The 115305-nt window shown below is 44.6% G+C and overlaps 1 protein-coding gene across 3 annotated transcripts; it reads left to right on the top strand.

The window, feature by feature from the left end:
* Positions 1–3236: 3236 nt before the first annotated feature.
* Positions 3237–63165, top strand: LOC143176946 (protein groucho). 3 transcript variants are annotated; one of them, XM_076374623.1, is made up of 12 exons: positions 3237–3713; positions 32144–32241; positions 34328–34391; positions 39474–39518; positions 41642–41779; positions 47915–48191; positions 50093–50118; positions 55085–55228; positions 56170–56717; positions 59099–59374; positions 61876–62479; positions 63013–63165. In XM_076374623.1, the coding sequence occupies exons 1-12, from the start codon at positions 3648–3650 to the stop codon at positions 63118–63120; spliced, it is 2394 nt and encodes a 797-aa protein (XP_076230738.1). In that variant the 5' UTR covers positions 3237–3647; the 3' UTR covers positions 63121–63165. The 3 variants fall into 3 exon arrangements, with proteins under 3 accessions (XP_076230738.1, XP_076230737.1, XP_076230739.1); XM_076374622.1 differs by having other exon boundaries at positions 47915–48194; XM_076374624.1 differs by lacking the exons at positions 3237–3713; positions 32144–32241; positions 34328–34391 and adding an exon at positions 39257–39353 and having other exon boundaries at positions 47915–48194.
* The last annotated feature ends 52140 nt before the right edge of the window (positions 63166–115305 follow it).

The raw sequence follows: 115305 nt of genomic DNA, 5'->3' as shown, positions 1-115305 counted from the left end.
CAAAACAATAGGAATTGCGTCGCTGTGACAAATCTCTCCAAAATAATGTCAGATCCACCAGGAAAACCCATTAAAGTTAACAAACACTGGAATTCCTTCCACAACCGGTCCACTTGGACGATCATGGATCCGGGAACCACTGAATCACTGTACGCAGTGGAAGAGAAAAAATCTGAGGAATTAGTCGCTAAAACGTTCGGCAAATACGGTGAGGGAGAAAATGTTTGAGAAACCGTCAGCTGTTCGTCAAAGACGAGGCTGTAAAACGTGATGTTAACTGTTCGGTTGGTTTACCAGGCGGCTGCAACCGGTTCTCGCGCAATTTGAAGCTCGCGTTGCGTCTGAACGAGACGAAAAAAGATTTATCTGCTGCTTAATGCGACGCCTTCGCGTATTACTGGCCTAATCGTCCTATTTTTGCGCGAGGTTTATCCGGTTAAACGCGTCGCCGATACGTCAGGAGATAACGACGGTAAGGAATCCCGTATCGAGCGTTCCAGTTCAATGACAGGCGATGACGTGTCCATTTTCGGAGGGAAATTATGCGACACGGATTTCTGTATCTTATAGCGCGGCCAGCGGTCTCTTGTTTTGCATATTTCCAGCAAACCGTGTCTACCGACGGTAAATATTGACAGGAAATCGGTGATTAATCCTGTGTTGGTAATGAATTACATATTTGCGTCTGAGTGGACGTAGCTCTTCTTTTAGGAAGCTCGAGTGACTAAGGAAAAGAGTACTTATGTACCGCAAAATTGAAAGAGATATTATTCTAATTCTTGTTCTGTTATTCACTCATTTGTAAGTGTACACTGGGCGGATAATCTTCCTTTTCTTTAGGAAGAAAATTCTGTACCGTTTCTTCTTCATTAAATACGAATTTTCAGAGATTTCCTAAGGGTACATTAAGTTGTGGAACATTGACATTTCTCGAACGTCAGAAAAATACATAGATATAAAATTGAAATTAAGTAGAATTGTGTACGTGGACTTTGTGACAGCATGCTACATTTTATACAGAGAACTTACCAAATAAGTCTCACAAATATTGTTCAGTTTTAACTTATAGTCAAGAGCAATAAGAACACAATCAAAGAACACTTCCTCTCAAAAAACGATTCCCACAAGCCTATCCCAGGATTATCCCAAAAATCCAAATCACCAAATCTCGTAGCTGACAATGAGCCACGAGTGTCGTTAACGAGCCTCGTCTAAGTTTTTCTTCCATTTGCTGGGAGTCGCGAAATTTCGTGACAAACGCGGCTCGCGTGTCACCGCTCGTTAAGACCAGCTTCGCCCGTCGCTCTCCTCCCGATCTCTCCTATCCCAGAAATTCACTACTCCTCTACCCCTCGCCTCCCTTCACCCTCGTCTTCCTTCTCGCTAAATAACGCCAAGATTAAGTGTCACCGGACGGAGTGCAGGAAGGGTAAAGTGATAATAATTGTTTGCAGGGAGTTGAGGTGGAAAGGTCGTCGACGCTTGCCACCCCGTCCAAAGGGGTTGTACACGCCTGTAACCGGTGTGTATACGTGTGTATACCGTCGGCTATAGAGACACGCTCGAGACAGAGTCGCAGGGAACGAAAAGAGGCTGCAGGGGCGGGAGAGCGAAGGGAGGTGGAAGGACATCCAACGTGTTGTCGAGGGGCGTGAAAGGGGATGGGGAAGGTACACTGCAACTACGAGGTCGAGGATGAAACGGACGGTCGGTCGAGATAGCGGCAACGAAAACGAGAGAAACTAAACGAGCGTGACAAGGATGACAGATGACCTGGGGAGCGAGTGAACTCCAATCCGAAAGATTCGTGGCTGCGAACGGGGCGAATGTAAACCGACCAAAAGGAAAAAAAAAGGAAGAGGAGCAGGAAAAAAGAAATAAGGAGGGCGAGAGTCTGGAAGAAGACTTCTGGGATTGTGGCGGAAGGGGCCGTGAATGACACGCGGTTTGGGAATTAGAGGAAGGGGAACAGCGGGCTGTAAGTAAAATTGAATTTAATGAATTGGATAATTATTTAGAAATGTTTACTAACGCTTGACTGCCGCATTACCCGCAAGTAATGAATTACATTCTTGGTTAAAAGTTGGAATCACATTGCGGGTGGAGGATAATGAGTGCTATATAGTTAATGAAACGAATTTAAATAACTGTACATAAACGATCACATTAATTATCTCAATTGTGAGTCACAGAACCGCACAACTTTGTCGTACATCCACGATTTCACTAATAACCAGCTAGTAATACCAAACTTCTCATTTTATCACCAAAAAATTGGTAGGAAATATTTTAAAATTCGAATTTCCACGCACCATTTCTCCCATTTCCGTCGTGAGTTAACTTTCGTTCAGTATGTTCGACCCTCTCCCTACCATTTATTTATTTCCACAAAATTGCCTAATACCAGTCCGGCGCTGAACGGCGGAAACTTCATTGCGTAACATTTCGCCAGATCAAAAACGAATTTACCCAGGTCCGTGTTTACGCGCGATTCGCTGTTCAACGTTCCTTCGCTGCAACGATTTCGCCACGTCCCCGAACGATATCCGAATCCGAGCTCGAAACGAGAGGGTATAATTATTTCAGTATCGCGTCCCTACGCCCCTCCTCGCCGCGGTTTAACTCGATAAAAGCCACGAAGAAATCGCGGACGCGATTCGTTATGAAGCGATCAAATTCGCGCGTAATAAAGAGGAAGTTTAACACGGGTTTTCCGACCGCGCTTGTTCACCGATGTTCACCCCTGTCCCGTAGCCAGCGATAATTTAATACGCGGCGGCTGGTAATACGCAGGCTACAAACTCGCCCGCAAGATCTACCGCCGCGAATCTCGTTTTTGCCCGTGAGTAAAAATGCAAAGCGGATCGCGACGAGAACGGATTCTCCCCGTCCCTGCCGCTGAAACACACGTACACCGCGAGGATCGCCGAGGGACGAGGGGTCCAGGACGACGGGAAAGAGAGACGAACGAGCTAAGAGGCCCGATTGTCGAGGCGCGCGCGTTTCCACTTCGAGGGGAAAGAGCGAGCGAGAGCGAGCGAGAGCCAGAACGCAGGAGCGAGACGGGGGGAGGGAAGGTACGTGCGCGCGACGCAGACGGAGCGACGTGGCTGGAGTAGGGAGACCACGTGGTGCCGCGGCGAGCAGTGGGGGGCGTGGCGGGCGACGCGGAGAGGGAAGCGATTCCCCTCGGCTGCGCGGTTGATTAGTTGATACCCGTCCGTCGTCGAGGGTGGATCGTGCGAAGGTTCGTTCCGTTCTCATGTGTCGTGCGCTTGCATCGGGCAACTGAGCGTGACTCGAACGACGCTGCGCAAAACTGTGCTCCCCGTGAACGGTGCTCTTCCTCGCGGTGTCTTTTTGTGGCTCGAGGACCGTTCGAAGAAAGTGAGCAGTGGCTAAGTGTGTGGTGCGCGCGCGGCCGCCTCGACAGTTGCGTGCCGTCGCTTCGTGTCGTACCGTGAATGTTGTTCCTCTCGTTCGTTCTTTTCTCTGACCGGGGCCAGTGAACAGTGCGTACAGGCTATGACCTGGGATACCGTTGGATTTACCCGAGGATAACGGAGACAGGTCCATTGCTCTGGTGACAGGAGTCGGTCGCGACGGGAGGGAGCAACATAACCTCTTCGAGAGCCGCCGACGATAAGATGTACCCCAGTGCCGGCATAAACGCGGCGGCAGCTGTGGCCGTGGCAGCTGCGGCACGGCACCCGGTAAGTGCTTTTTTCCTCTCTCCTTTCTAGCCTCGTTCGACTTTTTCTCCGTCGCTATGCGCCGCCACTACGCGCGCCCGCCTCGCTGGGAACCACGCTCTTCGCCATGTCTTGCATATGTATATGCGATCAAAATAAGGCCTGCTTAGGACAGAGTCTGGCGCATTCAGACATCTCGGCCGAGAGGTTCGTTTAGCTGCGGACACTGTTTCGATAGTTTCTTAAACCATAAGCCTCTTACGTGTTTCGGGAGGGGAGCTAGTAGTTCGAGTATGGTTTCAATATGAATTTAAGAAGAATTTAATGATTAGCCAGAGGGGTATTAAGGTTTATTTATACGGTATCTGGATGATGGAGAGCGGTAGTTTGGACAGCTGTAATTTGTTTAGCTACTAATAATGATTAATAACCGCTTCAGGTTGTAGTTATTTACATTCATTATCATTCATTATTATCGTAGGGCTGGTTTGCTCAGCTTTCGACGCCTGGAGAGTTAAAATATAATATTTCATACTGGGAGAAATACTTGGAATAACGTTTCTTCGGGTCGAAGATTCTAGTATGTGCAATTGCAATATTTAGTGCTAAATATTTTCTGAGACGTCTAACTTTTAATCTTTATTGAATATATAAAAATACATGTTACGCTATTTTCTCTGATACAAAGCAATCGAATTGAAGAGCAAAGAGTAAAGTAGCAAATAATCAATCACAGTCATTCACACTTTCCATGAGTTTGACTTACAATTAAGGTTCTACAACGCTTGAAATTTATAACTCTGAAAGTTAGAAAAATCCAGCACAGTAACGATTCTGCTGCACTATAAATTTTTGCCATCAAATAGTGTGTTAGGTTTTACTGAAACTGTCGATTACAGAGTACTTCATCCTATTTGCACGCGATAGTTATCCAAATAGCACAGGAAGGTTAATCGTAGTTTAAATAGCGTCTCGCGCATCACGATCAAGTGACGGTTTTTAGTTTCCCATTTAATCGCACCGAGCCGTGTAATTCGGTTCGCCACGGGGCAACCAACGTTCGTTTAGCATCGCGAAGCTGTGCCCCTAGATTCGTGCCTAAACAAATTCGAACGATTGCTCGAGCGAGCTGAACCTGTGCTTCGATCGTTGTATGTACTTCGAAGGAGTGTTGCAATGTTTGTCTCGCTGTGCTTCGCCATGGAAGATTATTTTCTCGCGAGTAGCAAACAAAATTCTGTTTCCCTTTGGACAAGGAAAAGGCTTATCGACGCCTAGCTTCTGCTTATCGAGGAAATTATACACGGTCCAGACAGAGCGGGTGTAACGTGCGAGCGCTCGATGACCTCGCTTCGTCTTGCTGTCAATAGCCGACGATTACACGGTAGAAAGCAACCGTGAAAATATTCAGATCGCTGGCGAGATACAATCAATCTCTCTGCGGGTACATGATGATGTTGGGCATCGACATTACGGTTTTTGTCGGGCCATGATTAATGCTGTACTCTACGATTAGTTCTAGCCGTGTTTAATCATGTATGGGATTAGGATAGCTTCGATAATAGGGGAAAAGTGAAAATAAAATGACTTGTGATAGAAGTTATGGTATTATGGAAGTACTTTTTGTTACAAGTTCTAAAGAAGTCAAGCTGAGTTTGTTCGGTTAATTTATGATTCAAATATTTAAATTGTGAATCATTCATTAGTGGAATATTTTAGTTGCTAAAATGTCTGAATATTTGAGTACCTACATGTAGAGAAAAATTGGAATAGCGGTTCCAAAAGTAACGAGTTCGATAGCACTCGATAGAGGAAGTTAATGAAGAATAAGAGTGATATTTCAAATTCCAACGTTCGCTGACTCACCTCGCGTACATATATCTGATTTATTTGCATCGTTAAATTTATTAACGCGTTTATAGTCCGCGTCTGTCTAATCGTGGTTTCAGTTGTACGTCGAAGAAGGCGATAAGCCTGTGGCGGTGTGCTGTCTCCTTTTTAAGTGGCGTGCATTGTATGGCATTATGGAGAGCGTTATGTTAATGGGATTCATTATATATTATCAAATGTAATGGTGTGTATACAGTTTAAGCGTATGTAGGTAGTCATTTATCAAACTATCGAAGATACCGACAAGTTGTTATGGAAATGTGGCTCGGTTTCGAGTGGGATGTGTAATATGGAAGGTGAATATTTTGTGAAATTGTTGTTTGAATTTTAATGCTGGCTTCGCTTTATTGCGACGGAAACCTGTCGGTATTGTTCAAAATATATTATGCACGTTATGCAATAGTAATTTCGCAAAATATTCAGTTACACTCGTCCTTTCGTATTCAGTGCTTCTATATCTTCGGTAGTTTGAGAAGCAATCGATTGTGTATACTTCTCGAGCGTGGTGTGTAACAATAAGTAGAATGATTGCGCTACCAGTGTCCAATATTTTGATGACGAAAAAGATTGAAGCAATCGGTTTACACAAAATATAGCATTCTATACTCTTTTTTTGTTTCGTATTAAATGATGAGATAAGGTCTGTGATATTTAGAGTGTCAGTATTTAATGGCAAAAGGTGAAGGGCAGCTTAGGTGTGTTATACTACGTATATGTTTACTGGGAAGCATACCTGTTGATTTATCTTGTCCCCGCTGTTAGTCTAAAATACTAATTAAATCTTCCATTCTTATCTCCTTCAACTCTGAGCACTTTTGCGTTCTCTTCATTAGCATAAGGCATAAAAAAATTATATCTATCTAATTAAAGAACACGAAAACTAAATCGCAATTTAAATATCGTAAAAACTTCCCAAGCTTTACTTAAGTAATCGTATTCCTCTCGTAAAAGAATATTCAATTTCTTCTTTCGTTTCTTTTACTACATCATAAAAAAGATACATTGGGCTCTAACGACACAAACACTCCATAATAAATTCCACGCCCCCTATCCTCATATGCATCGAATGAACTTGTCAAACTTCCCTGTCGTCAAGCTATCAATTCAACTTGATCGCCAGTAAAAAAAATAACCATGCACTATTGCACCTGCTGCCCATTATTTCTCGATTTTATTTCCCTGCACTCCGCTGCAGTTCACAGTCTCATTTCGCGTCGAATATCGAATATGAATCGGCATACCCGATACTGCTTGAAAATCCTTTGAACCGCGAGCGCGCTTTCGATAAGTATCGTTCGTTGGCGGAGCCGGAGGAGCTTCTAGCCTCACGGTATGTAATTCGATTCGCCGATATATCGACCTGCAGTGCTTGGCTGCAGACTAAGGTTAGATCTATTTCTCAAGTTTTCCTGTATTTGACCAGCTGAATGAGGCAGTGATTTCAATTTTTGTTGAGTGTTATTTGAATAGTAGATAGTCAACTACTCCAAAATTTAGATATTATGTATTTAAGTTCTGAAGTAGGTATTTGAATATTTTAGAGAAGGGTGCAGGAAAGTGTTACTATATTTTGTTTTATTGAAATTTTTGCAGAAGTACTACTTTTGGAAAATATATAGCAAGTGGGATGAGATTCGATACGTAAGGCTTGAAAATTATTTTATATTTTTCTTTGGTCTCTAATGTCCAAAAAAGACTAAAATAATTTTCAGTCGCTAATAACCAAGGAATTGACCTGACATCAATTTTTCTTTTACATAGTGGAGTCAAATCAGAGTAGATATATTGCACATTGAATTGAAAGAATCATTTTCTTCTAGACAAGATTAAGTGCGATAAAGTCCAAGTCCACAGTCCAGAAATGAGATTGAAACCTTTGAACACCAATAACTAGAAAACAGAAATATATATCTATGCATGTATAACCTACATCGTTTTGCTTTACAAAATCAAACACAGACGTTTCCAACTATCGTTATCAAACATTCGAATATTATTTCATTTAAATAATCTGAAAGCTTTCACAGACAACTCCATCCCGATAGACCCGTTATCCACGACTGTTTTTCCCCTGGCTCGAGCGCGGAACAGAAAGAGGCGGCAGGGCCTGAAAAGTACTGTCAGGCTTTTTTGCCGCGTACTCAGCTGCCAGCCTCGAACGAACGGACACTCTTTCAGATCGTTAGTCGAACGAATCCCGCCTGGTCCCGTATTTATTTTCTCCCGATAGTTTACCCACGTTCCGCGCGGGATCACCCTCCTCTCTCCTCTCGCAGGTCCGCCCTTCCATATTGCGAGTACACACTCGGGCAGAAACTCCGTCTCGAGCTCGTCAGAGTTTGCACACGCGTGCTCCGCGCTAAATACCCGCGCGCTCGTTCTCCCGCGTATAAATACGCGTCGGAATGAAATTGACGCGAGCCTAATTTTTTTGCTCGTTGCCTCTGCGCGCGCTCGTTTCCCGTGTTTGCGATCCACGAGCGCGCGGACGCGACGAATGGACGATGGGACAGGAATTGACTATTTTATGAGGACCAGAGGGTGGGAACGGCGGTGAAGGGGTGGTTTGGAAGGAGAGGGTGGTTATAGTCGTTGCACACTTTGAAGAAAAATTCTGTCTCATTTTTGGTATCGTATGGGATCGTAATTTTAATGTGGGGACTCGTACAGGAGTCGAAATTACAGGTATGATTTGTTTTTTAAGGATTTTGATTTTATATTGGAGTGGTTTGATATGGCATTGGAGAAGAGTGGAAATGAATATTGTCTGTTTTGGAAAAGCTGATAGGTTGATTGTTTGGTAGAATTTATTCAGTATTTTTTCTGCTATAAAAGGGGTAACAATTTGTTGTTTGAAATGTCCGACAAAAAGGTTTTGCAGCATAGTTCTACTATTTAAAATCCACTTTTGTAAAAACTGCCCAGTTATAACTAGCTTTTTCTGTCACTGAATAAACGGTCATATTGTGAGAAAAAACATCGAGAAAAAAATTCCATTATAAAAGAATTTATCTCCGAATACCTAAACTTTCAATCCGCAAAAAGACCACTTGCAGTGCATAATATTTATCTCTATAGCAGACCCCTTTAATAGTATGAATTTTTCAGTGCCTATTCTCAACACTTAACGAACTTTCTACCATTTCTAGATAAAACAGTCTCGTTATACGTATACATTATTTTTGTATAATGAAGAACGAAAGGAGATAGTCAAGATGGACAAGACTCATCAAGGAAACATTTGGCTAACGAGCAAATTTTCACTAGGCCTTAAACAGGCCGCGGACGTTAACGCGGAAAAGCTCGGCGGAACTACTAAAATAAATCCCCTATTCGTGGGCAGCGTGCGCCAGCATGGTCCAATATCCACGATTACATTATGTCCGTACGTGCCACCGCATATGGGCGACTCACAGCGACGATTACCAGCCGGTAAATAAATGAAAAAGAGAAAAGGGGAGGAGGTGGTAAATCCCTGGATAAGAAGGGAAGGGACGCTTCTGTCGCTGGGAATTATCTGGAACACTTCCAATACCGTATCGAAACTGGAACAGACTTCCTTGCGTTAAACCCCCTACTGGCTTATCCGTTTTTATTCGATATACCGTTACCCTCGATTCTTCTCTAGTTTAATCTCGTTTTCTCACACGTTTTTGAGGATAATTGTGTCCTTAGGCGGGGTTTCTTTGTACAATATTTTTTATTATAGATAGGTATTTTTATGCAACTTTCGGTGGAGTCAAAAAAGACCCTAAAGACAATATTTTTATTATTGGACGTTCCTAGGTAATATATTTTCAATGCTAAAATTGAAAAGATCGAAGCAATGACATTTTTTTATTATCTCTACTTAAGTGAAAATAAAATTCAAGAAAATTTGGCCATATTTAGGATACACCTAGGGTTAGAGACTTCTAAGAACGGTGCAACGACAGACCACTTCTAAGATGAATTTCTTCAAACACCAAACCTCGGTTCTCGCTTTCAACTTTTGACCCACTTCTGACCTCGGTATTAATTCTTCCATAACACTCAATAGAAAAGCCTACTAAATAGTGTTCGAAGTTGTCTGCTCGCTCGTGCCTCTATTATCCTATCGTAAACGGGGGAATCTTCGTTTAAACCCTATACGATTCGGTGAGTCGATAGAAGTTACCGCTTTCCACTTTATCTCGCGGTAATGCCGCCCGTCGTTCGAAAGGCTTCCGTAATCGATAGGATTGATATAAAAATTTCGCTCTGGGGTACTAGCTCGAAACGAGAGCGGGGGCGAGGGAACAGGGTCGGCGATGGGCCAGCGGGGCTCTGCCGATCCCATTGCGAGGCTTGTCCCTTTTGTCCGTTTACTCGGGCCCGACCGTATCTTAACTTTCCACGGTTTAATCCGGTAATCCTATTAACGTCGCAGCGTCGTAAAATTCGTCCTACGCTGGCTGCAGGTGAGGTTACAATTTACAGAGGGGGCGAAGCGGGGTCCACGGCTGATTGTTGACAAGTGCCTGCAGTGTAAACACAGGTGTATGGGGTCTTGAAAAGAGAGAGCGAGGAAATAATGTTACCTGAGTCGCGATCAGCCTTCGACATCGGTCATGTTTACCCGCCATTGTCGTTCTCGATTGTTTGTCCGGCTCGTTACGAGAGTCCCTCGTACCCCTTATCGATCGTTCGCAGTTTCGAATAATATTTTTCGAGGGAAACGCGATTCGTTCTGGCGCCGATGTAGGTAGTCGAACAGTGGGTAGTTAAGGAGAATTGTTGTTCCAGGCACGAAGTGACTAACAATGAGTTATAAAGTAGCGATATTCGGTGGCGTGGCGAGTGTGAGCGAATGATTTTTCGAGAGGTGTTGAATTTTTTTTTTTTTTTTATTTTTTATTTTGAATGTGGGGATTTTAGTCGTAGGTATGAGTATTGTTCGCGCTAGTTTAAATAAATGCTGGTCCGGATCGGAGCTTTTGGTAACATGTGTTTCCATGTCGTGATGAAATTTCGAATTTTGTATGGGATTCCGAAAATTGTTTGACAGGTTACAAAATATGAAATTTCTACTTGTAGGTAATAAATGTTATCGTTGTGAACCACTGAGCATAGAATTATTTATTAATAAAATAATAAAATTTGTATTAGGATTAGGTATCTGGGATTTGTTGAAAGCCCTACTAATTCCATTTTCTTTGTATATCTTCGTTAAAAAAAAAGAAAGAAAAATGTACCATAAAAGAGGTCGAATCCTCTTTATATTATCCAGTTGTAAATGGGATTTCTATTAATCTTGATCGATGGAGGAATTTAGTAAAATTGAAAGTTGCATCAAATTGCTCAAAGAAAAAAACAAGATCACTTTTGTTCTCTACAATTACAGGTACGTCCTCTAAAAAACACGAAACACCAAAGTTACACAGATTATCGTGTCCATCGTATCTTATCACTGACACATTAAAAATAATGAATAATCCCGCAGCTACTCGAACTAACAATCAGCAATCTCGATTACTTACAAAAATATCTCCAAAACCATTCAACTGTATCTCCAACACTGATAACAATTTTATTTAACAAACAACAGTGCAAATCAATCTTCCCCCCTCGTTCAATAACACGTATCTAAAAATCGAAGTACATACAACTGCCTACAGATAACAATCCATTTCAATTGAAGCTGAACGATAATCGAAACTCTCCCCGATTTCATCCCTAATTACCAGAATCGCGATACTACACACGGGGAGGGAAAAAAAAGCGAGAACGATCGTCGATTGTGTAATCGTCGTCTGGCGTGGATTCGAAGAAAAGGTGGAACAAGGGGGATAAAAGAGGAACGAATAAAGAGAGCGTAGGAAGGGAGGGGCTGGAGGCGGTGGAATATATTCAGCAGGATCAGGGCGAAATTGAAATCGAGACGAGCCAGAAGCAGAGGGGAGGACACGCTGTCAGGGGTGTGGGGGCGAATGAAGGGGCTTCGAAGTACGATTGCACGAAATTCGCGGTCCGTACCGTTGCAAGCTTCCGCAGAGACCGCAATATGCATTGGTAATTACGCGGGATGAATTACACCGCGGAATGAGCGAAGCGTGTTACGTGTAATTGACGCGCATTATAAATCTTGCGACGTGCAAATAGCTTTTCCACCTCCACCCCTCCCTCGTCGTTCCTCGCAACCCTGCGAATCCGCGGATCGCCGCGACCGATGTCCAAACGGTGGCCATTCTTTCCCGACGGCTGTCGCGTCGCACCCCCTTTTTGTTTTCGTTCTATCGAAAATCGTTTCGCGGTAATTTATCGTTGCCTCGGGAAAGGGAGACGCGAACACGGGGCGGCCAGTTTTAATCTGCAAATGGAATCTGGAGGACCAGTGACGTCGGATCGGAAAAGAATTGAAAGTCATCGGGGCAAGGGGTTTCGAGGGGTTATTGGAGCTTTGTGGACAGAAATTGGCAGGCGATGTCGAGGTTTACGTTTGTTATAAATTATTTTCTATAGGGGGTGGAATCTAAAAAAGAAAGGAAAAATTTCAGAGGAATTTTTTGCATTTTTTTCGGGTTGTGGAATTGAGGAAAAATTTTTTATACGACATAGAATTTTGCGTTTTGAAAGTGGAAATCAAATATAATTTAAAAGCTCATAATAAACAAAATTGTAGTCTAATAAGAAGTTTGGATTAGAAGTTGGAGTGTTTCTGCGCCGTCCTGGAAAAATACGGGGATTCTATTTGTTATGAGTGCTGCCATTCTGACCTCAAATGTTCTAAAATAAGGCCTACCTAGGTACCCAATTTGATGATATCTTGCACATATTTCAACGATCTTAAACTGCCCTCGACACTATCAAAATCCTTGTCTCCCTGTAAACACGCTCCAAGACTCACATTCTTCTTTTCACCTAATCACTTAATCAATATCAATCGAAGATACATGTCATTCAAAAAAAACTCCATCAGCCTTGACTAATCCCATTTAGATAATGAATTCTACCTATGTCTCATAATCTATAATCAGAACATTCCTGATATCTACATCTCTATACTTGAAACTTCTTACAGACCCCTTGTTCGCATCCCTGAAACCAACCTTTTTGCTTTGTACTATTAAAAGACATTCAGAAATCGATTTCCTAGAGAGGGAACGACCCTCGCGGAATTTCGCGTCGTCAGTCAGTGGTTCGTAGGTTTTATCGGCGTCGTGAAAGCGGAGAGGAGTCCTCTGCCGCGCCGTGGCCTGACTCACTTCAAATCCGACGAAGAGTTACACCTTTCTTCCCAGTCGCGTCGTCGTGACTCATTTAAGCGGTTCGGTGCTTGACCGAGTTGACACAGGCGGTGTTATTGGCACTCTGGAGGGCCGCCAGGGTTGTTTACGTACAAGCTGTACAAATATTATTTCCGGGCAAACTGGCTCGCCGATCATTACGAAACTCCAGCCGGAAAGTTTTAACAGGGACCAGCCCTCCCCGTACGCCCCCTCCTTCCGGTTCACTCCTCCAGACGATACTTTAAACTCGCAGACGAACCGATTGTTGTACGAGGATCGACTACTTCACCGCGGCTAGGGGATTTCGAATCGACGGAGCGAACGCGAGCGTTCGGATAACCGACCTAGGCAAACTTTTCTCGGACTTCTCGAAATTTAAATAATCGCTCGAGCCCCGTTTGTAAGAAGCTTTTGGAGCGCGTGGAGTATCGGTGCTAAATGGGGCGGAACTCTGGTAATCAGTGAGAAGTGTTGTGGTATGCTTGGGATACTTTGGGGTTTATTGTAGTAGGTATTACTGTTTTCCAGCGCGTATTCCATTTAGGCGGATTAGTTCGGGATTTTGTTATTTTTTGTATTTGATTTTGAGTCTGTTGGTGATTTGAGTTGATAAAGTTGGAGAATTTCTAGGAATTTGATTTAGTTTGTACATTGCTGAATGAAATGAAAAATGTGGTTCGGAGTACAAGGTACAGATCCTTTTTCTCTGATAAAGTTTGTATTTTGTATTGATTAAAGAGAACAAGAAAGGATTAAGAGGAATCTGATCGAAAACATATTTAGATAAACGAAGATAAATGAAATTCGATACTTGTGTAAATACAAATTTTTTAGCTTCTGTCTAATCGATAAGGTGTTCTCTGCATCACTACAAAAAGTAGTCGAATTATTTTGTAGAAAATTTGAAAATTTGAAAATTTGAATATTTGAATATTTGAATATTTGAAAATTTGAATATTTGAAAATTTGAATATTTGAATATTTGAATATTTGAAAATTTGAATATTTGAAAATTTGAATATTTGAATATTTGAATATTTAAAAATGTTTAAATTTGAAATTGATTGCGTTTCCTATCTTTGAATCTCTTGACCACTAAAAAATTAGGTTGTCTTAATTAAAATTACATAATCTATTGACAGTACATTGCTTACTTCACGCTTTAAATTTTTTTTTTAGCATACTGCGAACTATATCTAGGAACATGATCATGTACACATTAAACGAAGTTGACATCGACGATGACAAATATTAAAACAATCTTTGACGTTTCGCTGATACTGCTCCAATTGAGTCACGAGATTTGTAGACTTACGCTGACGTCTTTCATATCGCTAACACAAAACTGTACGTGCTCTCCCACGGTTTTTTTTATCTGAAACCTTCGAAATTAATGACGCAGATTTACCGCCGAATTCGGTAACGGAAATATTCTGGCGTGTCGAAGGTGCATTTCGTCCAAATACCAGACTGCTGAAATGTCAAACAGCGACATTGAGCGCTCGACGATAAGTCGTCCAAGCAATTGCACGGTTATCGTGCGATATCTCGACGCGGATTCGTTGCTCTTATAAATAACACATGTGCCCGCGTGTACGTGCGTATTCGCCGCTGACACATCGACGAATATCTAAAGTGGCTCCTTTCGTAACTCGTCTTGAAATTGGTTCGCGACCGACGAACGAAATCGAGTGTTACACTGAAATTATCTTGCCACTCGGCAGATAAGGGGTTTTTTTCTGCAATCTTTACTTCGCGTTCTGTAAATAGAATCTTCAAATTCGTCGCGACCCATCGTGTTCAGAGCAATCGAAGGTCGAGTGACAGCGCTGAATGGTGAAAGGTCATCGTCCAGAACAATCGCGACGATCAGTTTAATGGAAATTGTCATTATTGTGACACTTTTATTACGCAATATTTAGAAAGTGTTACAATGCAAGCCTTCCAAATATAGCGCACAAATTTTTGCGTAAACTCGAGGTGCAGATAAAGGCTGTTTTACTCGAGCAACTTTGGAGGTATAAGAACTTCCTTTCTTTTAAGTTTAATTAAACCTATTTTCACGTAACACAATACGTATATAAAGTGAATTTCTTGTATAGAAATGTGTTGTTAAGTGGTGGCTGTGGTTTACACCAAACTGGCCCACCGAGAAATCGATTCACGAGTCCCTGGGTTGCAATCGTTACAAAATGTTCGCGAGTCGTTTACCTCGTTTGATAAGCCACACTATAAACCGTTTCAAAGCTTATTAAAATCAGATCAGTAAGTTCTAAAATTATCCGTGTGGATGACACTACTTATATTTTTTTATCACGAATTCTCACGATAAAAAATTCAATTGAACTCAGTTTATAAAAAGTGAACATTTTTCAACCTTCTTATCATTTTTCGCTTCACTATGCGGCCAAATGATTGAATTAATCGCACAATTTATAATTTATCTATCCAAAGAGGGCAAGACACGATTCCATTACGTCAAGAGACGATTAAAATTGACCAAACAATCGATCGACACAATTTTAATATTCTCCTGGAGTTCGTAAGCAGAACAATTATCCGTTTTTTTTTTTTTTTTTATCATAATTAAGCGAATCGTGTGAACTCTTCCGACACGATCTGGCTTGGCAAATACGTCATGGGCGCATTGAAAAAGAACGCAGCCGAGAATCGAGGCGTATTACGCTGCTTTACGCAATCTGGGGTCGGTCATTAGTTTATTGTTGTACACGCTCGCTAAGGTTACCAGTAAAGACTCTGTATCGGCGCGATTAAGCCGCCGATTAAACCGATTCCCCTTTGACGACCCCTTGACCCGTGGTTCACCAAGGGAATCGCTCGAGCAAAGTTTTTACGAGCGTCGAGAAAATGACGCAACCCTCGAACGCGAGTCACCGTGGAATAATTTTAAAAAAACCGTCATTTCATATATTTTTCCATGGAAACTTTTCTATCTTTGCTCGTGTGCTTTCGATTCGATTATTCAATCGTTTCTATTAGAAGTGTCACTGACCTTACGCTTCAGTTGTGAATGTTGAATTTCGATTATTTATCGCGATCTTTGCCACGTGATTCTAATCGAAGCAATCAATGTAGAACTTGGAGTAAGAAAGAAGTGTGGATATTGTATGGCGGATTAATGGACAATATCCATGTGAAGCGCGACACAGCTGAGGGGTCAAGGATGCCATGAATAATTCTACATGTATGGCTACGTATCTATTCAATAGTGTATTCTGGAATTAACTCTGAAATGTGGAAATCTAATGGCAGGCACGCTGTAAGCTTAACACAGTGATTCGAGCTTTAAATTAAAAGCAGTTTCTATCCTAATTTTCAGTAAGCAACGACGATGTACTATAGTATTTCGTAAAAGAAATTGTTGATTTATTAGGTACTGCTTCTTTAAATGTTAGAAGAGGAATCAAAGAAGAACAAACTTTGATGTTACACAAATATTGAGACATTTTGCAAATTGAAGCCATTCAACTGAGATAACGATAGCTGCTTTTACTATGAACAACACTGTCGCTTTGGCTACCTATGTACTATCTTAGATACATCAATTTATTTTTGTTGCTCGTTGCACAAGTCATCTAAAGCACAGTTTAGAACTGAAAATTATGCAGGTGTCGGAGTATAAATGGGAGGCCCTGTAAGTGACCCATTTGAGGGTCAAAGTGCTTAACAATTCCCCGTCTCACCTGGACAAGGTCCCAGGTCGCGAGGTGTTTTGGCAATCTGGAACTCGCGTTCCCTGGGCAGAAAATAGAGGAGCAACCGCATTGTTGCGGCGATAATACGGTCTAATTTGTAAAGGGCGAGCAATGGAAATCAAGAACAGCCCATTGTCGCCCGAGTCCTTCGTGGAACGCGTCGAACAAAGGTTGGCCGACGAGTCCTTAAGTATCGCCTCATTGTTCGTAGACCGTTTGGCTCCTCTTCTCCATGGACCATAGAGCAGCCGTTTAGCTAGAAATTGCCGATATTATGCGCTCGACGATCCTTCGCCCCCAAAAGGGGAGCGGAAAAAACGTTGTATTGTTTGTAACCCACTTTGTCAATATTTGTCGACTCGTGCCTTGGGTCAGGGCAGTCAATGGGCTTAGTGAAAAATTGGTCGTCGTGTTAGCGTCGAGTGGCTAAGCTATAGTCGCCAGTTGGGCGTTGCTGATAATTCGGATTATCTTATCGCGATGCTCGAAACATTGATGTTATACGTGGCAGTGATCACTTCCTTTAAAGAATCCTGTATCTCTTGTGATATCGATTTTCGGTGTTGTTGCTCTTATGATTTGTATTTGGAGTTTATGATATGCTTTTCATCTTCAGGAATACGCGAGACTTTTTTCTAGATTAAAATAAGACGAGATAACGGTACTTTCATCTATGTAATTTGTGATATAACATTTTTTTAAGCTATTTTTGATAAACCGAGACCTAGGAAATTTTTGCTATAGTTAATTTTTGTAGGGAATTTGAGCCTTGGTAAATTGTTTTTGCTCTGCTAGAGAGAAATAATAGATTAATTCTAATAAATGATAAAAATAGAGACAAGTGTATAACGAAAAATTTCTGCAGCCAAATTATAGGGCAGTTTCTAGTTTCTGTAGAACATGTTCCTATACCTCTAAGTGCAATAGAATACAGTATCTTTTAAACTGAAACAATTAAGTCACCTCTTAATGGTCTTCTCGTTAGTCTAATGAGACTAACTATCAAACTGAAGCTATTAGCCAAGTTAGTGTGCGATAAAGTCATTTCACTGCACGATCCTCCAGCATTCTGAGTAATGCATTTGCTTGAATCGTAAGATCGTAAAGTTTGAGAATTACAAGAACGCAATTCCCGTGTAATTCCCCTCATATTTTCCTCGTTTTATGTGGAATGGCATTAAATGCAACAAATTCGAGAAAACTGACGGTTATCTCCTCGTTGCATTGTTTCCACACATTTATTTATCAGCGGGCGTTAAATGATAAGCGTGAACCCTCTAATTGGTTCTCCAGGTTCAAAGGAAATGCCGCTAATCATGTTATACAATCCTGTAAAATGGAGAACACAAGGGCGGTAACATAATTTTCACGAAGCTTACTCGTGTTTCGTGTTTTCCATCTACCAACGTTCGATACTCAAAGGGCCGACTACAAGCATTCTGCTGTTTCGAAACCCACGTACATTGTCTTCACAATTCGTTGGATGTAATTGGCCGTGACTATACCTGACGCGCAATACAGGAAGCTTTTAAATTAATAAACTAATAGAATCGTGGATGTACATATGTATCTCCATCCTGTTTTAATTGGATGAGGAACATCGTAGAGTGTTCCAATACAGATGGGCATATTTTTCAGAATGAATTGCAGGCATAAGAGGTGAAAATGAAAATTCACTAAAAAATATTTGTACCATTAATTGTGAAAGTGGTCGAAGCCAAAAATCTAATGAACTTGAATTTATCACTTATTTTTTAATGTAAATTCTTTAGATTCTTTTACTTATCCCACTTTCATAATTATTGGCACACTTGTCTTCAGCCCTGTTTTGAACTTAGCTTTCACTGAACTGAAAACCACGTCTGCTAAAAAACCTAAAATAGGATCTAGGTTCCTAGAGGATTCCCCTTAACACTTAACATTGCAACTGCTAGCAGTTAACTCATAACCCATTTTCATTTCAACCTATGGGATCGATCGAAATCTGGTCAATGGAGCTGTAAATCACGTCTCTGGTTTAAAAACTGGAGCACGTTCAGCAGAGGGGAGTCCACTGAGAAACCGGCTGAGCAGCGGCTTTGCTGCTCTGTCGATGCTAGGCACGATTTTAATTTGTAATCAGGACCCGGCAGAGTATAAAATAAGCAATCGATTGGTGGCGACGAGGGGCCCGAGAGACAGTCGAGGCCTCTCACGAAATCGAGTCGGCTGCTTTCCAGGTCTGTAACGGGGAGCACGAGGCTCGTACGGAGGCATTTTAATGGTGACGAGGGTCCAAGTACCATTTCCCGAATTCGGTCATTAACGCGAAAATTGACGGCAGTTTTAGGGCGGTCCGTTCCAAATTGCCCGGAGCCCTTCAATTTCGTAGTCGATCCTGTCCCCTCGCAATAATCCACACCCGGGACGGTGTAGGAAATTCGGGCTGTGGGGAAGGGGAAGGGTGCTATTCAGAACGAGACCCCGTTGTTCTCACCTCCTCACCCTTATACCACCTTGCTCGAAACTTCCAGCTTTCTTCCCTAATTATACTACCGAGACGGAACCTTGGTCCCTATTGAGAGGCGTGAGACAGTCTTTTTATATTTATAGCAGGAAGTTTGTCTAAAACAGAGGAAATTTATTTCCATAATTTGGGAACGAGTACTTATAGTGGTGATGGTAAAAGAATTGCAGAGTATCTGTAATTTATGGGGTGACAAATCGTTTGTTATCGATAGCAGGTATGGGAAGTGAATTTGGACCTTCAGTTCTTTGCTAAAGATCAGTAAAGATTGATACTACATTTCGAGTCGTATTAACCAGGACACAGGATAAAAGTTGAAATCGCCCTTCGAGATCCAGCTCGGTTTTTACAAATAGTGCTTCGATAGCGTGAAAATCATCCCTTCTGTTATAAAAAAAATTTCAATTGCGTCTAGGTGCGTACACAGGATGTGCACGCCGACTGGGTACACGTGTAACGTTCACACGCGTGAATCGTAATCGGTGAGAGGGAGGTCTCTCGCGCGCTCGCGCTGAAACGCAGGCCCGCACGCACGCACGCGCTATACTCTGTGTACATTGTTCGCAATAATGAGGAGTTTGCACAGTCCGGGATCCCGACGTTCTTCAAACAAGGAGAGCAAGGACAAACAGGCCTATATGGACGGATGGACAAACCCACTCAGCCACGGATCACACACCGCGCACCACCACCCTCGCCCGCCTGCGTGCTTGCGTGCGTTCCGCGTGTCTGTGTAGAGGGATTCACACGTGTGCGTGCACACGAGGCTGAGCCTGTTCGTCGTACTCGTGCGTGCTCGCTCGCTCACGAACGAAGCCTCTTCACCACTCCCACCATCACGGCCAACTATCGACCATCACCCTCGCTCAACAAGCACCATAAGCGATATGGTGGCTAATATTTGCCGGGCTAAGCACACAAATACAATACAGTACTGTTTACCCACTGCCAGTGGCGCTCAGCCGTTTTGATCGACGCTGAGATACCGCCAAGCCCATTTGTAATTGCGTCCTCCCCTGGCTGCGTCGACGCTACCAACCGCGAGGGCAGGAAACGTGGGCTTTCGTTCTGTTTCGATTGGGCCCTTTGGGCGAACGACTAACCTCATTTCCTTGCGACCCTGGGTAATGGGATTCGCCTTTCTTGGGGCGAGGGGGCAGGGTTTGGGGAATTGCGGTCGATTCGGCTTTGGGGTTCTTTCTTTGAGGGGGAGTGGTGATTTTTGGGCGTGGAACTTGATGGGGTACAGCCCAATATAGCTTTAGTAGAGTTTTAACATTTTGTTCAAATCTTTTACTTGGTGCGTGAAATAATGTAGAAAATTGGTAGATTGGAATATTGTGTATTTTCTGAATGTTAAATTCGTTTTTATGATGGTACTTAAATAATATTAACACTTGGGTGATTGATATTTTATATGTAACACTGTAGGTATTTGTTGCAATCAAGTTCAATTTAATATCATGTATGTTATTTTATCGTGTATCGTCTCAAGTTGTCAGTGATTAATCTACTATCATATCTAAAAAAAATTAAGATTTTTTCTTATGAGCATTAATATAATTTGTACCGGACCTCTAACAATGATACCTAGAATAGTATCTAAGAGTTAGTAGCACCATTATATGGATTAGATTTTAAAACCGCCGAAAAACAGCCAATTTAGGACATCCATAATGTTCCTAACATAGAGTCGAAAATTGTGTTCCCCTTATCGACATGGCCATCGAAAGGACGTGCTCGAGATAAGCGATAGACGATCAAGATTGATTTCTAATATTTGCAGAGTAAGGCCTATCGTAGTATCAATAGCATGATAAAATGTTCTACGTTTATGATTTTTGTAACCAAGACATTATCGACGCGATATTGTCGATAACATGGTAAATTTAATACTTGCTGATGGTTGTTGATTATAGTGAATCGATGACGATAATTTTATACTTGGACCTAAGACAAATGACTTTTGATTTCTATTTTTAAAACTCATCGATTGTAGTCAATTAAAGCTTTGCTTTATATAGAACTGTCATATAAAATATTTCTTCACTTTTTTATACTTTGCTTTCCTTCTGTAAAAAGCAATGAAAAATTCCCTAGAACATTTGTAAGGCTTCTAATATTAAAGAAAAAAAAAGTGTCGATAGAAATTCCAATAAATAATAAGTACTAAGAAAAGTATTCCTGAATTGGAGTTTCATTAAGAAGAAATTTCCCAAAAGATACAACTACGTTTTCAAACCAACACAGATGCAATCTGAAAGCTACTTAAGACACCACTTCCGTCCAAGGTCTGTTAGCACTTCATCCCTAATTTGTGTCGTACAGACGACCAACTTGGAAATTCTGTTTTTCGTCGTTCATTAGAGCGTCGAGGGCTCAAGAGCAGTCCCAATTTATTGCACGATAACGTGCCTGGTCCCAAGAGTGCACGACGAAGTGCAGAATCCTCTCTAGGTTGTGCACTCTCGAGGACCTTCTGGATTTGAGCTCCAATTCATAAGCATCCGTGGACATCTGTAACATCCACTCAATTTAACCGTATTCTGTTCGCTTCGCTGTCCCCTGCAATAAATGTACAGATTTTCTACTTCAGTTTTTTGTCCTGATTTTTTTTTATATAGGCACCTCTTAGACTGTAGTTGAGTGTTCCATTTTTCCAATTGAAATTCAAGTCGAACATAAATTCAATAGCGTTTCACGCAATACACTCTGCATTCCTCTTCTTATCTTACTCGAAAGTCTAGTGTCCCTTAACATACTCAATTTCCTGTAAATCCAAATTCCAGGTACACCGAATATCGAAATAATAGCATATTAAGGGCAGACCATCTCCAGCTGTTCCCTCCGCTGAATCCGAAAAAAAAGCCGACCGCCAATTTCTCCCAGACGCTTCCAAACCTCGAGCAGCAACAAAGTCGACTTCCCCGAATCGCTCCGGCAGCGTTTTTTATCGATCCCTATAAACGCCGAGCGGAGCAACATTTCGGGGAAACATTTTCGCGAACGATCGTGCGATGCCGCGCGAGAAAGGGGCTTTTTGCCGCGACCGCAAGCACCGCCGCGTCGAAACGAGCTTCTCGCGTTCGCCGCTTCCTTTTCAACTGCGAAATTCTCCCCGTTCCCCCCTTACCCTTTGGCCCGAAGAGCAGCCGCGGCAGCAGGCAGCAGCATCCTGGCGTGACGGTTAGGTCAGCTGGTCGGTGGTTTGCGAACTATCTCAATTTGCCTAAGCCGCAACCGCGGCGACCACGGGAACCGCAACTTCCCTCGTCCGTGGCCACCTTTGCCTCTCTTTCTCTCCGCAATTTCGACCTCCCACCCCTCTCTCTCCCTCTCTCTCTCTCTCTCTTTCCGCCGTAGCAGCTGGTGGCCCCTCTTTCTCCCGTCGAGCTTTTGCCACCAGCTCGCGGCGAACATGACCCCCCTCGGCCGCGCACCATCTCGAGAATTTAGCAACTAGCAGTACTCCGCGTCGGCGTAACCTCTGACCGCAGACTCTCGCGCCGAGAGGACGACACCGCTGTGTACTTCATCCCTCTCCGGGAAAGGTCAAGCGATTTTAATGATACCACCGCCGAGGCTGGCGCACGGAATACCGATGGAAATTCCGCTAGGGATTATTCAGCGACCGCACGCTTTCGAGGCTCGAGACTGGTTTTTGTATCGGTGAACTATGGAATTGGATTCTTTCGTGATTGAGAGCGCGGCTGGTCTTGGGGAAAAAATGGGATATCGAGGGAGTCTGGGACGTTGGGGATTATGGAGAGTGGTTGAGTACGAGGGGAAGAATGTTTGAGGAGTGATTAGATAAGTATCAGAGAGATGGTAGTGGAGAATGATGAAGTTGCGATTGAGGCTTCGTTCGTTAACTGTTATTTGTATTTAGAAATTGGTGCATTTTGTCAGGAAAGCAGAATAATCGACTGTGAGTTTTGTTAGTGTGGAAGTTGAGATAGAGGTCAGGCAAGGGTCAGGCTATAGGATAGAAAATCGTTTCCATTGGCACATTCTGTTCAGCTGTACAATACATGTGGATAAAGTACTTATATCTATACATGACCTATTTGTTCAAATTAACTCGAAGAAAGAATTGTAAGGCAAGGGTGAATAAAATCTCAAAGCATTTCTCGGAACTGCGAGTGAGCGTTGTGTCGGCTACTCGCGTCTTTGCTGAGAAAAAACATGGGAACCAGCAAAAAAGGATTGGAAGTGTCTGTCTGACTTGCCTCCGGCCAGCTGAGTAAACAAACAATCCTTCGTGAGGTAAAAAAATGTGTTCCCAGTTTTTTGCGTTGGATGATCTTTCGCAAAGTAGAAAAAAGGGTTCTCACTTCTTTCTTATATAGCCATATTGTAGAGAGACCTAGAATATTCGGGAGCATAAGATAGAGAGAAATAGAATATGTAGTCATAGTCACCGTCTAGGTTGAGTGTTGTAGAATTTCAATTCGATTTTGCAGAAGCAAGTTCCAGACTCAACACTTTTAAATTTTGTATTAATAATTACGGGCCTTCTGGTTCTCCTTATTTTCATTTTTATACTTTTTACACTACATTTAGTCCTCAAACCACTTAAAAAATTGTAACCTAGAAACTAATGCTAAATTCATTCTCATTCTCATTGTTAGTAAAGTACCCTGTAGATGCGTTCCTCTTCAGCGTTCACCTATAAACCACTGGCATTTGAAAACACGTGCATGTTCGATCGTAACCAGCTGTTTCGAGCGAACTGTTTATTCAGCCTATTCATAGAGGTGAACAAGACCTTACTCTTGTGTACTTATCGTTTTTTTTTCTATGTAGTAACTATAATTACAGTGTAGCAAAGATATTACTGATGAAGATATTTAAGACGGCGGCACTAACAGTGTCTCAGGTCGAAGTGAAACTTATATGTAGATATAAATACGAGTGCAGACAACGTCGAAGTAGTAAAGAGCTCAGTAACGATAACCAAGCATTAGGTGAGCTTCGAAGCTTAACGTTGATTGCCCAAGTGTCCTTGTTTGCTTTGGAATTAAGATCGGTGGTAATAAAACTGGGCTGCAGGTTTCTTCCATGCATCTGTTCATCACTGATTTCAGCTAGTTCTTGCTTCGCTCTACTATTGCCGATGTCATTCCTTTTTATCTTGGGAATCGTTTAGATTTGCTCGAGGTGCTGAAGTTTCAGCATAAAATTAAACCAGAAGTTGTTTAATGCCACACATTACTGCTCCATATCTGTTGATTGTAGTATAACAAGTTTTTCTATTCTGTTTTGCTTCACTAGGAATTAGTTAAGTTTACTTAAGAAACTGATGCTAAAAGTTGAGACTAATATTAGAATATACATTCAATAACATAAGAATACAATTCGAGGTGGTCTGTTAGTAACCTAGTATTTCTAGAAAATGGAATTCTTCATTATTAATATCTATACATATATTGAAATTTCTATCGTAGAAAAAAAACATCTAATGAGAACTGAAAAATCTGCAGCAGCCAAAATTCGATGACCAAAATCTGTACACAGATTACAACCAACAATCCCAACGTCTTCGATAGCGCCAGGCATTTCGATACACGAGAAATCTCCGAAAATAAATATTCCGCGAGATTATTATTCGCGTATTTATCACGTTCCATCCAGCGCGATAAGTTTCGTCGTCGCGACAGGTTGAATGCACGTCGGAAAAATACGATTCCCCGTGCTTCTTGCCGAGCGTGAAATTTATTTCGTTCGACCGTGTACGTGGATGTGTATACGGCGTGAAAGTATCCTTAAATTTTCTGCGGCACGCTCTCTCGGAAGCTTTCGTCACCGAAAGGAGGGGAGACGGTTTTCCTCGGGGCCGCCTTTTCGCGCGAGGTGGCAGATGAAAGTCCGAGGACCGTAAATCAGATTTATGCCACTCTGCGGAACAGATAACCGACCGAGAATATTTTCTCGCGTCGATAAAGAGAGGAGCGGGAAACCGAGGCCGATCGTGTACCGGTTTTTAACAGGACAAGCTACTTTTCGCCCGAACTGCTTTCAAAAAATCGAATAAAAGTCGCAGGAGGTGTGTCGAGACGCCTGAAGATTGTGCTTGATAAAAAGTGTCGTCGATATCGGCGGACTGAATCTTGTCAGCCGCGAGGAAAAAAATACGAGAGACTTTTTAATTATTGCTAATGCATCGGAGAGACGAAAGATCGTTAACTGATTTTTCTTTTTAAGTATCGGTTTCAATCCTCAGGTGTGGAGGGTTTATCGGGGTATCTTCGCTGATCGAGGAGATAGGGCACTGATTCAATGAGCGTCGAATGCATTAAGGAACAGCTGAGCTTTGTGAACAGTGTTCGTTGACGTGACTGACAGAATCGGTTATTCGAGATCGTCGATACGTATGGTAATACTGTTGATTCTTTCTGCGAATGGAAATATCGCTGAGGTATCTGTCAGCGTCGAAGTATCTGTTCCTGGAACTGATTTAAACGAAAATCGACTGCTCGTCGAATGCACTTGTGCTGTTTTTGATCAGCATTTTAGTTATCTCAATGTAGATATGTTTTATCGTCAGCCAGTTAAAATAAACTGGCAAACATGTTTTAATTTTACAAAAGAAATGCACTTTAAGTTGAAAACTATGTAGAGATATATGCACGGTATAGTGTGTTCTGTTTTATTGAATGCAATGAATTGGCAATTGCATGCCGAGCTGACTTTACAGATTAGATAATGAAATATTTATTGACCTTAGAGATCACGCTGTATTCATTGAGCCTCCATTGCACTTTTCTGGACTATTGAAAACATTGATAATTCTCCTTCTAGGAGGTATTGCATACTCTCTACAATTCTTCAAAAATCATATAAGTATAACTGAGGGGCTTATACAAAAAACTACTCTTTACAAAACTACTCTATACAAAGCGCTACTCTTATCAATTTTTCTCCTTTTCCAGGGAACCAAAAAATACTTCAGCTACTATTTTTTACCACTAGCATAAAATATTTCCTAGCAAACTATTCACAGAACAGATGATACAGGTCCCTCTACTTGTAAATTACAACCCTCACTTCCGACCACTAGACTATCTTCTCATAAAAAACATAAGATACATAAGGTACATAAGATTCGACAGAGATTATTTTCGTTACAGGCCCCTGAGTTCACTCAGTTCTCGTCTGTTTAGTCAAGGCGACAGTATCGAACAGTTGGCAGACTTATTATACAATCTGATTGGCAACGACAATCTCGCGGGCGGGATTGCGCGAAAATCCTGGTGTGTCGGTAACTATACGTTATTTCCAGCGCGGCTGCCGCGAGGCGGAGTGAATGCACCGTGCACCGCGGCCGGTTTGCATTGCGGTGCACGGCGTAACGAAGTGCATTTTAGCGCATTAGCCGAAACGCTCTAACGGCCGCAAAGTGCCGCTCGCGTTACGCGGCCCGAGCACGCCCACTCTCGCCTCTCTTTGCGCAGATTTCGCCTTCGGTCTGCCGTCAGCGTTCCGCTCGTTTCGTTCAGCTGCCTCCCGGTCCCTTGAAAATTAGAAATTCCGCGATCGGTCGCCTGCCGTCACCCGCGAACCGCACCGACATCCCTCAGCACTGTAAATTAGACGGCGGAACGTGCTCGCGCGGATTGAATAAATTTAGTCGCCGCTGATTGTTACGCAAACCCGATTGTAGTATAATCTCTCGCCTGGCTCCGGTCGGATTCATTTCGAGGATTCGTGGGATCGATCAGGTTCCCCTGGTATTTCAGTGTTTTCGGGTCGGCCGATTTCAAGTTGGTTATTGTGCGATCGCGTGGAAGCCTTCGGGGGTTTTGGAAGCTGCTTCATCTACTACAATCTACTCTCCCATGCTTGAAATAGTTGAATATTTGAATACTGAAAGTTTTAGCTATTTGAAAATTCAAGCACTTGAATCTTTATCGTTTGAAAAACTTGACGGTTAAAAAATTTGAAAATTTGAAAATTTGAATAGTACAAGGTTTGAAAATTTGAAAATTTGAATGGTCAAAAATTTGAAAATTTGAATAGTCCAAGGTTTGAAAATTTAAAAATTTGAAAATTTGAAAATTTGAATAGTGGAAAATTTAAAAAATGAACATGCAAAGACGTACAAATTTAAAATCAAATTCAACTTCTACCAACCTATACAAATATGTGTGATCCAACCCAAGAAACCACAACTAAAAAAGCATTGAATCAGTTCGGTGAAAAGTACTTCAAATCACAGCGATATCCATAAAAAACAAGCCCCTCGACCCATCATACCTCCCAACCCAAAATCGACCCGAAAAAAGAATAATCTCCGAGCAGATCGCACGGATTGCGAATCCCTGGGTTATCGTCGTCGTACCAGACAGGGGCTTGATTTTGCACCCGGATTCGATGCTTTATTTGAACCAGACGATCACCAAGTCTCTTTCCCTGGGATAAAGGAGCAGACGGAAAAGCGTGGCAAGGAGGGTGAACCGCAAGAGGTCTTTTGCGCGAAGAAGGGACTCGAGGATGGATTCCGCGATCGATTTAGTTGGTCGACGACTGAACCAAAGCAGAAGAGTGGGGGGCAGGAACTGATCTCTCTCATTCTCCAGGTTCATTCGATTACAACGGCTCGATTGTGATCGAGGTCAGGAGGTACCCGATGCACTTCTAGCTTAACCCGAGATAACTCTCGGTTGCTAGCCTTCTTCCTTCTTGTTCCCCGACGATGCTCCTTATTTCTTCTCTCCCTCCTCTTCTCTCGTCCCCTCGACAACCAGGGATAGAAAAAGGAGGGAGAGGGGGAAAAAGAGGCAGTGGATACTTGGCTAGAAGAAGTTCTGGCGGCACCAAGATGCAGACGCTGATTAATCGGCAAACCTTTTTGTTTTCATTCCGTCGGCGAGGCAATCAACCGAGTTTCGCGAATTATCGAACCCGACGCGGCCGATCGGACCGATTCGGGCGAAGAGGCCGAGATTTATGGGCGGTTGTCGAGCCACGTGGAGTAATTGACGGCGATTAAAGCGCTGGCTTTTCTGCAGATGAAGAGTATCCGCCTCTAGTAATCTGATTTATGTTTCGTTGCGCATTGAGCGGGAAAATGACAGATTAAAGTACTTGGCAGATGTCAGCTGTTGGCAGCTGGGTCTGAAATACCTCCACCTTGTTACCCTCAGCTTGTCTACTTTTCGAAATCATTCGGCCGAGACTCTCTAATCTCGAATTGTTATTGTGTAGAAGAATTTTAAACGCCGCAGAATTAATGGATTTACTAAATCTATAGATGTAAAGGTATAATGTGCAAATATTTAAAATTCGTAATTATTTGAGAAAGGTATATGAATTAATTTGACGTTAAATGGTTCCATTTGCAGAAGGCTAATAATTTAAAGGTTTTAGAATACTTTAAAAATTGCTACCAGTATTTTTAAAAATTCAAATGCTTCGATAGTGATACTGCTATTAAATTATGGAATCGTTATAGATTTGCAAAGTGTTGGCTATGAGATTGCGCAACATTGTAAATATTACCTACGTCTCAGAGTGAATGTGAATAATAGACTATGAATTTCATACAGTGTGTTACTCTTACCGCAGAAATTACAAAGTAAAATCGTGGTCTTAAATAACAAGGCATGTCATAGATATAATAGTTGCTAAGACATAGTTCCAACATCGTATAACAACGCAGACTATATGAATCATAAAGCTTAGTCATTTGATAAGAGAGAACGTCTACTACCAGTCCATAGCTAGTGGTTGCAAGGTTGAAGTGCAATTGAGAATTCAGAAAGAGTGCACCCGGCAAGGATATGAGAATATGCAGCTGATATTAGAATTTTCTGTGTAGAGCACCGATTCTTATCCTTGTCTTATATTTAGCCACCAAAAAATTCACATGAATTGCAAAACACAAACTTGCAAATTCCATACATGAATCCTACTTTCTCTATATAAAACAGTATGAATATTTCACGAGTTGACTACTATAGAATTTTCCTATATCCCTCGTGCTTAAAATACTTTACCACTGCAAAGAAGAAAATTTCATCCTTCAACAACTGCATATAATCACATAAAGTAAGAGTGTCAATTACTTTATGTTAACCAATTACTGTACCCCTCAAAAGTAAAATATATTTTGAGTTAATAAAAGTACTTTTTCTTCAGTAGTCCTAAATCTTGTTACAAGTATGTGAAAATAAAAAAAGGGTACAATAATCGATCTGCACACAGTAATTGGCACTCTTACCCTAGGTGTTACATGTTACAGATATTATTTCTTCATAAAATGAATATTAGATACTTGAAAACACAGACGTACAAGTAGATATGCACAAACATACAAGTATGTATGTACCCATTTCAAAATAACCCAAGCGAAATTCAACAGATCCAAATCTGTGACGAGTTATCTTCCCTGGAACCGTAGTTTCAGGCTGGTCGACTCGTCTATCGATTTCCACGAGTCCAGCAGAGAGACACCAGCGACTCTGTTCGGTTAACGTGACTCTGGTTGTTGCAGTATCCGACACGATCTACAGGTCGGCCGAAGGACGAGGCTCGCGTAGGCAGGGCTGGGAACGTAGTTAACAGAGGGACCGCCGCCACCCTCTTTGACCATTCACACGCGTGCACGGCCGATGGGGCATCCACGTGCACTTGCTGGCGTTGCCACGCACGCACACGTGCATTGGCGCGCGTGTGGTCGCGGCACCGCACCTCTCTCTCGCAAGTTCATAGTTTCGGTTGTAGTGTGTAATCCTCGCGGACACCGCAAACATGTAATTAACACTTGCTCTCTCTCTGCGAGCCGTTGCAGTCAGTCGAGATATCGTGTTGACTATACACCCGGCTGGCCCCCGCTGGACTGTACGCCCCGTGTAATCGTGTGCGCACGCTGTGCGATGTAACGAACGAGAACACTATACTGGGTGTCCTGGCGGGGAATGCAAATGTTTCGACTGCGAATTCTGCGGCTGATTTCTGATGGGAATATACTCTGCCGATGCATTCCTCGGTCTTGCTTTGGGAACCATTTTTGGAGTAGGTTTGGTTGTTGGAATTCTTTTTGATAAAGTGAGGGATTTTTCGTTGAGGTGTATCTAACACTTGAGAAGTTACATGTGTTGCCCTTTTGGTGCTATAGGGATAGTTATAATTAAAAAAAAAATCAAAGATTTTTTGAAAATTTGAATATTTGAATATTTGAATTTTGAATATTTGAATATTTAAAAATTTGAAAATTCGAATACTTGAAATTTTGAATATTTAAATATTTGAAAATTTGAATATCTATATACATATCAAGAACCTGTCTTTTCTGTACTACTTAATAATTTGGACGCAGCAAAATTTAGAGTTGTCATTTTTGCAGCACATGAGCGATATCATCAGAAAGGAGACGATTCTAATTGTAAGTTAAATCGTTCGTATACACTTCATAATGATTGAAAGGTTATATAAGAAAATCATTCATAATAAAATTGTAGTAGAAATATGAGAGGAATATAATTGCCTTCCTTAATATGTCTTCCTGATGTGTAACCATCAAAGCATTGATATGAAAGAACATTTCGGTATCGATACACGTCAAAGAGTATTTCTTAACCCAGGCCTACAAGTTATGTAGTTATATCGAACATCGCACTGGAGAATCATTCATTATACATGTCGATCACTACACAAAACCTAACTCAATCAATCATTCAAAAGGTCGTCCTCGCTGCCTCACAATCTGTTTCGAATATCGACCAATTAAACCACTCCGTACGTATTCCTCCCATACATAATCGAAGCCTCTTTAAATATTCGCCTGAGTGCCCAATACATAATACCTGAAATTAAGTTCGTATCGATTGCAATATCTTTCGCTCCAAATCAGCTTAATACTCTACATTAATGGAAGCATATTCTCGTTAAGAGCCGATTATAAGGAATATTGAAAAAGAGAAAAGACAACTAATAGCAGTTCGAAATCGACTAAATATTCAACATAAAAAATTAATAGAAAATCGAATCGAATTTGTCACAGGATAAATTCAACTAATTCTATAACTATACATTCTCCAAATATTAATTCTCTAACTTCCTTAGATATACAGTTCCCGATTCACTGCTACTAATTCCCAGTCGAAGTTCACATCACTTCACAGTCCAACGCGTTCAGCGATTCCCCGTAGAACATCCCTTATACATCATGATCGCGAATCAGCGTACTTTCGAAAGAGTAGAATTTCCTCGAGCGAGTTGGATCGTTTGGAATCCGAGTCCCCAGAGGGAAGGGGAGGTTCACCTGCCAGCAGCAATCTTGTTATCGCGTTCTGTTACGTGCGTTACATCGCGAGCCCATCCACGCGTGCACGATTGCCGATGGCGTTTAGATGTCTTCCACTGTTTACCGTCTACTCGCCTCTCACCTCACGAACGCCTCTTCGCTACGCCTGTCTGTCTACCCCTTGCTTCCCCCCTCGCCCCGACAAGCCGCGAATCGGCAAACGCATTACTTCCTGCATCCATTCCTGCCCTCCTTCACGCTGGAACAGCTGGCTGAAATTAATTACGCCTCGGACGCAGTGACGCGTATTCGCCGAGCGCGTCTTCTTTTTATGGCTCAATCGGTTCAACACTTCTCGACGTTACGCCATCGACGGGGGAGTTGACGCGTCTGGGAGGGAAACTATTTAAAGATTTTGCGAGGAACAGTGGATGTGACAGTGTTTCCTTTGATAGATATGAGTTCTTCGTGTTCAGAGTATTGGTTGAAAGGTGGGAATGATTTTTTAAGTTTTGGAAAATACACATTATAGTATTTGCTCAGTATAGGGTCATTTGTCACTGGGGAATTTATAGCGTGGAATAAGTTTCTGGAGTCAATTCATGTTCATAGTATCTAACTCAGTTCGATTCTTATAAAAATAAAAGACATGTGAGAATCAGAGAATAAAAAGTAAGATTCTTGAGGAAATGAATAGAAAGGAAAATTCTTTTTCTCTGAATAATGGTAACCTGTTTAGAATCCTGTGATCCACCTATGCGTCAGGGATATTTAAGAATAATTGTTGATTATAAATATTTTTTGTTAATATTTTTCGCTAACATATGTTCCTACATTTGTTCCAGGGTCCACCACAACCCGGGCAGCAAATAAAATTCACAGTCGGAGAATCCTGCGACAGAATCAAGGAAGAATTCAACTTCCTTCAGAATCAGTGTCACGCGTAAGTAAAGCAAGCCTCTAATTTCAACATTCGTCGACTATTTACACCCTAAAAAGGACCACCAAACTAATCATCTACCTCTTCTTGTTTCCCAGTCCCCCCTAGTTCAAAATAACAGAGAATCTATAAAAAGTTCCACCGCAAATTTCAACCAAAATCGTTTCACCTTAGACACTCGGTATTCAAAGCATCTCATAAAAACACGCTCCCCCTGCGAAGCCTCCACATCCTTCATCCTCTTTTTCAAGTCCCTTTTTGAAGTCCCTTTTTCCGCAAGAAGCCATGGAATTAATATTAAAATAAGCCTCGGCAGCGGATCCGAGGAAGGTCTGCGTTCAGAATAAGTTTATTAAATCGGCCGTATAAGAAGCGCGGTGTCGTGAAGCGATTGGCCGCGGCACCTGCTCGCCGCCGCTTCTACCTTCGTTCTCCCCTTTTGTCCAGGAGAGGTTGTACGCGGCCGACAGGTACACGTCGCGCGCGAATCGAAAGAGCCTGGGAACTCGCGCAGCTGCTTCCCTCGGCTGCACGCGATCCGCGAAAGCCATAAGTGATTTACGACCAGCGTGGCTATTGGCAGACGCGTAATGACACCCGTGCAACTGTAGCCGTCGCGAATACGGAATTAAGGAAGCCTCGGCTTCGCTGCCGTCGCTGCATTTTTCAGCGCGCCTCGGGATCGAAACTTTCATTGTTCCTACGTGGAACTTCCCCTGCCGGAAGTTTCCAGCTATTTCCTTCGGCCTCTCTCGCCTCTCTCGCCTCTTTCTCTGTTTCTCTGCATGCACTTCTCTCCTTTTTCCCGTTAGCAGTCTTTGAAGTTCGCAGACGTAGACGGCACGGTTTCCCAGTCGATGACGTCGATGTGTCGCGGCTGAAAGGAACGTGGCGAGGTCGTAAAAAGCGACGGGGGGTGAAAATAGTGTGCTCGAGCCGCGGGAGACAAGAGTTTCACGGATGTATTTTGTATGGCACTTTCAGAACAGGTGTTTCGGTCGAGCCGTGGCTTTATACATCGAGTGCGCTTCGAGTACATACTTTGCTAGATTTTTTCCAGGCGTCTGGAGGTCTTTTAGATAGAGCGCGGAGATTAAAGGCAGAACGGGATTGTAGGGATGAGGGATTGACGTCAGAATCTGGGCTCAGCGAGTTTTATTTGATAGCGAGATAAGGGGCGACTTGGAGAGATGTTAGAGGCTTTTGTTTGTACTGGTTTTATCGGAAATTGGAAGCATCGATTCGTGAGAAATGACTGCGATGCGTTATCTGGGGAACCTGTTTATCGGGAGGCGATTACGCGCAGACGAGGAAGGATGTGAGTTTAATGTTAGTGTTTGGATTAGGTGAGGGTAATTTGGAGTTAGCGTTGCTGTGTAATTGAAATATTTGGATCGAGGTACATATTTATTATGCTAGATAATTGGAGATTTATTTTATTTGTTCGATAAATATTTGTTTCACTTCTTGGTGTTCAAAGGTATAAGATATCAATTTTTCAACTTTTAACATTATTTATAAATAGCACACGATAAATTTGTACCTCTATCTTACTATCGAATACTTGTTCCCTTCTTACCACAAGTTTCACCAGTAGCCTCGAGAACACATGTCCCTTTCTCACTAAAAACCTTGCTGGGTGACATTAAATAATTACCACCATGTAAATTAATGGTTCAGTTCCCGTTAACGATCCTATTGACTTCTTCTTCATTAAGCTCAACCACGCGGCAACACCTGCTCCAACACTTGGAGCATAATTCTTCTCTCGACCGCAACTCGTTACAAAGCAAGGCTCCAGGTTTAAGGACCAAATAAAGTGAAACACACACGCAAAGTGCCAATTGCGATCCATTACAAAAAACCGTGCCAGGCATAAATATCCCTCGATAATTAATATCATCGCGACGGTGATTCGTTAAACGCAAAGGTCGTCACGCGAGAATTTCTAGAGTCAAATACGGCTCTTACTGTATTCAGCTCGATAATGCAGCGCGCTCGGGGGGCAGGGAGCGAAAGGGGTGCGAGGAAAAGGAATATTACCAGCACCGTTTAATCCAAGCCATTTCTTTCTTCTCTCTGTTCGCAGGTTGAAACTCGAGTGCGAGAAACTGGCCACGGAGAAGATCGAGATTCAACGACATTACGTGATGGTAAGGAATCACCATTCCGTAACACTAATTCCGGTTAACTCCGTGTTCCCCATCTCTCTCCAACCACCCCAGTCTCTACTTCCTCTCTCACCCCCTTCCTCCCTTTTACTCCCAGTTTCCCTCGTTTTCCGTATCCAGGATAATCATGCTCGCTCGACCGCTAAACCACCTCGGCTTCTTAGCATTAATTGCATCCTCGCCGCACCGACTTTACATTGGCCTGTTACGCCGAGCGTGAGCGCGCGCGCGAGTGCAACCGCGCGAGCGCGTACACATTTACCCCCGCGACTGTGCCCGTAGCCGCAGGCCCGCGTGTGCACGTGTACCCGTATATTTATCTTGCGCACCTACTGTGCATAGCTAATGACTCTAAGAGGCCAGTGGTTCTCAATCGATACTGGCGTAGTTGGGAACAACGCCTAACGACGGTGCTCAGGGGCGTGGGAGTCAGGGTTGGATTAAGGTTTTGTGAGGCATGGGGTTGGGCTACGATTTATGACACTTTTGATATAAAAAAGGGAGGGATGGAGTTGATGCTATATTAGATAGTAGTTTTTAGAAGATTTTACAAAGGACTGTTTTAATTCTTTGGTCCAAAGTAAAGACAATTTTATTGAAAAACGTCATTTAACATCATACACTCGCTACACTATTTTGGAAAAAAAAGTTCTCAAAACATTGTAGAATCTACACGAGTAAAACGAAACAGTAACGAAGAAAATGTTAAGCTAATTCTTGGGATCCTCTTTTATAATAGTGAAATCATCAAGAGACAGAATTTAATAATGTAAATTCTATAACTAACCAATTGAAAGGTCCATAGCGTGATAAATCATGCAAGAAGGGAAATACAGATGAATAAAAATTAGAAACGGACTCACAGACATACTATAGTAGCTAAGGGTACAAGAGGCTCAGGCCCAGGACTATAGTCTCCCTCCCCAAACACCTCCTTTAATCTTGACCTGCTGAGGGAACCTGGAAGGGGACGAGTCATAGGCGGCGGAGCGTGAGCAACGTGGAAGGATAACGTTAGCAGTTGCCCCGATTGACTTGGACCCAAGTACTTTCCAGTACGATCGACCAGCGTAAACCAGTCTAATTATACCTGATCCCGCGTGTCCCGCGAGGAAATCCGAGCCGCGCGTTGCCACGCCGCATGCAAGACGGGATTTATCGGCGGGTGTTTTCATGGTAAATACCCAGCAGTTAACCCCCGCGGAATAGGGCCGCGTACGTGCCCCCGCGGCGCGCAAGTGAGCAAGGGTGGGGAAGGGTTATCGGGAACTCGGTGACATAATTAATCGACGCTGATATTGTGGCTATCGTTCACCAGGACCGTTGCGAAATGGCGGGCAAAAGGAATCGCCGATGCCTCGTTAATTATTGTTAACCCCTATCTTTCTCCCGCTCTGGTCTCTGTATCGATAGGTGGCTTTATCTGTGGTATAATGGCTTTTTTGTGATTTTTGAAGCTCGTGGAAATTTTCTGAACGAGATTTTGGGGCTTGATGTATTATTGAAATATGATGAAATGTATGTTCGCAATTTCTGTTTTTAATATTGTCGTCTATTTCATTCTATATTTCACAAATACGCATTTCTATACCTATCCATAAATATAGAGAGAACGATAATCTTGATATCTCCATATCACTGCAATCACACAAAAAAGTTAAATTAACTTCTCCGAAAGTACCTCGCCAATAATGTCAGAGGCGTTCACCCATCTCGATTAAAATGGAACGGACTGTACGAACGTGCCCAGTCGAGTCAGTGAATGCAGCGTCTTGTTCGAGGCGTGCATCGGTCCCGATACTAATTTATTGTTGTCCCCAGCGTGGCTGGCAGTGCTGTTGGCCGTTTCGCCTCTGGCGCACGGGGACGGTCCTGTTTTTCTGCGCGCTGGCTCGAGATACGAGCAGAGGGAGTGTCCCCTCGGTCCTTCTTGCTCTTCTTGCACCGGCGAACGTTGTACAGTCTTAATTGGCGCGGAGGCGACTAGTTTAAACACGATTAATCAAGCGAACGAGCCGACACGGCCGCCGCCACCGCCGAAGGAAGTCGCCACAAAAGGGGAGAGAGAGAGGAGCCTGAAGATTTATCGGCACGAACTGTGTACCGAGTACAGCAAGTCCCTAAGACACGTCCTGTCTCATAATTCGTGTCACCGCGGAATGTAGATTTCCTTGCCCCCGAGACATTATTATTGCGTGTACCGTGCGCTAAACGCATTGTTTCTCTCTAAACTATACTAAATTTCGCGGACGTTGTCGTGGATGCTATACTCGAACGCGGTGGAATTCTTGTTCGCCTGAAATTCCTTCTTTTACATTGAGATCAAATATAACAGGCTTTTGTGGACCTTCTAGAGTTGAGGTTATGAATTTTGGATGAAGAGGGTTGATTTATAAATACCTGCTGCGGTTCAGTGGCACTTGACTCGAAGTAGAATAACTCGGCAGCAAAAAGTTGCATATGAACTTTTATGTAAGTTTCTGTAATTCGAAGGTTTTAAATCTTTGAGTATATGGTGGAGGATTCAAAGATTTTCGAGTCTGTGTATAAAGTTTAGTCTCCACTAAATCAGTCACTATATTATCCATCAACTCCCTATCAATAATTAGAGGCGTAATACTATACGAAATCCACAGAAGCAATACTCTGTCCCCGATTTCGCAAAGCATTTCCCACTAGAAACTAGGAAGGAACTAGGTGGAGGACCATTGACCCCACCAATCCAAAACAACCCTCCGTCTTCTTTCCCCGTGGTTTCGCTTCTCACCTCTCATCAACGCATCGGCGCGTTCCTCCGCGAGAATCGTCTCGGTGGTAGGGCGGATCGATTTCCAGCGCGTTCGCTCGGGCGGTCAATAAAAATTTGTCAGAGCGGAATTACAGCTTCGCCACGCCTTGGCCCGATCGTTTATCCCTTCCTCTAACAAGATCTCTCTCGGGGAGCTGTTGGAGCAATAGTACCCGGGCGGCAGTAAAAAAGGCCAGGTCTCTAACAAAAGACCGCTTGTTAACTCGCTTAAACGACGTGTACAGAGTACAATCTCGGCGGGGTGTCGGAGCCAAGGCGGAGCGGCATGGGAGGGCGCGGGAGAGGGCAAGAGAGGGCAAGAGAGGGCAAGAGAGGGAGAATAAGGGGCAGGAGAGGGCGGTCGGTGGCGAATCGAGGGAGATCGCGTGCTTTTTCTCGTTCTCTTTGTCGAGTTCATTAACAAGCGCCACGTTAAGGACGGCCGTGCGCGCAGGGGTCGAGGCCCGCCACGTTAATTTGTTGTGCAAGCCATAATGAGTCGCGGAAGTTGGTCCAGAGTGCGCTACTGCTAAGGGCTGGCTGCCGGTGCCCGTCGGTGATCGTCGCTGCCGGTTCCTGCTGCAGTTGATCTTAACAACCTCTGCCTCCTGCCCTCTTCGCCTCTGTCGGCTCGCCCTCTTCCTCCGCTCCTCTTCCGTCCTTCCTTCCTCCCATCCGTCCTTTCCGTCGGTGGCTCGCTCCCACCCCGTCTCACCCCTTCTCCCTCGGGTGGAATAACTTACTTACGACGCAATTAATTCGCCCGTGTAATTACGGGGCTAATGGCCCGTAAAATTAAGAACCTGTACCTGGCTCTCGAGCGTGTTGCACGCGTTCTCTGCTACCCTTCACCTCCCTCTCCGCTCCATCTCTCTCTCTCTCTCTCTCTCTCTCTCTCTCTCTCTCCCCCCCCCGCTATGTGACCACCTCTCTCCGGCTCTTCCGTTCTCTGCTTCGCTCTCCAGAGTATTACCCGCAAACCCGCGTCCTCTTCCCGCCCTATCCTCGGTCCCTCGAGTATTCTCGGCTAGGTTCGATTAAGTTTATCGCGATTAACGATAATTAATAACGCGTTACCGCGGAAAGCCTGCATACCGTCGCGGGGATAGAAGCCCGAGGAAGCGAGGAGATACGGTTCCAGCCAGGTTTACCTCGTTCCCGAGATTAATGGTAGCCAGCATGTTAATGACGCGACGGAGAGAAGGCGAGCAGCCTGACAGCGGGATGAAAAAACGTCGAAATAACGAAGCAAGACACGGACAAATCTGGCAAATGATGTTAAATTGCCGACGGTGAAGAGACCGTCGCTCTCCGCGCGCTGCGCCGCGGATGCTAAATGACCACCGGCCGAGACGAGGCCAGAGTTGACTGTTAAGTAATGACGCTACAAAACGGTCGCTTCGGTAAAATGGTCGTTTACCGCAATTATGACTGCCTCTTCACGGTCTTGCTAACGACCGTCCCGTTGATAGCCGATGAAAGGCGCTTTGCATCGAGAACTCTGCCGGATTTCCCCGACCGTCGCGGTAACGAACCGAGTGGGGAAGGGGGGAGCTATTGCTTTGGCCCCGAAACCTTTCGGGCACCCCATTGTCTGTGTCATTGACGTAAGAACTCTGCCAAGTTTAGCGTTGCGATATTTTGGCTCTGCTAACGAGCGAGGTCTTTCTGACGTGTGGCTTGAGATTGGAATCGGTTTGATGAGGAAAGCGCCTTATGTCGAGTCCACACTTGTGTTGGCGAACAGCTCGCGAACTGTGTTCCTCAGTAACGTAGACATTTTTGCGAACACTGAACAGTAAAGACCGAGCTCCTCAGCGAACTGCGAGCACTGTTCGCTCGGGAAGCGGCACATCAAAGCGTTTACGACACTACAAGTGTTCGAAAGCAGTTCACGAGCTTCAATGTGGACACGCTGCTGTTTTCATTCGCAAACTGCTTGCGAGCTACTCGAAAAGTGTTCGCAAACAGTTCTTTGCACTGTGGACTCGACATTAAGTGTGCGTAATGAACAGGTTTTAATGAATCTTTGCCAGTATTCAATTTGAAAATATTGTATTTCTTGAATTCTTAGAAATATACAATAAATCGAAGAAGGTTTAGGTATCAACGCATTGCTTCCTCTTTTGGAGTACCTACATCTACGTCTGATATAGGTATACCTAAATTTCATTGCGGCTGACCAAGTGTTAAGCCCTGATAATTACCCTACAAAGTACCCTCATTATTTGCTGCTCAATTACCATCCTCACAGAATCAATCTTTCTCTGTTGCAGTATTACGAGATGTCGTACGGCCTGAACGTGGAGATGCACAAACAGGTAAGAGTTTCGCCCTGCTCGTAACCCCTGGTGACCCGAGAAGCCATCGCAGCCGTCTCTCCTCGCGCCAGCATCGCCCCCTAAGATCTCTCGTGCACCAATTTCCCGCTCGACGCGAGAACTGTCTTTCTCAACGCTCGTTTTTGTCGTCCCTCGGCGATTCGCTCGTTCGTGCCAGCGCGGGCCGCGCGTCGGTTAGCGTCGCGCGTGTTTGCCGAAGTCATTAAGCGCCAGGATAAGTTTGTCCCGTGTACACGGACGAATAAACATTTGCGACGATGACTCGACGACAAGGAACGAAGCTTCGAGGAGGATCGTGAGCGGGCGAGGAAGCGGCGCGGCCACTTTCGTCGCCGCGTTCCGAGAAGTCGTTTCGCTTGGTTCGATAAACCGGTAGCCAGTCGGAGTGTTTAAAGGAAATCGTTTCGCGCGGGGAATCCGCCGCCAGCTAGTAAACATTTTCGAGATTATTGCGCGTCCGTGCCGCGGCGAGCTGACTCGAAAATACTGCGCGTTTTCCCAGAGGGCCAGGGAGGGAGCCTTTCGAGATCGCCTCGTTAAAACCGGCGAAACGCAGCCGTGTTCCCGCAGCACAAGGCTTTTATCCTCTCTGTCTCGTTAATCATCCACCTTATGTCCGTCCGCGTCGCTTATTTCCGCGACCGGCTCTTCGGGATTCCCGAGAGGTGCGACAAAAATAGAGACTCGCCGCGAGAGATACGGCATGCTAGAGCACCGTTTGTTTGGCGGAGAGCTGTTGAGCGTTTAGTCTTCACTGTAGACATTATTTTAGCCTTCTGGTATTTGTCGGGAGACGGGGATTTGTGTTACCAAAGGGGAGATATGTTGCTCTATTCTTTGGACATGAAACTCATCGATTATACTCAACAGAAATATTTTCAATTGGGGATGGGTATAATTTAGTAGTGTTTTAGAAATAGTGATGCGTGCTCAGTTATTTGAATACTAATTTTGCCATTACTTTCAAATTAAAATAGTTTTGAAATTTGAATTTTACAATTTTTACAAATTTTCGAACATTTCAAATATAAGAATGTTCATATTTTTGAACTTTTGAAGTTCGTATTCTTGGTTCTTTAAATTTTTAAAGAGACGTATATTTAAATATTCAAATTTTAGCAAGTCTTCGAAGTTATTTTCATTGTTACTAGTTCTGCAACAAATCCATCAGTCGACACTTTGAATTACAGTTCGGTGTTGTAGATTTCATGCATCAGTGAAAACTTGGCACATAGCTAACAACAAGTAGAAGTAGTTTCTCCTCTCGCATCTGTGTGTATAGTTAAACCGGAAATGATACAGTAGACACGATAGAGTAAAGTATATACCATAACTGGTGACTGTAAGAAAATTAAATTTCAGATTCATTTTTCAAGTTGGCGAAGCCACTCGATTTCTAAAAGTGCCTCGAAATTTTACCCACTCAATCGATCGACGTGTAAGTAGGTTAGCATAAATGAAAAATAAGTTCGAAAACGATTTGACGACACAGAATCCTGTTTTTCGCGAGGCTAATTTTACCAAAGCCAGTCTCTCTCTTAAAAGTGTCCGTGCTTAAATATTTCGCTCACGGAAAGGGGCCGAAAATATTTTCGATCTCGGCCAGCTGGGAGGCATGTGTGCGTCACGAAAACGAAATAAAAGCCTGTTCCTTCTCTCTTTTATGCACTTTGTTACCGAAAGCGTTTTACTACGCAGCTCTCACGCGTCGAACGATCACCCACTGTGCTGCGAGCGAAACGAAACGGCTGCGATCGTTCTTTTGTTCCCAGCTGAGAATTTCTCGGCTGATACCAATCTATTAATCACCGTTATAATGGATGATACTAACATTTTATGCTTATGCTGGGTTGATGCATATGAAATTGTCATGTTTAATGATGAAGTTCTAAAAAGTCTGAATTGTGTAAAATTTCAATTTTATATTCTATCGTGAGAAATCTTAATTTTAGAAAAAATTAATAGTCTTCAGTAGTCATTAAGCCCCAGACGAAGCTTGCTATGTCGGTAAAAAAAGAAAACTGACAATTTCATAAGAACGAACCTCATAATTACTCCTACTGCACAGAGTCACTAATGACGATAATTGATGATCCTTTTAGGCTGAAATATCAAAGAGACTGAACGCCATCATCGGCCAAATCCTGCCATTTCTATCTCAGGAACATCAACAGCAGGTTGCCACAGCTGTCGACAGGGCGAAGCAGATCACGATGACGGAGCTGAACTCCATAATTGGGGTAAGCCATACACTTTGTCTGTAATTAAGCGGTTCTGGGACGAAGGAGGGGTGTGCGTCCAATTGTCTGTTTTATCAAGATATCTCGACGTCTGCATCATGACATTGCGTGTTCTTGCCGGGGAAAAGATTAGGCGTCACGTGACAGTTGCAAAACCCCGGAAATTCAGTAATTGGGGACTCGGAGCAGACCGTATCGCTTTATCGCTTTAAATATCGTCCTATTAGCTTTCCAAATCTTTCCCAAGGGCGCACGGAAATTCTAGCCAAAATTGCTTTCGTTATAAAGCAATTTTCATGAACTTAAATTTATCTAATTTTGACCTTTGACCATTGACATTTCAAATGATACGATTTTATAAGATACAGCTTTTGAAAATATTATTCATAAATATTTATCAAATACTAAATGTATGAAATTTTGCATATTAATAACATGTAGATAACTATGCAGATCTTTGCGACTATTTCTCGCTAAATTTTCCAACAATTCAGTTTTATTTGAAACCCTGGTAATTTCACGAGCCCTTATATTTTCGGAAACACGTATCAACCGCTTGGTTAAAAAATTCAAAGCCAACATTCACTCAGAACAGAGGTCGTAAAAAACGAATAGTATCTCGTGTCCTCTCGACAATGGTTGTACGACAGTCGTTTGGGCGATCCACTCCACTTTTTCCACGTCAATTTACGACTAATTTAACGTCGTCGAGTCAGGTGAATCACAACGTACACCCATTACCCGAGCCCAGGCCAATTGGACAAACACTTCGCAGCTTCCATTTAAAGAGCGTTTTTTATATGGCGGTTGGGATCGCGTCGGCTCACTCGTGAAACGACGGTTCGATTTGCATAAGAGACTTCGGAAACGGACGTCGACTGCAGACGCGCGCCGGCTGCGAGACGTCGACATGGACGCATCCTTTCTTTCGATCGGCTGTCCAGTATGACAGGACTTCCGGTGGAAAACGTTTTCCTCATACTCATAGGCATCACGCGACGAACGATGATAGCGTGGCCGAGGCGAAATTGACATTCGACCGCCGCCGCGCGTATAATTGAGTTCCGAGTTGGTTCTCGCGTGCACGACTTGAATAATTCCTCGGCTCGCCGATACACACCGTGTCACGCTAAACAAATGTGTGATCCTCTCGTCGCGCACCCCGCATGCTTGCTTGAATTATTCGCCTTGCGATGCTCGATGTAACGCGTGTTCCGAGTACACGGCGGAATCCTAATTTCTTTGAATTTTGCATGAATTTTGGTGGGTTGGTGATTCGAGGAATGTTGGGTGGAAAATCATTGTACAGAAATGGTTAGTTTGAGATTTTTTATAGAGGAAGAAGGACAGTAATGAGCTTTTAATTTTCAAATTATTTTTCAAGTTTTTGTATTTCAAATAGGTACATATTTGAATCCACTTTTCTTCTGCTCTTCTATTAGTTGCCTTTCGAGACGTTAAGGAAACGTAATGATAGTAACAGAACCATTAATTTGCAGGTTTTCTTTTTTACTATTTTTATGACTGAATGTAGCAATCTGTAACGCGTGAAGATTATACATATTGCATTTACAATTGCAATCGTGAAGCTGTTAATAACATCTTAATGTATGTTTTTGCTCCCGTTTTTATACAAGAAAGTAGTTTTAATAGCAGTGTAAATAAGGTTCGCAAAAACGATCAATTTGAGGCTGAATTGTAATTACAACGAAATCCAACACGTGTTCAATTAAATTCACTGTTTTTCTAATACGCATTCTCAGCTACTAATTCGAATGAAGTAGTTCAATTTAATTTGAGGCACCGTGTAATTTAGCCTCTTTCGTACTAAGTCATTTAGTTAACTTCACACCAAGTATTTCAAAATACAGTTGCAATATGTATTCAAACTTTCGAACCTTGCAATGTAATACGAGTATATATTAATGTATTTTTAGTGAATCACTTGTGAATTTCATAAGTATCACGTTCATATGATATATAATACATCATTTCATTAGTATATCATACTTAATTCTTGTAAGAATAAATGTAAGAAAATGCAGGTATATAGTAGAATCTTGATGAGCGTTAAAAAGGGGGTGAAAATATGCGCAACTATCAAGCAATATATAAATCAAATTTTATCAAACTGAAATCTACATTTCCCTCTGTTATTATTTTCCACTTTATCCATTATCATTTCTAACTAATCGCGGACTATTTCTGGAAGAAGCATAACAAACGCTAATCACATCCACTGACATATCAAGGTTACCAAAATTAATATTCTACCCTATTTTATATCTACATCGAACTTACTCTACGTTGCTTTCACGCGACAAACATTCAACCTCGCAAAAATGAATTTTCTCTACATTAGGTACATCTACAACACACCTACTCTATTCGTGTTCCATGAGAAGTCCCCGCCTTAGTAGCAATGTCTTCCAAAGGACACTCATAGGCTACTAGGCTCTACGTCACCCTCCAGAACCTTCTAAATAGTTACCCCTACAAAATCTCCATTTTACCAACCAAAATTGATAAACCCTCTCCCAATAATATGAAACAAAAACCCAGACTGAAAACTCCCACTTCTCAACCACTGAAAACCCATCTTAAAGATACGATCGCCAGCGAAGCCTACAGAGCATCGCGTCCTAGATAACGCGAGCGCGCACGCCCGCCACAAATCGTCCGGCCCGATCGAGGTCGTGACACGAACCGCAATCTGCAGTTGCGTAATACGCGTCATCGGCATGCGGGGACATAATCAGTGCGTGCAGTCCGCGGCGCGCGCGGACAGCGGGGCTGCAAGGTGAGGCCGGGAGTGTGACACGTGCACATGCACGGCGCGACTCCTCGTCGTCCGTGCCTGCACGCTGATGCGGAATGAGGGACGGATTCTCGCAGGGGTCGAAACGCTAAATAGAGTAAGACAGGGGGGGAAGAAGGGGAGCAAAGCCTCGGATCGGAGGGAGAGACGGGGAAAGGGGGCGAAGGAGAGGAAGACAGAGAGGAAGCGAATCAGGAGGGGCCAAAGGCTGAGGGGACGATGGAGGCAAATAGACATAAGCGCCAACCCCCATGAATATGTATTACTCGGTAAACAGGGGTTGAATCAATATTTCGTTTAATAACACTGTGGAACGGAACGCAACTCTCCCTACCGTATCCCTCTCGCTTGCTCCGTTACCCGTCTACGCTCCTATCTGATTGAACCTCTCCGTTTCCCCTCGATCTCCATCCCCCTCACCCCTGTCGCTTCCTGCACCGTCTCCTCTTCATCCTCCCTTGACGAGGGGTGCGTTTGTAGAGGCGCGCAGGGGTATTCCCTGACACGTATTCAAATGTACAGGTATGGGAGAGTCGCACCTCGAGCAACGCGATGCCGCTGGACTTCGACTGAACCCACCCCTCTCTCTTTCTCTCTCTCCTCTCGCTCGAGCCCCCACGGTTCCTCCCTCTGTCCGCCGCGTATTATTCACGGCGCGTTAAACCTCGTTTGGGACTATTACGTTTCGTTTGGCACTGCACGAATGACGTGGTCCGTCCCGCTCGTTGCTTCGAATACGAATTGAATACCGTAGGGGGAGCGTCCTCGGCTCCAGGCCCGACGATTTTCGCTGTGTATCTATTGTATTTATCGCTGCCTCCCGCCTGCCAGTATACTTGGCTAGCTTTTTTCCACGCTCGAAAAGGGCCGAGTAATTGTCCCGGCGAAACGCGATTTCCGAGCGAAAATAATCGTACCGTCGATGCATTTTCCGCTCGCGCTTGGGTCGCTATTGGTATGTTATACAATTATTGCTCGTTCGAACAGCGCGTCGTTGGCATTCTCCTCCTCCTCCCTGCCGCTTGGTTTGTGGAAAAAAAAAGAGAGAATGGTATTCACTGGCTCATGGGTTGTTTGTCGCACGCTGGCGGGGTGATCGTTGAATCGAGCGTCGAATTATAATCGGGAGCAGTCTTTTTTTCCGCAGGCGGAACGTGCAGAGCCGATACCGCGAGCAAACAATAACGTTGCGTGTTTAATGCTCGGAAACAAAAACGGGCGGTGGATCGCGTGAAAAATTTCGCAGGGAAAATTGCGTGGGTGCATCTCTCGGGAGCTCTGGCTAATAAAGCGTATTATTAACGTAACTGCCGCCCCGCGATATTTTCGATGAATTCGTGCGAACCGTATTTTGACGCAGTAACGCGCACTGAAAATATATGCTCGAATGAAACACGGTGCCGGGCTAAATTTAGATAAGCAAGCTGTTATTTCTGAGGATTGGGAGAGGTGTTCGGTGAATGTGGAATATAGCGAGCTTTTTTTAAAAATATTTTATCTTACTATTTTTTGTGTTTCTGGATTTTTGGGCAGCTTTAGGGAAATGCTTTGGTCTAGGAAGGTTTGCATGAAATGGGTTTTTATGATGTTTGATAAGCTGCAAAATATTAGGTCATACCATAAATAATTTTGTGACTCAAAAAAATTTATGCTTAGAGTTGTGTTTGATTAGTGATTTGCAGAAGAAAAAAATAATTTTGGAAATTTAATAACTATAATTTCCAAAAGACAGTACCAAGAACGTATTTCCAAATGAAATTCATTTTACTCAATTACATTATCTCGTTACTCCATATTTTATTTGTCTTACCGAAGCAACCATATTGTGAGTTCCCATCAATCCATAATCAACTAAATTAATATTATTCATAATTGCATAAACAAGCTAATTGCTCGTCCACGAGCGATGCAGCAGTGAAACTACATGTAAAGCAATAAAAATAATTCCACATGTTCAGGAGCGCTCTATCGACCCCTGCTCGTGCAGTAAAAAATCGATACGTCTCTAAAACGCGCGTGAACGACGTCGTCCAACTTTCCCCTCCGCTCGTCGAACGGGCCTCGACGTAGAAAAAATTGTAGCGCGTCAAAAGCCCCTCGGCGGAAGTCGAGTGGCCGCAAGGCAAATTGCGAGCTACATCCGTGGAGAGAGTGCGGTACACGTGCGTAGGGCGCCGCAAATACGTCCCCAGGGGGTAAACTGTGCTGCGGGAAGACCATACGAGCCGTATACATGCGGACCCCTCGTTTCCCCTTCGTTTCCCCCTCGTTCAACGACAGTCCAGGAAAATAACTATCGTACACAATCGGCGGCGGCGCGTAGCCCGAGAGGGGTTATTTCCCATAATCCACCCTCGGCGAGGCGACCACGACCCTCGTCTGCCGCAGCGGCGCGTTGCTTTCTGGCTCCTCCTCCCTCTCCTTCCTCTTGTCGTCAACCCTAAATACCTAAGTGAAATCCACGATAAGCATGATTCGCACACGTAACGAGTTTACCGGCCCCTGTTATCCCCTCTTGATCTTACGCTGCTTTTCTCCCCTACCCACTCGCCTGCTCAGCCTGTATCCGCTTTGGTCTGCTCTTCGTGGCTTCATCCGCCCCTATTACTCGTCCTTCCTTATGGTGAGTTACGTGGCTATCGCCAGTGGCGCGAGGGTCCTCGAACTTGAGCTCGTTTTCACCCTCGTTATGGTCGAACACTGGAGCGCTTCTTTGGGGATGATGTTTCATCTTAGCCCTGGTGATGACGTGGAAAACGTGGCTCTGATGAAAGATGATGTGCTGTTATTAATGTGAATCATCCTGTGTCTTAACACTGGATGGTACTTTTGTGTGTTCACAAATTTCGTTATTAGTGGAGAGTGGGGGATTGATTGTAATTGTAAGAAGGGCTCGGGGAGAAAGGAGGCAATCCTTGTTAGCGAGGTTGATGCACATTTGTAACTTTCCGAGTTAACAAGGTAATCGCGTAAACAGGATTGGTGGTTGATTGAAATCGCGAGATCGACTCGCCTAAGTGTAATTCGTTACAAATGGATATTTCCAATAAAATGGCGATTGCAGTGACAGTCAGCGCTGCACATATTGTTAACAAGAATTTCACGCATCGAGCGCCGGCAAATTATTAATAATCATTATTATCAAACATCGAAATATACAGCGATTTGCAGCATTTCGACAGTACAAATTTGGATTAATATCATACGGCAAACAGAGCCAGTAAATATCGGAGCTATGTGTTTCGATTCGCGAGCCCGCGTCACGCGTACCGTTACAGTCCCAACGACGCTGAAGACCCTCATCGTTTTGCTTCCAGCAACAGAGACCCGACATATCGAGGCTGCTACAGCAAATGCACGCCCAACAACTGCAGCCAGGGGCGGCGATAGGTGCTCATCCCGGTCTACCCGGACTTCCGGGACTAGGGCCAGCTCCAGGACTTCCGGTCCCGACTTCCGCCTCTGCAGCTCTTCTTGGACTTGGCCTGACGCCGGGAGCTGCCACGGCACCCGGCACCACAGCCGCCCATCCACTTTCGATGCTCGGCAAACCGGAACTGCATCGTGGCCAGCCTGACGATTTGAAGAGCAACGGTGGTAAGGGCGATTTACTTTAACTTCGTGTGTATTAGTCAGTCGACGAGCGTGGTCCCCTTTCGGTAACGTTTTTTAGAGAGGCATCTGTGCTTCGAAACGTTGTTCCATCTTTAACCCCTTAATGCATTGAGTGGGTGGATTATCTTGGAGGTTTAGGAATATGGAGAAATTTTTTATTTCTGTCTTAGGGACTCTTTAAAGAGTATGTTTGGCAATAATTTAGATTTTGTTTTTGTTCTTTATTCGATCTTTTGAAACCGACAAGGTAGTGTATGGCTTTTTTTTTTAATGAAGTTGGAGTAAGAAGTGTAGGAGTATGTAGAAAATTCTAGTATTGATGATTTATGTGAAAATGTTGGTTGTAGTAAAAAGGAATATTTTTTGGAGGGTTCTGATACGGTATAAGAATAGAGAGAGTTCAGAAATAAAAATTCAAGAAGGTATCTACTAAAATAGTACTTAATTTTGTTTAATAGAGTAGTGTAAAGTATTTAACAAAATAGTATTCACGTGAAGCTAGTGTTAAAGCTTCGAATTATATTTTTAAAGAATCAGCCAATTGCCAGACACCTTTGGCTTCAATCGATTCAACTAAGAACGTTTTAAAGACCCTGATCAAATAAAAATAAGTATCCTGAATCAGTAATTTCTTCAATTTCGCAATATACGTCAGACGAGCCACGTAGATTAAACGTTAAGGGGTTAATTACAGGGCGTCACGAACTCAGACACACCCCATTGCAGTAGTTCCACTTGTCCACTATTTATACGTCACCGTTTTAAAAAAATTGAATCTCTCGGCTCAATCGAGCCTCGGGGCTAAACCCGAAGTGGCGTTAATTTAAATTACCCCTCCGGTTAATTTCCGCGCTTCCTTTTACAACCCATATTACGTTCACCCCCGGCCATTCCAGAAACCACAAAAGCCTCCCGATGAAACTGGTAACCCTCTCCCCACCCGTCGACGATCGAATTCCTCCCCTGGTCGGTTCACGAGAATCGTAAAACCCCGGAATACTCGTTATACGCATACCTTTCGCCCTTTCACACGATTTTAATTGCCACCTCTGCGGGCAGCGCGGCGGGAAAAGAAATTAACGAAATTCCGGCCTTTGGTCACGTTCGAGCGCACGTCCCTCACCCTCCGCCGCCCTCCGCCGCCCTCCGCCGCCCTCCGCCACCCTCTCTCCAGCCGATATAACGAATCGCACCTGCGAGTACGTGCGCGCTAGCCCTCCAGTTCCATTCGGCTGGATTTCTCTCTTTTTGTCACCATCATCCGTTTGATCCCGCTTTCGCGATACCAGTCGCGCCCTCGCGGTGCAAAAAAGAGTCGACGCGAGTCGACCGCCAGGGGATGGTCGGTGTACACCGACGAATAGCGGCGGGAGGGGGTGGTGGACGAGGGGTGGGAAAAAAAATATGTAGCCGACGTGGCGTGAGCGTGCGGCTCGGCTCGCTCGACTGAAAATTTTCAAAGCGCTTTTCGGGTATCCGCTTTCGGCCGCGAGGGGGTGAGCGTGTTTGTGCGTCACCCTGTTAGCGGACACCGGCGGTTTTGAGCGAAAAGCGCGTAAATATGCATGAAGATCATTTATACGGGCGCCGCTCGCCCTTCCACCATCCACGTCACACCCTGGCCCACCCCGTGCTCGCCAACCCCCTTGTCCACACCCCATGCCTGTCCCCTTTTTATGGGCACGTTATTAACATTTTATCGACGGCGCGGTGGCTGGGATTTTCACAATTTTTCTCCCCCTGTCCCCCACTTCCTCTAGCGCCACGCCTCTCTCCTTTTCACTTCCACCCTCGGACGCACCCGAGACACCTCATGCATGAAAATCACGTTCCCGGGCACGGCTTTTGACTGACGATCGTTTGCGTTTGTCTGGTTGCAGGTCTCAGCTCGACCGAGGAGAGACACGTGAGTAGACATATTTCGTTTTTTATTTTATTTTTCTGCGCCTTTTTTGCTTGTGCGTGTATGGAGTGGTCCTGTTCAGAATTTATCATAAATATTTCAAGAATATATACTTCAGAATAGCCTATGCAGAATCACTTAAATTCGCATAGACACTACTAAGCCATTTGAAATCTTTCAAAGCATATCACCAATTTCTAGTCAATACCAAATTATAATGGACCACCCTATAACACGATTCGGGTTTATTTTTCGGATTCCGATGGGGTGAAAGAATTTGCACTCACCCTTCACTAGGAATTCTATCTTTATCACCGTTCACTTATTTTTCCATTTGTTCGACATCCTCTCTTTTGCTTTGCAATCGACGTTGTTAGACGAGCGTGACTCGCGAAATCGCTTTCGACGGCATTTCGAGTGAAATTATCAGTGTACGTTGGAGGAGCGTATCAGAATTTTCGAACGTCGGGGTCTGGCGAGAGGGTTGGTCGACACAAGGGGAGGGAGCGCGCTTTATTTTTCACGTGTCGTAATTAAGGTTTACTACGCAAATGAAATTATGTCAGCGGCGCTGTTTTATCACGGATGAAGCAATAATATTGCGCCGCGTCGGAGATTTATGGCCCCGTATTTTCGTTCCGGTAAATATTTCGCCGCTGAACGGCAGACAAATCATTTATCGGAATGTCCAGTTAACAATCGGATTATCCGTCGAACTTCTACGTACAATCTATCGCGCATAAATAAACAAATAAACGCGGATGGGCATTTTTTGCCGTTTATCCGCTTCGCAGCTGCCGCTGCCGTTGTTGCAGCCGCTGTTTCCGTCTGGAATTTTGAAGGATTTAATGACGTAGATAAATAAATCCAATTGAATCGAGTGGAACAGACGGACGAACGAACGGAGCAAAAATTATCACTGTATTCTCGCCGATTGAAATTATTTTAATTCCCGCGTCGATTTATGATGCCCCGCGTCGAAGGAAAAAGTTCCTTGTTAATCCACTGACTCTGTGTAAACACACTACTATTTCTACTTTGCAGTAGACAGTTTATAAATCTTCAGTAGTCTCAACCATTTATATTTTGCCATTCCATTTGAATGATTCAAAAATGGATTACTGGAAGATTATATTACTTAATTCTTGGCATTTCAAAACTTCAGATTAGCATGAGAATTCACTTTGATGACGTCATAGGAGTACATACGAAGGGTTAACGATGATAATTGATGATAAAATTATTCTAGTATTAGTCCCTTCAACGTGTGTCTTTTTATATTCTATATACCTTTCCAATAAAATGCAGGGTTGAGTATTTTTGATAGGCAAAATTTGGTTTTTATTTTGCTAAAGTTTGACGACCACTGATATAGATATTAGATTTTTATTCTCTTTGCAGTTTTATTATACTGCTCGTTAGCTTGAAAAAATATGATCTTCAATGATTAAGAAAATGAAAGAAGAAGTTCCCTTTGCCCATTCGCCGCGCAATTTTTTCTCCCTTCCCGCCACCGTGCATAAATTATATGCACTCTGTACGACCGTTCCTAATCTCCGGTTGCAAGCCGCGCAACGCTGCATACGCGACTTCACGTGCATAGGTACAACGTACTCGAGGCACGAGTACTCGCGACGTGACCCCCCGCCGTGTATTACAGCTACATTACACGCGTGTAACTTTCCGTGCGCGTGAAGGGTACAACGAGTGCTCCAGCGTACTTCGCTTGCGAGCACCTACTGTACGCGCAATTATGTTTTCGACGAACATAGGAGAGTTATAAAGTGGCGGAGAGAAAGAGGGTGGCTCGGAGGGAAAATTTTTAAGCGGACACGAGTGTGTGCTGGCTCCGCGTTTTCGACCCGCTTTTATTTCGCCCCGTGCCGTAATGCTACAGATCTCTCTGTCGGTTTAAAGCAAACATTAGCAGTCGCTGTGGATTTTGGCTGTGTCGTGTTCATCTTCAGCCATCGTTGCCACTCTGTAAATAATGAACGACAGGAGAGACTCTGTAGGATTTTGAGACTTTGTAAGATTTCGAAACTCTGTAGATCTCAAGCAGTGAGTCCAATTTAATATCTAGAAATTTTATTATTCCTAGGATTTAGTTTTAGAAATTGAGATATTAGTCTCGCGATCGCTTGATCAGAAACTCCTACCGTTTTGCAAATTTTTAATTGAGCGCAGTCCATAAAAAATATTCCACAAACTCGGACTTTTTGAAAACATGACTTACATAGGTACTGTGCTCTGCTGACAAGAAGTCCTCCAGGACCAATAGATCTGTATACCTGTCAAGGGACTTCTTCCCAACGGCGCACTGTAATTCAGCCTTACAACCACAGAAACACAACTAGAAACATCAATTTGCTTCAGAATAAACTAACGTCCACAAATATTCCACACGGAACGACCCAATATTTAACGGTGTAATCGCAAGGCAAACGAGCAGCCGTTAAATTGAAAGCAGCCTCGAAATTCCGCGGGGGATAGGAAGGAATAACCCCAGGCCGTCGTCCCAACCGGATAGCATTAAAGTTAAGAAAGTAATTACAGACGAATACTAGCCTCGATCATATCAGGCTCGGGGATACGGTGGTTGCGCCTGTCTGGGGTCCAACGATCCTCCAGTCCAGAAACTTTTCTTTTCGACTCGTAGCCGAAGGGGAGGCACGGCTCGCCCCGTAGAAAATGCAAGTAACGACCTTCTTGCGGGCGCGACCGCTCACGGGGTAGAGAAGAAACGGGCCGAAGCGCGAACACTGGCGCGAGGAGGGTGGACGAGGGGCAGGGGAAGAAAAAAATAATGGAAAGAGTCGGGGCAGCCATAAAGAAGGAGGGGAAACGGGGAGATAGCAGCGTGTATTATAGGTTTGCCGAGCCTGTAATCATCGCGGGACCGCGAAACGCCCATCGACGCCCTCTCATTCTGCCTCTCGCCATTCTGTTTTCCTCTCTCCTTATTCGACCCGTCCTCGGGCAGTTTCCTCTCGGGTTCTATCGTCCCTGTTCCCCCCTGCGTGTATGCGTGTCCCTACGTCCCCTCGTCTCTCTCCCGCGCCGACTCTATAATCATTATCAACCTCTTCCCAAAGCATCCTCCTTCCACTTCCCTCTTGCCCTTTTTTACCTACCTTCTCCTCGGTATCGCGCTTCCTTTAATTCTCCTGCTCTGCCCCGTGCGCGCCATTCGTAACCGCCCTCGGACGCCCCTGTGTTGCTTTTCTCGATTTCCTTGCGATTTTCGCGCCCACGCGACACCGATAGCTGATGCCCCTTTTGCGCGATGTTGGTGTTCACTCGTGGCGAGGGGGAACTCGACTTAGTAGTTTCTCGTGGGATAATTTATTAGTGGAATAGTTCTGTACCTGAGAGTCAGACTAATCCAAGTCCAATAAGAGTGAGTTTTATGTACCATCTACTACTTTAAGTAAATGGTAAGTAATTTATTACTTTAAGTAATAAATGAGTGATCATATTGTTTGTTTTTCTGCTACCCTGAAAAATGGCAAATGAGAACGTGTTACAGTTTGGGTCTCAGGTATAGAGTTGATGGAAAAAGAAGTACATAGTCCTTGAAGAGAAATATGTGGAAAGGGTGTTTTTTAAGATATAGATAGAGCAACCTTTATTTTTTGAGATGAATTATGTACTTTGGAAGCCTATTGGGTACAGAAATACAATACTTGTAATTACTGGACTGACCTGGCCGTTCAAGTCCATTTTTTAAAGTGGTCTCATCATAGATTTGAGATAAGTGCAGGGTGTTACTAATGGAGGGATCTCCTTGAGAGAGATTGCAGGGAAGGTTAAATGAAATAAAACATCCTATCAGTGTAGGTACCTCGAAAACACAAACTTAATGTTCAACTCCTCAAACATATATTTTCTAGAGTATATACTCTTCCTTTATCTTCAGAAGCATATTTTTTTTAAGTAGGTACAGTACTCGTTATGAACTCCTTACATTTGCTACATCTTGATATTAATTGTAGCAAACGATACAATACTGTACAATATCCAACCACCACCACTGTCCTCATTTTTTTAGTTTCTGTTCTAAAATTATTTTATAGTTTTCAAGGTACATCACACAATGTCATTTCCAGTGCCCTAACAAGAGAACTGTTTCCTTCGCCAGAATCAAAAATAGAAGCATTATCTACGTTATCAAATGTTGCATTAAAGCTGCAACGAAAATCGTTAAACCGCGTTTCGGAATTGTTTCCAGGTGCACTCGCGCCCGATCCCATTCAGGGCAGCGTAGAGAGATATATTATTGAAGAGTAGCAAAGCGGTGAAAATTACGTTTGGATGCCTTTTGAAGCGCGCGGGCACGGCCGCGGCGAAGTCGAAATCGATTATCGCGAAACGCGCTCGCGTGACAATTGATAATAACCGTCGACGCGGGTAATTACGGTTTTGTCACGTTGATCGGACCGCGGGAAACATGTGGGTAATCCGTCGCGTTTCAGCCTACGCCCGGTTGTCTGTTATTTAACCGGAGATTAACGGCTGTGTAAACGTATACTTCTGTTCAAACAGCGGCTGTCTTCGTTCGCGAGCTGCTGTGTTATCGTTCACGCGCCCGCGCGCTTCTTCGTCCGTTTAATCGTCCGTATAAATCAAAAACTCGTTTGAACGTCGCGTGAAACGAGCACGGACCGCATTTTTCCTGGCCACGGGCCGCGATACCATCGAGGAACGCTCGTCTATCTGACGATCTAGCATGCGCGCGTTCCAGCGTCGAATAAAGGCTGATCCCCATTGCTGCAAACAGCTGCTGCGCTCAGGCAACGATCGTTCTTGAAAAATCGAATTATGAAATTGTTTTATAGGCGAATGTTTGCACTCGAGGAGAGTCGAAACTGTATTTTATTGGGATTATGTTTCGAAGGAGCGTTGTTGTTTGAGTGTCGCGCTGTCTGAGCGGTTATGGGAACGGAGCTTAATCTTCGTCACGTTACAGAGGAGCTCGATATCGCCCGGTGATAAATACAGTCGACCAAGGACGCCGCAGGAGACGCATCATTCCCATCATTCTCAGAATCATCACGACCATCCCATGCACATTAAGAAGATGAAGAAGGAGCAGGACAAAGACATCGGCCACGTAAGTGCCTCTTGCTGATGACTGAGAAAAATTGTATGTTACTACCACTGATGTAGCGCTAATTTGACCAATTATGTGTAGTTAGAGCCGCATACGAATCGATCCTTTTGTAGTAGGTTTCGTCTGAGGACTTGTAAGACATTCTAAACGTAGAGTAGTGATGCAATTGTGATGGTAGCATCGGAGCCTCAAGCCAGTGATTGTAAGTGCGTTGCTGGTAAAACACGAAAGAAACATTGAACCGTTCTCGAGACTTCAAATAAGATAACGACGATTAGCCTTACTAATATGTAACTTAGATAATGTAAACTGGGTAAACTGTGTATTCGTTAAACACGCGATGATGGATTCGTTTCGTTAACTTTCCATTGAGCAACTGCAATCGTAGCTTGGAAACTCAGACGTTGAGAATTTCTGTGAATCTGAATTCCATTGTGCTTGACGAGATGGGTAGAATAGATTTCCCAGAATGGATATCTTTTTCTGAGGTCAGTCATATTTATTTATTACCCTAGAAGCAGGAAACCTACTTAGCACCTGAACCCTTCCAGCCATCTCAACTCAAAAGTCATCCTTAAAGCAGACTATTTATACTGCGACCCCAAAATATAGAGACTTCTAAAAACAGCAGGAATTTAAGTCCCTTCACTTCTCTGGGAACGAGCGTTTCGGTAGCAGGTCAAACATCTAAGAAAGGAATAATACTAGTTCGTTGAAACCCTTGAGCAGTACTATCCAAGCAAGGATTTGCAAGCCTTGTGGGAGCTATTATAAAAAACCAGATATGGCCGAATAAGATACAGTCCTGAACCAAGTATTACCTAGAGTGGGTCTTACCTAAGTCGCTAAATTTCGAGGAGGCGCTATACCTAAACCACCACTCTAATCGTTCCAACTCAATCTCACTCTCAATAACACCAAACTTTCTCCCAAAATAACAGAGTGACGGCGAGAAAAGCGACCAAGACCTAGTCGTCGACGACGCCAGCGAGGGCCCAACGAGTCCAGTGGTGAACGGCACAACGTCACCTCGAGAAAACGGCCTGGACAAGGTGGTGCCCTTGGGCGCAGGCGTGCAGACGAAGAAAGATGTGCCGCCACACTCGCCCAGAAGTGGAACCAGCAGCAACGCGAGTACACCGTCAGCCAAGAAGATGGAGGAACGAGAGAAGCCCACGACACCGATCTCGAAGCCCTTGACACCGACATCGGGGTCGGCGATCGGCGGAGGTGGCCTGAAGCCTTCGGGATCGGCGAAGCTACTTCAAGGACCACCGCCTCCTGGCGTACCGAGCGCCTATCCGCCTCACTATCCCCCTGGTCCCCCGCCTCACCATCTGGCACCAGCTGGGCAACATCCTCACGTCGACATGATGAGCTACAACGGCTACGTGGCGCCTAGAGCACCGCCGTCGCTTCAGCAACTGTACGATCCACACGTGGCGATGAGAACTTCGATGGGATCGGTTGGGGTGCCTGGAGGCAAACCGTGAGTACACTTACGAGTTCTATGATCAGAAATCGAGGCGGCATAAGTCACGTGTCTTTATGCTTGAGATATTGAGGGACGAAGTTTTGAATCTAGGTTCTGTATTGTGCACCTAGGTCTTTTTATATTTGTGGGTTTTCATTTGTGTATAGTATTGGGGTCTATTTGACTTGAAATTTAATTTGAATTACTTTCTTAAGGAGAATTTAATGTATGCGAAATTTTGTTGACTTTCAACAGTAGTGTTTAAGGTATAGGTATATTCTAACGTGGAAATGTTTTTGAAATTGTGAGTTATGTCGTGTCGCCATACAAACTTAATTTTCTATGAAGAAAGATCTTAGGGATTTACTCTACTGTTTTCCTGTTTTGAGTGAAGGTATATTTATGAAAGCAGATTGAGGAATGATTCAATTCAGCTTTTAAAATTCATTGAAAAAGTCTTCTTATTTTGATTGCCAAGGCCATTATAATTCAATATTTAAATTTGCTTCATTAACTTTAATTAATTTCCAATCTAGACATCATGCGTTTATCCTTTGGAAACATCTGAATAATTATTATATTAAGCTCGTACTAAATATCGATTACACTCTTTGATAAAAATACGGAGCATCTTTAGCTAGATAGCAGAGACTGTTACGTTGACGTTCGACGGTGACGATATCTTTTAAGTTTGGCAAGTGACGCGTTCCCAAGACCCGTATGTAACCAGTTCTCCAAACAAATCTAAATCGGACGAAGGCTGTGCAACCTGAGTCTATATTTGCTTTCGCATAGATCAGAAAACATGTCAGTTCCGTCTGTATTTTTTTATCCTCGCAAGTTCATCACACATCTGTTCAACATATAATGACGGATATTGCTGAAGAAACACATATTTAACAAATTCATTACTACCGACTGAAAATTCGACTCACGAATCGTTCAGAACTTTACATTTATTAACCCTCGGTCTGCAACCTGGGTCGTTTACGACTCAGATCATTTTCGTTTTTTAAATTTTCTCCAAAGTGAAAAAGGTGCAGAACCCAAGAACCATAGGTAACATATAGCAATAAAAGTTACTGGATAATATTCTAGAAGCTTGAAAGAGTACTCAAGAATTTTTTGGAGTTTTTAAAACATGAAAACACGAAAAAAAACTGTATGAACTTAATCGACCCAGTTCGCAGATGGTGGTATAAAACAGAAATATGGCTGCAGACGGAGGGTTAACATATGAAACTTCTGGATGGGGATTTCATGCATGATTAAAAAAGATTGGAGTCTTTTGCTCCGTAAAGGCACGCCCAGCGATACACGCTCAATATATCGTGAACACGAGAGATATAATGGTCCGCGATTTTAGCGAAAGATCGGTCGCCGATACGCAATGGTATATAACGCCGTTTTTGTTAACGTTGTTTGACGTTCGGTCTGCTTGCTTGCCAACCAGCCCTCGTTATCTACGATTCTGTTTGCTATGAAAATTCAGCGATCCCGTTGTTTATTGTAGCCGCAAACGGCTAAAATACGATGCGTTATCGAGATTTTTATTTCAACTGCGAACGTCTGTGCCGCGTGATTAACGTTCCTGATAAAGACTGATAGGCCGTGGAGCACGTCGTACATTGTAGCAACAAAGAGCGCTCTTTCCGGTATCCGCTAATGTTTATGAGCGATTATGATAAATGCATAGGTAGGGGAAGATAGCGTCGCGATTTTTCACAGCCATCCATCCTTTATTCATACGTTTGAACGTGCCTTTATTCCGAGATAGTTTATTTAAAAATCAAGGTGACCATGTTGCTCGTAAAATGCGAGCCGAGAGATTGTAAGAGATTGAGTTCACGGACAACACGTAATTGTAGTTGCACAGTGAATTTCTGTCGTCAAAGAATACCGTCGAGGGCAGTGAAATATTGCACATTGTTGACTGGTTGTTGCATCTCCCTCCACGTCACTGCCATTTCAAATACAAAGTGATCGGATCGCTTCGCGTAACTATAATTCAAACCCCTCTGGGAGACTATAGCCCACGAAAAAATAGTCGAATTTTTTGTTTCAGTTACAACCAGTTAACAATGCGTTAAGAAAAGGCTCCATGTCCATTCACGGGCTCACATACTACACGCTTCCTCCCAGTCAACTCTCTCAACACACTTTCCAGTCCTTTCGAACACTCCGTACATCAAACGACAGCAATAGGGATATAGAAACTCCGAAACGGAAGGGAAAATCTGAACACGCGATGCGCCCGAGTTGCATATTACGCACCAATCGATTGACTTATCTGGTTTTGTTGAACACGTGATGTCTGGACCGGAACAGTACCGCTATATAGGTGGTTATACACGCGAGTTTCACCGCACGAGTCGGGTTTTTTCTCGGTGTTGTAGCGCGTACAGCTTCCACGTGTCGAGCGAGGGCCAGATGCAGCCAGTGCCCTTCCCAGCGGATGCGCTGATCGGGCAAGGGATACCGCGTCATGCGCGGCAAATTAATACCCTGAGCCACGGGGAGGTCGTGTGCGCTGTCACGATCTCGAATCCGACCAAGTACGTGTACACGGGCGGCAAGGGGTGCGTCAAGGTCTGGGACATCGGGCAGGGCGGTACAGGAAGCACCAAGTCGGTGTCGCAGCTCGACTGCTTGCAGCCGGACAACTACATCAGGTCAGTGGTTCTCTAATCAATTACGAATTACGTAGGTACGTTGGAGATGGAGATGAAGAGACTGCGGATGCTTATGCAAACTTTCTATATTAATGAAAAATTTAAATAATGAAATGAAAATATTAGACTTGAAGAGACTCTACTTTGCGTCATTATGGTACCTATTTTATAAATTCTTTATAAAAAGGTAGATTATGGAATTCTGGATTTCTAGGTAAATTTGGATTCCCCTTAGATGCTTAAACATCCGCAGTCTAGATATATGTAAGCTTTTAATATCTTTTTAGTAGCTTAAGTCACAGCCTCACAGTTGTCGAAAATCAGCATTATAACTATTAATAGGATATTGTAATGCGAATATTGAATTGCAACCCTCAAGTTGGGAATCCTGGCTTTACATACTATTCTTCAGCCATGAGAATAATACCTTTGCATTAGGAATTATTCATAAAAAAAAATATCATCCCTCGAGGTTATTTTCTCTCGTTTCTAATTTTCAATCTAGAGATAACAAAATTGAGCCAGCTCAGAAACTGACGTTAAAATAGTGTACTCCACTCTTTCCAAGCTCCCTTCAATTCGCAAGTCACGAGTAAACATAGTATTTCACATAATTTCCCCTTTCGACTGCTCGAATTTCCCCCCACAGCACTGAACTTAAGGAAAATCACAAACCAAGGGGTTAAATCAGCCCGCAATCAGTAAGCGTTCCATCCCGCAATCGAGCAGTTGGCAAACACTGCGTTCCGTGCACGGAATGCAGAAAAATCGCATGTATGGATGTCGACGAATGCGACAAACGTTCAACCGGGACATTTTTACGACACATTTGCGCGCGTTGCACGTTTCGGCGGTTCGAAAGGCGGAATAATGTCACGCTCACACGACCGTTAATGTGCACGCGATACGAGCGGTAATTGAACCCCGCGGAGCGCGTTTTTTGAACGGTTCACCCTTTCCACCCCCGCCACGTCGGCAAATTTAATACATTTCCCCCCCAGTAATGCATGCCCCCCCCCCCCCTACATTAAAAGGTACTTTATGATCCATCGGTCACAGTCGCTAATCACGGGCGGCGGTGCGCGCGCGATCCGCCGATTTCGGCACGCTCGGACGCGCAAAAATGATTACCAATTTTAAACTGGCGTGAAACCGAGCGTGCCAGTAGAATTTCCGACGCGTCGTTCGCGATCGTTCGCTCAGACCATAAATCGTTTTATTCGGTGAACACGCGCGCTGCTTTATGTGTGGACGCTTTGCCGATAAACGAGATTGAAAGGAGAATTAACGAGGGCGGGGTACATCGCGTTAGGTTTGTGATTATCTTACCGGGTATTAGTTAATGTCTGATATCGCGTGGAGAGTATCGATAATCCTTCGATATCGTAATAATTCCTACGCAGTGGGTTGGTTAATCGGTGGTTCGCTGCTTATCTGGTAATGTGGTACTTTGGTCGATGGTCGAGTGATAGTCTTGAGTAATAGAAAGAAGATATATGGAGATGCATATCTAGAAATTGGGATGTGAATTGCGTTGGCTTTCTACGTTCGGTGATGTAACAACTTGCGCTGCGATAGTTCAGGTATCTACATCTAATTCGTGCCGGAAATGTGAAGGGGCAAAAGATTGAGGAAAGCAGAAGTATGGAACACACGAAGGTTTTACTTTATTTATTTTTTTAGTAAAAAAATTGATTCTTCAAGTGATCTCATTTTTATGTTCCTACCAAGGGTAATTCTAGACCCCTTCAAGTCGCTAGTTAACAAATTTGAAACAGATCCTACATATGTTGGTAGCAGGCGTAACTTCCACGAAACATGTGGTCGATGAAGCGTCAAGACGTGCCACCCTTGAAAGATAATCCTTTTAAGTGCTTATGTTCTTCATATGTGAGAACGTGACTTAAGAAGGTAACCGATAGCGTGCTGATGAAACCCTTTTCGACTAGAGGAAGGAAAAGGTTTTAATGCACAACATATCTATGACATAACTTGCGGTAAAATCATTACCACGTACAACAGGGGAGACAACTTAAGACACTCATACCTACTCTAGGCTTCTCTGAAAACAACTTTCAACGCGCTGATTTTTTAGTTCAGATCGTTTTGATTATTTTCTATAAAAAAAGTGCAGTGATGTAGTAGAAAAACTCATAACAAAGACAACCCTTATAACTTTCTATCTTTTTCTAGGAGAACAAAAAATACATACTGTAGCATCTTTCATTCTTCTTTAAGCAATGAATGTTCTTTTTAACAAGCTCCCATTTTTGGTGGAGTAAGTTTTATTGTCACATAAATCTCCTTTCTGACCACTAGAAGGAGCTTCTAACAAGGGCTGTTTTAGTCATGAGTTCCTTAATTCATTCGTGACTCACACAGCCCGAGTGAAGAGTCATATGAAACTGTCCTGTCGTTAAAGAACTCAACTTGTTAAGAAAAAAGCAAAAAGTTGAATATGCCACAGCAAACATTAACCAGTCCATTTCGAACATACCCAGATCAGTGAAGCTGCTACCGGACGGCAGGACACTGATAGTGGGTGGCGAGGCGAGCCGATTAAGCATCTGGGACCTGGCCAGCCCAACGCCCAGGATCAAGGCCGAATTAATCTCTTCCGCCCCCGCCTGCTACGCCCTAGCGATCTCGCCAGACTCGAAGGTCTGCTTCAGCTGCTGCAGCGACGGCAACATCGCCGTCTGGGATCTCCAGAATCAGTCGTTGGTCAGACAATTCCAAGGCCACACGGACGGCGCCTCCTGCATCGACATCTCTGCAGACGGGTCGAAACTGTGGACAGGAGGTCTAGACAACACCGTTCGTTCGTGGGACCTTCGAGAGGGCAGACAGCTCCAGCAACACGACTTCACCTCGCAGATATTCTCCCTGGGCTATTGTCCCACCGGGGAATGGCTGGCAGTGGGTATGGAGAACTCGAACGTGGAAGTATTGCACGCCACGAAGCCAGACAAATACCAGCTACATCTCCACGAGTCCTGCGTCCTGTCGCTGAGATTCGCGTCCTGCGGGAAGTGGTTTGTGTCCACTGGCAAGGACAATCTGCTGAACGCCTGGCGCACGCCTTATGGTGCCTCTATATTCCAGGTAAGAATCTCTTTTGTGTTTTATTGTTCAACTGGGGAGTTATGTATGGGTCCTCTATTAATCCTTGCGAATCTACTATTTGAGTAAATTTGACTGGATACTTAATCTTAATCTTCACTGCAGCTTTAAGTATTTTAAAGAATTTTATCAAGCTTATAATTTTGTTACTCTTAAAAAGTGATTTAAATAAGCGCGTTGAACCACGTGGATAATTACGGGTACCAACATCAAGGTTAATTCATTTTTTTATCGAAGCAAACCTTAAAACTGAACATTTCTCTCAATTTTTGTACCATATCTATTTCTTCTGACCAACTCCTCGAAATTTCGCAACACTCCAGCTTCTCTACTCTTCCGTCGTTTCCACCTCGAGATTCTTCCCCGTCCACGCCTCTAAGAGGAGAACTCAGGTCGTAGAATTTATGAGATCCTCCTATGTACCTCCTAGAACCTCGAACCCTTGAATTCCTTCAAAAATCGTAGTCGTCGGAGAATCTGTTTCACAGAGGGGACGCGTGTTCTGGTGTTTTCAGTCGAAGGAATCGTCGTCGGTGCTGAGCTGCGATATATCTGCGGACGACAGGTACATTGTCACAGGTTCCGGTGACAAGAAGGCGACCGTCTACGAGGTCATGTACTGAACGAAACCGCCGTGATGGGACGCCGAACTCGTTCCAAGGTGAACTCTCTTCTCCGCGTGGGTGTACATATATAAAGACTCTTATACGACATTATGAGAGACGTTTGTTGCCCGTTGTTCTTGTTATTGTTGTTGTTGTTGCTCTTGACGATGAAAGGACCCGTGCAAGAACGAGCTGAACGAACCGTAACGCCTGGGAGTCTTCGATGGAGGAAAAAATACGGTAACCCTCGTGTTTGCACTCTTTGACCCTTGACATTACGCGTCGTTGGTCGGCGTATATTCTTAAATAGAATCTTTTATTTAGCCTTAATATTTTACGGTGGAATATTCGATGCATGAAGTCGCGTTCATTTTCCGTGGAAACACCGATTATCGAGGAAAATAGTTCGGTGATTCGTTTTATAGTTTTATCGTTGCCAATACTATTTCGTCTTTGATAGCTTCGAGGAAACGAAGAAATTAGACGAACGTGAGGTATTCGTAGCAGCGCGGGGGTTATTAAACGTTGCATGAATCTATCAGTACCGATTCGGTGAGCAAGAAAATGATATCGGCGAGGAAGGAAATAATTGTTTCGTTCCTGCCCGATTCAGTCTATTATCAGGACCGATAGATCTCTTCTTGTTGTCGAATTTTCATTCGAAAGTCTTAAATTTAGTTCGTTCCGCTCGTGGTGTGTAATCGCCTTCGGCATCCGCGTGCACCAATTAGGATTAAAACGCTGGCATTCGTATCGCGTCCTCCCTGTACATTTTGTATATACGTATACATATTATACATATACAGGGTGTAACAAAAATGTCGCAGTTCCTTAAAAGGGGTGATTTAGGGGGTGATTTGAAACAACTTTTTCCTTAGCGAAAATGTAAGATGAGGCTTCGTTAACGAGTTATTAACGAAAAACACCGGCCAATGAGAGCGCGAGTTTGCCGCCCGAGCGACCGCGGTAGCGTTGGGTACGCGCGCTAGATGCTACAGTTGTACTCCGAACAAGAAAGTCGTCATACATCGAAGAAAATAGCATTAGTATGAAAACTGAAAGCGACATAATAAATAACACCGAGTCCTTTTTTTGTTTATCACTTGAAGTGAATAATTACTTAAAATCGAGGAAAACTACGTGCAACGTAAAAATACGAATATGTAAATCTCTTATTCGCATAACGTATAAACGAAAAAGCAATACAACGAAAAATAAAGGAAGAAGAGAACAAACTTCACCTGTAGTTTGTAAACCTGTGTCACTGGGTCACTGTACCGATCCTGGTCATCGACTGTCGAAATGGTTTATGCTAGGGCACGCGTTTAGGTAATTTATGGCTTTATTGCTTTGGTTTCGAAGGAGACATGATCTCGGAGTGTCCGAACAAAGAAGGTCTGAGGTGCTTAAACTACGTGGGGGGTACAAGGAGCTTCTTTGGAAAAATTCTACCCTGCCATAAACCATTCCAGAGGTCGATGACCAGTATCGGTACAGTGACCCAGTGACACAGATTTACAAACTACAGATGAATTGCATTTAATTCATTAATGATTATTATTTTTTAAATCTAACGCAGACTACTTTCAACGTTTCTATCTTCAACGTTAATTCTCCAATTCTCCGTTCATTTCTTTTGTTGCATTGCTTTTTCGTTTATACGTTATGCAAATATTTTCACACTAATGTTATTTCCTTCGACGCATGTCGACTTTCTTGTTCGGAGTACAACCGTAGCGCCCAGCGCGTACCCAACGCTACCGCAGTCGCTCGAACGGCAAACTCGCGCTCTCATTGGCCGGTGTTTTTCATTAATAACTCGTTAACGAAGCCTCATCTTACATTTTCGCTAAGGAAAAAGTTGTTGCAAATCACCCCCTGAATCACCCCTTTTAAGGAACTGCGACATTTTTGTTACACCCTGTATATATATATATATACATATATATATACACCAGTCTTTAAGTATATCGTCATATTTTTCTACGTCCCCTAAAAGTGAGACGGAATGCGAGAGTTATTAAAAAAAAATACAGAAATGTGTAAATATGTGGTCAGGCTTAGAGAATATAAGAATCGAGACGAGAGACGATTAAATAAAAGGTGATACTCGAGACTATAATTATGGTCGTCGATTTATTCTTCAATACTCACCCTAAATTATCTTCAGGAAGAAGAAAGCAACGATGTGGAAGAAAAATTAATTTGCTGCTGGACTGGCAGTGCAAACGGTATGTATGCAGATGAAATTTTATTCAAACTTTGCGGCACTCTGTTGTGATTACGTTTATCAAGTTCGCGCGCGGAATTTTGAGAGGCGATAGATAATCATATTTGAGGAATTTAAACGAATAGAAAAACCGACGAAATGAAAAATAAATTTGAAACTTTGAATATTTATAAAACGATGTTTCTAAATAGTTTTTCAAAATTTGAAAACTTCGACATTTCGAAATATGAATATTTGTTAGGGATTTGAATATTTAAAAATTCGAATATGTTCAAACTTAAAAATTCGAATGATATTTCAACGTTTGAAAATTTAAAACTCAAAGTCTGAGAACCTGAAAATCCGAAAATTCACACAGAATACATATCAGACCTCAAACCGCTGAAAAACCGAAAAGTAACTACAAAACATAAACGTTATCTTATAAATATACGCACGCAGTTTCCGCAGCTTTGATGCCCGCTATCGATCCCGCAAAACCGTTCCAGATTTTTTAACGCCCTGTAGAAAAACCGATGAATACTCGAGTTCCCGCTGCAACTGTTCGAAACTATAAAACGGGAGTGGTCAGCCGTCGGTCCGCTGTGTCCCATAAACGTGTCAACGAGCAGCGACCGAGTCAGGCCGACGTGGAGAGAAAAAGCGCGTGGCATCAACAATATTTAGTCACAACGCTGGCGGGATCGTGTCGCGAAAATCACGACACCATTTCGTCGATAAAAAAAGCCACCAGAGGTCTGTGTCGGTGGACGCGTCGCGGTGGCGCTCGTTTCGCGCCGATTTCCACCGGGAGACAAATTGCGGGCAACGCGCGATTCTCGTGTCGAGCAAACACTGTCGATGGCTGTGTGCAACGCAGAGAGCACCGATCACCGTCAGATCATCGAAGCTAAGCTGCGTTCGTCACGATCTGTTGCTTTGGACTGACTCTTTGACAAAGAGACACTGGCAAATGGCACATATCTTATTAGACAGATGGAATTTTTCTCTTCTGAAATATTTGCCTTTTTCTATTTTTGCTTTGCTTGAGTTTCGATTCTTTGGAGTTGGAGAGTCGATATGCGCGAATTTAATAATAGTAGTAAGAATAGCATTGTCTGTCTTGTGCAAGGAAATAATAGTTGGCAATTGAGTGAATCGATTCACAAGTCAAATAATTCTCAGAATGTAATTTTCTTCTTGATAGTAATGGGTAGGTATAGCAATAGTCATAACAATTCAATTTACACTATGGATAATAATACACTTGGAAATCATACTATATTTCTATAATTATGAAGTTCTATAACCGAGTTTTTCAACAGGGGCGACATCTCTCTCTAGGGGTCCTAGCACCGAATTTTCAGAGCTACGTGAACAAAAGAAAAATGAGGCCAAGGAAAAACAATGGGGGTAAGAAAAAAAGAAAAAAGGGGGAAAGGGGGCGATAGAGGTGGCAGATATTCAGAATAGAGCCACAAGCCAAAAAAGGGTGATAAACCCTGCTCCATAGTACCAGCACACAAGACTATCCCATTACTCTACCAAAATTCTATCGAACTGACAATCACCAATTCACCACCGTCTCCCAAGTGCATCCACGAATGGCTGACGGCTGCATCACTCACTAGTCCACCTAAAACTGGCAAAGTCCCTCCAGGTTCCAAAGCTCGTGTGAATCGCGCCACCCGGTACGTAATTAGCGATGCAGTCCACGCTCGCTGAGCGCATATTCAATGGAAGGTTCATCGGCGTAATGTTATTATAATAGTGGCGCGTTTTGCATATGTGACTGGGTAGCAGGCTCGAGGGGTGGGAGGTGAGTGGACGTCGCGTGGGAGGAGAGAAGGAGAGAAGACGAAGACCCGTGCGGTGTTGCGCGAAGTAGGGAAGAGGAGGACGATTTTACACGAGCTTTGCCGCACGTCAGGCGTATTTGCATGGTAATGATATGCGACGCGGCAGAACCGATTGAGCTCCGGCTAGCGCGAAGGGGCGAGGGACGTCAGTGGCACCGAGGACGGCGGGGTGGTGGAACGTTGACGGTATTTCGTGCGCAAGTTTTGAATGTCGCGACTAAATGCACCGGTTATTACGATGTTATTATTCAGTCGACGGAGAAACGAACAGCCGGCCGACGCTGCTTTATTTATCCCCGCGCTCTCGTTTTCGTTTATCGCGTTAGACCGCATTTATAACTGCGCGACAGAGCTTTGGTCACCGCTTTGCTTTCAACGACCGACGCATTCAAACCCTTTCTACGACTTCTCTATTATTGTAAGTGACCTCTATTGCTGCTGGGCATTTTTACTGTAAATCGGGGAAACGTTTTAAATGCCTGATGTCGAACCTGAAACCAAGGGTTTTAATTGATATCTTCTAAGCTCCCAAAAGTACTTGTCTTATGTAGCAGTGCAGGCTGTTAGGTCCACAACTCGAGGAAAGTATTTTGTCAGATAGTAGCTGTCATAAATATACTGAAACAGGTTGGCTTTCAATTTTTTTATAGCGTTACTTGTCTACGAAAAAGACTGTAAGATTCTCCAATCAAAATCACTTTGCATAACAAAAGCCAGCCACGCAAAAAGCCCATGAAAGTAGTACGAAGCCTACCTATCATGTACCTAATCTCTTGTAACACAGTATACAGCAAGAACCGTCCATGACCCGCGAAACTCCTCCACCCGTCTCACAAATTCCCTCCATTTCTCCAGCATACGTCAAACTTCCGTAAACCCCGGTCTCCTTCAAACACGCTGACCCATTCGAGCGAGCCCTCTCCAAGGGTTTCAGCGCTATTCAACATCGGAACACGGCAGCAGTGTAAACATACCCTTAGAAACAAACCAGCTCCCGCATGCCGGTCGCCGTTTCCGCTCGGCTGGTTCTTTACGTCATCGCTTTAATCGTTTACACCAACCGGAGTTTGTTCTGCGGTAAGAGGATTAACGACCAGGGTCCGTTCGATCGCGCCACGCAACGACTTAATCGACGTCGCTGTCGGCGTTTTATTTCATTAGAAATGCTATTTTCCTCCGCGGACAGCGCGGCGCGATCACCAAGCGTATCGGGCCCGTTTTCTAGCGTCGCGGCGAGCTGATTGCTCGCTGATCGCTCGCTGATCGCGTTCCGACACCGTGTAATCTCCGTTTCCTGCGTGGAAGAAAAAAAACAAGGGAAAAATGCGCAACAGCCGCGTAATAAGCGGAGCGTAGCGCTATCGTTCGGCATCGTTAACGAGCTCGGCGCGCACCTCTCGACGGTTCTGTTCCGCGAGCGCCGCTGCCCTATTACGCTCCGTTCCCGCGGCGCCGATGTCCAATTTTGCGGAGAGCCGTGTACCTTTTACGGGCCGTGTAGCGCGTCGTATGTTGGTCACGCGTTCCACCACTTCCACCGCTCGTCCGTGCCTCTACGAGACCTCGAACAGCCTGTCCATCGGCGCAACGGAACACAGGTGCTCGTTCCTCGACGACCGCTTCAATGCTTCAACGTTCGATCGTTGATGGAGCCCCGTGGGGGCCGAGGCCTCCAGGGACTGAGGAACGCACGCCGTGGACCACCGCAAGAGTGACTGTGACATGATTTTTGCGGCCTCGAGACCGTCTTCGGTGCAACAGATTATGGGTTGAGGAGGGACATTGGTTATCGTTCATGAAATGCAGGGGTATTATTTGAGAGGCTTCGAGTGTAAACGTTTGCTCGTCATTATGTGAATGAGGCTGTTTTCTTTGAGTCACTTTTGGGAATGCTAGGGATTGCTGATTGATTATGCTGTTCGTGGCGTTGGCAGACGTGTGCTTCTAGCGAGGATATGATATGTATTGTTTAAGCTGTTGCTGATGTGTAGCGTTCCCTCGATGATTGCTCACGTTTCATTGCTATTTCTACTGATGGCTAAAAATGGAAGGGATTTGTAGTATCTAATTTTGCTTTGTCTAGAATTTCTAGACATTAAAGTACCTAAAATATTTTAGAGTGAGCAGAAACATGAAGATACCAGAGATGTAGATAAAGTAATTTAATCGAGTACCTGTGTATCTGCATTTCCAGCACTACCTAAGTACCTGGATTCAATTCTGAATTTTGTCTAGTACCTGAATGGCTCGGAGTACCTGCATACCAAAATTTCATAGGCTGTTCACATGTCTTACACAAAGTACTCAAAAACCGGAATTATATAAATTAGGTACCTAAGCGCAATACATTAGGTACCTGCAGGCTCTGAAAGTACATACCTACTTATTTGCACTACTCGTCGCTCCCTCAGACTCGACACATCGTCACCAGTCCCAACCTACAAACATTCTTCAACTCAACACCACGTCCACACCCCTTTGAATTCACCCTTCTACTCACCTCCCCCTCAACTTCCCCACTCATCCACCCATTACTTATTCCCTCATCGCCTCTCCACCCCACCGCAACCCCTCCTTATCCGCCTAGGATTATCTCCAACATGGTCGCAGAATTTCGCTCATCAGGGAGCATCGATCGTAGCGATCCCCTACCGTCACCAGTTCCGCTTTTATCGGCGAGCAGGGGTGAGAAAGAAGCGGAGCAACGAACGTCGGTCGGATTTTTATCCATCGCACCGCGGGGGACCACCCAGGCGTTGATACGCGCGGGCCGACACGCACGTACCGCGTACACGCGTTCGCGTCGCGAGCGCAGGGGGCGGCGGACATGCGGGCAGAGCTGGCTGGGCACCCACACTCAAGCGCTAATTTTCTCTCTGTCCGTCGGCGAACCGGCCTACGTGCCGTGGTATGGCGCGGCACGGTGCTCACACAAACGTGGCAAATTAACAGGCACGCAAATGAGCGAGTTCACGCGCTCGCTTTCGTGTTGCCCCGCGCCTCTCTCGTCACAATTGGACACTAATAAACGCGCCAACGTGCCCCACTCTACACGCCCCCACACCCCTTCATCCCTTATCCAGCTACTATTCCGCGTCGTGCGGCTCTATTGCTCTGTGTATCCTTTCTCCGCTTCGCTCTAACGAACTGTGTCTAGTATTCCGTGTTTCCAGTTCTCTGTTCTCTTCCTCTGTTTCCGCGCCATGTCGATACTTTCTCTGTTCACGGTATCCTGCCGCTTGTTATTACGCGTTAGTGGATGCACCTTCGATTCCGATGGAAAATGTGATCGTTGATGGATCTGGTAATTAATCAATTGGCGATTCGAGGGGAGGGAACTTTCTCTAGGGAAGCATACGCTGCGGGCAGAAAGTTTTGAATCACTTGCTGATACTTGTTAAATGCAGAGTTACTGCATAGCAAAGTAGTTTTCAGTTCAAGTCGGTAGTTTCTATTGTATTTACAATATTCTGTGTTTTTAATGCAGTTGGAAACGTTCGTGCAGTGATTGTTTATTGTTACTTTAAGTATATGTTTAACAGGCCGAGTATTTTTCTTAATTTAGAAAGTGATTCCAAAGTATTTTCAATTTCCAATCTTGCAGATCCTGTGAAGTTAAGATCCTTTTACTTTTACCTTCCATTTCTGTGAAACGGAGCTCGGTATCAGCAAACTCGTAAATGTGTACGCGCATGGAAAGCAAGGAGGAAGTGAAAATTATCATGAATTCACAGAATCTGAACAGGGACACGTGTCTTATTGAAAGCATTTCGCAAGAAACGAAAGGCGAATCGAGCGAGAAGCGTGTCTCCGTGAAGGCCGATTATGCTCGATGCAGGTTTTCATTTCATCACGTTTTTTTTCCATTTTGTCGATCAATCGACAGAGGAAATCGCTTCTCGGAAATCTCCAAGGGAAGCAGCAGTGATATGTAATCTTGCACACCGACCGGAGAAAGCTCGATCTCGGAATCCACGGTGATTTGCATGCATTGGTCGAATGCAGAATCATCGGGACTTCGTTTGATAGTCGAAGGAGAAGGAAAAAAGCGATTTCCACGATTCGATCGCGAAGTGGTTCCATCTTAAAATCGGAAATCTGCTTTTTCTTGGAATCCAACCTCCTAGCTAATTAAATTTTATGAACCATATCTTTCGCATCTTCAAAAACATTCTTATCGCCGTTAAACGAAATTCCCATATTTAAAAATTTCAAAATAGTCCACCGAAAAATACTAAAAAATAATCCCTCTGTAAAACAGACCAACCAGTGAATATCTCGTCGGAAATGCGGCTCCAGCGGTTTTCTATCGACGGTAGTTGAAAAGTTCCCTCGATTTTCGGTTACAGGGACCAAATATGGTCCCGTGATCGAGCTCGTCCTCACGCATACGTGGACAATGGTACGCGTGTAAACCGCGAAAAGTTGGAGCGATGCGCCAGCCATGAAAACGTAACAGTCCCGTGGCGGGCTGTTTTTCTACCAGCGGTGTGTGTTAATGCAACGCCAAAAATTGCGGCATGCGAACGGTGCATGCTCCTGCACCTGCTTGCGCGTGTCGAAATCGCGCTCGCTCCGATATTGCGATACTTGCGTGTCCATAACGCCCGTGCCCGACACACAATGGACTTTCGACTTTCGCTTTTTCGCGTTTCCAATGTCGGCGAATCGTTTGACGATTGATATACAGATCATCGGAATCTGGATGACTTTTTGCACGGTATTTGCTGGCTTTGGTTTTGTGATTGAGGGAGGATAGCGAAATTCGATTGCTGTGGGGAGATGATCTCTAAGCTTATTTAACGTAGCTTTAGCTTCAGAGGATTTATACAGAATCGGTCAGATGGAGAAGAGTACAAGTCTAAAAACCACACTTTTAATATCTCAAAGTGCATTAAGTTACTCGCAGAGCGCGTACTAAAGTCCACTTACTTTTATGTGACTTAATTCACTTTGGGTCGGGGGTTTAGATATTTTCAGATTACTTGAAAATGTCTTGTCTTGAATTGGTACTGGTTTTCAATTATTTCCTTGGAGAACTGTAGATTAGATGTTTATGAAAAGATTTCCTGAGGAAACACTAAAACAGAGTCGACAATCGAGATTATATTTTAGTATCCTACCTACTCGATTTGAGTAATATCAAGATATCCAATGGGCATGCGCTTCCTCAATGCCTCCCTAAATTATCCAAGTCCCTCAAATTCAAATCAGTATCAAAGTCCCTCTCCATCAGGAATACCATCTGCAGGATATAATTTTTCACTTAACTCAGAAACGCCGCATAAAAAATTCAGTACCCAGAAACCGTGACGGCAGTTACCCTTAATGTCCCGCAAACTCCGCAAGAATCCCTAACGAGACGGTCTCGCCGGACATCAGAGGCAGCGCTGTCGCTGTCGATGCGTCAATTAGAGGCCCGTCGGAGGCATCGAGATTAAAATCGACGCGCATAAACCGTCGGCGATCGAGTCGGCGATCGAGTCGGCGATCGAGTCGGTCTTGCGCCGTCGCGTCGCGGACGTAAGACGGCAGCTGGGCCCGCGGAATCGTAAACGCAACTAAACACGTGTACGAGCATAAAAGTTCAGCGGGCTGGGTGTGCGCGCCGCATAAATATATAGGCGCCCCTTTAGCCGATGAGCCGTGGTGCGCTTTAAGTTCCTCGGTAGCTGGCGCTGCCGTAAACGAGGGACGAGGAGGTGGGCGAAGAAGCCGAGGAAGGCTGAGCGAGGAGGGCCGAGGATGGTGGAATTTATCGTGCAGCGAGGCAGGGCGGGCGCAGCTGAGTGAATCGCTGCAATTACATGCCAAGGTAATTGCACGCGGCGACCGGAGATTTTTATCCTCGCACCTTCCACAAAGAACTTCCCCTCCCAAGGCTATTCAATTTATTCGTTCCTCCCTTGTCTACGGGATCGGTGCCGCGGCGCAAAAACGCGGCTGCGGTTTTTCAGGCCGCGGCCCCGCGGCAGCTGCGCCTCGCGAGCGGCGAAAAGACACGGGGGCCGCCTACCGCCCCGTCGATCGCGCGGATCAGATGCAAACGACCGACGCAAACCGACCGTAGGCAGGGGCTGATTAATTGCTCGCGGTACCGCGGCCCAGACTTTTTTGCGACGATTAAGCGGCTCGATTTATGCAACGACGCGCGAGGAGTCGTGTAACTGCGTTTCTTGCTACCTTGTAGCCTGGAATCTATTAGATCGGCCGATTTCGGACCCGAGAATGAGCTGGCTGAGTCCGACGGTTTACGCCGCGATTTTATCGCCAACAGATTTCCATATGGGAATAAAGGGTAATCGGTTCTGCTGCACGGGTAAGGTGCTCGGTTTTAATGGCTTACGCCTGTTCGAGGATGTTGAGAATATGAGATATGGTATTGTGTGTATCTTGGAGAGGAGGGTTTTAAGTGGGAGTACATAATTGGAAAACATGTGATTTATTTGAAGGCTTACTTCTGGAAGTAATAAAACACGGAGACATTAAACCGTGACGGTCATTTATTCGAACACATTACGTTTTAACTAAAGAAGTAACACAGTTTAAAAATATACATTTATCAAACGTGCATTTTAAAATATACCTTATATTAATCTGCTCTATAGTCGTAATTTGTAAACCACGTTATCTGAGTTGTCTCACTTTTCTACCAAACCTGTGAGACGTGCCTATCATTCACGAACTATTAATTGGATGCTATTCCCAAAATTCTCTTCCCCTCGTCACCGAATACCTCCGCTCCCAGTGTTCTCCCAATCACGAGCAGATAAATGAAAAGCCAGGTGAACAAAAAGCCAAGCCGATTAGCGTTCTCCCCAGCCACTCGAGGCCCCATTTCATTTTCGAAAGTCCGGATCGTTCGGCATTAAGTAATTACCATGCCACCCAGGAGATCATTAACCGCGCCGATGTTGGTCCAGCTGTCTCCGGGGATCCCATACCGACCGAGAACATATTTTCTCCTGTCCGACTTGGGCAGACGTCTACCGAAGGCAGGGGAACGAAAAAGTAGCCGCGCGACAGCTCGTTAACGTGTTCTTACCAGCGTTTTCGATGATCGATCGGCGCGAAATTAGCAAGATCAGCCGGTGTTGCGTTAGCGGGGTATCATTGGTCCAGCAACGAGTCCGTGTGCAGCGCTAACGGGGCTGCTCGGAGGCGGAGGCGCAGCGGCCGAACGCGGAGGAGGCGGAGGGCATCGGCGGCGGCGGTGGTTATCCAGATAGCAGATAGCCAGGACGGTGGTCTCGTTTGCGGTTTGACCACCCTTGTGGTGCACTGCCCTAACCGCCCCTAACCACCATACCGCACCATCCGCAGCCGCGCGGTGTGTGCAACCGGCGATAATGTCGCCCTTGCTGCGGCCGATGCATGTCGTTGCACCGGCCACGCTCCAGGCACAAAGTGTCCTAGCGAGAGAGAGAGAGCTCTCGCTATTCCTGCGCCTCGTCTTGCCTCTGGAACTTCTCTCTTCACCATGAATGCAGAGACCGCGACGGGATTTATTCTTTCCTTTTTCGCTGGTTACTCCTTCGATTACCTCAGACGCGAGCAGGAAAAAAACGGGGCCCCGCGATACCGGATGATCCCGATTAAAACAGGCCGAACACGATGGCTAAACGTCTTACCGGATTACTCCGTGGACGAGGACAGGTTCATCGGCGACGCCCGCGGAGACGCTCGGGGATGACTTCGTGGACAAGTTAATTACACTTGTCCTCGTATCTTGATATGAATGTGGGGTCTGTGTGTGGGAGATTCTTAAGGGAGATAGAGTTTGCAGCAATTAAATAGTAGTTAAATGTTAAGAATAATGAACAAATTTAATTACAGTACTGCGTTACATATGAACATATGAATTTTTAGAAATTTAGTTGCCAAAGTGCTTAATTGATGCTTAACTTTTCATATTTAGAATACGTATAAATATTCCTGTTTGTTTTCGAGTTAATCAATTTGACCAATGAATGGTTCATGCGTACATAGTGGGGAAACAGGAGAAGAGTAAATCGCCCTAAAGTATAATATCCAAACTCCTGTCCCTACTTCGCACGCTCCTTAATATTTCAGTATTTATAAACTTCAGCACCTGCACTTTGTATTCACTTACCCCCTTCAATAACATTATATCCTCCAGAAGTGTAATTCCTACCCTCTTTTTTTCAGCTCCCAAGAACCCCTAAACTGTACCTACATCGAAACACATAACGAATCATAGTCTTCGATACCTTCCCCATGAGCAGACATATAATTTCCCATAAACTCGCTCGAGTTCCCCCATCAATCTGCCCATCCTCTCCCCCCACGATGACAGTAATAAAGTTCAACAACAGCCCAGCGACGTATTTACGAGGCACTTGCGAGGACGCCGCAGGAAACGGGTGCTCCGTGCATGCGGGCCTTCGAATCCTCGGAACTTTTCTCTAAGCTATACAGTCGTACGCCACGGGTGTCTAGGCTCGCGGCAGCTGTATCCCACATCGTTGTCTCCAGTCAGAAATTAACCCTCGGCCGCTCCGGGGGCCGTGTTCACGAGCAGGGCCGACAACGGGAGGAAACGTTTCTACGAGGCGAATCATCGGTCGACAAGCGATGGCCACGATCCCATGCGCGCACATATGCGTGTGTACACGCATAGATGGAGGGCGAGGCGCGGTGCAACCGCACGTGTGTACACTTTACATATGTACACCTTGCACACGACGTATGTACACTGCGTAACGCCTATACGACAGCGGGCCGCGCCTAACGAACCGAAATGATACCTAACCGGTAGTCGTCGCGTATACGTATAGGAGGGCGCGCGCGCGCGTCGCTGAGACACACAGCCACGTCAGGGAACACGTGTCGCCGCGCAGAAGAGAACAGCGGCACAGGCTCGCTTAATGCTCGAGCACTAACGCTAATTGATGGATTGTTTTTAATATTTAACGCTTCGTTTCGCCTCCTTCTTCTTGCATCAACCTCTCCCTACCATGAGTCGCCTTTTCGTCCCCTTTCCTCGCCTAACGCTTTGCGTGCGACTCCTGGCATCCGGCGCTCCATTGCCGCTCCACCGACTCTTCCGTGGACAGCTGACCATGCTGCATGCTTGCTCTTTGCCTTATCACGGTCACGTGTGCATTCGAGAGTGCTTGGGGTTAGAGGGTGGGGAAGGAATGGTTGTATTAGAGACTTGGGGCTCTCGGAGTTGGGGTTAGTATATACCGCTGCTGGTGTTTCAGGGTCCTGGGTGTAATCTGTGTCCTTTGGGAGTGGTCTTCAGCGCTTCGTCGGTGTGGTAGATACATAGCTCTGGCTTGAGTCAATTGACACAATGATAGTGGCGAGGAACTGTTGGCTAAGAGGAAAATGTTCTTTGGGTTTTTTACGTGATATCGTCTCGTAAGTTATTTTAGCAAAGATTGTTTTAGTTCTAAAAAATTAATATTTGTAGAGTAGGTACCTACTATTTTATAGTAGTAGTAATAATAATAATACTTCATACTCTTAACCCTATTTTCAGTATGCAAAAAATTAAGAGTTAAAGTGTCCAACGCTACATTACATGTATTTCACGAAAACATTTAGAGCAGGAAATACTAAGCCAAAAAGCTTGATAAAACTCTAGATTCCTACTGCAACCACTTGTAAGAGCTGGATATATCTAAAACTACCTCGAACTCAACAGAAAATGGGCACGAAACAATAGCCAAAATGTCTAATCTTAAAATATTCCTAGCAGAACCATTAATCCGTCTCGTAAACTTTATCTTCCTATCGGTGCAGCATCGACATAACCGCGACCGTAAAAACCGTACGAATTGAACAACACCGTTCGCTAATACCTATTCAATACTGCAAAATACTTGATTCAAAGCACCTGATTTTTCAGGTACTCAGTTTGCGATAGCTGATTTTTAAGGTACTTGCTTTGACGACCCTGGATTGTTCTGAGCTTACTCCGATTTTTCAGATATTTATTTAGCTGTATCTGATTTTTCCAGCGATGTACCTGATTACAGGTGTCTGCATTCAGGTACTCAGTTGGAAATAAATGATTTCGAGGTATTTGCTTCAAAGTACCAGTTTCAAGATACCTGAAACATGATAAAAAATCTAGAACACAATTTGCACTAATTCACGCGACAGAAAGTAATCGAATTATACTTTAGTGCCGCACTGATTTGAACAGTGCGCAAGATATAATTCTTTCCTCGATCAATTCACGCGAATATGCCATCGAAATCCGTGACCCCCACATTTTTCACAGCCTGTAGCCCCATTGCGGACGAGAAACGGGCCACGAAGACACGACGACGACCAAGAGTGGTTGACGACGACGGCACCGGGCGACGAAGACAACAGAGACGACGAGGAAGACGACGAGGAAGACGACGACGACGTCGGAACAACACGATCATACCGCGCTCGTATATATCGAAGAAGAGGATCGCGAGAGCGAGTGCAGTGTAAGAGCGGTAAAGGAGCGAGAGAGAGAGTGAGCAAGCTGTGTGATAGCCGTGCAGCCGACACATACGGTAGTCGCAGATCGGCGAGGCAGACAAGGGACTCGAGCAAGCAAAATGGAGGGCAGGCGAGCGTGGAATATAAAAGGAGGAACGTGAATTCATATCTCGTCCGGGGGATCTCGCTGCTTTGCGCCGCTGAGAGACTGTGTTTTCGAGGGACGGCCAGAGAGAAACGGTGAAAGTGCAGCGGCGCGATAAAGAAAGACAGAGCGCGCGACGGGGAGGAGGCAGAGGAGAGAAGGGTGCAATAGTAGAGAAAGAGAGAGGAACGAGAATGAGAGGCAAGGAAAGACTGCTGGAAGGAGAACGAGAGACTCGAGAACAGCCGGCCGCGGTCGCTATACCTCGTCTGTCCCGAGTCTGACGATGACGTTCGAATATCCCGCGATTAGCGCGAGCGAGAGGGGCGATCGGCGCGCCACTAGCGCGAGCGAACGCGCAGCCTGGCCGCTGCGCACGAAACGAGGACAGAGCGACAGTCCGCGCGGACCGAGTCGACAGAGCTCCCAGCGGCACTCAGCCAACCAGCGCTCGATGCCGACCAATCCCGCGCCGAGTCAGCGATCCACGCTCGACTACTACCGTCGTCTCATCTCTCACCCGGGCCAGTCGTCCCCGAACCACGCAAGGAGCCAGGCTCTTTTGTCTCGCGAAGCTGTGAATACACGATGCGTATACACAATGGTCCCGACTCTAAGGGTACCGCCGTGTACTCTGCCGTGTAGGCAGGTGAGAAAGTACGGAGACAGAGGGAGCGAGAGAGCCTGGTACAAAATTCCCCAAGCATTCACCGGTATTACCGTGGATATAACGTGTGGTTTTTCGGCTAGGTTTTCAGGGAGCGCACCACCACGCCAACGAAACCGTGCACAGATTAGTTCCGATTCCGGCGTCGCGCGGCTGTTTGCGTCGAGTGTAAAATCACTTCGTTGACTTCTCTATCCGGTATCGGTGCTACTCTCTTTCCCTTTTTTATCTTTTTCAGGGAGGGGCTGGTCGGATGATTTTTCGACGAATTTGAAAACCTCGCTGGGATCGGTTTTAACTTGTTATTTAACTGGCCGATCGGGGGAATTCGGGGACTGTTTAACGTCAGTCATGTAAGAGGGAGTTCCGCGAGTCACTTAGGATGAAATGTAGCTGTTCAACGCGGGAAATTCTCGAACATCTGCGCGCGTAGTGTTCCCTCGCTTTGTAGGCTCGCGGGTTACTAATAACGAGCTTACAGGAGGGACGCAATGCCGAGGTCAATTTGAATGCTGGTAGCTCAATTATATGAGGGACTAAGTAAAGCTGGTTACATTATTCTCTGGCTATAAGTTCCAGACTGTGTTCGCTGCAACTTGATATTATTTGGAGCAAGAGAACTCTGTTTGTAAGCACCGTCACTAGTATATCTTATCTCTTGGCTATTTATCTGTGAGCCGTGAATCTATTTTAAGAGAATCACCGTAGTCTATATAAGTGCAAAGGGTAATAAATATAGTTACGAACATGCGAAGAGGAAATGCTACAGTTCTATGCAACTAAACACTCTGCACTTTCGAGAGATGAACGGTTTCTTCAGGATACTCGGCTCTTATCTATTTGGGCGCGTGTTTGACTCGACTCGTTTACCCGTTTCACCGATGACTTTCGATTCTCACGTGTAGCTGGCCGTAGTCTCGCGGAACGCCATGGGTAGCAATCATGGGCTTACAAGGCGAGCCTAACGAGCGCCTCTAAGAGCCCCCGCCGGAAAAGGTGTTTCCCCGAGGTACAGAGAATTAGCTTACTTAAATCGTTTACAGGCACATTAAAGAAGACTACCGGCGCGGCTATGTATGCTCGCCACAAAAGAGAAAGCACTCCGAGGCACGTATGTTTTACGATCGTTAATCGCGCACCGAGCATCATAGCGATCTGAGCTTTTCTTCCGTCACTCTAACAGCTACGCGAGCATCTCAATATCGAAGAAAAATTGGCCTGGCGTAGCAAGAAATTGTTTACCGTGCACCATCACCGGAAATTACGATTTTAAACACATCGAGGCCTGCAATCTCCAGTCTGGCACAGAAAATCAGTTTCCCTGGGGAATTACTTGTTGCAGACTGCCACGAAATGCAACGAGTTAACGAGCACTGTTAAGGTTCACACTTGCCGCGGTTACTATTGTCGAAATCATAAATGCAAAAGAAATTTACTTCATTGCTGGTAGTTGTAAATGTTTTAGATTATTTATATGTTCAGGGTACTTTTTGCGAGTGGGGGTATGTATATTTGGAATCCATCTAATAATTGTAGAAATTGTATACCTTGTAACATTCATTGCCAAAATCTTATGCGTTCCTCAAAGCACCTGATATTTCAGGAATTCGTTACGAGACCCCAGATTTTTCCAGGCGCCTTCCTGGAAGGAATCAGGTACTTACACAGAGGCATCCGATTTTTCAGATACCTGTAAAAAATCAGGTAGTTCCAGTCAAGTAGCGGGAGGAAATGAGGTAACCCGAAACAGGCATCTCAGGGCTCAGGTACCTCGAAGCAAATACGTGAAATACTCAGGTACCCCGAGCCAAATACCTGAAAAAAATCATACAGATCGAGACAAAACTATGGTCTTAGGTACCTTCTCACAATTACCCCATTTTCAGGTACCTTATTCGAGAGACCCGACATTTTCAGGTATTAACTTCGTTAATGTAAAAGAAGATGACACCCTCGGCACGTAACTATTTCAAGTAGCTACACATTTAATCCTTATACTTTCAATATTTAAACAGGTTTGCCCGCAAGCAAATACCTCACATTACATTCGGTTTCCATGCAACCAACGTCGCAACAAAAAAGAGTATAGCATACTTGAAATCATCGGCTCCGCTACAAGCCAATCGTCGCAAAAAAATCATACACTCTCCAGAAGCGTTGCAATACGCACCCCAGAACGTGTACCAGCAATACGAAAGCCGATACTCTTGTCGCGGTTTCTGAGCACAGTAGTTAACGCCGGTTCACACAAAGGAAAAAATAGGGTAGCCCCGTTCGTTTGTTCTTCTTTCTCTTCCCCTTGCTCTTTTCTGTCCACTTGTATTCGCGCACCCTTGTTCACGCCTCGCTTCACTCATGACTTCTCTATACGTCTTCCACCGACTGTACAGCCCCCGCGTAGATCGATCTACACCCGCGAGCTCTCAGCGCGTGGCGTGCAACGCATCGGGCCGAGCCGCGACGCTCCTCGAGGCAGCATCCAACGAGCACAGTCCTCTCTAGACGCTGCGCGCGACCGCTTATAAATTATCGGCGCAACGAGCGCGCATTATCTCGGGGCGAACACTCGTCGGAGCCTCCGTGGCGCGTTTCCATCGGCGCACGGTCCGGTTTTATCAATCGTACCGACGGCCACGACGACACCAAATTATGCTGTTTATCGGTCGAAAACGCTCTCTTAACGGGCGCGACCGATACGTCGTTTATCTGCTCCGCCTCGGCGTGTTTCTGCCCACGGCTGCTTCCTTTCCTTCTTTCCCCCTTTCGAATCCCGCCTCTCGTTTCTGGTCGCGTCGCTAGTGTTTGCCCAGCGATTTTCGACGTTCCCCAGCGTTCGTGGCGCGCTTGACAAAACATGGCCACTGAGGGGACAGGCGAATAGCGTGGCACACGGACACGAGACGTCGCTGATGCATCAACCCGATGCCTCCCCGAACGCCGACAAATTATTAATCCCGAAGTCTTGACCCCCTTCGCCTCTTAATCCGGGTGAAGAGAGATATCTCGCGGCTACGGGGACAAAAGCAGAGGACCGAAGTGGTCTCGACCGAACCTAGCCCCTTTTCTCCTCGTTTTTTCTTCCTCTTTCAGACTGCCACTCTGTCCTTCTTTTCTGCTGCCGTTGGGCTTCTCTGACACGAGGGGGTTCTTTGCCTGGTCACTTTTTCGCCGCCACGGTGAGTACGCGTTTATCTGCCAGGAATCGCGCTGGTTCTTCTTATTTAAGTGTCTGGAGTGCGAGGAATTCTTGTTTCCTGAGTCCTAGCGATCTTGGGTCTAATCCTATAAGACGAGGTCTAAGAGTGTAATATTTTAAAAGATTTAAGGATTTGAAAATTTGGAAATTTCTAGATAAGAGAGGTTTCAAAATTGCAAGTATTTAAATTTCAAGATTTTTCAAGATTCAAATCTTGAAGCACTCAAAATTCCAAGAATTCCAATCTGCAATCGCATCTCCGAAGCTACTAGCCATACGGCCCAAAACACAATATATATCTATGTATTATACTTAATGAGTTCTAAAAGCTGGCAAAGATTCGCAGAAAATGTCCATTATATTTAGGGAACACGGGAACACCCAGCAGCCCCAAAGTTTCTGCCTCAGTGATTCATTAACTTCATCGAGGAAGTTCGTCCACACGACTCCTCCCAAACCTGTCGAATCAAGGCCCATATAGCTTACGTAGTTCTACAAAGGACACGAGGAATCGAGGGATGAGAAAAAGGATCGCCTCTTAATTAAACCCTCCTCCGCTCCCTTCCATGGAGGATGTCAATGGTGTCGCGTTTATCCGGAGGCAAGCTCCGTCGCCACCCGTTCCCCGAATCTAATCGTGGTGATACATCGAGGAGCAGCGTGTAGTAGCTTGTTCACGGATTGTCTCGTTCCCTGTGGGAGAGCAGCGGGAATCGAAGAGAAACACCGATGGCTTGGTTTCGGAGGAGTCGAAGGTGGAGTTCAAGCGAGAGAGTCGAGGAAGAGGATCGGAAGAAGACAGAGGGGGCGTTCGCTGATTAGAGGAAGGCATCGAGCGATTAGAGCTCGCTGGCTGAGAAGTAGGAAAAATCTGGTATCTAATTAAGCCCGTTCTCTTGGGTTTCTGTGTCACGTGTGCCTGAATACTCTGCACTGCGCGCGTGCATGCACACGCTGCGCATACTGTGCATCGCGGAGAATTCTCCTTATTGCGGCAAGCGCCACGCTATCAACTCGTGTTAATTGCTGAAATGCCGAACGGTCGTTAATCGTATCCTCGTATATCTGCCTTTACTGAGATAATTGAATGTTTTCAGGAAGGACGCGATCTTCGATCTTTGCATGGAGAGAAGCGAGTGGGATCTATCGAAGCGCGTGGAAACGACTGTTATTCGAGTATGGTGTGATAGAAAAAAAGTAGATGAGGATGAATTGGTATATTAGTGAGGTGCAGGTTTAATAGAAGCCGTTTGTTGCGAAAAGAATTATGAGTTTTCGTATTCAGGTACGTCCTCCACGCCTCCAGGTTTTAAGAAAAGTCTTATAGGTACGTATTGCACGCATCCTAGAAGTATTTAAATTTTCGCCTATATTCAGGTACCTCAGGTACTCGATTACTAGAAACCCATTCTCAATTAAATATCCAAAACAAACACGGTGGAATTTCTAGTACCTGTACCCTGTACCTCGGGGTACTTCATTCAGGTACCCTACACATTTCCTGAATATTCAGCAAATTGTAAAAAATATTCAGGTACTTACATTCACCCACGTCAAACGTCTATCCTTCTCCACTCAATACAATTCATACCTGAATGGTTTCGAACGCTCACGAGCCATTAGATATTAGAAGGACAGCTCAGGTACTTGTCCCGCCGAGATACTCCGACCACTCGAGACACTCTTTCCGCCTGCAGTAAGAAATCCCCCCTTTGTTCAAGTTCCACTCGAGCGAAATAGGTTTCAACGCGTTTCAGTGATTAACTGCGGCAGCAGTGCACGATGTTAATACACGATCACGAGGATCATTACACACGGGAGAGGTCCGGGCGACAGAGGCTCGGATCGCGTGTGTGCGCGCGCGCCACTCCTCCGCACTTGACACACAGGACGACGTCATTATAGCAACCGATTCCACCGTAACTGGCGTCTCGTGGCTTTAAACAACGCGTATATGGGATCGCGTAGAACCGGTGATCGTGGATGTCAGATTCATAAATCGACGTAAATCCGATCCCAGGCTTCTGTGTCAGTTAACGATCTCCCCGTTTGCCTTCTTAACTCTAGCCTTTGCTCAGCTCTCGCCGCTGCTACTAACTCCCCTCTCGCCGACTCCTCTCGCCAAACCGTTTCGCCTTTGTTTCTTCCAGCACTCGTTATTGCGTTTTCTGTATATCCGAGTGTAATCGTCTTTCTGCCCCCCTCAGCCAGCCTCACATCTGTTCTGCACTCTGTGCTTCATTTTCTCCTCCACGTGTACGGAAAGTGGCCGACCGCGTGCTTCGCAAAACGCTCCGAGCTTTCTTCTTTTTATACACGCTCGTTTTTCGCCTTGGCTGCCGCGCTGCCTTTTTGCTCGAAAATTTATGATGTTTTTTCCCCGTTGGAAAGTCAGCCGCTTATGGAAAACGATGCTTCTTCTTGCCAGTTCATATGTAATTAATCTTCCGTTGCGTTTTTCAACTTGTCACAGGGAAAAACAATTAAATCGAGTTGACGTTTTCTTTTCGGGAACGGAGGAATTAATGGTTACGACTAAATTGACCTGCAATTACGCGTTGGTTAGGGTCGACCTTGGCAGCAGGCCAGGTATTGTCGCCGTGAGGCTGAATCGGAAGATTTTCGCAGGAGATAATCCTGTTGGTTACGCATTTCTTCCATACGACTTTTTTGTCGGAACAAGACTGCTGTTATTCATCGTGTGTCAGGATGGAATTTTATGGGTGTTATCATGTTTGACTGTGACAGAAATTGGGGAAAGATGTTTCTTGAAAGAAATAAATAATCAAACTTTCATATATTCAAATATTTCGAATCTTCCAATATTTTACTTTTTAATTCTCCACATATTCAAATATTTAAATGTATCAATATTCAAACTGACAAATCTCCAAGCTGGTCAAAACCCCTCCTTCATTCTCAGTTTCCAGTTCCACCTGCATCTCGCGTTACCTCTCATTACCATAATCATCTCGCCAGATGTGTTTTTTCCAAATATCCCTCGATCCAGAGGCGTGCACAAAAAGACGCGAAACATAATTATTTGAAGCGAACTTCCTCCCTGAAAGCAGCGATTTTACGCGGCCGGCGCGGAATCGCGTCCCCAGGATTTCTCACGCAAGTTTAACGAAGTACCGATACCCTCAGCCATAAGAGGCAGGCCCCTTCCAATTATTTAACGCAAGCAAAGCCAACCGGCAGTTAGCGATTTCTCTCGAAACCGTTCCTCGAACTTGGCCGTCCCTCATTCCCTCGAGCGTCGGGGCAATCCGTGCGACAGAGTTGCGAGGCAGCTTCCCGAGAGGCGATTTCAATATCGACGCTAATAGCGGCCCGATACGATAATCTCGGCCCGGTGGCCGTACTTAACGCCGACTTAACGCTAATCCCGGCATCGAGCCCGCAAACGTACCTACCCGTGGCGTTATGTACGCGTGTATCGTGCCCGAATAAGTGGATGCTGGGCAACAGAGCGAAACAGAGGCGGCGCGAGAGGGACAGAGGTAACGAGGGGAAGAGGAAGACAGGGGGCTAGAGCGAGAGGGAGGAAGGAACAGGTTGCGGGATTGCGTCGAATGTCGGCGTAGGAACGAGCCATTTGGCCATTTCGAGTTTAGTGACTGTTGCTGGTGGTGGTGGCAGCGGGTGTACGTCGATGTAGCGGCCAGGCGGTAGCAACAGCGTCGCTGGCCTATACCTATGTCGTCGCTGGTGGCGTTGCTGGTGCGACCCCGCGCATCCAGACGATCCGGGCTGCCCAGCCGGTCAGCCAACTTTCTGCTGGACGCTAATAAACGCCGGCTTCGCGGCTACGGCTACTACGAGCCACTCTACCGCGACCAGGGGCGTATCTTCGGGACAGACGGGACGGAAACGGATTTGGAATTTAATTTGGTCGCGCGGCGGTTCGCGCAGCGGTTCGCGCCACGATTACCTTCGAATACCGCGGGACCCTGGAACGCTGTGGATTCGGGATTTATAGGGGATTGTTATTGCAAGAGGGGAGGAGAGGGATTCTTTTTAAAGAAGTTTTATTAGCCCCTCAGTAAGGGGCTGTGTATTTTGTAGGGACTATTATTTTTCCTTAGAGCGCTATGAAATGTATACAATTGTCACTGATTGTAGTTTTTACTTCTCTGAAGTACGCTTTATACTATTCTACACTACACAGCAGCCTACTTTCTAGTACATATAACACTATACTATTATTTTATTCTTATAATTCCATAATACTCAGATAGATTGGCTTGAGGCCCAAAAATGCAAAAAATTGATATTGTTGCAAATGCTCTCCCACAGAGAAGACATTTACAGTGATGTTCTAAAAGTCAACATTGTTGGCAGTGTAGAGTAGTATTATAGTCTGTAGTGTAGAACAGGGCTCTTGGGATAGATATTCTCCATGACACTGCTTCACTGTCTTCACCTTCATTTTCGAATCTCCCACACCTTTTATCTACTGCAAGTATTCAAACTTGCTCCCAAAGACTTTTGAAAAAATTACGTAAAAGGGCTACTACTCCTCCAAAACGCAGTCTACGTTACGCAATTTCTAAAATAGACGAACTGTAGCTACTATTATTATTTTGTCAACTAACACGATGCTACACCGTCGAGAATGTTTCACCCATACAGTGTCAGCGTATTACAATCCGAATGAATTACGCGGAGCGTTACACTTCGTGTGAGATAAACGGAGCCACGCATATTACGTAAAATACGACGTCATTACAACCTCTGTTTACTTTATTACATCCACTCTTAACATAACGTAACGACGAAACACATGGAACGATACAAAACGGGTAGGTATGTTTTATTCGCGACGAATGTGGTGGTCACCTTTGTCGCGTTCTTATCGCTCCTCGCGCGGAACATTCAAGTCTGTCGTCTGGTTGTCTATTTCCGCTCGCTACCATTGATCGGTATTCATTACAGTCTGACTATTGAGAGTCCCTGGTTGAAAAGCAGTACTATAGTCCTTGTCGAATCTTTATACGAGGAGTTACGTTAGAAGGTACAGTGTTCTCTCGATACAGATTCACAGCTCACTCACACAAGCTTATTCTGTGGAACTACCGTATTCATTAACGCAGAGACTGTAGCTTTAAGGAAAGCTGTGTTCAATTTAGTTTCACATTCATTTTACAGTGCTTCCCTTCGCCCTAGTAGCTATAATTTCCAATCAATATTATTCACAATCACTGTCCATAGGTCCCGAGATTCTAGAATACAACTTCTGAAGCAGCTGAACCTATACAGAAACCTCCAGGCTGCAACGTGTTTCCATTGCTCGAAAAAACACGGCGAAAGACAGCCCGCCAAATAGGGCCAGCAAACGGGAATACCCTCTTAACGCGTGAAATTGATATTGCAAGGCCGAGGCGAGCGGTCCACGAGACTGAAAGCGGTGCGAGCCGAAGTTTGGCTAATTTTTTCTCGGCTGATCGAAGGGGACGAGCACCCCCCCGGGGCGCGGCGATGATTTAGGGCCACTCTCTGCCCTCTGAAAAGAAGCAGCCCTGCCCCTTTCGCTCTCGTTATTTACGAGGGACTCTCGACAGACGCTTCCAGGACCACTCTCACGATCGTCCGGTGAAAAGGACGGAAAGTCGAGGCGTCTCGACGCAGGCGTTTCCTTCCTCCCGGGTGAACCTTCGCATTTTTCTCCCCGCTCGCCCCCTCGCCGTCCCTCCACCGTGGAAACGCAAACACTTTCCGGCCTGACTAATTTTAGTTTCATGATCGTTCCGACCGGGCCGAGCTGCCTCGTAAATCTTCGCGAGCGTGGCCGTTAAACGGCACCTCCGACGTAATCTGTGGAAAGATGTAATTTGTCGGATCCGGGGTGGGGTCGACCAGAGACAGGGCGAGGGGAAATTCCGGAGAAAATAGAAATTTGTGGAAGAATTCGAAGCATCTAGGCGCGGGCGATGATGAGCCGTTTAAGAGTCGATTTACGTAAATTGTAATCTCCCCCCGGTTACTCTCGATGACCCTGTGACCCTATAAATATCCATCGACGATGGGGTGATGCATGGTTTTTGAGGCATGGACCGCTGCGAGGGCGAGACTGGAGGATGCGGGAGAATTATGGCTTCGATCGGTATCGGGTCATTCCATAAATATGTACTGTCATTTCAGGGGGTCGTAAGGGCGAAAAAGTGGACATCTATAGGTATATTTAACCACTTGTACGTTGATTATTGCCTCCCGCGTGTGTGTTCTATTTCTGAAGTAAAGTTTCAATTCTTTCTCTGATGCTTTAGGAAAAATTGAGAATCTATTTTAACCATGAAATTAGAGATCGCTTTCAACGTCTGCGAAACTTCACAGTAAAACCACGCGGAAAGACACGCAAAGGAGCGTCAAGCTGGGAAAACAGGCTGAATCTTCGACGTGCTTACAGAACTGCTCCCCAGAATAACATTCATATGCATACCATCGAAAGCAGAGCAGGGGAACTTTCCCAGCCCTCGAAACTTGCCTCCACCAGTACTATCCATTTAAATTTACCCCTCATTCTCTACCATTCAATACATTCCCCACAAATCCAGCGAACGTAATCCCCCATTCTTTATCCCTATAAAAAAAGGATCAGTTCCACGTGACTTGATATCGGGCAGAGGCTCGCAAGAGAACAGAGCGATCGGTACGGCCCTGGCTATAAGCCATTACCGCGAGGCACAGACACTGACTGTCTCTTCTGCTCGGTTCTTCCCTCCTCTCTCCCTCTACCACACACTATAGCGTCGTCTTTGTCGCGCCGTCCCTGTCCCTTTCGGTCTCTCGGTCTCGTCAGGCGGGGTGGCAGATAACATTGCTGCATGACACCACCGCTCTTGGTAGGAACTACTCGAGCACCGAGAGCAGCAGATACCTACAGCCACCACAACGAAGGTCCTCGTCTCGTCTCTCGCGGCTTGGACCTGTGCTGGCGCGCGCGCGCAACCTCCCTCTGTCCGTGTGGGGCGTGCACACAGCCACGAGGAGCCTCTGTCTCTTGCTTCCTCGAGCGGCGGCAGCGACGGAGCGTCCATAACTGCGCGCGCGGCGGTGCAGTGCATTAGGACTGGGTTACGACAGTAAATTTTCACTACCGTGCGGAGTTCTAATGGCCGAGAATGCAGCTGGTTTCAGTGGCCTCGAGTTGCCGTCTTCGTCCTCCGTCTTCCTCCCTTCGCCGCCTTCCCCATCGCGCACCCTCTTCCAGCGCGGGGACAGGCGTGTGTGTATACGTATCCACCGCATCGGTTTGCACGACGAAGCGCGGAAAACGAGGGAGAGGGAAAATCGGAGCGTGAGTTCTGGAGCAAGGGGGATGGAGAGGAGTAAGTTGTTCGCGGTTCCTTCGTGCGGGAAGTGTTTGCCACCGAAGGGGATCCCTTTAACCCTTCGAGTACTGCGGATGACTGGGTGTGCTCGTTCTGATCAGCCTTGGAGAAACGGGCGAAATCTACGGGGCAGAATTTTAATGAGAAATGTCTGTGGGAAGGAAGAAAGGGAGGGATAGAGGAGGTAGGGATTAAAGATTTTAGGGTGATTAGAAAACGAAACTTTCAGATGGTTTTTGTTCTTAATCTGTTCTTATTTCTTATCTAGTATCTACATATGTTAATTTTTGTAAGTTAAGTCTGAAATCTTATACCTCAAATCTTGAATTCCGAGGCTGAAACCTTTAAAAACTTAAATCTTGAATTTTGAATCTGAAATCTTAAAGTCGTTTTACATCTTAAATCATGAGTCAAAAACCTGAAATTTATCTTCAATCTGGAATCTTGAAGTCGAAGCATTAAATTTTCCTTCTATCTTGCATCTACTTATAAAGTCAAAGGCTTTCAAATCTTAAATCATAAATGTTTAATCTTAAATCTTGTGAATCTTAAGTCCATTTTAAATCTTAAATATCATCAATACCTGTTAAGTTGCACATGAATCACTCTAGCATGAAATACCTTAAGCAGTACGATTTTGGCAACCCTCCCTTACCAGAGCGATTAATATCACCCTTCGTTTCTCCATTTCTCTCGTGCGTCGAGAGAGCAAGAAAGGGGTGAACGTGCACGTGCGTGCGTGCGGTGAAAGAGAAGAGCAATCAGACTGTCCGGTGATCCATCCTCCCCGTCTACTCTCCCCTTTTAGCTCATTCATCCCTTCGTGTCTGCCGACGTCCCTTTGCTTCCCTTTCTTTTGCCCATCTCTCGCCTGTGGTTTCGCTAAATCGAGTTTCGACGCGACGACAGGAAGTGGTCTATCGTCCTCTCCCGCGATAATTAGTTTCCCTTGTTTTTGGAAGCTGATTTCAGTCCCCTGGGAAATTTTTGCTCCTGTGAGCTGGGAATACATTAAACATTTCCTTGAGTCATTGAGTCGTAAATACTTGAAAGAGGCTCCTAGCCAAAGAATGGCCTGGTTAACAAGTTAAATAGGACAACCTGTACAACCATCGCGTCGTCTCGTAAAATTAGCTAAATTGTATTTGAGTTATTCGGCGCAACGTCAGCCAATTCCGCGTAGCTATCTTCAGCGGCCAAAAATATCGTTTCTTTTGAAAACGTCTGTCAGTCGTCGCAAAATATTGGTACTTCCATCCCACGAAAATAAAAACGTTTACGCCAATACGTCCCAGCTGGCCGAGATGACGCAATCTCACGAAACCGTGTGACTTTAATATCAATGAAAACGTTGTATAAACGTCATCAAATTATGGCAATGAAAAAAGCAAATAATAATACCAATCGTCAGATAAAATATGCCCAGTCAATTTTTATTATTTCTCTGAGCATCCCCACGTGCTCGAGCGCTTGATTTACTCACCTATCCATGACACTTTGCGCCGCATATTCCACGATCGACCTTGTTTACCAATCGAATCTCCGACTTGCGGTTTACTGCGAGACCAATTTAGCAACGAAATTAGCCATGGTTTTCGGTAACGCACGTAACCCGAGGAAAGTCGTTAAAGCGCCATTAAGTAATGACGTCTGCGACGCGACACGCAATTAAATATTTAAGGAACTTTCCGCGAGGGCACGTGACTTAATGACTCGTCCGTTACAAACGCCTGGGAAATGGAAATTTTCTTTCTGACCTCCTAATATGGAACAGAGAAACAGAATTGAGTCGACGAGTTGAAGAACAATACAAGTCCACACCACATTTTGAGATATTTCATCCCAAAGCACACTCCTGTGCTTTTTATATGTATATTTAGAGATCAGAGTATGTTAAGTCCACTTATTTTCTGGAGTCCAGATATAGTTTTAAGATTATTTGACAATGACTAGTTTCGGACTTGCTCTGCTCTTCAACTCACCAATTCGATCAAACTCGTGCGTTCGATTCGCGACTTACACCACAGAAACGAAGGAAAAAGCAAGGGGAATAAAGAAACGATGGTTATCCGTGGTCGCTTAGCGCGAAAACACCAGCCAACTGCTTGTACCGCGGTATCTCAGTTCAGGATCGATCGCAATGATACCTACAATGGTCGATGGCTTAAGAGCGCTCGTTGAGCAATACGTCTCGCCGTGGAATTGAAATGCAGTCGCCTTGGACGGCGTGAAAAACGGTTTTCCCGAAGCGCGATCATTATCGCCGCGATATTCCGCCTTATCGCGAACAACGTATCCCCGCCACTGTCTTTCGCGTTACCTCACGCCGATCGAACACGGAGACTTTTTGGGACACGCAAATAACACGCGGCCGTGAGCAAGGGAAAAAGAATGGGCAGGGATAGGAGAAGAGGCGAAGACGAAGGGAAGAAAAAAAAGGAATAATTACGGGTTAATGCGCGTCGTCGGCCGGTGATTAATGACTTCATAAACCGAGCTGGCACCGAGCTCGAGTATACGCGCGTACGCGCATGGTGTTTCCCATAATTGCCGGATCGTTTGGCCGTCGACACGGGTCACCGCGGAAACGGTTAGACGGCGACGGGCCCGTAATCGCCGCGAACACCGCCGCGGCGAGGAATCTCTGAAACTCGCGAAATCAGGGTCGATAGTTGAGCGCGTCTTACGTCGACTGCATCACCCTCGTGACACGACCCAAATTCGCCGAGGGTCGTTCGTACCCTGGTTGGCTGGCTCCCTGCCTCTCTTATCCACTTGTCCGCTGTCCTCGATAAGTTTTGACAGCGTTCCTCTAATCGCTTTCCACTGTACTGGGTGTCCCAACCGGAAACGGGCCGCTTCAATTAATGTAGCCGACTTCTAAGACAGAAAGAGGGCGTTCCTCTAGGTTACTCCGGGTTAATGGTAATTGTGATTAGGTGGGAAAGTGTTTTCTAGCGTTTGCTGCGAGATGAGCTTGGTTTGCGTTGAAGTGTTTGTTTTGTACGAAATTAACTACAGTGCCGTCAGGAATTTCCCAAGGATTTCCCATTTATACATTTTTTATATTTGATATCATTTTTCTTTTTTCAATTTGAGATTACGCTTGACTTGAAACCCACAGAAAGGAATTTGTATCTGTAGCAAAGGAATCTTGCCTCTCAAGAAACGAGAATACAAAAAAACACAAGTCTATGATAAAGAATTAAAAAATATGCAACTTATAATTCCATTTTTATTTTTCCCAGAAAGTAAATCCCAAAGTATTAACTTCAAGAAGAAATCCCTGTATGTACGATCGAACAAGAATACTCATAGCACTCGAACCCATCCCTACTCCAACAATACCAAATTCAACCTTCAGAAATCAGAAACCCAAGAAACAAATGAAAAGAAAGATCCCCATTCCAGAATATCCTCGTTCTTAGTCCCTGCAAGTCGATTTTCCTTTCAACCCGAGCCTCTGTTCCCTGCTCAGCAAGACACCCTGTACATAGAGCCGATAATCCTCGTTAAAAGTGGCTGGGAAACAATAGCGTAGCACCTTGCCGCCTTCAGCCTGGTTACGCCGACGCACGACTGAGGCGAGACGCGGGCGTATCACGGACGCACTCGATTTCAGCGCAGAAGAGGCCGATGGTGAGCGCAGGATAGAGCAAATCGAAGGGGGTTGCGAAGGAAGGGGAGTCACCGAAAGCCTGCTGGTTCGGCGGTATATTGACGTACGATCCGATATACGCGACACGACCGGACTTTGTTATGCCGTAATAGCGCACCCCCAGGGAGGACAGAAGTCTGGAAGGACTCTCCGTTTGTCCATCCGCCCCTGTCGAGCGAAAAAAGCTCAGCGAAGAGAGGCTGACGAGTGGGGCCCTCCTGCTCCCCTGGCTCCCTCACCAACCCTCTCTCTCCCTCGAAGCCCTGTTTTTCTCTCCCCCGAGGTAGCCAGAGAGGCTGGGGGATAAGAGAGCGGCGCGAGAGGGAGCGAGCAAGGCAGAGGCGTGGGTGGCCAATAGTTTTGCCCCCTACTCGACCGCCGCAGAGCGGCCTACCACCACCTTTTCGCCGCGCTCCGACAGCTCCGCGCGGACTGAACGAGCACCCGTCACTCTCTATTCCAGCCTGGCGATAGACGCGCGGCCGAATGCTCGGCGTCGATTGGCCGAGGTCGCCGTTTCATTGGCGCTTTTTAAAAGCCGCGACGCGGCACACGGAAAGAGGGGTTCTTTGCTTAAGAACCAGCCACGGCTATTGGGCAAGTCGGGCTCAGGGGGCTTCCCATTGGTCGGCGAGTCCGCGCGGAGTCAGACGACGAGATGCGAGGGGGACTTACACTCGGGCCACCCCGATGGTAAGGTCGTCGGGGTGGAAAACGCTCAAATGGGGTGGTTTAACGCGAACCTCGGTGCCAGAAGGACCCGCCACCGTGAGGGCTCTACGCCCCTCTCCAGACCCGGGGGCTCCGGCTCGTCGAAACAACGTAACGACCAGCGAAATTAGGTAATTCGGCCTCGTAATAATGCGCCGCCACCGTCCTACCCCCTCCTCCTCGCGTCCACCCCCCACTGCTGTCGCTAGTTCTCGCCTCCCCCACCGGCGTCTCACCACCGCCTGCTACTCCACTCTTTCTCCACCTCGTCACCCTCCTCCCACCCCGCGGTCGGTAATGAATCGGGTACGATGGAAATTAGGGGCTCACTGGACGCCACCCGTTCCCCCTTTCTCATCTTCGCCCGACACCGTGTTGCCTTCTTCTGCACGGTGCTTACCGGTCCCTGATGTTTGTTAACCCCTTGAGTACTGCTGAGGCGCGTATGCGCTTGAGTGATTGGTACAAACTGGATCTTTTTAGTGTTTTCGATGATTGAGTACTTGCAATGTTTCGTGTTAGTTCAAGGTGGATTTGGTATAGGACTCGGATTTCGAGCTGAGTGTTAGAGTGTTCGAATTTGGTACGGAGTACACGTGTGTTTGGACTTGAATCCGTGTGTTCAACATCGCGGACACGATTTGATTATTCTTTTTCTTTTGATTACTGGAACGTAGGTATCTATACTTATCTGTGTGGAACTAGGGTTTCTTTTCTGAGTGTAAAATTAATATTTTTCGATATTAAAGACTCGAACAAGCATAGAATACGTATATACAGGTAGATTCTAATACTCGGAGTAGGATATTGCGCTCAAATCAGAGTTATACTCAGAAATTTGAGTACCTAGTCTAATGTCTGGATTCTTAGAGCTCCAATAGGGATTCTCAATTATAGTAGATACGTATTCGGATGTACTCAATATTCAGGTACCCATAAATCCAAGTACCAGTAAAAGCCTAATGCAGGTTATGTATTGGACACCTACTGACGGCGAGAAATATGACCAATATAAATTTTACAGGTGTGAAGAATTTTTATTTCCTTACTTAAAAGGCTGATCCTCAGCTCTCAACGATCGGAACATTTATGCTCAATTCGACCAAGCAGTAAGATTTTTCGAATCTAGGTCCTCTCAATCGTTTCTGTTTGGAATTTACCCTTTACATACCTATTTTGCCGAAGATTGTGTAAATTCTTGGTGGGTATTGTTGCGTGGGCGTTAGTTGTAGGAAACTGTGTTGGCGTTTTTAGCTTGAGCGTGGTTAAAGCGATGGATGTCGGCATAGTAAATTGTGGAAGTAACGTTAGAATTATTTCATAGCAATTGAGGTTGTAAGTCGAGCTGATGAAGCACGTTTGTTTCCCTAGTTTTCATGTTAAATTTTAATGCAAAGTGTTCACAACGTCATGATTTTTTTTATGCATTTTATTCCAGGAAATTGGACGATTTGAGTTTTAATAGCTACGTGTTTTATTATTTATTATTGACATGTTGTTTATTATTGCATCGTGCTATATGAATAGTAGTGTGGAAATGAATGGAACCATGATTCAGTAGAAAATAAATATCTAGAATGTGAAGAATGATTTAGGATTTAGACTAAATTAGAATACACGACTGTTAAGAGCTAAGTTTATGAGAATGTTTGAAACACTGTTTGTCACTTAATCACTCGATTATTATTTTTATAACAGTAATCAATTATATTTTACTGCTTCAATAGCAAAAAAGGTAGACGGGTGGTAAATAGTCATACAAAATTATGGACGTCAAAGCAATTTTAATACCCCCATTTTTCTACCTATTTAACACAATCTGTATTTTCTAGCATTAACCACTTGACATATTACTAACAACAAACTTACAGAGTCTAAAAGACATGTTCCTCAAGCTAATCAATATGCTGGCAATTCGTTTTTCTCTCTCCAAGGCAAGGCCATGATCGACAGAGAATCAGGAAACCACGTATTTCAAGAAACGCTGCTCGTAAAAACGAACACACCGCAAGGAAATGCTGCATTATCACAGTTCACTTTAATGAGAGTGTTCCAACTACATCTCGCTTTTTATACAACACCATTACAGTTCCTCTCATAAAGCTCCATCGTCAAAACTCGCACACAAGCCCGCACAATGGCACTCCTGAAATCATGGGAGACAGAATCCAGATTCGCAATCACAACAGTAGCGTTTTTCAGTATCGATATACCGTTGTTACGTTCAACATCGAGCAATCTCGTCCCGCTTCCCGTTCGGTAACCGTTCTAATCACGGGCCATTCAAAACGCGGAACAAGCGTTCCACTCGCGCAACCGATCGCCGCTTCAACGAGATTCCGTTCGGTTAGCCGAAAAGTGATCGTTGTCGAGGAATCGAGATCTGCGCAGACGGTGCAAGAGCGAGCGGGGAGGAAAACGGCGTGGATTAAGGGCTTACGAGAAGCTAAGTGGGGCTGTACTCCTGGGGTCTCACCCTCTCAGAGGTAAGGCTTCTGCTTTTGATTTATCGCTTTTGATCTATTTTCGATTTATTAATGGTTTTCTCCAAAAGTTACATTTAAAGTGGCTCCATATTAGGTGGCGAAAATTTCTCCAGGACAACTGACCGTCGCTGTCTCCACCACTTCTAGGATGTGACTTCGCTATGTGCCTTCAGGGTGACGAATTTAATCGATATTTCACTTGCTCTAATTCTTTATTACTCTATAATTCTTAGAAGTAGACCTCCCGAGATAGTCGGCCAGATCTGGCTCCCAGCCCCAGGCCTCGCAAAATCTTAATCCAGCCCTGGAGGGAAAGATGGGCCGTTTCGTGGAACGTTCCACGGCCCCCGCTGTTCCCTTCTTTTTCAGTTCTCGCGTTCGTGAAAAAAGGCGCGGCGAAGACGCGACGTTAGCGAAATCGGATACTCGCCGTTTCGTTGTCATGCATCTGGTCAGCGAACGCTCCTCCTGTTTCCTCCCCTCACGCTCCAGAAAACGTGTAATGAACCGAGGACAATAGAAGCCCGGAGGGCCAAGCGGTCGCAAACGCTGCACACCTTTTTACGCGTTTCTTCGTCTCCCGATCTCGCGTGCGTCTGCGTGTCTCGTTTTTCACGCGCGCCTCTTCCCCCAGGTCCTCCTGCTTTTTTGCCCCCAGTCGGCGCGGGAAAACAACAACCGCGCTCTTGTAAGTCCCCTTTTTCCACGGTGTCGTTTTTTGTCCTCGTCAAAGCTGTCCTCCTAACGCTGGATGTCTTTTTTTCTTTCTCTCCCTTCGGGCTGGTACACGGTGGCCCTTCGAGAGATCGAATTACGCGAGCGGAGGCGACCACGAGGGGCTCGTCACGGGACATCCGTCGCGGATAACGTCGAATTACCGTTTCGGCGAAAAGGAGCCGAGTCTCGGGGAATTCGCGTTACGATGCCTCCGACCCATTATTTACACGGCAAGGCTCGATCCTGTTTGCACGCGAAATTCAATTCGGTTCTTTAGCGACGCCGGCTGCGGCGTTAATGCGAGGGAATATTCGTGGACCTGCGTCGAAGGGCAAATGTTGGGCGGTCAGAGAATGCTGAGCTGAGGTATTATCATTTGGGAGTAGAAATGGAGTGGGAGAGGTCTGTTAAAAGTAGAAATTCGGGGAAAATAGTGAAGTTGGAGTGGGAAGCGCCTTTTTGTGACCGTGACTGAAACCTTTGTGCACTGTCCAAATAAGTGCCATACACAAGTGTAATCGAATTTATTTCTATGGCATAAAATCTGTCTCCACAAATGAGGATGTATATTTTATATACATAAGAAAGCAATTATTACCAAATTAATTTAAAAGCAATTAATACTACTAGTAAATGTCAGGGATTTTTATGGAAATTAAGTTCTTACTAAAAAACATTACAGATTGAATTTACGTTTCGGGCCAAATCAAGTGGCACAGTGAATAAGGTTTAATTGGACATTTATTTATATCATGAAAAGCAAATTGATTAAAATTGAAGATGAATAATTTAGTCTTTTTTTTTAATTGTGACCTTCATAGGTAGATTACAGATCAGAAGTTTAGAATCACTAGCAAATACTCGTTCAAGTTACTCAATAATATTTATAACAAATTTTAGTTTTAGTTTTCCTTAACTCAACGAATGATTCCAGTTCTAATTTTTCTTTGATGACGTAGGTACCTATATCAATTGTTATTTATAGGATAAGACTTTTGTTACTAAAAAATATCGCACTAGCCAAAGCGTTGATTATACCTTTTCATAATACTATTGGAATTAATTATATGGTCGTGTAATTATTCCTGACGTTCACAGATGAGTTCAGTAACTGTCTTCATCGACAGTGACGCATCATTTAATATAAAACCGTTTTTATCTTCCTATTAAAAGTGACAGATAAAATGTATCGATTAATAAGGGTTAATTAATGAATATCAGAATATTTTATCAATCAATTTATTTGCGACACGATGCATTATTAAATTCACCGATAGTTCCAATGAATATAAAGCTGTGAAATTATTCATTGACGCGACTGCAAGCATACTTTGATGGAATATAAATGCATTTTATTTAAGTAGTTTCATTTAGCGTTCGCATGTACCAAATTAATTAATGGCGACCTTAAATAATTGATAATAAATATAAGCAGATGCATAAAGGAAACATCGATTAAATATATTTTCCAATTATTTAATCATGCAACTTTCACATTTTACAGTTACATTCTACTCTTAAATTACCAAAAAGCATAATTCCTCATTCCGTAAAAAAAATTCAAAGACAAAGGTTTACCGAAAGAAATCAAGACGAAAGCAAAGAAAGATAAATGTACCCACTTACGAGCCAACCATGTCCACAGGAAGCTCGCAATCGAAATCATTCCAACCCGAAACTTGACCCCGAGCTCGCTTCAAACGCCAGAATTTATAATCAAGATCGACGAATACGCGAGAGCATATCTCAAGGATAATTTAAATTAAATTAGCCTCGCCGTCTCCCGCCCCTCCCAAAGATCGGATCTCGCCGTTACACGCGTTCGCTGCAAAAGTGCCCTCGTTAATATTCATTTCCGTTCCGAGGAGCGGCAGGGATGAACGGTCGCGCGAAGAAGGGGAGCTTGTGTTCGTCCACGAAGAAAGGGAAAAAACGAGGGAGGAAAGGCGGACGGAGGCGAAGGAAAACGCATCGATAATTACAGGGAAGGAGGGGGCGGCTTATTAAAAACACGATATTCAGCGAACAAGCGGAAAAGTTGCACGCGCGATTGAGCGCCACTGCAAAGCCCTCCGCGAAAGATTAATTGTTCGCCCTCCTTATCCTCTCTTTTTCTCTCCATTTCCACGCCCACACCCTCTGTCTGTTCCCGGCGTGCTCAACGAAAACTCTCGTTCCAGCACGGCCGCCACCACGGCCTGTGGAGAATATCACGGTGCTCCTACCACCCCTTGACTCTCCCTCTCTCCTCCCCTCGCCTGCTCCTCCCCCTCCTCCCCCCGCCTCCTCCTCCTCCTCCTCCGCCTCTTCCCTGTGCCGGGTTTCGAGAGCGTGTCCAAACTTTTTCACCCTGCCGCCGCGGCTGGTCTGGCGCGGACCAGCCGAAAAAAGTTTATCGCAAAATGGCTGCCGGTATTTACGCGATTCGGGGGCGGAGGCTTTTTCCAACCCTCCTCCACCTGGCTCTACCGCCGCCACCGCCGGCACAGCCACCACCACCACCACCGCCGCCACTCGATGCTGGTGCAACGGCGCGGAGTCAGAACGACCCAACTGCCGAGAAAGCTTTTGCATAATAAAACAGCCTGTACTTCCTCCACCCTACCCTCCCGCGAACCCCACCGAACTCTCACTTGCCCCATCCCGACCGCGGCCGCGGCGCAGCCATACCTACACCCGACCCTTTCGCCTCTCTCTTCCTCCACCTTTTCTCTTCCCGTTCGCTTTCTCCCCCCCTTTCTCTCTGTGCTCTTCTCTTTCCGCTACCCTTTGCCATCCACCGCCACCACCTTTCTCCCGTGCCCCCGTCTCGCCCCCTCGCGCTTTCACCCCCCTAGGCCACTGGCGTCGAACGCAGGAAGAAAAAGTATTGGTATGTACGGGTACACCTGCGAGCGCGACGGGGGTGACGGGATCGTAAAAAAGAGGGAGAAACGTCGATTCGCGATGCCGCCGCGCCGCGGCGAACGGGGGAGTCGAAAAAAACGCCGCCATCTTGCCGGGCGCCGAGTGGCCGCGTGTTCGCGCCGCTCCGCGATAAAAGGAGGCACGAGGGGGGAGGGGAGCGATACCATCCCCCGGCGAACGTGACCCTTTGTGCCCCGCGATTGGGCAATGCTTTGCAAGCGTGCAGCGGCTTTCGAGACGCCGTGATTGGAAAGGGTCCCTTTTCGGGTTTGTTTCGCTGGAGTGGATTGGGAATGATTTCTGCTGTTCGGGCTTTTTTTTTTGTCTTTTGGGGGGAAGTGGTTGAAATGATTGTGGGGGGCATTTATGATTTTCTGGGGACTGGGTTTTTCTGTGATTCTAACTTTCTCAATTCTTCAAGGATTTTTCTTATTCATCGTGTTAGGAAGATCGTAAATATGGGACGATGGTAGTGCTGGAAACTTACGGGTTCATTTTATGCGAGACTAACGGCCATTAACTGAGATGCTTCAGTTGGCAGTATACATAAACTTCGAGTTTAAAAGGTGTGTATATTCGGCCAAAAAATAGTTTACGCTCGAACACACAGGTGCATTGCTAGTAACATACCCTACGATTGGCCCAACGCCAAGTGGCTAGAATTTTTCTAGGCTTCAAATTAGTGGGATTGAGGATGCATCTGTGTTGGAGAGTAAAGTATTCCTTTGCCAACTGTACACGAAGCGATTGATCTAAAACACTCGATAACTGCGTGAGCCTCGATACTTGCGCGTGCATTAGTCCCACTTCTGCATAAAAATCGAGGCTCCAATATAATACTCCGGGCAATTTAAAACGACTTTAACGACTGAAAGACTTCGTAATTACCTATGTAGTCCTTAGGTTATCTTGTGATTGTTGACGTTTTAAACAATCCCCTGGTCCTAGAGATTCAAGAAACTCGACTACCTCAAAATTTTCGTTAAAGTGCAACTAAAGATTCTTCATCACAAATTGTTCCAACGGCGTACTTGATTACATTGTGTAAATTCTCCTCCTCATTTTCCTCTCCACAGAAATTCCCCACCTTCCTCAGCATCAGGTCGTCGGGTATTCCCACTGCAAGCCGCCACGTTCTGTGTCGCGGTCGACGCCAGGAAAAGCCTGGGTACATGGAAACGCGAAACTTTCCGGTATCAACGTGGAATTGTCGAAATTCAGGTCGCGCGTGATGCTCGACGCTCGTCACGTGACATGCCCGCGAATCAACGACGATTCGCAACGTCGAAACTGGTTCACGGTACCATTTCCTTCCAGATGCATACACCGTTTGTATCCGTGCGCTTAAATCTCCTCACACGATACGTTCAAAGGTGATACGCGTTGAAACATCGACAAATTTACTGCTGAGAGTTCAGAAGACGTCAGTGGATCTGATTGGCTCCGCGGGAAGACACGTATAGACGGCACACACGCGTTTCCCTTATTGGTTGAATTGGTCACGCCTATTATAGTTGAACTAGAAATATAACGTGGTCGTAAAATTAATGAAATGGCACGATGAACATACTTGGGGCACTAGACTAATATCTTCTGAGGTCCCTGCAGTATCCATTCGCGGCGAGAAATCTTTGCTCTTGTTCTCTTCACGAGGACGCAGCGCGGTCGTGGGCCAAATTGCCTCTCGCCTCGTGGACGAATAATTCGCTGGTAACCGACTGAAACGAGTCGATCGCTCGTTTACATTTACGCCTCGTTTCGCCCGCCGGAAACTCCTCGCCCCCGTCTCGCTCGGCCATTCGTTTTCTGCGAAGTCGTTGGAGCGATCGGGCCGACCAGCCGAGCGGTGAACGGCGTAAAACTTGGTAAAACTCGCCGACGAACTTCGACCGGGCCAATAAAAATCTCGAATCGCTTCCGACCGCCTGCTTCCGTTCCACCAGGGGCGAACGCGTCTGCGAATTTTTTTCCCCTCGCGCTCGTTAGAAGACACGCTCCACTTTCCTCGCTCGAGCGGATCCTTGTTACGTTTTTCCGCTGGCCTTGCTATCGTTCCTGAATACAAATTATCTGGAGTATTTCGGATATTTCGCTTGTTTCCTCTTTTTTCTTCCTTTTCTTCTGGCATTATTTTAGGGTGGTTTAGCGACGTTTCATTTTGTCGAGAGTGGAGATGACTTCTTTATGTCTTCTGTTATGAAAGCTTAGTAATGGAGTAAGTGGGTTTCAGATTCTGTTCAGGTGATTTCTAAGTGTGGTTAGGTTTTTTCTTTTACTTCTATTGGGATGTGCAGTGGATGTGGTTATTTAGGAAGTTTGCATTGTTTCCAAAGTGATTTTTGTGGAAATTTTATTTCTGAAGAATTGAAAGTTATTGGTCTGTTTTATGAGGAGAATTTATGGTTTTTGTGGGTTGTATTATTACCATCGAGAAAAATATGCAAATGAAGAAGTACAAAACCTTTGTATGATCTACAGGTGACATTTAGTGGCTATTAAATACGCGAGTCTTTAAAATATCAAATATTTATAAGTAGCAATTTTTAGCAATCTAATTTGAACATAATCCAGATTTACAAACAGCGTTTCAATGATCTCTAGAGAACCTTTGACGTCTAAGTTTATATCGGATAGATAGATATATTTTAGAACACTTATCCTTGTATTAAATGTTTTCCTCGAATATTTTCTCTCATTTAAGACAGCTCTTAAAAACTGTTTGAGCAACATTATTTACTGACCAATCCGGTACAATAATTAAATGCCAACTAAAAATACCGAATTCCTCTAGAATCAATTTCCTCGAACTTCATGCTGCTCGCAGGATGGAATTTCAGGGTGATAAATATTTCCACGGTCTCCTTGTTCCCTTCAGACGTCATAAAATTAATATTCTTTCACGGCGAATCGTATAAATTTCACGAATGCCGTCTCAAGTGGCTGCACTTACTCTCGATAATTAAAATCAAACCAGACTTCCCGATTAAAATCAAAGATTAAACCTCGTATCGACGTTCCTTCGAGCTCTCCCTCTGTAATAAAGTAAAATGGAACGTTCCAGGCGAAAAAAATATCACTCTCATTACGGATAATTTACGGGGCGATCGGGTATTTACGCTCAATCGAGGCTTCAATTGCGAACAGGTCTGTCAGCGACCAAGGAGGTGCCTCCCTTTCGTCTTCGAACCGTTCCGCAACAAGATCCAAGATACATAGTTGTATACGGGGTGTCTTTAATAAACAAACTCAAACGAAACAAAAGATGTCTTGAGAGCGAACGTTTAATCTGATCATATTCTGAAGAAATGATGTCTTGATCTTCCGACGTGAAAATATTTTTTGGGAGTCCACTTTATTACCAGATATTTTTAAGGGGTCCGCGTTAAACTTAATAGTTGTTTCTTTTTCTCTCGCTTGCACTTCTGATACGAGAAAACAAAAACAAGTTCCCACAGAGAAAGTTTGCTTCACAAGTGCTTTTCACACCCCATAAGCTCGATTCTAGTCTGGAACCGCTAACTTATACTGACAATGAGTAAACACTGTAGAGTATAACAAGTTGAACATGTTAGGGCCTCCTGCAAACCAGAGGCAACTGGAACACTTTATCACAGCGCGCTATATTTTTCCCTTGAACCTCCTCCATCACAACAGCCAAACATTTCACACCCTATATAACCTAGTACGCGAGAACGAGATGCTCGGTTTCGTCGAACGCTATCACGCTCGCCCGGTGAAAATTACTTTCCGATAATCCTCGAGTTTTTGATCCCGGTAAATATGGATTAACCCAATTCGATTATTCATTCGAGACTGTCGCCAGGGCGAGGGCGAGCCAGGGGCGGGAGGAGAAACGGGACGAGCTCGCGGAAATAGAGCAATAATCCCGATTAAAAGCGCGGCGATCGTCACGTTTTTGTTGCGATAAAAGGTCGAAAACGCTCGCGCGCGCGTTAATACGCGCGTCATTATATCGGGATTCAAAAGCTTTTTGTTACCTCCCGATAACATTATTATTAATTTCCAAAGCGGCCCACCCTCCAACCCCTCGCGTTTCCGCCGTAGAACCGGCTCTCGCGGCAGCATTTCGTTATTACATCGTCCCCGTCCAGTTATCGTTTCCACCGTTTTATTTACCTTTCCCATTTACCGGATCGCCGCTCGATCCGTATCGACGCGCTATCGCTTCTTATCGACTCGTCCGAGTCGGCCCGCCTCGCCATATAAACGCGGCTGATCGGCAAGAAACGGTTGTCGCGCGAAGAAAATCGTTTCGACGGGTCGATCGTTGCGTCCCCCAGAAAATTGCCAGACTCGTTCACGGACGTCTCGCGGGTAATCCGATTGGGGACGGCGCTCCGAATTATCGGCGGAACGGACCGTTCGATCGGCTGGCTGAGATTGCGCCGATATCTCGACTCGATTCCACGGTAATAAGCCTGGCAAAAGTTCGTCATCCGTGGCGGGGACGAGCCGTCGGTCCTTGGCGTCGCGATCGATCGATCTGCTCGATATCGGGAGGGGAAGATAACTGGCCTTATCGTTCCGGAACCTTGTTCGGTGCGGAGTTCGACCAGGGATTCGCTTCCACTTCTGTTTCCATGTTTCGTGCTTAACACGTCTGCCGTTGGGACGGAATGAGGTTTGACCAGTCCTGGCCCATGTTTCTCGATCTTTTTCCTTTTTAAGACAATTTATTCTCGTTATTTTCTGTGTGTGTATCTCGAATCTGATGATATGTATTCTAATATATCGAGAACGACGTCGCTCGTTCGCGTGTCGCTCGAGTTAAAGATTCATGAGGGACTTGTTCCTCGAGTTTGGCGGTGGACGTGTTAAAAGTGTCGCATGAATAGCTCTGCGATTGAAACGAGATTTCGAGCGAATGTTTATGCTGCTTTCGTAATTTTTCTTGTTTCCTGGTCGGTTGGCTTCGATGATCGTTTCGGCTGATACGCCGCAGCTAAATGAAGAGATGAAGAGAGGGACAGTCTTGTTCGGTGATTACCGCCCACACGCGAAATCTTTCGACTGGCTCGTATTTCAATAATGTATGGCAGCGGTCAAACTGCACGATAAACCGTCTATCGATCGCGCGCCGCTATTACTATCGTTTCAACAACTGTTGCTGCCCGATTAGTGGCGGCGTGCCGACCAGCGGTAAATAACGATAATTACGTTGTTTCTACGTGATACGTCATTTTTCGCTGTTTTAGGGTGTTAGCGGAGATGTACTGCCTTTTTCGGGGGTTGGTGCCTGGACTGATTTATTTAGAATCGACTACACGCTTAAGACTTAAGACTTCCTTCTGTTTTATTTTTTCCTGGATCTTGAAAAATAGCTTCTATGCTTTTATAGAGAAGATTTATAGTTTGTGTGAGAACAGGTTTCTGTAAAATTTCAGACTAGTGTTTCGTGACACACATGTGGAAATGCTGTGCTGCCATAATATCTTATTATACGATGATTATCCTATAAGTTAACAGATTATGTTGTATAGTTATAGTAGGTAATCGTGCAGTGTTGCACTATACCACGATAGAACATAATTATAACCGAACGCAGAGGAAATTCGAAGTCGTAAATAATCTGAGGTGAAAAACAATGTTACCTCGTGAGGGATTGGGTCAGCAAGAGTCTATGGTCCTAGTGTTTTATGTAGGACATACAACAGGAACTAATTTCGTTTCGGTCACTTTTTGCTGGATTCTCCGTTTCAACCGCTTCACCGAAGAATAGAATGCTTTCGTTTATTGCCCTCCCAGGTTTACGACTTCGAATTTTCTCTACCATTGACTATACCGTGAACAATTCCGCAGAGATGCCCGACTTCAGTCACGCCTCCAGAGTTCTGTGTAAAATTATTCTCAAAAATACCGAAAATTCTGTTGTATTAGAAAATTACAGAAACTAAATAATTGTAATATATGTAAAGTATAATTTTAGCACAAAATTAAGCACCTACACAAATAAAATACACATCAGACAATATCATACAACAGATACCAACACACATTTGAAGACTCCCTCCCAAACAGTGTCCAATTCAAACCTGAAACTCCAATTTGCCAAAGCCTGATCTCCCTCTCAAGCACAACCTCCAAAAACCTCTCCCACGCGTGCCTCGCCGCACAAGTGCAAATCAATCCAAAGCCAGAAAACAGGTTACAAATAGGCGAGGGTGTCAGAGGCAATCTCATCGAAATGAAACAGATGGAGACGGAACGAGCTCGGCAGAGCCGCGAGCGCGTGGGGTCGCCCCGCGAGAGAGAGCGTAACAATAGGGGGTAGAGGTGGGCGGGGGCGTTTGATATACGTATACGCGAGCGAGGTGTAACGCTAACTCATCGTTATCACGAAACGGTTGGCCATTATTTTCCCCCGATGATGGGCTGCGACTCTCGTAATATCTTGTACGCGGACCGCGTCGCGGGTCTGCGTTGTTTGCCTGGCTGGACGCATGCGTCACGGAGCCCGCCCACGCTCTACTACACACGGACACACACAACAGACCGGATACGTGTACGCGCCACTTCCGGGACCACGGCGACGTGTGTGCGTACACCACGGTGGTTAATTTCCAGTCAAATTTCATTACTTGACTGCGGCGCGGCTAGATGGTCCATGCCAGCCGCCCCCCAACCCCCGACCACCCCTCGCCCTGTGCACACCCTCGCCGGGCCGACGTCCCTCGTGGTCATACACGGGGAACCCGGAACATTATTGTTACACAGTTGTCCATTGTCAGCGGTGTAAAATGGAGACGCGAGCCAGGGATATTATTAATGATCGTCCCTCGCGACCCCGAAACCTCGACCATGCCTTCGGGGCTCCTTTGGGATCTCTGCTTGCTTCTTCCTTTTGCCTCTGCTCCTTCTTTCGGCTTCGGTTTCCTCTTTCTTTGTTCGCTTTGCTCCCTTTGATTCGCGCGCCGTAATGAACGTGGTCGATGGAGGGCCTGGAGTCTGGAGTGGGATACTTGTTGAATTCTTAACGATGTCAGATTTTGTAGTTGGGAGAATCAATTCGTCTGACCTCGTTCTGGGACCATGAAAGAAGGGAGGTATTCTGAGGGTCTTTTTTTTCTCTTTTTTTTTTTGTTTTTTTGAGGTGGGGGGATAGGAGTAAGGGGTTGTAGGTGGATGTTGGAGTGTTGTAATTTTGTGGGCCTTTTATCTGGGCTTGGGATCTAAAGAATTCGTGGAACACACGAGAGTAGAAAAAAGGGTCTAGGTTCTCCTATCGGTGGGTTTGATTTATTGGGTCATTGGAGAGCTCACGTAATTCCGAGCTGTAACGTTGGAGTGTGTTTCCGGCTGAGGTTAAGTGGACTTGTAATATCTATGGGTCGATTGTGGAACGTCCCTTTGTGTTCTGTGTAAAGGGCTCTGATTGCCGATCGTAAATGAGGTCCGATGGTTTACAGTAATTATCGTGATGCACGAATGACTGCAATAAAAGTAATTGACCACTGTGCCCGAATAATACTGGGCAAAGAAAAGGGAAAGTTTTCCTGGCGAATGATTCAATAGCAATTAATTTGAAAGGGTCTTTTTGTTTAATCACGTTTCGAAGTGGCATTCAGTCTAATGGATTACGAATTTCCTTTTTGTTAAACAATACGTGATAACATTAATTGGCAAGATGGCGTGGCAATTTAATTGATGACGAAAATTTTATCTAAAAATCCTGTGTAGAATATCGTCGAGGGAAAGAACAAGAAAATACTATCACGTGTACTGTTCAACAAAAAGTATACTATACTTCAGTGTATAGATAAGAAAACAATAAAGATTACAAGAAATGCGAAGAAGAAAACTCGTCTAACTTACAATTATTGAAGATACTGTTATTTGAAAAGGAAGATAACAAACAATCTCTGTTGCTATGAAACATTCTGGTTCATATTGCAAAACACTGTTTTGTCATCGAACGTGTGCTTTATTCTTTCCTATACTCCGTAATCGACAATCGATTAATATGGTACTTTTTCAAACATTTCCTCAATATATCTGATATTGACTGACACAGTGTATTTACGGAGTTTCTATGTAATTTATAGTCCACCATTCAAGAAGATAGGCACGACGCGTCAGACGATATCCAAAGCCCTTGAGTTTTTCTAGTCGTCAGGAATCCTGGAATAGCAAAGCAATTTCGTCGAGTGTATCCACTTAGCCGTGCAGGTGACTGGCGAACAATGCATTTAACGACCATGATAAGAATTATCGAGCAATTATCGTTACGGTATCTCTAGACGTTAGAAATTGGCTGTTTCACCTGAATTCCAGAAAAGAAAAATTATACCACTCAGCGTCAAGGCTGTAGGCAATTGTCTGTGTACCTCGTTCTCTGAAAGTCTACACTTCTATCTTTAGTGAAGGTAATAACCAATGTTTGGAAACAGGTATTTCAAACAGATAATTTTACATTTTTAAGCTTCTGATTTTTCAAACATTCAAATATGTATTCAGAATTTTAAATATATTTAAATTTTTAAATGTTCATATTTTACAGTTTCCAATTTGCTCATGTTTACACTAAAAAAATTTTATTCCCTCCATATCATCTGACAGGAATAATTGCTAAAAATCTCTTTTGATCGGTCATTTAACAAACTATTCCCATTCAGACTCCTAATAAATTACAAACCAAACGTCGTTGACCAGTTCCCAAAAAATTCCATCACGGAAAGTAAAAATATGTTGGAATTCCGTGAGCAAATTTGTAATGAAACGTCAGCGACTGTTATTCGACCCATAAAGGGCTGTATCGAGCGCTAATGACTTTTAAATATAGTTTTCGACGTGGAACCGGTCAGGCGGTCGAACAGCCGCTATAAAACTGTTTCGAACCGGTGCTGCGTTCGGTCATCCATCGTTTCCGGTTTTTTCTTCCTTTTCCCTCGTGATTTGTGCTCAAACGCTGGGGCAGGGATTAAAGCACGCGGTGATGGACACGCGAACTAGGTCAAACACGCGAAATTTCCAATTACCGAGTGGTTGCTCGAACTGCGCGTTAAAAGAGCGCGGGAACAGCTCTGTGGCAGCGGAAGTGGAAGACAGGGGAACAAGTGAAAAGAGTTTTTGAAATGAAAATGAAAAGAAAACATCGGGGACGAAATCGTAGTGAAGGAAGTCACGAGTAATTGACCGATCCATTTCGAAAAGCGGGCACGACCGTTTCCCTTTTCATCTAGCTCGTTTCTGATGGCTATTATTGCTCGTCGACGATTTCGATATCGGCTGCACGCGTTATTTAACGCGCAGTTGGTCTTTCCCTCTCCTCCCTCGTTGCCGATAAAATGGAAGAAAAATATTAGAAACAAATGACGCTTGCTGACCAGGTCCCCCAACCGACTGTCGCCTCCCGACAAAATCATAAATTCATCACGTCCGTCGCATTTTCGGGATTTTAATAAATATTCGCTGTAATAAACGGCCCGATACGATTTTCATATTTGCGGCGGTACGTGTACGTTTTTCATTTAAAATCCAAACATCCGTCCGGTATCTCGACGCTCGTTTCACCGTGAGGAATATTCGACGCGCGGTTTGTGGCAATTTTATTTTTTATATTGCAAATGTTTCGAAATGGGAAGCCCAAAGCGTGTAATTTGTAATATTTCTTTATCGCTGATGGAAACTCGAGCATTCGCGCCGACGAAAATTAATTTCGGATGGGTGCCGTGGAAAATTGAGAGCAAGGAAGATGAAAATGTTATCGAGGTGGTAAAAATTTATAGTAATTAATAATATCAGATTGAACACGAAAGAATATGATTTTGAAAGAACTCTGTTAGCCTCTTCAGTTGTACGCTACGAAGATTTTAAATTTTAACCCAGGATGATAGTCTCCAGAGTCTACAGGTACTCGCTTCTGTAGTCTGTGCAGAGATATGTAATTCTACTATAACTGTTTCGAGTTATGCTACACTGAATTATAAACTGGAATATTATTTACCTACCTACAACTCCTACGACCATGGTACAAGTCTTCAAATTATATTTCCCACTGTCATGAAACGAAACCGCTCGTAAAAAAATTATAGACTATACCTACATTATGTATAAACGTATTATCATGTAAAAATGATGCACTATATGCTAGTTTCCACTTGTACGGAACGCTCTACGAGTGATACTCATGTTTCTATTCATGAACATTTGAAAAAGTGATCCTCCGCTACTCAACACTTTTAGATATTATGTAACAAGATAAAAGGCTGAAGATTCGTGAAGTCAAAATTTAGCATGATACAAAAATATGTAGGTACATACTGAGAAAATCTTTAAATTTTATACAAGAGAATTACTCGCACTGGTTTCTTCAAAGAAGAAAATTCAATGAAGAAATTTTCATCTACTCTTCTTTCCCTCCCAACACTACTTAAGTATTACTCAAATTATATTTCTACTGTTACTTTCCGAATACAAATTTTTTCAAAGATGTGAACTTTTTATTACGAACACGGCAGTTATTCTTCTTGAAAAATATAGCACACCCTTCTTGAAGAATGATGACAGAGTCAACGATAATAATGAAACAATTACGGGGAGAGTCGCACGAAAGCAAGCACAATTGCTGGCCGCGAAATGCCGGTCGTCCGGTAATAATTTAACTGGGAGTCGAATTAGAACTGGGATAACAACGGTTTCCGGACGAGCCAGTCCGCAAATACGGTATACAGTGGCGGTTGTACACGCGCCAGTCGAATCTTTCGATAGGGTCGCGTTCGTTCATTACGACTGTAATCGATCGGCCGCGACCGCTGCGGTGGGCCCCGCGATTCCGTTTAATAAATGTCAATTTCATTTTAAAGGCCATGCAGTAAGTGAACCGACGGTAATTATCGATAATGCACGGCAATAATATTTCCTTTCGGGCGAAATTCGCTCTGCACGTGCTCGGTGTGTTCCACCTGTGATCGATGACAAAATTGCGTTTCAGTGGCTGTTAAAAATGGATAACGCGGGGAAAAATGAATAATTGGAGCACGAGCGAATAACGTGGGTAATGTATCAAAAAAGATGGTAATTTTGTTTCGCGATAGCTATTTTTGCATGCATTATCGATTTTAATCTGCAACAGCTTATTTCGCTCCATATTTTTTTATTATCTGCCTACACAGACGGTGAAAAATATGAGTCCACACGCATAAAGTTGGTAAAAGAGTACAGATTATTTGCTGGAAATTTAATACATAATAATAAAAAGGCTACCATATTAAATGTAAATGAAAATTAAAATTTTATTTAAAACACTTTAAATAACAAAATAGAATATGCTGAAACTTGAATTCAAATGAGAGAGTTTGAACCGTGAAATACGTATACTTTTGCTCTAATAACCTCATCGTGGATCCCAAGATAATTTGGTCTCGATGGTTGGTGGCCACTGTATTCGAGACAATCGAATTCCAGCAAGAAGCGACTGTTAACGATTCAATAAGCTCCTTGTACTAGAGAATGATCACGCAAATAGGCGGGGATGATGGCGCAGACGGACGTCATGAAGTTAATTGATTCGAAACACGACCATGGTTCGCGTCTTCCCTACCAAAGGAGAGGCGTACAATGGGGGAGATAAATCATTCCTCCAGAGGACGAGAATAATTGGAGCGTACGACGATAATGGAATCCGAAAAGAATTCGTTATAACGCTCGAGCCACCCTCAAAATCCCTTTCCTTCCTCTCTTATTTTCCACCGAGCCGGATCTTTATCCTCCTGACACTTGCAGGACAGTCTCATCCCTTTCCCTAGGACCTTTTTTCTTGGAGTGTTGCACGTGGAATTATGTGTTGTCTATGTTTGCTATTTCGGTTATCCTCACAGCAACAATATCAATAATCCTTATATAGAAATGTTTGGTTATAGTTACGCTTTCCGAGTATATATAAAGAACTATACACGAGGAGAAATTTTAACAATAAACAGATTTAAAAATCGAAATATTTCAGTACTAGGAAACTTGAATATTTACCTAAACATAGATACTGGGATATTTAAAAAATTTAATATCGAAGTAGTTAAGTACCTGAAAATTTAGAAATTTTGAAAGTTTGAAAATTTGAAAGTTCGAAAATTTGAAAGTTTGAAAATTTGAAAGTTTGAAAATTTGAAAGTTCGGAAATTTGAAAGTTTAAATATTTGAAAAAGTAAAAAATCGGGATGAAATATAACCGGGAAATTTCCCTATCTCCTTGATAACAACTTCTCTGTCTCTTACCCACAGACTTACTCCTTCACGGAATCATAGTCAACTTGTGGAATGAGAAGAGATAGGTATTAAAACATAGTAATGAATCTCGCCTTATCATTATTATTATTCCTATCAACTTCACGCCCCAAAATTTGTAAGCTGATCGTAAAATGACGGGTATCTCGACATTACCCTAGGCTGCGTAATAGCTCACGAATCGTCGAGAAATTGCACGCGACTCCCTCGAAATCCAGAGCAGGAGAAAGAATCCATTCGCGCGATTAGCAGCGTAATTATTTCCCCAGAAGCAGATCCTGGGGCTAGCGTCGAGCAGACGCGGAAGATTCTAAGATCCCTCCTCGTTGCTCCCCTTTTGCATTCCGTTCCCTTCGTTCTCTATTCGGTTCCCCTTTTCCGCGAAGCTCCGTGCACTCCTCTCGAATTAAGTGAAATCGGCCCGAAGGAAGAACGGCCGTTTCGACTTCTGCACCGAACGAGCAGAAAAGACGGCAGTGGCAGGAGGGTGGGAGGCTAGGGAGGGAGGGGTGAAGAATAGGAAAAAAAGGAGGTGGAGGAAGGTAACCTTTCGACGTTTCCGATCGACTTCATTCTTCTCTCTTCTCGTTCAGCGTCTCCTCACGAGCCCTCGAGCATTTTCTCACGCGAAAACGTTTTATCGTGTACCTCCGAGGAAAAGGGCATTGGAAGGTGTTCCTGGGAAAAGAGAAGAAAAACACCGGGAGCGTGTGCAGCACGGCGAAAAAGAATCGACTTGGTGCGGTTTGTTCGCTTCCTATATACACTGAGAGTAGGTTGTTTCGATATTACAGCTTTTCCACTTCATTTCTAGCAGCCGCGATATCGACCGTGTTACACTCTCCGCGGGCAACCAATTTACCAATCTTTCCTGCCATTCTTGTGTACGGTGACCAAAGTGATAACGCACTGGGAAGTGGTTCCTTTATTAAGTTTAGTCCCCCGAGTAAATTCCTTTACTCAATTTAGTCTCTCTGTCATGTTTACTCTTCATTTACTTTACTTCTTCACTGGCTCGATCATGAGGTGTAGTTTACCTTGTAGAAAATTGCTAGCTTTCCTAGTTAAAGAATCACCGAAGAGATCCACGTAAGGATAATTAACGAGGATTCATTCTAATGCAAGCTTCTAATCTATAATGAAGAGATGATGATTACTGTACAATTGGATCTAGAAAGTAATGCCACTAGGGGGTTAAACGGGAAGATTCCATGAAGAAGCTTGCTTGAAGAGGGAAGGAAACAAAGTTGCACCTGCTGTTCTCAAGGGATGGATGACTCGACGATCTTACCCCATAGCTGATGAATTAGACAGGTTTGGCTTCTCCTCGGTGATAGCATACCTTTGGGAATTGGATACCCTTTTCATATTGGGTTTGGACCTATAAAGCTGAGAGGATTCCGAAGATCGAAGCAGAGTTGTGCCTCAGTCACATATAGCGAGGAGCGTAGACTTCCTTCGGGATAGAACTTCTGGATCTTGGTCTGGAGATTGCCTGGTGGCTGTCAGTGATCCCTTTTGTATCCTTCATCTACTAAGTACTCAAGTAGAAAGTCCCCTTATTCACTGTTATTTTATTTAAATGACGTTCCAATTGTGTACCTATATTTGGAAGTAAATATTTTCTAAAATATATGCAGTTAGACACTAAAGTATCCACAAAAGTTGCCTCATGGAATGAAAGAAATTTCCGCTATTTACTATTATTCATCTGTGTTGATCATGACAGATCATGTACCCAAGTCACTTCTCACAGTCTTTGGAGAAGGTCTGTGGTCAGATAGCAAAACCTGATATACCACTATTACAGCAATTTTAATTAGATTACATTAAAGTTAGATAAACCACTAGGTAAACCGAAGTATAATAAATTGTCACCTTGGTTTTTTTCTTAAACTGCGTGATATATAGACATCACCTTTGGCAAACTGATAGATCTTATCTAAATATACATGGCAGAATACACGTTTCAATTTTTTTAAAAAGTAACATATCAGGTTTTGCCATCTGACTATAGAGCACGGAACAGTGCCTCCCACCACAAAATGGCTCCCCTTTCAACCCGTTCACCAAACTACAAATCCTAGCAAACTTCCCTTCAATCAACCCCGCATTTCCTCCCTCAAGAATCAACAAAACTCCTCTCCCCTGAAAAAAGGAGTATAACAGCCTCGACAATATATTCTCATTTTAAGCGTTCCGCGAAAAGGGGAAAAAACTCGACGCTCCCACAGAGTAAACTCGATCGAGGGCCGGTTCCCTTCAGAGTCCGTGTCGCGTGCAGGAACCCGAAGTATTCGAACAGCAAATCGCTGTTAGGACGGGGCCGATTCTCCATTCTCGATCGTCACGAGAAGTCGAATTAATTAGAGAGTCGTGCCGTCCCCCTTACATAATTCACGACGCGGCCGTCGAGGAGCCAGGCTTTTGCATAACCCGCGCCTTTATCCTTCCCTGGGGGTGTTCGAGCAGCAACTCGCGCGGCCTGACCGTTTTTCGCACGCATCGGGAACACGCGAGTCCCCCACGCCTTTGTTCCACGCGTGGTCGAAGCTTGCTGGATGGCGACGGGGGAGCGTGTCCTCCTTGGAATGGCTCGGCTTCAATTGAAACGTCTGATTCGACGGCACGCCCCGGGCGACCGGGAAAATTGGGTCTGAAGGATGAGGCCGACGATTAAGAGTCGACTACGTCGAAAGGGCAATCACAGATTGTGAAGGATAACGGGATTCTTGAGCGAGGACTTCGCTAACTGAGAATCCCAGGGTTCCGTGATCGTTTTTGTTGGACTGGGTGTAGTGTTCCACGATTGTGGAGTAATGAAAGAGATGGCGTGGTATTGTAGCTTTGAGTTTAGAGGCGGTTGTATGGTTGGGAATACGGTAGAGGAAATTGGTGTTGTATAACATGAATATTACTAATCTTTTGATGATAGGTGCTAGGTTCAGAGGTACAGTCTTGCACGTTTGAAGTCTACTAGAGTTGTTACACCTAAATTCTAACGACTCAGCTTCATTATGTCAACAGTCAGAGTAACCCAATCCTACTGAAACCGATTTGAACATTACTATACTAATTACTTACTTAAATTTCTAATATGCGGTAGAAAATATATATCAAGTTAGCACTCACTATTATATAATCGTTACTTTTAAAATAATGGAAGAATAAAATATGTGAAGGAATAATTTTTCGCAGAGAGTGTATTTTTCTCGCGAAATAGGTCTGTACGAGGTACCAATCCCAGTATCAAGGGATTAAACAGCGTTATATGGTATGAGATTTAAATTTTAATAACACACATCTGAAAGAATGCAACTCTGCGAGAGACAAACTTAAATAATCCGACATTACGAGGACTGAACTCGTAGAATCCAGCGCTGGAAGAGCTGAACCCCCCCAGCTTTAGCATCATAGTACTTGAATCTAACAGCTTCCGCACCATAGCACTAGAATCTGAATACTCTGACGTCATAACACGTGACTCACACGATCCTCGCGTTATATGGCACTCGAATCTAATGACCCTCGCATCAGAGCACTCGAATAAGGAGACCCCCCGGCATAACACCCGAATTCAACGATCCTGGGCCCCTAGAGTCATAATACTCGAATATGAGTATCA

This window comes from Calliopsis andreniformis, chromosome 3 (assembly GCF_051401765.1).
Source record: "Calliopsis andreniformis isolate RMS-2024a chromosome 3, iyCalAndr_principal, whole genome shotgun sequence".
In the NCBI taxonomy this organism is placed as follows: Eukaryota; Metazoa; Arthropoda; class Insecta; order Hymenoptera; family Andrenidae; genus Calliopsis; species Calliopsis andreniformis.
Note: the sequence above shows the minus strand (reverse complement) of the source record. Positions and strands in the feature narration are given on the sequence as shown.

Coding starts and splice junctions, on each gene's coding strand:
- LOC143176946 (XM_076374622.1), top strand. CDS start 3,648: ATGTACCCCAGTGCCGGCATAAACGCGGCGGCAGCTGTGGCCGTGGCA. Junction 48,195..50,092: donor CGATTTGAAGAGCAACGGTG/GTAAGGGCGATT, acceptor GTCTGGTTGCAG/GTCTCAGCTCGACCGAGGAG. Junction 56,718..59,098: donor GGGGTGCCTGGAGGCAAACC/GTGAGTACACTT, acceptor TCGGTGTTGTAG/CGCGTACAGCTTCCACGTGT.